The following is a 144179-nucleotide window of genomic DNA, read 5'->3' on the forward strand; positions in this document are numbered from 1 at the left end:
AAGAGAGATGCCTTTCACTTTAGGCTTTAGGCTGCTGATAATGGGAGTTTGGCACCTGAATACCTTTGATGAGCTGAACCTAAACCTCACCTCTTTCCTCTGCATTTCACTCATGATTAACTTAAGTGGCTCCTACCTCAGCTTGCTGGTTTCTGAGAATTGCTTCCTTGGGAGCCATCTCTCCCCAGGCATGGTGTGGGGATCTTCTGTGCCTAATTTGGAGCTGAGGATTCTGCTAGATGGCAGGGCAGCTAGGATTTAGTTGTTGCAGTGGTGAAGTATCTTTTGTGAATCTGGTCTGAGGTGCCTAAATCACTCTTGCAAATGGGCCCGGGGATCCTAAGTCCCTTGGGATTTGTTTTTAAATTTACCCACAAAGCCAATAAAGTTGTTTTGTAAATTACTATAAAACATACAGAATTTAATAAAGAATAATATTCTTGCTACAGATTTTAAATCATCACACAGCATTATATAGCAGGCCTATACATTTATATTCTATAGGATAGCTTTGGGAAACCTAAAGAAGTTCTCTCTCCACAAGATGGTCTGAAAGATATTTTTTAAATGATCTGCTCCCTGTAGATACAAGGCTTAACAGCAGCACTCAATACCCACAATATGGTGGTTTTGATTTTTCTTTAACTTAAGGGGGTGGGGGGAAATACTATAAATATGAAAAGTATGTTAATCTAATGGGGAGGAGGGGAGCAGGACGTGGGGATGGGGGGAAGCCTCTAGTCATCCCTAAGCTTCTTTTCTTTTTTCAACTGCCTTCAACAGATCTTCCTCTGAAGTGTAGGTTGGTTCAGAAAAGAACACAATAGCTGTTGTCAAAGGAAAAAAATAAAGCTGCATAAAGAGTCCATGGCTCTAACAATGTCAGCTTTCTTTGTGTGATGGAAGCCTATTTAAATGGCCTAAGGACACTAACAGGAGGGGAAGATTCCCTGATGCTCTGGTTTCTTTCTGAAGGGGAAAAAATATGGCTTGCCTTGGCTGCAGCAGCTGACAAGCATTTCAGCACACCTTGTTTCCCCATTTGTGTTTTAACTGTGCTTTTTCAGGAGAGCTAGAAAAGCTGTTATTAACAAATCAGTGAAGATATGAAGTGAGACTTCAATGATGACAAAACTTTGACAAACTTCATCCAGAAGGAGGTGCTGATGCATCATCTGAGGCTGAGAGTAATGAGGATTTTTTAATATCTGTTCCAAATGAGACTGTAAAGCCAAAAGGAATGCTCTGAATGCTATATTTCTGGGAGCTATGACTCTCCTTATAAGGAGATGACTGTCTAAAAAGCCAGGCATAACTTCAAAAATATGTCTGGATAATGAACCAACATCAGGTCAAGAATAACAGAAGGAGTATTGTGAATGTAAAATCAAATCTATGACCAGCCAAAAGTTTGTCCTAATAGACTTATAACTCACAGGAAGCATTATAAAGAGAGAGACAGCCTGGAGAATATGATCATCTTTGTCTTCTCTTTTCACATAATACACTACAACTTTATTCTGTATAGTATCTCTTAGGGAGAGAGTTTAATAGCAAAAGGAATGAGCAGTAAAGTGGTAGGTATAAGTAAATGAGAAGAGATATTTTTGGTGGAAATTGAAAATGAGATGGAAGATAGTGTAGAGATGTAGAAGGCTGCTGAAAATGGTTATAGCTGGAGAGGAGAAGGCTGACATACCAGCAGTGGTGAGATACCAGTGCACAGGGGCCTGATTTACTTCACTGGGCATTTGATCAGGGCCTATGTGAGCCCTTAGGGTGAGGAGGAGAGTAGAAAGAGACTGACTGGAGCATGAGAGTAGACCTGAAGCAAGCTAATGAAGGGCTTTGAAAATCAGAAGGGCACTCTTGACTTATATCGTCAATTGAGGATCTGGCCCAGTTTAAGATTCATAAGAACCTGCTAGTTTTTGTTTTTTCCTCATTTATTTATTACTCATTTTGATAGAAAGAAGGATAATTCTGGCAAGACTAAGAATTAATAGAATAGGCTGTATGAATAATATTCAGAGGATATTTTTGATACTGTACGGGCCAGTCTTGTTCCTGTTGAAGTCAGGGCCTAGAGTTAGGGTTGGGGCCAGCAGGGGGACCCGGGATAATACTTATAAATGATTATCCTGATTTTCAGTGATCCCACTGATATCAGTGGTGCAACTTCTCACTAAATTCACTGGAGCAAGATTGAGCCCCAAATGAGCAAGTATAAGTAAGCTTTTGGGGTCTCTGCCCCAGCTAATTTTATTTTATTGAAACTTCCCTGGATTGTCCATCATACACAGCTGGGTTAACTAGCACCATGCTCCTTTGTCTTCTCCTGAATCATTTCCTAAAGCTGTAGCAAGCTTTTAAAACATGTGGATGCAACTTTCTAACATCTCGTTGTCTCAAACTTCAGGTAAGCACATTCCCAAACAAGTGGGAACTAGATGTGTTTAAATAAATGAAATTAAAAAACAGAAATGTGTACAAGTGCTGTTTGCCAGCTCTTATTATGATAAAATACTGCTGCAAGGTCTGTTTATCAACTCATGCTTGTGACAGGGGAGGGGTGAGAGACTAGTGGAATATCTGCTTAACTTGCTATCCTCTCTCCTAAATTTATACTTGCTACGGAGCAAAAAAAAATAAGTTTTCGCAGATCAATGAAAAATGTGAAGCCAAGATAGCTTCTCAGATGGAAGGCGCTGCAGGGAGGAAAAAAGCAAGGGTTCATGGGTAGTTTCTACTAATTTGCCTAAGAGTGAATCAATTATTTTTTTTCTTTATTATAAGCACCTTAGGGATAGAAAAATGCAGTGTCTAGCTTGCTTGTTTCGGCATTCTATAGTAGTCTTTTATATACAAGACTGCTGTTGAGACAAACTTAGAGGTGCAATCAAGTGTCCAGCTGTTCTGTAACTCTTATCACTGTGAGATATAGTGGAAGCCTTTTAAACAGGCAAGCTGATTTCCCTATGCCAGGCCTATTTCTTAGAAAGCTATTTCCCAGTTTACAAAATACTTAATCAGACAGAGCTTTTGGACTCCAACACAGTATTCTCTCAACTGTTCTGCAGGTCAATTTCTCATATTTTACCATTTGGTGTGCTGGAACTTAACAAGGTGATTCCATCATCATTTTTATTTATTTACAACATTTCACTGCTTTCTGTTTTGGCTTCTTGCATGGAGAGTACATTTTATTCAGTAGGTTCTTCCTTGCCACACACTGATGGGGTCCACCATTCTAGCAGTGGGAGAATCTCAAAAGATTTTGAGTTTCCTTTCAATCTGGAAAAGCGCCCAAACTTGGATGTTAATCCAAATCCCCTGGGTCTGCAAATTTTCACAGAAGAAGCTATGAATTCACACTTGGACTTGAAATACTTGGAAGGCTTTTTTTTTTTTCTTATGGTACACTGATACTTCTTCCCATCCCAGCCAGGAACTGGAAATACACAAGTATGCAAAAATGTGAGAGCAAAGTGAGCCAAGAGTTTAAACCTTGGGGGGGGGGGGGAATTGATTGGGTTTGTTTTGTAATGAAGAAGAAGAGTATGTAGATTATTTCATGTGAATCAATTCACTGATTACTAACGTTAATTCCCTTTTTACTTCTGAAGAGTAAAGAAATTGAAAATACTTACCTTCTAAGGCCCACAGCCTGCAAAGACACGGAAAACAGTTTAAAAAACATTGTACACAGTGAGTCAATTGTAAAACAGTATGGAAAGTGTGGGAGGTGAGGCAGTATGCATGAATAAAATCAGGTCTTGTATGGTGTAACACTGAGCATCATTTTCCCAATTCAGTGCCAAACAGGAAAGTATTTAGGACCCTGCAGAGTTCAGTGGAGACAGGGAGAGTGAGGTGTGTTCAGTATTTGCAAGCCCATATATTCAAAATACATGAGTAAACACCAAAATATTATGAGATTTGCTTGAAAATCATGAGATTTTCTTTAAAAAATAATAAACATTGAGGTTTTTCTCTGCCTTTTGGTTCTTGAGCTTTTAGGGATGCGTTTGAATCATGTCATGTTCCCTCTGCCACCATGAGGTTTGGAATCATATATTAAAAAAAAAAAAAAAAAAAAAAAAGAGGAGCTGTGATTCTCATGTAAGCACTTATCTCTGGGAGGTGAGGCTTTAATTCATAGATTTCAAGGCCAGAAGGGGCCATTGTGATCATCTAGACCAGGGGTTGGCAACCTTCGGCACGCAGCTCGCCAGGGTAAGCACCCTGGCGGGCCAAGCCAGTTTATTTACCTTCTGATGCGGCAGGTTCGGCCGATCGTGGCCCCCACTCGCCGCGGTTTGCCGTCCCGGGCCAATGAGGGCGGCGGGAAGCGGCGCGGGCGAGGGATGTGCTGGCCGCGGCTTCCCGCCGCCCCCATTGGCCCAGGACGGCGAACCGCGGCCAGTGGGGGCCGTGATCGGCCAAACCTGCCGCGTCAGCAGGTAAATAAACTGGCCCAGCCCGCCGGAGTGCTTACCCTGGTGAGCCGCATGCCGAACGTTGCCGACCCCTGATCTAGACTGTTGTTCTGTGTAACATAGGCCATAGACTTGCCCAAAATAATGTCTTTTGAACTGGAGCATATCTTTTAAAATAAAATCCAATCTTGACTTAAAAAATTGCCAGTGATCTGCCATGACCCTCACTAAAGTAGTCCTACTATTAATTACCCACAATGTGTGTGGGGGAAATTACGTCTTATTTCTACTCTGAATTTGTTTATCTTCAATTTCAAGCTATTGTATCTTGTTATAGACTTATCTGCTAGATTGAAAACCCCATTATCAAATATTTGTTCCCCATGTAAGTATTTCTAGAAAGTGAGCAAATCAGCCCTTAATATTCTCTTTGTTAAGCTAAATAGATTGAGCTCCTCAAGTCTACCTTTAATCATTTTTGTGGTTGGTTTTCCTCCGAAACCCCTGCCTTTATCAATATCCTTTCTGAAAATCATGAAAGTATTAAACTACAAATATCACAAGACATATGATAAAACTGTGAGAGTTGGCAACATTGTTTTGCTTTTCTATACATGTGAGAGAGTAAGGAATCTTCCCTCATTTGACGTTTGGGGCCTAAGTCTCTACTATATATTGCACCTAATGTAGTCACTTAGGTCCTGATCCTGTAATGAGCTATGTGCAGGCACACCCCTGTGGTGTCAGTGGGACTTGGTATGAGTACAGGGGACCCCATGTCATTATAAAGATCTGCCTTGGTAGAGCTCATTGCAGGTTCAGGGTCTTGCAGTGATGCAAAGTTGAGTATAAAGACACTGCCAAATTGGAATAATAAAATTAGAAGTTGATTGGCAGGTGAAGACTCCAGAAACTGTCCAGTCCATACTTTTATATAGGTTTCTCCTGTATGTCTTTAATTATCTGATGCCTGGCCTAAACAACAAACGTAGGCCAATGTAAGTCGCCTTGTGTCTAAGTACAGTAGTTGTGCTCTTAAATTTCTCTCCCACTGATGTAAGCTCTCCATTGTATTGACATAGTAACACCACCTCCGTGAGTGGTATTGAGCCATTGTCAATGTATAGACACTGTGTTACTTATGTTGACCCTAACAGTCCTCCAGCAGCTGACCAACATTGACCATTAGGGTCATAGAGACCAGAAGTCTGGCTACATGTTCTAGACGTGCTCTGGCCTGGAGTGAACAGAAGATATTGGTTATTCTGGGACTGTGGGGAGAAGAGGCTTTGCAAGCACATCTGCAGACCAGCTATAGAGATGTGCATATCTATGATCAGATTGCATAGGGGATACAGGAGATGGGGTGCAAGAGGGATCAGCAGCAGTGCTGTGTGAAAGTAAAGGAACTGGGACAGGCATGTCAGGGAGGCCAACAGTTGATCTGGTACAGATCCACAGACCTGCCCTTCAATACCCCCTGTGGCTGCCTCCAAGGAGCCTCAGTCAGAATCCTGCTGTGAACAGCAAGGAGGATGTGGATGAGGATGGGGGACATGCAACAAGGGCATCCAGCTTTGTTGTGAGCGATGGCCTGTTTGAGACTCCACCATAGTCCAGACAGTCATGACAGTCAAACAGGGGTAAGCCTGTTGCAGGGGAAGGAACCTTGGGTAAGTGTGTAAATTGATTTCCCATTATAGTGATGGTGCCGCCAACATAGCAGGACACAGTTATCAACATTTCATTAATGTATTATAGTAGGAGAGGCACTACTACAACAGAAAGAAGTAGAGTTATCTGCTTTTCATTCCCTTCTACAGTTAGGCAAGGGGCCATATGGAGTAGTTTATGTATGATGTCCTTTTAATCTTTCTGAGAGAACTTGATGAAACTTTCATGGAAGTACTCTGCAATCTTCTCCCAAAGGTTTCTGTAGATGGCAGTCTCATTTCTTCCTTTAAGGTAGGACACTTCCCCACACCATTTGGCGATAGCTTCAGCAGTAACCAAAGCAATAAACAGGCTAGCAGTAAACAGGACCAGGATGCCAGGAGCAGCTGTGCTCTCAGTGATTTAATTCCTGAGGATAACATACACATGTGGTTATGGAAAATGATGCCAGTATTCAGTGTCATTGCCCTATGACTCATAGTTGCATGCCACCAAGCAATTCCCTTTTCATTTCATTCACCATGGCTGGTGCTATGAGTGGTGCAGCGCACAAGCACTCAAAAGCAGAAGAGTCAGCAAGCATGTCTTATTTAAAATTTTAGGAGAGCAAGGAAAAGGAGTTATGAATCTTAACTTTCGCTTGCCATTGTGACTATACTGACAATGGTACCTCTGTTTTACTTGTTGCTGCTGCCTTTGAGGCCTTGATGGGTTCCCCCTCCACTCCCACAGAATATGTGAGATAAAGAGGAGAAAGAGGACTTTAAATGACATGTTCAGGGAAAACCTGCAAGCCAGTGCTGAATCAGACCATAAACGTTCAGGGGGTGAACACTGCAGATAGCTTGGAAAAGGAAAGAGCAGAGGAGCCCAGGAGTCCCATCAGGAAAAGGAGAGAGATACATCAAGACATAATGGGGCTTCTCCAGCAGCACAAACAGATGTTGCAGACTCTTGTGGTTCAATAAACACAGGCTCGCCTCCCTTTGCAGACCATAGAGAACTCCATTACAGCATCTTCCTACATGCCCCCCCCCCCCCACCTTTCCACATGGCATCTGGGGCTGCATCCCTACTATTCCATGCCAGGACACATTAAAGACACAGGCTTCACATACAACAACTGTGGCTCTCACAGATTAATTCTATTTTAGCTACACACAAATGAATGTTCCTTCCCCTCCTTTAAGCTCTGTTCCATAAATTTATTAAAGTTTTTTAATGTATTTTCTTTTTTAACTTGCACAGAGTCCTTTTGAAGTGTTCTCATTACTCAATAAAACTCTCTTGTTGGAAAATTATTCATCTTTATTAGTTCCCTACATATGCTGCAGACTGCATGGTGGTAGTGAAAGCATCCACTTACTTGTTGAACACTGTGACACAACTCATGGGATCAGTGACAAGCCCAGTGTGGTGGTCATAAATGTACAGCAAGTACCACAAAATTAATAGGTGTGTGATGGACAGTGTTGTCTTGTGGTGTTGCCTAGTGGTTACAGTATTAGGCATCTGTTTGCCATTATTCTAATCTTTCCCCTGGGCCACCATCACACCCTGTGGTTGTCTGTCTCTCTTCATGGGGGTTGACCCGAGCCTCCAGTGAAGTCACCAATCAGTGACTCCCAAAGGTTTTTCTCCCCAGGAAGAGTCTAGAAATAAAGGGGTTCATTCCTGTCTTAATAAGGGGGATTGGTAGGGGAGCCTGGGTACTCCCACTCCACTGGGCCCTGTAAGAGGTACCAATGTCCCTTAAGGCTGTCTCCCTGAGCCACTTCATACCACTCATTTTTTTACCAAAGTCTCATACTTTGTATCTCACTAGTAAAGGAAAAGATGGTGATTTCACCTTCAGCCCCTCTGGGCTCAGCATGCAGGCTTTTTGTCTCTGGTAGAAGGTCTCTGTAGCTCTCAGGTTAGGTCTCTCTCCCTGCACTATCAGGCACCTTATGAGTGCCTCCATTTTAAGCTCCACATGCAGCTGGAGTATGCTCTGCAGATGCAGCTGGGAAGAGTTGCCTGGGCCCAGAGCTGCTCCTTAACTTCTTCAGTTCCCGAACAGGGTTTATACACCCAGTCATAAGGTGCATTGTCAGTGTTATATTCGTAGATATACACCAAGCACCAGGCAAACCCTAACAGGCTCCCAAAATACAGAGCCAGGTAGATCATGGTACACCACAACACATTACTGTGGCTTGCTGTGAAAATGCTCTTTCAAAGCCTTCCTGAACTATATAGCTCCATGTTAAGCTTTTCTGATAGCCCTTGTTTCTAGTTGTTCAAACTCCATGGACAGTCACTCCATCCCTTTGTTTCACAGATATTGAGCAGGACACAGTAGGCAGCTATAACCATTGGGCTGTTTTTCTCACTGAGATCCAATCTTGTGAGTAAACCATGCCAGCAACCCTTCTATCTACTGAAAGCATATTCAACTATCATTCTGCATCATCTGAGCTGTTAGTTGAATAATTCCTTGGTGCTGTCAGAGTGGCCAATTTATGGCTTCATGAACCACAAGGAAGCAGCCGCTAATGGGAAAGGTGGAAGCTGATCACCATGTGCCTTGTAAGCAGAGCTCTGTATCCCATATGGATGATGAAAGAGGGGGTTCTGATCTGGTTCATGACCTTATTGAATGATTAGAAGAAAACTTATACATTTGGTTTCTAAAAGAAGGGAAATTGGCAATAATGCAAAAAATTAAAGGAAACAGTTCAGTTAAATGCTGGTACTGAGACAAAACTGGCCATTAAAAGGATTGTTATAAATTCAAGGCAGGCCAAGACAGACTGTCAAAATGTTTAATGAAAGCTCTTTGGGAAAAGGGGAACACTAAGCTGAGGGGCAAAGTTTGGTGGAAGTACGAGGATAAGCCTCACAGTTTTTGTTTAGATCTTGGCCATTAAGTAATGATAATGAGGGTTTGGCTATTCAGTGTGTAATAGGATCTGTAAAAAACACAGTGGTGATTGTTACATTTGAGCCTGTATCAATTCTCAGACCAGCCATGCTAAAATGGCTATCAAACAGGGGATTCAAACTGAACCACCTAACTGGCCTCAAATTGAGATAGTGACTGAGGCAAGGGCACCCATACAAAAATAGGGAAAATTGGTTTTGAAGACTGAATCTGGAATTTTGAGGAAAAAGTATGGGTGGCTGCAATAGTAGATGAACTAAGGATTGGATGGATTTCATTATGGCTAATAACTGTTGTCGGGGACAGGCAAGGTGTACTACAAATGGAGTCTGTTGAAATTCCCTTAAAAGATATGGCCCAGGTGAGACAAATGGTTTGTAGACAATTAGTTTGCAGTGAACAACTTGTCTCTGAAGACACGACAAAAATTGTTATAACAATTACATGCTGTGGTAGCTTTCCTGCAAGGGAAAGATGGGGCATGGTTGAAACTTGTTTTGACACCAGCATCTTGGGGGAATCTTACCTGCGAAGACTCTTGTGGATATAAATCGAGAATGGATCCCTGTTCCTTTGGTGAATGTTTCGGACAGACAGCAAATAGTGTAAAAAATAAAGGTGGGGGGCAGGGGAGAAGGGTACCATTTCAGAGGTCAGCAGGTTATGGTGCAGCATTGTCAGTGTTTAAGAAGGGTCTAATGACTGTGTGTCTTGGTCTATCCATGCTCAATATCTCTTTCATATTGGACGCAGGTGTTAGTGCTTACTGTACGGGGTACCAGATTGCAGCATGTTGCCCCTCAAACTTGATGATGTTGAGGCTGGAAACGTTGTTACAGAGGTGAATCTACCATTTGAACAGAATCATATGGTCTGCCTCAGCCAGCAGATTTCACAGAAACAAGAGATCTTCCTCAGGGACTGATTGAAAGAACATCGGGAGAGAAAAGCCCCATAGAGATTGGGATGGGAATAAAATTATTTTGTTAGTAATGTGAAACTATCCTGACAGACATTCTGTGTGTGTGTGTGTGTGTGTGTGTGTAAATAGTTAAGTTTGTATCATTTTAATTTGTCATATTCTTTCCTTTCTTTCTCTTTTGAAATGGCTTATTGGTTGTCATATTTAAAGCCTCAGCAGGCTAATGAGTGAGTGAAGCTGGGATGGTGGTGGTGAAGGGGTGTTTTATAAGGTTTCACCCAGCTCATTATGGAATGAGTTAAATACCCATTGAAACGGAACTCACCCATAGAATCATAGAGTTAGAATGGACCACAAAGGTCATCTAATTTAACCCCCTGCCAAAATGCAGGATTTGTTGTGTCTAAACTATCCAGATGGCTGTGAGCCTCCTTTTGAAAACCTCCAGTGAAAGAACTTGCACAACTTCCCTAGGCAGTTTGTTCCACTGTCCTACTGTTCTTACAGTTAGGGAGATTTAACCTAAATCTGCTATAATGTAGTTTGAACCCATTGCTTCTTGTCCTTTGGCAAGAGAGAACAACTTTTCTCCATCTTTTTTATGACAGCCTTTCAAGTATTTGAAGACCGGTATCGTTCCCCCTTAATCTCTTGTTTTCCAAATTAAACATACCCAGTTCCTTCAGCCTTTGCTTATATGATTTGTCTGGATCCTTTCCAGTTTCTCTACATCAGGGGTCATCAACCTGCAGCACGTGAGCTGATTTTTAGTGGAACTTTGCTGCCAGCTGGGGTCCCAGCTGCCGGCCCCACTCAGCCTGCTGCCTGCCTGGATGGACGGAACCCCGGGCCGCTGCCAGTCCGGGGTTCCGTCTGCTGGCCCCTGTAAATGTAAAATTTATTACTGGCATGCGAAACCTTAAATTAATGAAGACTTGGCATACCACTTCTCAAGGTTGCCGACCCCTGCTCTACATTCTTTCTATACATTGGTGACAAAAATTGGACACAGTACCCCAGCTGAGGCCTAACCAGTACCGAGTAAAGTGGTACTATCCCCTCCCATGACTTGCATGCTATACTTCTATTAATGCAGTCCAAAGTTGCATTTGCTTTTTTTGCAAAAGCATCGCATTGCTGACTCATGTTGAGGCTGTGATCCACCACAACTCCCAGATCCTTCTCAGAAGTGCTGCTGCCAAGCCAGTTATCCCCCAGTCTGTATTTGTGCATTTGGTTTTTCTTCCCTAAGTGTAGCACCTGACATTTGTCTTTGTTGAATGTCATTTTGTTGTCTATAGCTCAGTTCTCCACTTAATCAAGATCCCTTTGAATTTTAGCTCTATCCTTCAAAGTGTTGGCAAACCCCAACTATGTAGCTTTGTGTCATCTGTAAATTTTATCAGTATGCTCTCTATACCTATATCCAAGTCATTAATAAAGATGTTAACACAGATCCCTGCGGAACCCCACCCTTCCTTCCTTCCAAACTGACATAATTCCATTAAGTTACACTTTTTTTTCAGTTGTTTAACCAATTATGTATCCACTTAATGATAGTTCCACCGAGCCCACACTTTTGCAGCTTCCTTATGAGATTCATGTGGAACTGTCAAAAGCCTTGCTAAAGTCCAGGTATATTATGTCCACCTCATTTCCCCTATCCACCGAACCAGTTACCTTGTCATTCAATTAACATAACTAAACATAGGTAACCTTATTATCCTTCAGTTAACATAACTGTAAACATAGGTCCTCATCTAAGAAAAGAGAGGTGTGTGAACCCATTCCGGAACTTTTGGCTGAGTATTTTTCTTTTGGGAGTGGGAGGAATGAGGGGAAGGATGACCAAGAGAACACACAGACAAAAACAAAGACAGAGGCAAAAAGCAAGAAAGCCAAGCTGTTGCTTATGATGCTGACAAAAGCTAGAGCGAGATTTTGGTCAGTTGGCTAGGGCATGGGGGGTGAAAGCTGGAAACTGCTTCTTTTGTTTTTAGTTCCTACTGTGTTCGGAGGAGTAGGACTTTGTACACTCCTTGTACATAAACAAGACTGCATCAAAGAAAATACCAGATTCTCTATTAATTTCTACTTCCAACTGGAACATCCTCAAGACCCTGAAACTTGACTTGCTGCTGAGGGCAATAGGACCATCTTCATTGACTTCAATGGGATTTTAATCAGACTCTTACGCTTTTTCCATAGTTGTTAGCACCAATAAAAGATTAGTACTACTTTAATATAATTTTTACAGCATATCGGGGCTACCAGCATAGCAGTTTCTTTAAAATTTAGGCTAACATCTGTGCCAAATTTATCTCAGTGCTGACATGCACGACAATACCCTTGCTATGTCATTACTAGGCCTCTCTGGAGCAGAAAGACTGCCAATCATGCCTAATTCTGGGACTGGATGGGTACTGTGATATAGATAAATATGCATGAGGAACTGGAGTGATGCCAACAAAATTTATTTCACCTGTGACATAAACCAGATTTAAACCCAGTTTTGTATGTAATCTTTGGAGAGTTGGGTCTTTCAGATACAATTAAACTGTTTGTTCTTCAAGGCAACTTGAAGGTATATGTCTCAGTTGCATAACATTTTTTGTTTTGAAATCTCCTTTATGCAGGAATATGTTTTGCTCTGCATTTCATATATATTAGAATAAAATAAATTAGTACAACTACATACTAAATGTATCCTGAATTTGATAGGTAATTGTGTTTAAAGATGAAGTTTGTTAAACAAACCAACCACATCTGAAACCCTATGACTTAAGTTAACAGGTGTTTGGAAATCACCATCAATCTTCTTATTTGCAGTTAGCTAATCAGCAGTTTGCAGACTACAAATGCTCTCCTCATCCCACTTTTTGTTTTCCATCAGACAAATCCAGTTTGCCATTGTAATTCCTTTTTACTGGTAGTGCTCTAGGTAAACAACTCAATTCACTGAGGTTCTGTCCTAGAACAGGCCATCCGTGACAGCACTAATAAATTGTGCATGAAATTGATTTAATCTGTATAGGAGACATAATTTGTCCTGCAGTATGTCCTGTGTGCAGTTTACTCACATTTGTGTTTCACTTGTTAGTTTGTGTTATGATTCAGTGTAATACTGCACATTTACTTAAAAGATTTTAATTTAGCTAAGCTACAAAATCCAATTCCTCCCCTTCCTTTCTCTTTTCTATTTTTGAATCCAATAGAGCACAAGCATCAGCACGCTGATTTTTTTTTCCTTCTGCTCCCACACATCTCACCCTGTGCATACTAAGGGCCCTTGGGCCTAATCCAGAGCCTGTTAGGGTATGTCTACACAGCAACTAGACACCAGTGTCTGGTCCATGCCAGCCGACTCAGGCTTGAAGGGTTGGGCTGTGGGGCTGTTTCATTGCTGTGTACACTACTGGGCTCATGCTGGAGCCAGATTTCTGGGACCCTCCCACCTCTCAGGGTCCTAAAGCCCGATTCCAGCCCAAACCCAGAAATCTACACAGCAATGAAACAGCCTGAGCCCTGCGAGCCTGAGTTGGCTGGCACGGGCCAGCCACTGGTATCTAATTGCTGTAGACATACCCTTACAGTCAATGGAAGGACTCCTACTGACTTGAATGGGCTTTGGATCTGGCCTTCTATGTCTTGAGGTGTCAAGCAGCTCCTCCTTCCCCCAATGAAGCTGAATGTAGGATTACATCCTAAGGGTATGTCTTCAGTGCAATAAAAGACCATGTCATGGCTGCAGCTGGCTCCGGTTAGCAGCCCATAAAATTGCAGAGTTGATATTTGAAGCTCAGACTTCGAGATTGTAATTTTATAGCCCTGCAGCCGGAGCTCCACAAGTCCAAGTCAGTTGACTCAGATTCTGAGACTCAGTGGCACAATTTTCTTTTGTCACAGTGTAAGCAAACCCTTATGTTCTAACACAAGATTAATATGCACAGCTAGGGTGACCAGATGTCCCAATTTTATAGGGACAGTCCCAATATTTGGGACTTTATCTTATATAGGCTCCTATTAACCTCCCCCCGTCCCAAATTTTTACACTTGCTATCTGGTCACCCCCTATGCACAGCCTCCTTTGGAGATGGAGGACATTGTGTATATGAAATACATTTCAGAGTAGCAGCCGTGTTAGTCTGTATCAGCAAAAACAACTAGGAGTCCTTGTGGGACCTTAGAGACTAACACATTTATTTGGGCAAAAACTAATTTCTGCCTTCTGATACTCACACCTTCTTGTCAACTGTTTGAAATGGGCTACCTTGATTACATTGGCCTCATTAGCACTACAAAAGTGATTTTTCCTCCCTTGGTATTCACCCCTTCTTGTCAACTGTTGAGAATAGCCCACTTCCACCTTAAGTGAATTGACTCGTTAGCATTAACCCCTCCCCCCCTTGGTAAGGCAACTCCTATCTTTTCATGTGCTGTGTATTTATACCTGCCTACTGTATTTTCCACTCCATGCATCCAATGAAGTGGGTTTTAGCCAATGAAAGCTTATGCCCAAATAAATTTGTTAGTCTCTAAGGTGCCACAAGGACTCCTCGTTGTTGTTGGGTTTTTTGATGAAATACATTGTGAACTTTGATTCTCTTTACTTGTACTGAAAAATAAGATACTTTATATATTTAGAATTTATCATTGGATGGCTTACGGAACTAATATTTCCATATACAACTTTTCAACTCCAGGACACTGTTTCAAGTACAGACCATGTTAGTAATGATCAGAAATTGTCAAACCACTAAAAGAGTGGTACAATGTATAAAATGAGGTTGGAAGACTTACTGCTATTCTCTATGGCTACAAATTCACCTATTTGACCTTAGGGACCCCTTCATTGATCAAACAAAGGCATAACAAGATCCACGGGCTAGAAACTGAAGTTAGAAAAATTCAAATTGGAAATGAGATGCAACGTCTTAACAGTGAGGGTAATTAACCATTGGAACAGATTACTAAGGCATATGGAAAATGTTCCATCACTTGGAGCCTTTAAATTGAGATTGAATATCTTTCTAAAAGATATGCTTTAGTTTAGTAGCTATCAACCTCTAATGTGCTGTGATCCCAACTTCCAATAGAAAAAGTTTCAGAACAGTCACTCAGAAGTTACTGGGTTTGATAGTATTCCATTATGTAACAGTGAAGAATAATACCTTCCACTGTAGGAATTACTGAGTGAAATTCAGTAGCATCTGTTAAACAGGAAGTCAGACTAGATGATCACAATGGTGCCTCTGGCCTTTGCAGCTCTGAATCTCAAAAGAATCACCATAAACTAGCATTCTTATTGTCTGCCTCACAGCAGTGGCTTGCATAGGCATGGGGACTGAACTATCCCTAATCTGTCTCTGTCTTACCCAGTGGCAGTGTGGTGCTTTCAGGGGGGGGGTTGAGCCACACTAGCAGAGCAATGTGGGGAAGTTCAGCTGGCATGCTTACCACCCAATGTTGTATCTGTTTTGTGGACAGAGGGCTTCTGTCTCCTGGCCTGTCATTTTGACACCTTTCAGGAGCACTAAATTCACATGGAAAAACTTCAGAAAGAAGTTATTAAAGGGAAAAAATTGATATGTGATTGGGTAAGAAATATGAACTGAAATCTATCACTTTCCTTTTTTATGCTCAACGAATTCCAGATAAGAAAGGTAAATGACACAATACACTCTCTGCCACTTGATTTAAGTATGATGTTTTATAGTTACAAAGCTAGCAAAACAGCAATACTCTCTTTAGTTACCACCTGTCAACTGCCAGAATCCTGGATCCTCCTCAGTCAGGCTCCAGGCCAGAATGTGGTGCAGACACAAAACTTGTTTCCCTGTTGGATTACTTCCTTCTACTCTTAGACAAGGGAATCACATCCATACTCATTCTAACAAGCTTCTTTACTGTATTTGGTACTCTTGATCATCTCCCTTGTCCCACCTCTCTGGGGCTTGTTTTCAATAGGAAATGTCAGCAGCTGTGAAAGGGCAATATGCTGATCACGATTGTATGGTTGGTGTAGACAGGGGAAACTCCCACTCAGTATTGTGTTTAAGTTCTCCGTTTTTTGTTACATCAAGATCAAAGGGCTTGGGAATGTTGTAGGAATACAGGACAGAATTCATTATTTTTTTTTCCTTCCTCATATGTGCTTGTTGGTTTCTCAATGCAGAGTTGCTATGAATGCTAATATGCCACAGTAAGATAGTGGTGGTGATTAAAAAAAAATAGCATTGCTGTTTTCCTTTAATAGTTTCCTTTCAACATATTTAAGCAATCAATTGTTTCTAGTGGGAACAACTACTATTACGTCAAAGAAAATATTGGAGTCGTTTACAGTAAATGAAAATGAAAAACCTGGTATTACTGGTCATCGAAGGCACACTCAGGGAATTTTGAAAGAAATTAAAATGTTTAATTATGATTACCAGGAGCTTTCCTGTTTGCTTTGTGAGGTTTTTTTTTAATATAGTAAGACATTCAAGTAGCTTATGTGAATATTAACTGGAAAAACCAGAAAATAAATTGTTTAATTTATATAAAAGTAATAAACAAAATATTACAGAATATATTAAGAGTTCAGTATCTTTCTGCAATAGTAGCCTCTTGGCAAATAAAGCGATGATAGAAATAACACACACACACACACACACACACACCTGTCTTTGCAACAATATTAAGAGAATAAGCGAATATATCTGCTTTACTCCATCTTATTTGTCCTGCCATAACAACTGAAATTGACATCCAAACCCTCTCACTCTTCACTTTCTTCTCCCCTCATCACAAAATTGACTCCTCCTGTGGGAAAGGAAGAGGGGTAATTTCAATATGGTCACTGCTGCTTCATCCCTACACCCATGTGCATTACCCTCCAAGACCCTGACTGTTGCTTCATTAACACCTTGCATTTCTGTAGCACACACAATTTTAATTTGACAGTGAAGGTGCTGAGACAAGCTACAGTTGGAAAAGAAACCTAGCCTCCCTCTGAAAAGGATCTACAACCAGTAGGGGGAGGCCTGGCTTCAATGTTCCAGAATAGAGCTGATGGCAGAGAGAGGACTCCAGACTTGCTCCAAAAAGAAGCTTCTTCCCAAAGTTAGAGAAGCGGAAAGCATCTGTCTCCTCAAGTGAGGAGGAGCCATTTTGTCACAAGAAGGGAGGAAGTGTTGATAGGTGGAAGCTGGAGAGAGCCAAGAAATGGTGGAGCATTGGCAGAAAGAGGAGTCTGTTGCACGTAGACTTGGGAACAGGGCCGGTTCCAGGCACCAGCTGAGCAAGCTGGTGCTTGGGGCGGCAGATTGTTGGAGGCGGCATTCCGCCCAATCCTAGGGCGGCACGGCCGCTTTTTTTTGTTGTTGTTGTTCCGCTCCGGCCGCCCTGTAGGGGGTGGCGGCTCAGAGGACTGGAGCGCCCTGCAGGGCAGTCCTCTTCCTTCCTTCCCCACCAACTGGAGCGGAGCCCTCGCAGCAGGCGTCAGGAGGCGGTGCAGCGGGAGGGGCCGCGTGGAAGCGTCCCTGCTGTAGCCCTGGTCGCCCCCTTCTCTCTCTCTCTCCCACCCGCTCCCTACCCCTTCCCCCACCCGGCCGGTCCCCCTGCACGGCGCTTGGGGCGGCCAAAAAGCCAAAGCCGGCCCTGCTTGGGAAGGAAACACCAAAGAGTTCAGATAAGCTTTCTCGTTCTGTGATGTTTACTCACGCCACATCAAAACTTTTGGATTTCACCCATGACTGCTTTTCATGTTTGCAGATCAATGCTCACTTTGCTAGCCAGGAAAAATTTGGAAGAACTAAAATCTCTATGGTTGTGTGCAATTACTTTTATTTTATTCTTTATTGTTTTAAATAAAAGCTTTTTCATTTTAACCTCATAGCGTGAACCCTTGAAGCCTCACCGAGGCAAAACTCCCACTGAGTAAGGATTTCATAATTTGGCCAATAGAAAATAATGTTCCACTAACAGAGTAATCCTCTTAACTTATTATAATAAGCCTAAGAATAAAAAACCTAGGAATAAATCAGCTACACCAGAAATGAATCAGGTAATTGTATATATGTATAGACATACCATCCCCTGTCTTTGGCATGTCAATTATCCAGAAATTCTAGCCTCAGAATTATAGATCTGGAATGTGGGGATGGGGGAGGTGGTGAGAGGAGAAATATTATGTGCTCTTAGGACTTCATTTAATAAGGTGAATGGAATACTAGGAAATTTCAAGGGTTTTTTTTTAAATCCCAATCCCAGGAGAATTTATAATAAATACATATTAGTGAGATCAACAAAAAGAAAAGGGTTTAAAATGTCCAGTCTTTTATTTTCTTTAAATCTTTTGTTTAAGATGCAGTTAAATATTACAATGTTTTAGTTGCGGGGGGATGGGGTGAAGCTCCACAGGACTTTAATATATGCATATGACTGCACCACAACTAAGGTGAGTCAGAGTGTGTCTGGGCTTACCCGGGAAGGACAGCTCTGCTTTATGGTGGGGGTGGGGGGAGGGGGGAGGAAGGAGGTCAGAAAGTGCTGTAAAAAAGGTGCTCGGTGGTCAGCTTTGCAGCAATGATTCACTCCCCACCCCCCACCCCCATGAATGCGAGTTCTGAAGGACATAAAGATACGAAACCTGGCTTCCTCACTGCATGGAACAAAGAGACTTGCCCACCCAGGTGCCATACTTTTTATGCCCTTCAGACGTCACATTCTGGGGGGGGAGAAGGGGGAATCATTGCTGCAAAGCAGACCACCAAGCATCCTTTTTACAGCAGTTTCTGACCTCCTTCCTCCACCCCCATAAAGCAGAGCTGTCCTTTCCGGGTAAGCCCCAGACACATTCTGACCCACCTTAGTTGTGGTGCAGTCATTCCAAGCAGTGAAGTCTATTAGATTTCAAGTTGTTCTCCCAGGCAAAGAGGTAGAAGCCTCAGCACTTCCATAATTTCAAAATAGACTAGACAAAAAATTGGGAATATATATTAGGGAACAACCCTTGCACTATAGATAGGGACTGTGTGAGCCTCATTCAGCAAAGCACTTAAGCACATGAGTAACTTTAAGCACAGGAGTAATCCCATGCCTGTTGAGCAACATACCTAAGTGCATGCTTCTGTCTCATTTAAATCAATGGGATTGAAACACATGCTTAAAGTTATGCACATGTTGAAATGTTTTGCTAAATTTGGAACTATATCCTTATCTAATAGGTGCCTTCCTTTTCTAGTTTACATCCAATACTTGTAGCAATTGCCAAATTTTAAAATACTTTGAGATTTGTAAAATCTGAACTTCTAAGTTACTATATCTGAAAGAGTTAATTCAGTTTGAACCCCTGCAAATTGAGGGCTAGGTATACATTGACATAGGGCCATTAAAGTCAATGGAGCTACCCCAAATTAGTTCAGCATTCGGCCCTGAATTTGCAGGCTTATGTTTCTGAACTCATCTCAAAGCGAACTCTGCAGCGCTCATACAGCCTGAATATTAATGCTTAAGGTCTGCCTTGAAACCTAGACAGCTAAAAGAAGTCTGACATGCCATCCTTAACTCTCACTGATGTGTCTTTCTTATTTCTCTTTCACAATGATATAGTGTAAGTTATCGTTACCGGGTCAGCTTGGATTTTTAGTTTTAAATCTACCCATGTAAAGCAAACTAACTTCAGAATAAATATTATTTTAGACTTCTGTTGCTGCTGCTTCCCAAAATACTTCCTTTCCCATGGCCCCATTCAATGAGAACGAAGGATTAATATACACGTATTAAGGAAAGAGCTAATAATTTGGTAATTTAATAGTTTAATTTGATTTAAAAAAAACAGTGGGCCCCACTGTTAGACTTGGCTTCTTGTTATTCAGCCAGAGTGTTATTTTTCTGCCACGTACACACTCTCTCTTTCTTAAATCTAGTTGTAGGGAGAAAAACTGCAGTTACTGCTATTCTCATGTACCATGCTGAGCTTTAACATGATACATTTTCTCTGCTCCTTCATCACAGCGCAAGCTGCAATGGCTGCTGATCTTCTGTGTCAGTTTTTTTTCATGTTTTCATGACAAAATTATCAGTCCCTTTTTTGGCTTGTCTGTAAATCCAGAGTAATGTCACTTGGACCTCAGGGGCTGTTGAGCAGCAGCAGCAGGTAGGAGCTGGGGAAGTGAAGGTAGTATTAACAGTCGTGCCTGGCTTTATAATAGTAACTTCCTCCTCCAGGATTTGTCAATTTTGATTTTGCAGTTCAGTCAGCAGTGGCGCCTGCTGTTTGCCTCCTGTCTGTTCTGCAAAATAAAGGGAGTCATTTGCTCTTCCAGGTGACAAGTTTGAAAAGGGAACTTCTATAGCTGCCCTAATTGCTTGATGTGCAAGCCACAGTCTCTGCACTGGCGGGATGACCTCTTGCATTTTAGGAATATCCTGAGGTGTCTGGATAATTTAATGATGAGTTAATGCTATTCCCATTTACTTGTCCCTTTAAACGTCTGCATCCTCAGTGAGATTTTTTGTTTCCTGCTCTGTGTGTGTGTGTGTGTGTGTGTGTGTGTGTGTGTGTGCGCGCGCGCTGGGGGGTGGAGTGCAGATAAAGACAACCCTTAGTTCTGACAGCAGGGAGAGGTCAATGAGTTAGAGGATACAGTTCCTGAGAGCTGTGCTCCTAATAGAGAATATCCTTAATATTGAAAGAAACTGACGAATAAAAGTATACTGCAGGTAAAATCAGTACATGGTACAGTGGTGGGATGTAAAGGAGATAACAGGTTCCTGAACCACAACTTGGGGAGGAAATTGGTGCAAGGTAAGTTGGTTAGGGTCTAGAACCAAGAACTCTGCTGTCTAACTAGAAACCTCACAAATGGTCAGGTCTATTTTCCCAAAGCTGCTCCTTGCAGTGACATACAAACATAGCTTTACCTACCAAGTCAGTGGTAATATTTGGGGGACTTCATGGCACATGAGTGCTCCTAATCAGCTATGCGATTTCACTCAAAGCTCATTTCGAATTCTTCCCATGTTTGCATACAGTAAATATGTGCCAAATAATTTTGGCAGATGTGGGGGTATGTGAAAGATACAGATATAGTTCCTGTGGACTGCAAAGAGGTTTTCAGTGTGTGGCTTTCGGTACCTACCACATTAATTAGCTGCAAAACACTTGCTCCAGTGACTGTAAATTATAATGTTAGTTCTGAGACGGTTTTCATATTCACCAGCTTGCACATTGTGCAGTGACTCATCAAAATGGATTGTGTTAGTCATTTGATGCTTCAGCTAACAAATATGAGAAAACATGGGTTATTTTAACTGTGGTTAAAGGAACAAGTGTGAGTTTTCCTGCAAGAAACAATGGATTTTTAAAGCATATTTTTATTTTCCAAAACTGACCCATTCTTTCCCTTACAGCAGAAATAGAGACCCCAGTCCTGCAATGAATTGCATATAAAGCAAACCCTTCCACCTATGTAAAGCCCTATAATTACTTCAGTGGGACTCTTGATGGGCATAAGGGATTTGAAATGTCCTCTAGAATATGTTCCATACTCTCATTATGGCCCCATAGATCCTTTATGATCCTATCTGTCAGTGTACCATATGGTATGCAATTCATTGAAACAGGATACCTTCATCAAAGCATGAAATGGACTGCAAAATATTCAGTACAAAGGATGCCTTTTTAGTGCAGTTGGTGGTGGTAAATTCTTTTTTTTTTGTTTGGCTGTGCAGCCATATGAATAGGTAAGTTTTGTCCTAATTTGGGATCACTTATAGAATATGCAGTCTTTGCTGGGCAAAACTTTCCAACTGAAACATAAAAGCAGCTGCCTGGCTTACTTACAAACCCAAGATTCAGACCAGCTTTACCAAAAGGTTCACACCTATGGTCAAACCAAGGCTGAACATTGAGTAAGCCTCAGCCTGTATTTTGAGTGAACTTGGACTGAATTTCAAACTGTCACATGGTAGCTGACCCTCTGAGTGGTTTGGCACCCAGCCTGCCTGTTACAGGCTCTGCTAATGAGAATGAACCTACCCAGATTCACCTGAGATTAGTTAATTGCCTTGGTGGCTGGGTGGCAGCTGACTAGCTAAAGAACAGCTGGGTCTAATAAATGTTTATGAGGGATCAGTCAGGAGGTTCTAGCAGACAGTAAGCTGCAAAGGGCTTTCTTGGGAGCTGGTTAGGGAGCTTGCCAGGAAAAGGAAGAGTGGAAGGTGTTTAGGGTACAATTCAGATCAGTGAGGGGTTGTGTCACCACTTGCCTGGCAACCCTAGGTGCCTCATAGTGCTTTGCTGCTGTTGCTCCCAGCCTGGGATCCTCATAGCCAGCTTACAAGTGTGCAGGACCTACCCTGAGTGTCTGTGTGCTCTGGTTCAACAGTTCTGACCCCAGCAGCCTGTCAGCAACCCCACTGTGGCTTTCACCAGGTTAGGTTACAACCAGAAAGGTGATCCCAACGCACTCCCAATCCAAAATTTCCCCAAAACTCTGTGCTTTGCAACATCCAGCCCTCTCCTGGACAGTTCATAGACATAATAGTTTGTTCGTTTTCCTTTAAAAAGACAAAAGCTAATCATGTCTTATTAACTTAATTGGGGGTAAATAAACCCTTCCCTTCAAACACAGCATTGAGTTGGTGTATAGTAAAAATAGAACAAATTTATTAACAATAGGAAATAGGTTAAGTGATGCCAAAAATAAATAAAAGTAGAGATTGTTACAAGCAAACAAAAGTGAAAGCAGGCCTGGGTAAAACTTGAACATAGCTTGTACCTTGCCAAATTAAGACTTTCCACAGAAGTACAAGATGCTGGCTTCAAAAAGAATTAGATAAATTCATGGGGGATAAATCTATCAATGGCTATTAGCCACTGTGGTCAGGAATGCAACCCCATGCTTTAGGTGTCCCTAAGCCAAATTCAGGGACTAGATGACAGGGAATAGATCACAGGATAAATTGCCCTGTTCAATTCGTTCCCTCTGAAGCATTTTACATTGGCCAAGATACTGGGCTAGGTGAACCAAGAGTCTGACCCAGTATGACTATTCTTATGAACTTACGCTTCCCTTGACATCTTGGGTGAAAGATCTTTGCCTAGACCGATTTCTCACCTATATTCTATTCTCTAAGACTTCAACCCAGGCCTGCTCCCACTCCCCAATCTCTACCTCCCATGGTTGAAGGACCCATCTTTCTCAGCTTGCAAGAGCTCTATTCTGTTGTATTTCAGTGATAGATGTCAAAGATGGCTTCTGTCCTTGCTTATATCTTCCAAAATGTGGTGACCTTGCTTTCAGAGGCAGGATCATGTCATGCTGTTTCTCTCCCTATAGGGCTTCCCATCCTCCTGTATGCAAACAGGGCTTCTATTGTTTTGATTCCACCATGTTTCCTTTACATAGGAGAAAGGTAAAATGGCATTCCCTCCTGTCTGGGAGAGACCTGTTTCTCCCCTTGTTTGGATACACTGTGAAGCCTAATATCAATGAGTATCCAAAATTCCTTATATAGAGTTTAATATCACAAAACATGTATATTATCGCCAGCATGTCATAGGATTTCATAAAACACCTCACACAATAAACTTTTATAATAGAGTAGAATTGATTATCATCGTTTGATTCAATTGCTTATCATTTGAGGGTCAGTCCTCCAGTCTTTATAGACCAATAAAACTTTGCAAAACATTTTTTGAAAAGTGAAACCAAGACAAAGCTTCTCTCTCTTCAGGATAGACACTAGGCTATCTCCTCCTCCATTTGCTAGCTTTGTTTACCTCATATGTAAATAGAACTTCATTGTCTCTGCCTGATGATCAGGATGTTCAGAAAAGCAAAACAATTCCTTTGTGTAGGGTGACACTGTTTGACAACTCCCGCTGATATGCCTGGTTTAATCATGTTTGAGTCATCTTTCAGCATATATCCAAACTCTTAATACACACTGCGTACATACATCACCCAAGAATATTAATAATGAGTTATTAGTTTTCTGATTATATCTTACAGGGAACTTTTTAGATACATAATGAGTTGGGGTATGCAGAACTGATCAAACCAGCTGAAACTCATTACCTGAAACTCATTACTTCTTGATCTCTGGCACTGGGATACTCGTAGGGTCACAGAAAGGTGCTCCAAAAAGGAAGAAGTTTCAGAAGGGGAATCACTGTGAGAGTCAAGTCTTGGGGAGACCTGGTCCCAGCAGAAGGCCCTTAATAGGCAGTTGAAGTAGCTCCAGATCACCGAGGACCTATATGTCACTCCAGAGCAGAGTGGCAGTGATTTGACCTCAGTAGGGAACTTGGGACCCAGAGAAGAAATCCTTCCCCAGGGGAGGGCAAGAGGCCTGACTCCACAGGTGGAATACTGGGTCAAGAGGGTTTCACTGATAAGGAAGGTAGGGTGTCTAAGACAGATGGACTCAGGTGGGGCAGCCAGGGATACCGGGGTGAATGTTTGCTTGTGTACCCCATTTGGCTTTTGGTTAAATTAAATAATGTATATTCCTGAATGGGCACTGTTCACTATATAAAAGCCTTCTTGATCTTATTAAAAGCATATTAGGTGAAAATGAAGCAGAGATGTACCAGTGGTTCTGCACAAGGCTGCCAGGGGTGACTCTCAGATGTGTAGAATGGCTTTTGCCGCAATCTAGGCAAACCTTGACTGGTTCTGTTGCATTAAGCTTTGAGTGTTTTGGTTGTATTTCAACTGAAAATGCAGGTGGCATGGACCAGAAGAGGGAAAAATTCATACATGCAGCTGGAGAGATTCTGATCTCAAATATATTTGTGTGAATCCAGAGTAACCATAAAAAACCCTCAGATTTAGACCAAAATAATAAAAAGAGAATTTGGCCCTTAAACTCTAGAACTGAAATTAAACTATTAGGTCATCTAACCTATATCTGTCCCATTAGATTGTTCCCTGTTATGTTTACAATCTCTCTGAACCAAAATAGCTATGTTTTTTTATGACTGTGATTCAGAAAATAATGTTTTTGCAACATCTGCGTGTATGAATATGTGTAACCACAAAACATTATAATTTTCTGACATGTGGATAATGAACAAGTATGTCACAGAAGTGTCAAGTTTGTTGGGAGATAATGAAAAGTATGTTTTATAAGGTCCAAGTAATTTTTTCTTTTAAGCTTTATTCTTAAGGGAATCCTGTTGGCTTGAAAGTGTGCACTGGGAAAACAAAGTATATACTGTTATACAGCAGATACTATAAAAATGCAAATCCAGCTTGAAGAATACTTTATTCATGACTTTCTTAAAGTATTGAATCCCTTCAAAATAGAAAGCTAAAATAGTTTCCCATTTAAAATCTAAAAAATAAAATATGTATTTAAAAGACTAAATTATACATACATGTGATTTATAATTTATTGTCTATAAAACTTTTATCAAAGAAACAAGGAGAGTGGGATGTATGCAAATATAAAAGCAAAATAAACATATTTATAAATTGTGTAACAGAAGAGAAACCGTATTTGGATTATATTGATTAATTTTTTAATCTGGCTGCTACGAGAAACTGTCATGTTACAAATGTAGTAGTAGTGCTTATCCAACTCAATATCATTTGTTAACTAGAGTACCATATACATTAGCTAAAATAGCCAAGTTCCATATTTATTTTGTTCCGACTGCCGTGAAATTCTGATTCTACCCTGAGATTTCTATAATGCATGTCACAAGTTTGACAATACTGCATATTTAATAGCAAAGAATGTCCGAGAGACCAAAAATGAAGAGAGATTTCAGATTTTCTAGACCAGCTACTCCTGCTTTAAAAATTGTGCAAGTATGTGAAGTCTGTATTCCTTTGTGTCACTCAATGCTCAGAGTCCTCTTAAGCGTTACCAAATTTGCCTGTTACTTTGGAGTATGCTCATTTATTAGGGTTACTCTTCTCGGGGATGGGGGCGGGCGTGTTCTGTACTTCTATCAATGTACTGCTTGTGTCATGTGTGTTTTCATATGGAGCTTTACTTCTCCCTTCTGCAAGTCCCCTCCCAATGGAGCTATCCTGCAGGACCTAGGTTCCCTAGGGCTGGGTTCCTCCAGCCCCGGAACTGGATGAACACACACACACTAACAGAGCAAGTCTGAGCAGACTGGGTCAATCAGCACTTTCAAGCTGACCCCTTATATGTCCCTGGACTCAGTGGGCTGGGTCAAGCAGCACTTTCAAGCTGCCACTCTCGTATGTCACAGGTTCAGCATGTCCCTATCCCCACTTTCACGTCACAATTGTACTGGCAGTAACCTACTTGATGAGCAAACCCCACAATATTTTTGGGCGCTACAGGGATCTTTAGCTTAGGTAAAAGAAGCATTGCTGCATAGTAAATGGGAAGCTAAAAACACCAAAGAGTAAAGTTCAGAGAGACAGAGAGACAACCAGCTTAACCATAAAAGTTATTTATTGAATAATAATGATAACTACACAAGGAGAGCCTAAACCAACATGACAGTTATCTTATTAAAGGTTAATACCCGAAGTAGAAAGGAAAACAGAGAGAGAGACCGAGAGAAGCATCTCACCGGTCCACGAAGCTTGAACTGGTCAGGGTTTCCAGGTGATGGTGGTAGTTCAGGGTCCTGAGTGCTGAAGACAGGCAGAGCCCCTGGCACGATCAGTCAGGAGAAGATGAAATCCCAGTGGAACTGATGCAGAGTTTGGGTCCATGCATCAGAACACTGACTGGAGTGCGAGTAGGGGGTTTTGTAGGGAAAACACAATGGTTCAAGAGAGAACACTAGATTTGTTTAGGGTAAACTGATGACTCAGGGTTTTCTTTAGGCTAGACAATAGGAGCTGATCAGTCCTAGCTATGGGTGATGTTTCTTGCAGGGAGCTCACAATGTAATTAGGCTGCTTCAGTATTTTGGATATCAATCAAGGATTCATTACTAGAATTGGTCTGATAACTGCTGAGCTGGGTGTGTGCAGGCGTTCATTAACATCTGGAGCAGAGATCCCCATGATGCAGTGCTTCCCTGCTTTTCTGGTCCCAGAGTTCAGTGCGGTTCTCTGTTCTCCATTCTGTATGCTAATGGAGATGCCTCCCTGTCCCATCTTTGATGCAGATGAGGCTAGGTGAGTTGCCTTTATTCTTGTTATCAGGAGGGGTCTAGATGTGTCTCCAAAACGCCCTTCATTGGTCTCTGCAAGTCTTTTCTCTGATCGGTTTTGGTTCAAGCAGAGGCTGTGGGGGGTGGGTTGGAGTAAGTGTCTTTCATGAGTCAGACAGGCTGGATACTGCACCCTGGTTCCCCAGGAACATGGAGCTGACTGATATCAGGTTTACTATAATGACAATTATAGGCTGTATCTAGATATATTAAAGAAAACTATATCTATAGTTAGAAACTTAATGGGCTATATCACTAGTTCTGATTCATTCAGGATTAGTTATTAACTGTAAGAAATTGGTTATAGTTATGGAACTGCTGCACAACCATTTTCACTATATATATATATATATATATATATATATATATATATATATATATATAGTGAAATATAGTGAATATGCGGGGAGAGACAAGCTGCTTAATAAAAAACTATCAACAATGATCTAAAGACAATTGGATTGCTCCTACTGTATGTAACCTTTGTAAGCTATTTAACAGCACACACAAATGAAGGGCAGTAAATAACACACAACTTCACTCAGAAATTTTTACTTAAAATATCTTTACCATGCTGATCTACAATCTGTTGAGACCCCAAAAGTGTGGAGAGCTAGATTCGTGGCATTTCTGATTATGCTTTTCTGACCCAATGACCTCTTGATGCCAACTAGCAGAAGGTTCAGGGGAACAGAAGAATTACAGAGATCCCCTGGGTCTAGTATTTGCATTCTAATTCACCAAAGAATTTCATGTAAGGTTACTATTGAAAGCCAGTGTCACACCGGTTGTCATAACCTTGCTAAATGTATGTGTGGGTAATGTCTAGGATGTGTGTATGTATATACTAGAAATAATGTTCTTAGGATCTTGTAGTTAAAGGCAGATCACCCAGTCGTAGTGAGCCTGAGATCGACTTCAGCAGATGGGAGGTGGGAGACACTGATATCCCTAGCTGACCATTGTGTGTCTTTCAATAGAAGTCTATTAGGATGCTTAGTCAAATGCTGATGAAGAGGTTGTGGGGATGTCAAAGAAAATTAACAGGAATAAGTAAACTGCAGGTGGCGGGGGGGCTTGTTTTACAGGAGAAGAACAAAGGACTGGTCTAATGTATTTAGGGTGCAGAAAGATAGAAAGATGTCTTGGAATCCTTCATCGAGAGAGAGAAGCTGCCAGCAGCCTTCGCCTCATGAAAGGAGAGTCTCAGACATCCTGGGAGAAAACAGTGTGAGAAGGACTTTGGGGTAGCAGTACCTTATTAGACAAGAGGGCATTTTGTTCAGCTTAGGCTCCGGAATGTGTGTTATGCTTTTGTTTTATATGTAACGCTTTGTTTCCAGTATTTGCTTGCTATCATTTGAATATGTTCTTTATTTAACAAACTTAACTTTGTTTATAAAGAAAGCAAGTATGAGTGCTGTGTGTGTTAAGGAGAGCTGCGTTCTAAGGTACAACTAGTAAGCTGTGTGTACCGTTCCTTTGGGAATACAGAACCTGGTAATTCTGTGAGCATTCAATGGATAAAGGAGTGGACACCGCAGGAGGATGTCAGGAGGACTCGGGGTGGAGGGGGGGTTTGGAGTTTGCCTATCGCTAGCCTGTATGAGGGTAGCAGAGCTCACATGGGCTTAGAAAGGTGTACTTGTGTGGCGGGAGAGTCAGGGAGCTGATCCATGGCACACACAGATAAGGTTTCTTCATGCTAAGGACAGGTGGTAATGAGGTGCCTCAACCCTGAGTACCCTTGGGAAGTGTCACCGCTTTAGGAGTTAATTATATCATTAATTGATATTGGGGAAGCCAGACACCTGAGCTCAGATCAGATAAGGAAGTAATGGAGGAACTGATTTTTTTAACCATTTTGTTTTCAGCTTAGTTTTTATTTTATCTGGAAGGGTACAGAGTGTTAGATGTTTGACCTGGTGTATTGCAAACCACATTGTTCCTTTTTAACTAAAGTATCATATCTACTTGTCCTCCTTTTGTTCTTCCCCATCCCTTTTATGGCCGGATGCAAAAGCTTATTGAAATCAATTGGAGTCTTTCCATTTACTTCAGTGGGTTATGGCTTGGGCTGTTAGGAAGTTTTGATGTGGTGCAGACAAAACAGAATTGCTGAATAAAATGCATAGACCGTCCTTGGGAACTGGCACTTGAACTCTGGTCCTTCAGTTCCAAAAGCATAGACATGGCCACTTGAGCAAAAGGAGATCTCCCTTATTATGAGATAGTTCATCCTTTACCTTCTCTGTAGGCTACTGGTAGAGGGCTATATGACCATATGCAGGCAGCATGGTATGTTCTGCATAGGTCCTACAGCCCACTCATTGCTCCTTCTGCCCGACCCCTATCTCTGCCTCATTTTGTCTATTTCCTCCTACATTGGCCTGTCCCTTTCTCTCATTTCTTCCCCTTGCTCAGGGTTTCCCTCCCCTCCCTGTTCATGGTTCCTTTTCATAGAATCATAGAAATGCAAGGCTGGAACTGATCGTCAGAAGTCATTAAGTCCAGCCCACTGTGGTATGGCATGACCAAATAAACTTAGGCCACCCCTAAGTGTTTGTCCAACCTGTTTTTTAAAACTTCCAATGATGGAGATTTCATGACCCCCCTTGAAAGCCCATTCCAGAGCTTCACTACCCTTATTGTAAGAAAGATTTTCCTAATATCTAACCTAAATCTCCCTTGCTGCAGATTAAACCTATTATTACTTCTACCTTCAATGGACATGGAGAACAACTGATCATCATCCCCTTTATAATAGTCCTTAACATATCTGAAGACTTATCAGGTCCCTCCTCCCTCAGTCTTCTTTTCTCAAGACTAAATGTGCCAAGATTTTTTAACCTTTGCTCGTACGTCTGGTTTTCTAAAAGTTTTATCATGTTTGTTGCTGTACTTTCTCCAATTTATTCATGTCTTTCCTAAAGCATGATGTCCAGAACTGGAAACAATATTTCAACTGAGTCCTTACCAGTGCTAAATAGAACTGGACCATTACTTCCTATGTCTTACATATGACACTCCTGTTAATGTACCCTATTAATATTAACCCTTTTGCAGCTGCATCACATTGTTGTCTCGTATTCAATTTGTGAACCATTATAACACCAAGATCATTGTCAGCAGTACTGCCACCTAGCTGTTGTTCTCCATGTTGTAGTTGTGTGTTTGATTTTCTTCCTAAGTGAAGTACTTTGCACTTGTCTTTATTGAATTTCATCATGTTGAATTGAGACCAATTCTCCAATTTGTCAAGGTCATTTTGAATTCTAATGCTGTAACCTCCTTTCTGGTGGAAGATCTTGGGGTGGGGAGTGAAGAGGTTGGATGGGAGAGGAGTTGGTTGTCTCTCCCCCCCACACACACACTTTTCTGAGTTAGCAGAACAAGAAACGAAGTAACGACAATGGAACTTGCAGGTTTATTTTGATCATCCCCATCAATTATATGTGTTTCAACTGCAGTTAAAATAGTCTTGAAACAAAGGCTCAACACTTGCAAAGAGTTCAAAGACTGTCACCAGACATGTACTGGCTAGCCTGCAGGAAGTACACATTGAAGTTGAACAGTGCAACTCAAGTCTGTAGTCCACTCTAACCAAGATTTTAAAAAAATGAGTACCTAGAGCTAAGTTCCCATGTTCATGTCTCAGTAGAAAACTGGGAAGATTTTCAAAAGAGCCAAGCACCCTGCCATTCCCACTGAGTCTGATTTTGGGCACCCATTTTAAATTCTTACCCTTTGAGCAGAAAAAAACCACCCTCCTCCAGCACATCATCCTACACTGATCAAACCTGGTATTTCTGGTCAAGTCCTTCTTGCCTTACTCATAAATAGTCCCATTGAATAGTTTCCCCTCTTTTCTTCCACCCAACCCATCTCTTTTTCTTCTTTCTCTTCTTTGAGTTCTGTCTGTGCCTCATGGTGAGTGTTTAGTTATTCACACGTAGGTTAACTTGATTTAATGTTGGGTTCTTCGTAAAAGAGATCTTCAGATATTTTATTCATTTTAATTCATAACCAAGCAACAAATTACTTAGCAACATCTCTATAGCTAGAGCTAGTGCCTGAACATTTATTTGAATATCTGCACTGTGAGTGTACCTTAACCAACTCTTTTTTGATAAATACTTCTCCCCCTTTAGCTAGGCTAAACACTTTCTTTCAAACTGTTTATTTCCATTCTTTCATTTTAGGTCTGTGTTCTTGTTTCCCAAATCTTGTCTTTTTAAGTGCTCCTATTACAACTGTGTAAACTTAAATGGATTTACTCTCTTCTTACATTGGTACAGACAATTGCAGAATTTGGCCTTATGGACCACATAGCACAGTGGCTGCTTACTGCCTCCCAAGTGCCCCCTCATTAGTAGGGTTGCCTCTGTGGCCATTCTGCCTCTATTTTCCCATCACTTAGGCCCCTTTATGAACTCAGTCCCCAGTGACCTTCTAAGCTCAAATCCTCTAATTCACTCTTCACCAGTTCTCCTCCAGCTGTCAATAGAGTTAATCAAGAAACAGAACTCAAAAGCCCAAAACAAACAAACAATTTTTCAGCTCATCTTCCTTTCTTTAACTCCCACTCGCAGGCTTTGTTTGGCCATGGCTCTGCAGGAAACAAACTAGTTCCTCATAGCTGTTCCTTCCACCTGCCCCAGTTCCACACAAGCCCATTTCCTGAGCTTTCCTAGCTTACTACTAGGTCTCTTCTGACTCTGGCAGTCACAGCTACACTCTCTCAGCCCTCCTCCCTACAGCTTCCTGTTGCCTTTTATATTGGAATCATCTCATTCCTCTCAGATAGGGCTCATCTTGTAAACAGGGCTGACTTAGTGCAAAGCTCTCCAGATCACAGGTAACCCAACCTGGACCACATGGACAAAGGCTCAGCTCTATTTAGGCATGTAAATAGAGTAGCCAGGTAGTTACAGGGTGCTGAACATTCCTTTCAATACCAGGCTTCTCAATGGGGCTGCTGAGTTCTGAGCACTTACAGGAATCTGGCCACTTCATTTAGGCCCCTATTAAAATGTGGTGGTTATAGGTGGTGCTGGTAGCACAGATGATAGTTACGGTTGTTTTTAACATTTTCCATTATAAGTCTCCATCTTTAACTGTTATGGATGAAATTTTCCCTCATTGCAGATGTTGTTCAACCAGAGAAACCTTCCCATAGAAGAGGAAGAGAGCATAAGGCACCTGAACTATAATTCCCACACACGGTACCAATCTGAATCTAAATATTTCAGGTTTTGGCCAAAATATTTTTCCATGAAGCCAAATATTTCTGCCGGGAAAAATTGACAAAAATGAAAAATAATTTTTGGTCCAAATTATCCATGCAGGGGATAAAAACCATATTTTCTATCCAGCTGTGATCCAATGCTAATGCCCACTCAACATTAAGGAGGAAGTGGTAGCCTGACTCAAATGCAAAAGGTTGAAGAGGAGTGTAAGATTATGTATCTGAAAACTGTAGCATAATGCATTTGCACAGGGAGGGATGAATTAGGATTGCATGGGCAGCCTCAATGTTGACATATTCCAACTTTTGAGTGCTTGACCTTATGACCTTATTAAAACAACAAGGAGTCTGGTGGCACCTTAAAGACTAACAGATTTATTTGGGCATAAGCTTTCGTGAGTAAAAACCTCACTTCTTCGGATGCAACCCAAATAAATCTGTTAGTCTTTAAGGTGCCACCAGACTCCTTGTTGTTTTTTGTAGATACAGACTAACACGGCTACCCCCTGATACTATGACCTTATTGTTCTTTTGTAGCTTTTTTTTTTTAATGGAGTATATTTAATTCCCCCCCCCCTAATTTAGAATATCCTCTTGGGAAATTTTTCAAGTTAATCTGTTTCACTGACTCCCACAATTTCATAAAGATCATTTGCAGATACATTCTTTACTAGTTCACTGAAACTCAAGTGCATTTCACCCAGCAAATAGCTGTATATTTTTGTCAGATACTGCTACAGTATCTTTGCTCTGGGCCTTTACTACCTCTTTCTCAAATAATTTCCTTGTTTCCTGAACTACTATTGTTTCTTATAGTTTCTTTCACTCGTGCCTGAGGTCCTCTAGAGACAATGAGAGAAATTATTCTTTTTATTGAAAAATGAGCAGAAATAGTTAGTTATTTAAAATTTGACCATTTTGCATGTTCCCTCCCCCCCTTACATTGACAGGAAAAAGGAAAAATTATTTGTAGAACCCTTTGTCATTTCACTACTCTACTAAACATTATATTTTGTCCCCCTTCTACATGTATATTCTTTGAAAGAAATCATTAAAGCTAGATCTCAATCTTCCATTCTTTTTGCATTTCCTATACAATTCTTCTTGGTGTTTCAGTGTTTTTAACAACTTTCCTTTCATCCACATTTTTGTTGTTGTTTTAATCTTTCTAGTACAGAAATTCTGAACTATACTGGTATTTTTAGCCTTAGGATTCCAGTGTTGCAATTATTAAATCTTTCCATCTGTATCTACCCCCTTTCTAGGAAGTGCTACAGGGCCCTTTGCATTACTATTGAATTATTTTCTTCCTTCTCAGTGAAGTTTATTTTATGAAAATGGAATGTCTTAAAGAGGGAACCAATCTGTGGAACCCTTGTTTGCCCAGCAGAATTAATGAATTAGTTTGTGATTTCCAGCTCTCAACTATTGTTTGGTTTTTGGATCTTGTTACCTTTCCTTCTTGGGTTTTAGATGCAGGATTGCATAGGTCTATCAAGGTATTTTTATTTCTGGCATCTCTGTACTAACTAAACACCTCCCAGATAATTCTGGAAAACACTACTGTGAGATAGGGAGGTATTATTACCCCATTCTACACATTGGGAAATGAGATACAGAGAAATCAGGTGACTTACTTGTGGTCACATAAGATGTCTATGGCTAAGCTGAGATTGAAATCAGAGATACTGAGTCCTATGTTTAAAGCACAAGACCATCTTTCCTTCCTATACTCCTGCTTCCTATACTTTTTTTTAATAAAGAGGCCTAAACATTTATCATCTAGTAATCATTAGAGTTTTCCAATAAAATTTCTGTAATTAAACTGCCCCATTACCAAGGTTTCATTTAGATATTTTGTGCTCTGCTTGATCAGTGCCTCTTCCAGTATTCCATGATCAGGTGGTCTTTAACTTACCCTCACTATCATATTCAGTCCATCCTCTCTCTTGCTCTCCTTATTTTAAAATATACAATAATTTGGGGGGATTTAACTAAACTACTGTCAAAATTACAAGTACACCTCTACCTCGATATAACGTTGTCCTCGGGAGCCAAAAAATCTTACCACGTTATAGGTGAAACCACGTTATATCGAACTTGCTTTGATCCACCAGAATGCGCAGCCCCCCACTCCCCTCCCAAGCACTGCTTTACCGCATTATATCCGAATTCGTGTTATATCGGGTTGCATTATATCGGGGTAGAGGTGTACCAGCCATCATGTTGCGGATTCACTTATTACTTGTTAATAAGTGTGTATACATGCTTATTTTAATCACAATTACAATTATTATTTCAAGATTATTACCTCCTTCTGAAATGGTACTGCCTGCAGAGGTGATGACTTGAATGAATAGGTGGGAATGACTTCAGACCAAATATTGTAAATATCATACAACATAGTTCTTGTGGTAGTGCGGGCATGTAGAAAGTCACATACATACAGTGCTTTAAAAGTATGCCCATATTAAGGTTGGTTCTGATCTCATTTCCACTCATATTAATCATCTTGAAGTCAATGAAATCACACTGCTTTTACACAGACATGGTGAGATTGGAATCAGACCAATTAAATACACACTAATTGACACGAATTGGCCTAAAGGATCTGAAGTGGATTACGTTATTTAATGTATATTAGCAGTGATTTAAGATCTCTGGGCCTGATCCAAAGTCTTCAAATGTCATTGGGAGTCTCTCCATTGACTTGAGTGGACTTTGGATCAGACATTTAAGTCCCTACAACATGGCGCATAGCTGTCAACCTAATTAGTTAAGATGATTTTAAAAGGCAGGAGGATCTGGCTGGCTTAGATTCTTGGGGCTTGTCCTTATGTACAGTGCTACAACAGGGCAGCTGCACCTCTGTAGCGCTTTAGTGAAGACACTACTACACCGACAGGAGAGCATCTCCCAACGGCATAGTTAATCCACCTCCCCAAGAAGTGGTAGCTTTGTTGACAGGAAAAGTTCTCCCACTGAGATAGCGCTATCTATGTGGGGGGTTAGATCATGGGTTTTTCACACCCCTGGGCAATGTAGTTATACCCCTGTAGGTCTGCAGTTAGACCTGGCCTTGGAATGCTGTGCATTAGGTTTATACTGCATTGTATGTTGCTCCAGGAATTTATTTTCAACCTACACTAAAATTGGAACTCTTTCTGCAGGCACAAAATTAAAGGTACAGTTAATCATGGATTGAATTTCAAACCTGCAATTTGGAGCAATTTAAACATCTAAATCCTTATATGTGCCCACACATCAGAGACATAGGCATACAGGTGCAAAATTGCACCCACAATCTCTTGCACCAAATAATATTGCACCTCAAGAATAATGCCAGTAAGTGGAAATCTAGCCTTTGATATAGTTTTTCAGTAAACGTAGCACTTCCCCTACAGCGCTTAAGAGATTAATAATTATTATTTAGATGTGTGCAAAGAAAACCCTAAATTCTAATCTTCTATTTCTTATTCACTTACTAATAAAGGCCTAAACATCTTATTTTTATGCACATTCAAACCAATATTTCCTAGATTAAGAACTCTTAGTCTAAAATCTTGAGTCATAAGCACATTTCTGTGCACCCCTGAAATTAAAATCCCTGAAAATAATGATTAATAAAGAAGCCCTGACACATACTTGCCTGCAGTGGTATGAATATGCTGCTGTAATTATAAAATTTCACAGCTTTCTTAATAAGTGAACATTCATCATTCTAATTCAGTATGTTATACACAGAGGATCTCTGCTAATGATAACCACAGAAAAGAAAGACCCGTGGAAAACACACATTTCTTTTTCTCATGACGCTCCTGACTTTGGAATACCTTACCATTCCAAAGCACAGAAACAATTTCTCCCTAGTGAGATTTTCAGCTTCATCCTGTGTAAAACCTGTATCAAGCAACCAGATAGTAACAAGCCTGTGAGTTATACTATTATGTACCAAATACTTCTGCAGAAAATGTGGGGAAATGTACTGCTTTGTGAGATACATAGGTAGAAGAGCTTTGATTTTTCTCCTTCTCCCCCTCCCCCATTCAAGATATAGATATAGATAGAGATCTCTCTCTCCTCCCTCCTTATCGCACAGCACTGTCTACCCCACTGTCTTAGCCCCCATGGAGCAAAATTTGCAGATCAGGAGGCTTTAATCATGGGGTATGTGTGAGTGGGACTATAAGGTGCCCGAATGTCCCCTCCTGTCACCAGCACACAGCAAGTATTCTCCTAAAAAGGTTATACAGTCTTAGGCCATACTATCTCATACTCTCTCTCTCTCACGTGCACACACACATACTCTCTCTCTCAGGCCTCCTCCTAAACAGTAGACTGGCTTAAACCCTGAAAACAAGAGGTTTAATAGCTCTTCCAAATTTTTTATTAGCATTAACTATTGCAACTCCAGATATTCTTGCTAACAATATCAGTACTGAATCTTTTTAAATCTTGCTGTTATATTGGCCTCACTATCTTCCTGTGGCAATGAGTCCCTCAGTCTAATTACCATTGTGGAGTGGGACAACAATAGTTAGCTATTTCTACTGGCTAATTACACATACTACTATTTAGTAGACAAGTAGGCATCCTTAATCTCTTTAAAAGAGTTTTATGCTGGTAGTAATATCTAGCCTTCCGCAGTCGTCTTTATTTCAGGCTTTGGTATTATTTATTCTTCCCGGGATGGTCGTGTGTACAGTACAGATCATGGCTCCCCTGTCCCTGCAGGTCATCAAGGCCCAAAAGGCAGCAGAAAAACTGCATTTCCCCCCATGAAGTGGGTCAGACTGCAGTGAGTCACATACAGAAAGACTGCACCAACCTGCATGCCATGGAGCATGCTCTGGAGGGGCTTTCCCTGCAGAACAACCAAGTATGGATTGTAGCCATATGGGGAGACTAGAAGTAGTGTGACCCAGTACAGATCCATTGGTGCAGCGAACCACACCTGCTACTGCAGCCTGTGAATCTATTGACTGCAGTGCAATGGGTCTCTCACACCTAGCTCTAAACTGGGGAGACAGATCTGGTTTCCTAGCTCCTTCGTAAATTCCCTGCATAAATCCCTGTTGTTCAGACTTTGCCATGAGACCTGAATTTCTCTTTCATTTGATAAGATGAATACTCTTCCTTTTTATGTGCTTTTCTATTGACTTCAGTAGGAATGGTGGATTCTCACTGTGGGGCAGACTTTGGCTCTAAGTGTTTCAGGTGCTAGCTATGGTTAAGAAGGCTCTTTACTTTAAAGTCCTTATATTCACTGTCTTCTATCGCTTAAATCATAAAGAAACCATTCAGCTATAGGCAAGGATCAGACTCCTTAAAAAGCGCAGGTATCTTTATTGACAAAATAGATTGGGCTGGATCCTCAGCTGATGTAACTGTAGTCAGTGGAGCTATGCCAATTTACACCAGTCTTCATTTCTGGGTGGAAGCTCTGGGAGGTGCTAAGGAATTGAAGGTTGCTTTCTGGGAGTAGTGTATGGAGAAAAGTTGGGGCCCAGACCACAAAAGTATGTAGGGTCCTAACGTCCATTAATTTATGGAGGGAAGGGGGGGGATTGGTCAATTTATTTCAGTCTTTGTTTTCGTTTTGCGGGGATTGGTTAGTTCAAGTTTTCTGGGTAGAAGGAAGTGGTGTAACTGTCATCCTTATGGTGGAGAGTATGGTTTAAGGATACTTGGAAGCTGGCTGATCAACATGAGCCCTGGTATCCAGACAGCTGCTGCACAGCCAGCTTCACATCATTCTTAGGCAGGGCCATCCCTGAAGACCAAGCATGGTGGGGGAAGGACCACAGAGTTGCAGCAACAAGAATAGGAGGAGGGACTGATGTTCTCCTTATACCCCTGGCACTTATTTATTAGCCAGGCCACATGCCAGCATACAACACCCGCTATAAGACAGCATAACGTAGCCTTGACATACACTAGGCTTGGCATGGACCGGATTTAATCTCTTTGCAGAAATAGCTCTCAAATAAGCGCACACTAATACTGAAAAAGCAGAGTAATTGGGTGCTTGAATTCACTCTAGCAGTGCCTCATCCTTCCCCTCCCACTTCTTCCCCTGCACCCCACCAATTGAAAATGATTCTTTCTAGAAGCACAGTTGGGTGCATAACTGTCATTGCCAAGCCATTTTAGATGTAGATGATTGTATGAATCATGCCTTTTCACAATGAGTCCCTGCCAGAAAATGTTTCTCTGCAGTTTCTGTCATGAAGGATCTCTGGAGTAAAATCTCTGTGAGTTTTGTGGCTGAATGAGGAAGTCAAAATTAAGGCAGAAAACTTCTGTCTGCAGGTTATCATGACAGCCATGATTTGCAGCCTCTTTAACATAAGAGCGGCCGTACTGGGTCAGACCAAAGGTCCGTCTACCCAAGATCCTGTCTTCTGACAGTGGCCAATGCCAGGAGCCCCAGAGGGAATGAAAAGAACCTGTAATCATCAAATGATCCGTTCACTGTCTTCCTTCCCCAGCTTCTGGCAAACTCAGTCAGACTGTATAATAAGAAAGTATACAGTAAAAGGAAAACCTCCCTTGGTGTCGCAAATTTTGTTTTTTGAGGTGCATATGTGTAAGTAGAAGTTTGCTTAAAAGAACAATGCTGTATGTTGTTCCACATCATTCTCGACTTCACCACCACAAGATTAGTTTAGCAATAAAAATGTCAAACATGAGCTTAATTGCATCATAATAAATATAATAGTTGAACAGGCTTGATGCATACATTCAAAAAATCCATTCAATATGTGAAAACATGTATTAGAAGTGAATAATTTTCCAAGGCCTCATGAACACTAACTAGGCAAAAGGAGATGGATTAATGGTAGTGGTACAGAGCTTAGCTCAATATTCCTTTGCTTTTGTGTGATTCTTTCGATATTAACACATTTCACTTTCACATTTCCTTTTGTTACTACTTTATAATGTTCATCTCTACTGAAGAAACAGATACACCCAGTACAGAGGATATAGAGATCCTCAATTGGTATAAATGGACAGGTCCCTTAACAGTCATTATAATGTATTGATTTATTTAATTCAGACAATGTACTGTAACAATAATCAAAATAGAAACCATCCCTGCTGAGAACATTTTATGGACCAGTTAAACTTAAGCTTTGCCTACGCTAGCACTTTTGTTGGTCAGGGATGGGGGGGGGGGGAAACACAGCCTTGATTGACAGAAGTTTCACCGACAAAAGTGCCGGTGTGGACTGCGCTATGTTGGCTGGAGACGCTCTCCTGCCGACATAGAGCGGCTACACGGGAGACCTTACAGTGGCAAGCTGCAGCGGTACATCTGTGCCACTATAAGGTCTGTAGTGTAGACATAGCCTTAGACTTAGAGGTTTATTTTAAATACCTATTGCCTTGTGGGGATTGTGCAACTATTTGGGTCTTTTAGTCTACAGCATTATGTTGTGGTGGTGAGAGTATTTCTTCATCCTGTACTGGATGGTGTACAAAATAACACAATGCTAACCTTTAGAGCTGCTAGAATTACTGTTCTCTGGGGAAATTCCAACACTTCAGGGGGGAAATCCATTCTAAATGGGAACAAAGGGCCAACATTTCCCACACAACAATAAATCAGAAAAAAATGGATTTGGGATCATCAAAACAATTTGATAGTGTTGAAATATTTGGTTTAGACTTTATTATGGATATATTTAACTTTTGAATATAATATTTAAATTAATATTTTGAGATAAAGTTGAAACAAAATGAACAGGAACATTTGTTCATTGCTAAAATGAAATGTTTTGATGTTTCCCATCAAAAGTGTCATCTGATCTGATATACTCCCATGAAAAGTTTTTCAATTTTGACAAAAAGTGCATTATTTGACCAGCTCAACATGTCTTCTTGTTAGAGATTGATGAGCAATTTATAATCTTGTTGCCTTGAGTACCATTAGAGCAACAGTAGCCTTAAATTGAAAAAAGGACCCAAGAAACCTGGAGACGATGAGTCAATGACATTACAGAGGCCTGTACCTTGACAGTAATCAGACAAGCTGGAGATGCCGAATTTTTAAAATAAAGAGGAACATTAGGAAGTACATCTCCATCCTGCTCTGCTCAAAGCAGAAGGAGAGTTCACCCTCTCCTAGGCTTGGAAGAACATAGCTCTTCCTATATCCCTGAGCTCAATTTACTGCCTCTTAACTGACTGGTGAAATAAGGATGCATCAGTCAGCAGAATGTGAAGTGGGAGTAGTGAGTTACCAGCCTGGGAAGCTTATGGGCCTTCCTGTTAGTGCGTGGAGCAACACCAGCACCTGATGGGAGAAGAATTGTCCAACTTCGGATTTCCCTTTCTTCTCCTGCTTGCGTACAGGAAGGTGGAGCTCTGTTAGTTAGTTGGTTGCCCTATCCCCTGCAGAATTTCTTAGTGCAGAGCGTCATTGGGAGCACAGGAATTGTCGCCTCTCTACAGTTCCATGCTGTGTGGATGAGTGCACTCTCTTTTGTGCATGTGTGTGCGCACACAGTAATTCATATGAAAAATATATTGTAAGTATATGAAGGAGAGAAAAAATATTGAATATTCCTCCTTTATACTAAGTTTTCATATTTCCATGTAAAGAAGCAGATGCATCATCCTGAATTTCAATGTCAACTTTCTCTTCTTCCCTTCAACTTCCCTCATGGTTGCCCCTCTAGTTTTGCTATGTAGTTTTGGTTTTTTTTCTGCAAAATGCCTGATGCTACAAAGTTCTGTATGCCTCCTGCATGGTGCTCGGCACCCTCCGCTCATGCAGATAAATAATTATAAATCTCTCATTGCTTTGCAGTCTCAGGGCCTCAAATTAACCAATTCTAGCTGGAGTTAATTTTCATTTTTCCCTATTGTTAATCTGGACACATGTTTAAGATTTGCCAGTTTTACTTTCTATATACAATTCTATACCCAGTTCTCCATATCTATTTCCCGTTAATGAATACTTAGATTCCAGCATGAACAGTGTGTGTCTGATGCTTTAGCAATCACAGCTCCTTTTCTCTTTGTAATAGAGGGGGCAGCCTTCAGTAGAAAATGGGTGAACATCCAGAATCATAGTCATTAATTACAGAAACTAACAGAAGAGCTGCTGAAGTGCACCTGTGTCACATTTGTGGCCTTGGTCTGCTTGTGTTTTTTTTTTTTTTTTAAACAATTACAGAATTAATTCCTAACAAAACAACAGACATCTGGTTCACTATGAACAAAAGATCATAGAACTTGCCATTGTGAAACAGACTGTCTACTCCAGTATGCCAAAATGGGAAGTGTTCTAAACCTGTTGCTTCAGAGAAAGGCAAATGTGATCTCTAGTGTTTTAGGGGAAAGGAATGACTGCTGGATTCCATGTTTTCTCTAGGACTTTGTTTGTTTGTCAGATAATTAGTTTACACTGTGGATTGTGTATAATGGGTAGACCGGGCGGCATGGCTGCAGCATGTTCCAGCGGGCTGGGCCAGGACGCATGGCTGCAGTGTGCTCCAGCGCCCGGGGGGTGCAGCCACAGCCTGCTCTGGGGGGTGGAGCTGAATGGCGCAGCTGCAGCCTGCCAGCCCCAGAGCTGCAGCTGCTTCAGAGGCTGGAGGGAGAGAATTGTGGCCAGAAGTGGAGAGACTCTGACCCCGCCTCTTCCCTTCTGGCTGTGCTGCCTCTCCTTGCTTCCTCTTTTGGGGGGAGGGGCTGTGTCCCACCTCTCCCTCTCTATACCCGTTCATAAGCCGACCCCCTTCTCTGGCGCTTCCCTTTTTTACTAAAAAAATTTGGCTTATGAACTAGTATATACGGTATTTCCTTTCTGGGTTACCTGAGTCTAATCTTTTCTGATACATCAGTAATAGGAAACAATTTAGGCTAGTGTAATATCATAGGATGGGTCAGATTGAGAGTTAGTTTTTCTCATGTTGCATTCACACACAATGAGTTTGTGTGGCATATGTATGCAGGGTCCCAACTGCAGAAGTTATGGCCAGATCTGTGTATGACTTAGTTAATTGTTTCTGTGCCAGGGTTCTGGACAGTGGTTTTGCTTAGTCCCAGCTTTGAATGGCAGAGTGAAGTACATTCATATGTTTTAACGGCATTAGTGCCATGGCTATAACACAGTCCCTGTGGTGGTGGTACACCTTGTGTTCTATCCCATGTACAGCAATTTATCATGTGTTCTCACTGAATTTACTGGTTTCATTATACTGTCACCCATCCCCATTCACTACAAACAATACAGTATTTGCACCCTAGATGTACGTGCACAGTTCTAGTGGGGGAAAGTGCATGATCAGAATCAAATTAAGGAAAACTGGAGCACTGCAACTCCAGTACATAGCTGCTTCCCTTGCGCTATATCCCTATCCCTCCTTTAGGTGGTTGGTGACCACCTATGCAAGAGCTGTCTCCTGGAGGGATTGGGTCAACTCTACTCTTCTCTGAGGAGGCTGGGCTTCCCTCCATAGCTCTCTGGATGGCTACTATCTGTTTTCAGTCAAGTTGAGGTGTGTTCTGGAGCAGGAAGGACTCAGCACCCACACAGCACCATTTTGTAATTTATGTATAGGTTATATTATCTATTGTATCATTTCCAATAGAGGGTAGTCAAACCACTGTGCAAAGGTGAAAAATTGAGGCACAATCACAAAGTGGCACATTGGCAGAATCGATGAGGGCAACCACGTCTCCTGACTTCTAATCCCCTGCTCCCTAATTGCCAGACATTTCTCCCTCCATTGTATTTTGTGGTTTTCATATGTAAAAAGCCCCGCAAAATCAATCATTTAAACTGTTTTTGTGTTCATGTCTCACTCTGTGACAAATTTCTGTGATGTTCCAGAATTATTGCAGAAAGCCATTGCTGCTGCATGAAATGAAGTAGCCTTTCCCAGGGCACAGAGAATGCAAACTAAGTTTACATTGCAGCTGGTTTTGCAGCTGCCATTGTGCTGTGTAGGGAGTTACAAATATAATATAGCAAAATATATCCCCATGGGGAATAATAAACAAAAACCAAAAGCAGTGTAGTGCTGCACTTGTTTTTGACATTACGCTCATAAAATGTGTTTGATGTCAGGTACAATAATACAATTAATTTCTAGACAGATACTGGTGGTCTTAAAATATGCCCAGGCATGTGTTTGATTTGTACATGCATGTGATTGTTGTGCAAGGGAATTCCTTTATGCAAAATTCTCCTCTTTCTTAGTGCATAAATATTAAAGGTTATGTACAAAATATCAACCATTAAAGAAGAACACTGAAAGATTCAACCCATGCTGTCCCCTTTCTTCCTTATCAATTTCAGATTGATGCTCAAGCAGATGAAAATTGAGGTTTGGTATTTTAATCTGTCTGCCCCAAGCCCCGGATGCTCACACCCACAACTTCAATGTCCTTGTGGCTTTAGAAATAGAATTTAAAGAGACCTGTACCCAGGCCATCCCTAGCTATCCTCGCACCCTCTCTCTCGATCCCTAAAACCTTTGATAGGGAACTATCCACAGCAAGCATTATGTTCAAAATGTGATTGAGGTACTGATTATTACCTTCTGACTTCAGCATGTCTCTAGGCGCTTGCAGTCAGAGTAGTTTACATTTCCCATTGGCACAATTTTGAGAAGATTTTAAGACTTGCTTTTCACTGTCTGTCTAAATACACTTCTTCTTTGAAGGAAGAAAAAGAGAGAGAGAGATCTGAGGCTGAAAAATCTCCTCCTCCTTCCCAGAAGAAGACAGTCAGTGGAAAAACAAGCCTTAAAATCTTTCCAAAAGTGGGGGGGAGTGTGTTGACCAGCTATCACTGTATAAATAGTTTTTAAAATGCATTTATAAAAAATATACTGGGGGTTGAAAGATACATTGAGAAAAATAAAGTTACTGAAGCTGTCAGTAGCACATGCAGCTAATTGCACCAATTATTTGAGATTAGCTGCTGGTCATTTCAGCGTCTTTAAATTGCAGAGTAAAATCTGTATGTATGTCCACACACCACCAACAAAGTGTGAATTGTCAGAGTGTATATAGATTTTGCCCCCAGTATCACAGCAATCGACTGAGCATTAGTAGTAGCAGCAGCAAGCAATTTTTTTTAACTTTATGTGGAAGAGTCTGTGAAGTGGAGAAAAAAGTCTCATATAATAAAATAAAGTATTAATAAAGCACTACAAACACAGAGTACTGGTCTCATCACATCACACATATCCTTCTGGCCCACACATTACTCAACATAATGGAAAAAGACCAGAGGAATATGAGATAGAAAAAAAGAAAAATTGAAGAACAACCTGCAGCAGCAGCTGAGGCAGAGGTAGCTGTGAATGACAACTATACAGCTTACTCGCTAGTATTATTGGAAGGAGGAATATATGGTACATTGGCACAAAGTCCGTTGTCAGAGAAAAGGAAAATAGTCTCAGGCTATGGCTACCGTACAGTTTAAGTCAACATAAGCTATGTCACTCGGGTGTGAATTAGCCCCCCCACACACACACCCACTCGGAGCAACATAAATTATACCAACCTAAGCATTGGTAACATAGCTGCCACTGCTCCTTGGGATGGATTAATTAAGTCAACAGAAGTTGGGCTTACTAGTTAGAAGTTACCAGGTAAAGTATTTTTCAATCCACTAGTTCAGTTCCACAATACGATTCTAAATAGGTTTGTGGTATGTAGCACTTACTATAAATAGCATAAGCGGACCAAAGCAATGTGATCTTGTTCTAGGACAATGTGTTTTGAATTTTAGCTCTCTCCCGTCAGCTTAGAGCAACTCCACTAGAGAGTTTACAGTGGCACAGCTGCATCAATATAGCAGCGCCTCTATAAGCTCTCTAGTGTAGCAATAGCCCCAGTTAATGGTTTAAGGAGCTAGGTTCTGATTCTGGAGAGCACTTAAGCACATGCTTAAGTCCCACTAACATTGTTTTCAGGATCTAATCACACACTCACCCCCAATAGCTTCACTGGGATTTCAGCATGTCCTGAATGTCCTGAATCAGGGCCTTAATCAAGATAAAATGTCTTCTGTTTCCAAAAGCAAATGCAAACAACAACAGTAAATGTTCCAAGATCAAATAGGCTGCTTCTCCTACACATGCCTAGACCTAGAGTGAATAAATTCCATCTGTTACTAATCAAGAAGTGCACTAAGGGAAAATCCACTGCATAGTAATACATTGTGGATATGCTACAATCTATCAGCTATAATAGCAGCTTCATCAGCATTGCCCAGTCCAAATACCATTTTTTCCTTTAAAGAAGCGTTGTAATACCAGCAAACATAAAATAATATATCAAACATCATTTACCTATTTTGTATTTCTCTCTTTTCTTTCTTGACATTGTTTTTTAGCTATGATATTTGCGTGTAAGTCTCATTAAAAACAGACAGCTCTTTTTTCCAGGATCCATTTAGTGATGCAACAGTCCTGGGAGAGATTTTCTTCAGTTACACCACTCAGAGTTATTCTGACTTTACACTGGTGTAACCCAGAATAGAATTTGAAACACACACTCCCTCTTGTGACATCAGAGTCACTTCCATATTGATTTCTTCTTCTTCCCTTATGCACAATATTCTTAAACGACAAAAATTCTTATCAAGGCTAATATGAAATGTAGATTTCATGTTTTGCTTGTTACTGACAATTATCCTGCATTCTCGCTGAATTTTGGTTTTATATTTTACATCAGATCAGATTCAGATTTTTGTTATCTTGTACTAAATTCCAGTTTGGGTTAGCCCCCTGGTGGGCCGGGCCGATTTGTTTACCTGCTGCGTCCACAGGTTCGGCCGATCGCGGCTCCCACTGGCCAATAGGGGTTGCAAGAAGCGGCACGGGACAAGGGATGTGCTGGCTGCCGCTTCCAGCAGCCCCCATTGGCCTGGAACAGTGAACTGCGGCCAGTGGGAGCCTCAATCAGCTGAACCTGTGGACGCAGCAGGTAAACAAACTGGCCTGGCCCGTCAGGGTGCTTACCCTGGGGGGCCGCGGGGCGAAGGTTGCCGATTCCTGATTTACATCATAAGGACAAATTCCTCTGCAGTCATTAATTCTGGCCAGGGTCTTAATCAGGCTTTCATCTTGAGCTGTTCACTAGGTGATTAATGCATTCTTGTTTAGTATGTTGAAAGAGTGTAGAATGTCTGAATCGGTTGGGTCAGGTCTGTATTGTTAAATTATTCACCATCTTTCAGATTTTAGAGCGTTCTAATAAGGCATGTCTTTTGTTTGTTCAGATTGCATTCCCTGAACAAAAGCTCCAAATGCTATTTCTGTATAGTCACTCAATAAAGATTCTGAATTCTCTACGCAAGCCACAGAAAAAAGAACTCCATACCCAAACCTTTCAGTGTCCCCACCCTTTCCCGCTGCCTCATGCTCAGATCCTGCACTATTTCTTAGCAAAAGCAGTGAGCCGTAACAGCATTCTGGGTGTTGCCATGCAAATATGTGGTGTGCTCATTTCCATGTCAATACCCAGTATGATCTTTACACCTCTCTACCATTTCATAGCTATGAAAGGAGTCTAAGCCCTGGGAAACACACTATAAGGTTTAGGCATGCTTCTGTGCAAAATGGATTTTAATGACCTGTAATAACTTTAAGACAAGAAACAGAGCAATAATAAGAGGCCAAATACTCTATTCAGCCATTCTTCTAAAGCTTGTGATTTGCAGTCTTATAGAACAGTTCTGACAGTTTTCATCAGTGATATTGTTCAGTTGAAGAAAATTATAGTTCACACTTTGCATGGTTTTCTCTTTTCAAGAACAAAGCTTTTCACAGCAGGCAATATGGAAGGTTATGTTGTGGGGTCTTTGTCATATTCACAGATCTTGAAGTGTACGCAGGTATCTCTATGTTCACAGAGGATTTATATTTATCTCACTAATGATCTGTCAACACTCTCTGTTCTTGTAATAAATATTTGGATGCTCATCTTAGCAGCTTACCCCAAGATATGGTTTAACCAAGAAGCACATTTTTTTAAAGACTCTGCAGCAGATGTAATACTCCATGTTTCATGTAGTACTGATAGTAGATCAATTAACAAGTGATTACCTGGTTTACATGGTTCTTGTTGGCCCATTAATTTTTTGAAGAATGTTTGGGAAACATATCTTTCCATTTGCTGTTGTTACAAAACTAGTAAATAAACAATTAAATCATTTGTTACAAGTAATTTAATGTTATGTCCCTGGGATTGTGTTGAAGTTACTAGTTAAAGTATTTTTCAATCCACTAGTTCAGTTCCACAATACAATTCTAAACAGGTTTGTGGTATGTAGCACTTACTATAAATAGCATAAGCTGATCGAAGTAATGGGAGCTTGTTCTAGGACAATGTGTTTTGAATTTTAAAAGGTTGCTTTGTATATTTTTAAATTTGGGTGGTTTTGTTTTTGTTTTTTCAAATTTAGATGGTATATGTAGTTTCTGTACACAGGATGAGTCTGGCATACAAATAAATACCCTTAAATGTCTGTTAGATTACGTAGGCCAAATCTTGCCTTGTCACACCAGTGTGATCCCATGGATTTTGATAGGATTGCATGCATGAACCTGAAGATAGAATTTAGTCCATTTTTCTCTATGGTCAAGACTTTCAAAAGTGACTAATGTTTGGATGACTCCTTTTTTAGGTGCCCAACTTACATGTTATCTAAGGTGGCTGATTTTCAGAGGGCAGACGCTCAGTACTTTTTTGAAAATCATACCCATTTTAAAGTGTGTCAAGCTGGGGAGAGAAAAAATGAGGCACCCAAAGTCACTAATCATTTTTAAAATGTCCACATTTGCACTAGAATTACAAGAATGCTGTCTGGACGCTAACCTGGAAGACTCCCAGAAGAGAGATTTGTAATCAATTTTGAAATTCAGTGATAGCAGCTACTGAATGCGATATGATATATTGCAGTATAAGCAACAGTATGAAGCAGTTATTAGTTGGGTACAAACTGGTTCTGTCTCAAACTCACCATTTTGTGTCATTCTACCACAAATTGTTCACAACCCAAAAGGACACTTTGTCCTTCATCCAGGTATTGCTATGTCTACTAAGCTAGAATTTCAATTAGTATGAGATGCCATCTATGACTAGCAAAAAGCACCAAGTAAAATGCTAAAATTAATCAAATAGTGTCAGGTTTTCTGAAAAATCAATGATTTCCTTCTTATAGCTAATAATTATTTTAAAATAACTTTGGCCCATATGAAAAATATATTTTGTGGCAGAAGCTCAGGACTGAGACTCTGGAGACTTGGATCTATCTATCCTAGGTCTGACATAGAAGTATTGAGTGAAATTGGGCAATCTGATTAACTCCCATGGCTCAGAGTTTTCATCTGGGATCTCACTAATGTACCTGGATAGAAGTGTTGTGAGCTCAATTAATATTTGTAAAGCACCCTGAGATGTCATAATGGAAGGGGCAATATATTTATTATTATTCACTGATTTTGATTGTCAGCATGGTAAATGAATCATTACACTGGACAGGTTGCTTCACACCTAAAATCCAGTGCAAACTAATTAAATTAAGACTTCTAAGTGATGCTGGGCAAGTACACATTATTTGCACTTTAAGATATGGCAGTATAATAGTGCTTTGAGCCTGAAATCATGCGATTGAATGAATAGCTCAAAATATAGACAGAGTGTAAATCCTGTTTGGAATGCTCTCTTTGGATAATTGCCTTCTATTAAAGTGCTAATAAAAACACATCAGTATAAAGTGAAAATTGTTCTTCAGTAACTTAAAGTTGTAATATAGCAATTTAGCCATTTTCATTCACAACACTATATCTTGAGTGGTCGTTCTATTGCAAAAACACACTTTAAGCAAAACCTCCAAAATGCATTCTCTTGCTCTGTGTCATGGTACATAAAATTAACAATGGTGACATTACAATGTAGAAAACCACCTATTTAGAAGATGAAAAAACACCAAGCTAATGTGGTAAGATAATTAGACTAGATAACTTCAGAAATGCAGTAATATGAATGTGCCTTAAAAATTACCATAGTTAGGCCTGGTCTGCAAAATACATGGATCGCTATCAACATGCATAACCCAATACTTTCTAATTAAACTTTGTCCTCAGAGAGGTGAGGTAAGACTGCACTGTGTGTCCTTTATGGATCTTCTGATTAAACATCCACTTTGTTATAATAAAAGATAAGATTACAAACTGCTGTAAGCCTCGAATTCAATATATACTGTATTTGATAATTATATGTTTAGGAGACTGGAGGATACACCTTTGTGTTTTCCCCCTCCCCATCCCCCACCCTCCAAATGCTATCTAATTGTGTTGTTAAGATTTGAAAATTATATACTTCTATTTTAAGAACAATGATTTTTCTATCAGTTTCCCTTTTGTTACAAAACAGGTCACCTTGCACATTGATAACTCATGACTTTGCATCTTCCTAGACTGTAACATTTAAACTACCAAGAAGATATCTGAAGGAATCATAGCTTAAAGAGGCACTTGAAAGGTATCTGGAGGAGGGGAAAGTTTTGGAGGATACAACTGCTAACTCAAAAGAACAGATCGTTATGATAGCGGGGCTTCATGGCATCCTTTCACCACAACTTTTCCTGTGCACTCATATAACTCAATGAGCAGGGGAAAAAGAAAAACCTCAGCTTAAAAGAAACCTATTATGTCATATGCACATTTTTGTTTTTTATTCCTTATTGAGAGTAAGCTTAGAAAGACCAAAGGGTTTAGAACAAGTCACTGATACTATACTGGGGAAATACTGTACTTGGGGTTCCATTTTGCCACCTCAAAGAGAATTTATTTTTGGCTGTCAAAGAGTGCTTTTTAGCCCGTAGACAGAGTATGAACAGGGCGAATTCTGTTTTGTTCTTTAACAATAGTCCAAAACATTCCAGTCTTTGTGAAAAATTCTTGAAGTTTAACAAGGAAATAAATTCAAAGTCAAATTCCCTGATAAGTCATCCATGATACTTATTTCTTATTCCTCAGAGAATAGTATATTAAAGTTCTACTGGGGCTAAAAATAAACTTAATTTTAAAAAGAAGAATTTACTCTGTTGTAGTTTTCTTTTTTTATTCTACCTGAAAGTCCAACAGGTCTTAAAGTTATTCAAGGTAACTTGAATTATTTTAATAGTGCTATAGTTTTTGATCTATTTTACACTAAAGTTAGCTATATGTACTATGACACAGATATAATCCAGATCTTATACATTTATTGTGGCTTTCTTGTTTAAAGCGATGTGGATTGAGGCCATTAACTAAAATGGGTACACCTCTACCCCAATATAACGCTGTCCTCGGGAGCCAAAAAATCTTACCGTGTTATAGGTGAAACCGCGTTATATCGAACTTGCTTTCATCCGCCAGAGCACGCAGCCCCGCCCCCCTGGAGCGCTGCTTTACCGCGTTATATCCAAATTCGTGTTGTATTGGGTCACGTTATTTCAGGGTAGAAGTGTATTGAACCTCATACTTTCTCTCCCCAATTAGAAGAGAAGGAATGTGTCCGAGATAGCTGGTAATGGTCACTATGAGTCAGGATACAGGACTAGATGAACCACTGGTCTGATCTAGTATGGAAATGCCTATGTTCCCCAACCTAACACTTTCTACCTTTACCAGATATTGGAGAAGATGACATTTTGGTTCATAAATCCTTTTAGAACTTGTATTTACATTTTTTGAGGTTGCATCTAATACTCTTCATTCTTACTTGCAATATCTTTAGAGTTTGGGGATAACCAAGGACTCCTAAATGTACCTCACCCAGGGCTAGATAATGAACTTGAGCCAAACAATAAGATCTAGTGCTGTTGTTAGCAAAGGGGATGTATATTCTCAAAGATATTTTCCATAACTAGTCAAACTGCAAATATTCAGCGCCCCTTCCAAGCTAGTGTTTGGCATCGAAGCTACATATTCCTAGGGCTGAATCCTGAGTGGTGCTAAGCACTTGCAACTCTGAATTAGGCATAGCAGCCAGTCAATTGACCAGTCAAATAATGTCAGTTGACCACCCATTATTTGATAATGGTCAAATATTGTCAAATATTTCAGCAGAATACCCTGATGTAGGTGATGGCCTGCCTTTATGATTGCATCATGGTGCCATGTGTTAGCAAGCCTATTTATATATCTTGATCACTCACTTCACTTCATGCTAATGCCAAATGTTGGGGGAAACAGTGAACTTGAAAGTTGGGCATCTTGATTGTCTTGAATTTTGTAGAACAAACACTATATGTATGTACATCTTTATTTATATACCAGGCCATCAGCGTACATGGAGGGTTACCAAGCACATAAAACAAGTTAAAAGACATGTCCCTGCCCCAAAGAGGTGGGGACAAACATAAAGAAATTAATTCAAGAGGTAGAGAAGAGGTTGCACATTCACAAAACCTCCCCCCTCAACACAAGGAGAATAGATATACAGCCATTATGTTGCTTGAAGTGTTGGCTTGCTCCCTACCCATCATAAGAGCATTTAAAAATGACTTTTTTTAGTTGCTATGTGTTAGTTTTATTTCTGCTTAATTTCACTTTTCTTCTGTAACTATTCAGTCTTGAATAACATTCACATTTAAATGCTAACCTAACATTGATTTTAAAAAGTAAAAAATTCATTTTTAGAACTTTATTTTATTTTTCACATTTTTTCTGAGTTAAAATAACTTAGTTAAGTAACTTGTTTTTCTTGCAATTAGACATAAATATCTATCTATGGCTAAAGCCTATTGGAGACCATAAAGTCTTACTCTTTCTTGTTTGTTGTTACTGTTGTCACTGGTCTAATAAATTAGTGCTTTAAAATATTTACCACTTCAACATTATTTTATCAAGATTAGACCAGTCTATTCACCAGTTGTTTTTGGATCTTTCAAATGCCCAATCCTACTCTGAACTGAAGTTACACGTTACTCTCATTAAAGCCATTGGGAATTGCAGGTGTTTCACTTATCTCAGGAGAAACCTACTGACTAAGTATGATTGTTAATTGGGACTCTGGATTCTAACTGGCAAATGTGGCTGTGCCATGGAAGAAGCAAAATATTGTGCTGAGCAAACAGGTGCAAGGCAGATGAGGTTTTGGAAGCATGTTCTCTCACTCTAAGATCTATCACAAAGAACTGCTCCTGGCAAGTGCTGAACTGCGATAGAGGGAGTTTTGTTATCCAGCCCAGAAGCATCGCTTTTATGTGGGGTTTTTTTCGGTCTCATGTTTGTGAAACTGTTAGTTTTCTGGTCTGACAGCAGCAGACCAAAGAGACATAATTAAAACAAAGACATTTCCGTCTGCTGTTTTTCTTTGTTTGCTGATGTGAAGCCAAGCAATCTATGACACTTTACAAAACAGTGGTGCCAGTGAAGCAAGATGAGCAAGAGCTCTCACTTCATCTTCATTTCCTTCCCAGGATGTAGCTCAGGGAGGAATTGTGTTGATTATTGTTGTTGTTTTTTAGTTTTCAAAAAGCATACATTATTAATAGAACTTGTGAGGAGGATTAGGAACGAAACTTGTAAATTCCAAAATTCTCTGCAAAAGAAAAATCATGAATAGAAATCATGTCAGGTGGATCAAAATGTTTTGTTTTGGTTTTTAACCTTTTATTTAATAGTATAATATAATACATCATTTTAAAATGAAAAGCCATTTCAAAACAAAAAAATGTTGAAATGGGATGCTACGATATTGTTGTAATATTTCACTCCTCTCTCCCCCAAATTTTACTCTGAGATTATATCTTAGTGGTTTTAGAAAGTATTTTGACTTTGGCAGAACTGCATTACCTAACAGCAAATGGTTACATTTAAGCTTGCTGACCTGCTCTAACTATTATCAGCTTTGCTTTGTATTTTCTGGTAGCAGAAATGCTAAACCACTGATGGAATGGAATGAAGGGTTAGATCCACAATGGGGCCATAAACACCACATTGCAACACCTAACATTTAAGTTCCTTGCTACCCAGTAGAATGCACAGCCCCAAATTAGGCACCTAAGAATGCAATCTATAGAAACCAGCAAGTGGAGTAGGGAGCTTCCTAAGCTACCCAGTAGGAAATGCTGATGAGAGGAATGTCCCTAAGTCCTGCCCTCAAAGAGAATTAGGTACCTAAGTCTAAGGAGGAGGGGGGCACCTCCTTCTGCTTGGGATTCACAGCCATGAACTCTCTCCTGGAGTTAGGTGCCTAAGCCCTTAATTGCCAAAATAAAGGTGTTAGTGCCTCCACACTCCTCCCTTATAACCTTTAGCACAGTAGTTAGCACATTCACTCATGATGGAAGTCCTGGTGTGATGAGGTGGACTAGGTCCAGAAGCCCCTGCGGGAGGCCTCAAGGCCCTGCCTCACATCACCCCAGATAATACAGAGAAGTCCTCCAGGCAGCCTAGAGTGGCTGAAAAGGAGCTGCTAATCAGAGGGGCTGCTGGAGCAGCCAATCAGGGGCCAAAGGGGCCATATAAAAGGAACCAGCAAAGGGAGAGCAGTCAGTTGCTGCCTGGAGCTTGAAGAGGGAGAACTGGGTTCCTGGCTGGCTGGAAGAGCAGCATGACCACAGACAGCTCCCTGCAGGTAGGACTAGCCCACAGTAGGCTGCCAAAGACTGGATGCCTGGCTGGCTGAAAGAGCAGCAGGACCATGGACAGGTCACTGCGGGCAGGCTGAGCCATGGGAGATGAGTCCTGAATCTAGCCAGATCAGGCAAGGGTACAGTCATGGGCTTTGCTGGTGTGGTTGAAGACTGAGCCCAGAGAGGGCAACTGAAAGGACACTGAGAATACCGAGATGGGCCCCTGTTGGGCTGTTAAAGAAGGCAGTGCCTCTAGTGCCAGAAGCTTTGGTGCTATGGCCCCATACCGGGTCCATGACAAAGATCTAGAGATTGGATACCCCAGAAGGAGGGGACAAATATATACAATAATTGCAAAGTTCTTGGATCAGGCTTGTAGCAGAGATGGAATAAATGGCTGGCGTGTTAAGTCTCTTTTTGCTCCCAAATCATTGAAAGGTCCTCAATCCCTTGATTAGAATGCTCCCATTAGTATACATTCATAATTCAGAGATCAGAGCAGGAAAGAAGCAAAATGGAGATGTTTCCAGGACCTTTTATGGCTTTTAACATGTGGAGGGAAACCCATTGTTTCAAACAAAGCCCTCAGGACAGCTCGTGAAAAAATACAGGTAACAAGGTGGAGTTTAGTGTCACATGGTCTTGTCACATACCCTTGCATACTTCATTGAGTCATAGCAGAGGCTATCACCCATACTCTAGCTAGAGCATTCACAGGAAAGTCCATTAGGTGTAGTTAGGCATCTTTCATGGTCCATTGTGAGTTAAGTGTTCCTTGATGGGCCATTCAACTTGAATAGTCTCTTTACAATGTGCTGGCTAAATACTTGTGGGTGTTACCACAGGAACAAACATTTGAAATACAGGTACATAGTTAAAATGTATAACTTCAAATACAAAAATGATACATGCATACAAATAGGATAATCATATTCAGCAAATCATAACTTTTTTATAGACAGCTTATTTGACGTATTTTGCACAAGATTTGTTGCAATTATATAACAGTGATAGCAACAATGATCTACATGGTCATATTTTAATCAGATAACATCACAGGCATGCCTATCATTTCAGGCCCTGTATATGAGATAGTCACTGCAATGCATAGCTTGAGGATCCCATGGGGGCTTACACATTAGATGAGTGAACAGGCATCAGAACTTATGTGTGCATGCCTTGCATCAGAAATGTAGGTGCCTAGGGGACTCCAGCAGAAACTTAGGTGCCTAAGGAATTCAGGTGCCTACAGGGTTAGATGGCAGCTGAATTGGGGGTTTTGAGGATCAACATATGGGATTTGGGCTCCTTTATCCCTTATGGAAGTAGCACAATTGCCTTTTTTTAGTGTCATCCCAAACTTTTTAAAACCGAGTGGGGGCAAAGCATTCAACATACGATTTTTCACCCATCCCTTAGCGTCCTGCTAAGTCCTGACATCTTTATAACCTCGAAGAAGTGTTTGCAGGTTGTTTCCCTATTTTGGCTCATCTGTCTTGTCTTTTTAGACTGTAAGTAGGGCTAGTCAAAAATTAGCAACAATTTTCCAAATTATTTTTCAAAATGAAACAAAATCTTTTTGTTTAACATTAGTCATTGACTGGTACTATGCTTCAGCAAAACAAATATCTGTTTAATTTCAAATAAAATTGAAAAAAATGGCAAAAAGTAAGAAAGAGGAGCAGGGAAGGAAGTTTTTGTTTTACAAAAATGTCCACTTTCTTCAAAATGCCATTTTTTAAATTAAAATGTTCAACTCGCTCTAGTTTGTGAGTCCTTTGGGGCACTGTCTGTCTTAGTATACGTGTGAACAGCACCTAGCACAACAGGGCTCGGATCCTGGTTAAGGTCTTTACCTATTACTGGAATACAACGAATACTACTATTAATAATAATTAATGAACAGGTAACTCATCCAGTTTGAAGGTATTGACTCACCAACAAACCCAGGTCATAGCTGTATGAACCTTTCAGATCTGCATTGAGTTGAGGAAAATGAGAAGTTCTGCCAAAGACTTCAGCTTGATCCAGTGACTTCTAGGGTGGGATTCATCTGCATGGTATCTTGGCCACACTTTAATGGGAAGATGCCCATTTATTGTGTTATTATGTTGATGTATGGCTTTCCTGAGACAAAAGCATGTAAACTTCAGACCTGCTTATTCAGCATTGCTCACTGTCTGTGTTCAGCGTTCATTCTTGCTTACTCCAGTAACAAAAAAAACTTGATACTTTTTGTTTTCCTCAGCTTTACACAGCCAAGACAAAGAGAGACAAAGTCAGATGGATTCATTCTATTCCTGTGCATCATGGCCAAAAATTATTAAATTTCAATTAAATACACCTGTGCAAACCCACTGATATCAATTGATTTGCTTAGGTGACAATAGGGGAATAATTTCAAGACAAGGGAGTTGCTGGTTTGGCCTTATGAGAATGATATAACACACATTAAGGAAAAAAAACATCTTTCTTAACTGACTGTTAGAAAAGATATTCTTTTAGTTGTGAACTTTGCACGTTTGATCTGGAAATCACTGAGACACAAACATGGAGCCTCCCTGCTACTATTTTTACAGTCCCTTCTCAGAACAGAATAACACTTTAAAACTGCAGCTTCCCTTTCAATACAGACATAGGCTGAGCAATTGTTAACTTGTCAGCATAGCAACATCTGTCACTGTACTTGGAAAACACCTAATATTTTGTTTCTCCTGGAGGTTTGAGACAAAATGTTTTCCGTATCTGCACTGTTCCTTTATTCTTAACTTCCTGTTTAAAGAATGTATTAAAAAGTAAAAGTTGCTGCACAAAGTTGTCAGACCCTCTCATATAGAGACAGCAACTAGAAACAGGCACCTAGAAACTAAAAGTAGACATTGAGGCAGTCAGTGGAGACAGGATAGATGCTGGAGAAGGAAGCAATGATGTATTTATTTCTTGGTTTTGGTTCAATGGACATCTTGGGTCAGATCCTCAACTGGTGAGAAGTGGTGTAGCTCCAATGAAGTTGAAAGAATCCACATTAATTTTATGCCAGCTGAGGCTCTGTGCACTGAATGAGGCAGGGATCTTGTGGGGTGGGGGATGAGGAAATAGAATGTGATCATGTAATTAAAAGTCTGTCATAATGCTCAGGCACAAGGGGGCCGAACTAAGGTGGGCATGGGCAACCTTTAATTCTGGCTTTTCTAAGCTTTTGACTTTTCAATCTTCATGCCTTTTTAATGTAGTTTTTTTGGGTGTAAATAGATAAATGTTGTGACATTTTAAAATATATATTATGGGATGCTTATGGGATATATATTATTTGATGACCAGATGTAGTTCTGATATTCACTATGGGCTAGATTTTAATTTAATTACATTTGAAGTAAATAGCATTGTGCTGGATTTACACTGGCTTAGCTAAGCGCAAATTCTGGCCCTAAATCTGCTAAAATAGTTTGGGCCTCAACTGATGTAAATTTGCATAGCTACTTTGACCGCAATGGAACTATTCCAATTCAGACCTGCTGAGTGTCCAATACTATGTTTCATTGTTAATTTTCTCTCTGAAAGACTAAATTCCTGTTTGTTTGGATTTTTCTTTAACCTTATGACTGAGTGATATATTTTTATTAGCCACCTGCATCCCCCTCACTCCATTCTGAGGCAAAAATGAAGGAATAAGAAAGTCCAATTTGAATTAAATCAGCTCACAGGTTGTTTGATGCAATGGATTCCATTTCAACAGCTGCCTCTCTCTACCTCACCCACACGAAAGAAACAGCTTCCTCTGGAGACCTGAACATGTACATTTGGTAGCTAAAATTCAATTTAAGTCTGGCCACTTACAAGATTCTTGGCACCAGTCCCAGGCCTTGCCATTAACTTTCAACCTCCTCATGCACTCCCTTTTTCTAAGAGAGCTGTGTACTGTGTGACAACTTCAGTGAAGTCCAACTTTTGGGAGGCTGTTGCTCTGTACATAGGGTTACCATACGTCCGGATTTTCCCGGACATGTCCGGCTTTTGGGGGCTCAAATCCCCGTCCGGGGGGAAATCCCCCAAAGCCGGGCATGTCCGGGAAAATCGGGAGGCTCGGCCGGGGCCTCTTTGTGCGGGGCCGGGGGCATGGTGCCCGGCCGGGAGCCGGGCCGGGGGCCAGGCCGGGCCAGGGTCGCAGTGCCGGGCCGGTCCGGGCCCACGGGGCCGGGCCCGCGGGGCTGGGAGCCGAGCCGGGCCCGCGGGGCTGGGAGCCGGGAGCCGGGCCCGCGGGGCTGGGAGCCGGGAGCCGGGCCCGCGGGGCTGGGAGCCGGGAGCCGGGCCGGGGTCGGGGAGCCGGGAGCCGGGCCGGGGTCGGGGAGCCGGGAGCCGGGCCGGGGTCGGGAAGCCGGGAGCCGGGCCGGGGTTGGGGAGCCGGGCCGCGGGGCTGGGAGCCGGGCCGGGGTCGGGGAGCCGGGAGCCGGGCCGCGGGGCTGGGAGCCGGGAGCCGGGCCGCGGGGCTGGGAGCCGGGCCGGGGTCGGGGAGCCGGGAGCCGGGCCGCGGGGCTGGGAGCCGGGAGCCGGGCCGCGGGGCTGGGAGCCGGGAGCCGGGCCGGGGTCGGGGAGCCGGGCCCGCGGGGCTGGGAGCCGGGCCGGGGTCGGGGAGCCGGGAGCCGGGCCGGGAGCCGGGCCGGGGTCGGGGAGCCGGGCCCGCGGGGCTGGGAGCCGGGAGCCGGGCCGGGGTCGGGGAGCCGGGAGCCGGGCCGGGGTCGGGGAGCCGGGCCGCGGGGCTGGGAGCCGGGAGCCGGGAGCCGGGGTCGGGGAGCCGGGAGCCGGGGTCGGGGAGCCGGGAGCCAGGCCGCGGGGCTGGGAGCCGGGAGCCAGGCCGCGGGGCTGGGAGCCGGGAGCCGGGCCGCGGGGCTGGGAGCCGGGTCGGGGAGCCGGGAGCCGGGCCGGGGTCGGGGAGCCGGGAGCCGGGCCGCGGGGCTGGGAGCCGGGGGGTGCGCCGGGGGTGGTCGGCCAGGGCCCGAGCCGACCCAGGCTGGAGCCGCCGGGGGCCAGCCTGGGCCGCGCCGCGCCTCCTTCTCCCTCCCCCGCCCCTTACCTTACCTTACCTTACCTTACCTTACCTGCTTCAGGCTTCAAGCAGGGGAGGGGGCGGAGACTTTGGGAGGGGGCGGAGTTGGGGCGGGGGCATGGGCGGGGCTGGGGGCGGGGCCGCCCCCCCCGGGAGTGTCCTCCATTAGGAGGCACAAAATATGGTAACCCTATCTGTACAGAAAAATATTTTGGGCACATAAACCACCAGCATCACTCTTAAGTGCTAATTGTATTGAGTCTTTTCATTTAGGAGCCTTCACACATAAATAATCAGCAACACACACACCAGAGAAGCAAATCTACCAGTCACTTCCTGAAACTTATCTGTGTCTTGAGGAGTAGTGTTCACTTGCTTCTTGAATTCTCAGCAGCCAGAGATTGCTAGCTTTCTCCCTCTTTTCTACTCTGTGTTTGAAATCCCTTACCGGCTTTAGAGACAAATTGTGGAGCTCTTACTCACTTGAGTCATGTTGGCCATAAGTGCTCATTGATGTGATTAAAAGATTGTACACTGTAAGCTTTTAAATAGCACAAGAAAATGGAATAGCCCTCACCATGTGTTCCATGGTTCAACTCTCTCACTTCATTGCCTTTTGTTTGCAGATTTCTTCATGCTTTCTGTTCCTAGCGACCTTTGACCTGAATCTTCACTTGGGTGTATTCAATGAATTTAGGCCTTTTTTTTTTTTTTTAAGTTGTAGGCTTTCATAACTCCAATAGACTGACTCCTTCTATCGTTAATAAATGCCAGTGTCGTTGTATTCTTCTAATACTTGAAATATCAGACAGACACACACACACATACACGAAACAAAAAGATACCCCCATAACAACAGGACCCTTCCTTGTCTTTTGGCTCAGCTTGATTTTTCTCATGTAACCAAACAAAGGAAACACCAAATCAAATATTGACCAAAAAACCACAATGAAACAAAAAAAACTCATTGTGTTATCTAGAGACTTATTTATCTTGTCCATCTTGTCTTTTCCTGTAGAAGATTCCAGACAATCAGTGTTATGGCACCACTTAGCAGAAAGCAAGCACTCATTGACTAGAGCAATACATTAACCTGATTTGTTAATTGAAGGGCCAGACTCAACAGTGAAAAGTGACTCCCTGGACTGAGGGGGATGAATGAACCACACAAGAAATCTGGTGCTTGTCTCATACTTTACCAGTGTGCTGCTAAATGCCCATAGAAATGGGAGGGAAACTTAGCTAAAAAACTTTTCCAGTCTACCTTGTAAGTAAGCTCCTACATTTGCTCACTTCATCTTCTGCATGATGGGACAAATGACAAGGGAAAACTATTCCCCAGTAATTCATTTGGTCAGAATCCTTCACCTTCTCTTATCCTTCATCCTATTTTGTGTTATGGGGAATCTTATCTGGGTTGGAAGCTGACCGTTTTAAGTCTAAATGGAGGCTTAGGGTGTGGAGTCTGATCTTATACTGACATTTCAGAATCCTTTGCTTCCTTACCTCCTGATAGATGGTGCCATTTTATCTGGAATCTTAGCAGGATGGGAGAAGAGATGGAATTCTGACAAGCTGACATAGAGATGATTAACTTTCCCTTTAACTATCACACCCAGAAGGAAAAGAAAGTAGCTCTGTGTGTGCATGCATGTGTGTATGCAGGTGTAAAATGGGAGCAATCAAAAGAAACTAAAATGAAATAATATGACCCAACCTTTCAGTTCTTCCATTATATAGCTAAAGTCAATAGCTTAAAATGATGGATGAATCGGTTTAGCTAAAGCAATTGTCGCAGTCAACAATTTGTCGCAGTCATCTTTCCCCAAACATTTTGACTCATTTTTGAGTTTCAAAAACATTCAATAAATTATATTCATCTTCTTCCATTCTGGCTAGCTTTGAAAAAGGAAGTGTAGCAAACTGTGGTTAACGCTAGTCTCTCTGTATTTTTGGTTTGGCTGGAAGCTTGTTTTCTTCAGGCATTCATCAATAATTTACTTCAGTATTGGTCCACCAGTTTCTTTAGGCATATTAGATCATCCTCCCAACAAAAACTATACTAAAATAACATTAACAGGTATATGTCATGTGGATGCACAGGAATTTATGCAAGTTATTCAGGTAAAATGTCACTCATCATGCTGGCAAAAGCTTATAAAAACAGTCTTAAAATCTCACCAGTTCTAAAGGGGATTTCCCTGTTGTTGAATAACACTGTTCCTTTAAAATCAAATCCCTCCTCTGAATCCAGGAGAGTGAAGATTTGAATCCACATGTCCTGCCTCCCATGTTGAGCACCTTAATCATGCATCCATAAAATCATTCTGACTTTCTTTGACCCAATGAATAGTTTAGTTATATAAAGTGACACAGATATAATCCAGATCTTATACAATTATTGTGGCAACCACCCCCACACTCCTTCCTGAATAGCCTATAGCTTTGTGATTAGGCTGCTCACCGAAAAGGCTGATGACCTGAGTTAAGTCCTTGCTCTAAAGTGGGGATTCAGACATGGGTCTCCCACATCCTAACCACTGGGCTAAAAATTATAAGGGGGCCAGATTTATACACACAGCTTTCTGAAGCTGACAGGACTTGCCGACATTCCAAACATTTTCAGGACCAAACAGGATGTTCCGATAATAGAAAATAATAAGGTGATAAGTAACAGTCAGCATGGATTTTTCAAGAACAAATCACATCAAATCAATCTGATAGCTTTTGATACTGTCTTGTATGATCTCCTCATACACAAACTAGGGAAACACAGCCTAGATGGAGCTAGTATAGGGAGGGTGCATAACTGGTTGGAAAACTATTCCCAGAGAGTATTTTCAGTGGCTCACAGTCAAGCTGGAAGGGCATATTGAGTGGGGTTCAGAAGGGACCAGGTCTGGGTCCAATTCTCTTGAATATCTTCATCAAAGATTTTGATAATAGCATAGAGAGTACACTTAGAAAGTTTGTGGGTGATACCAAGCTTGGAGGGGTTGCAAGTACTTTGGTGAATAGGATTAAAATTCAAAATTATCTGGACAAACTGGAAAAATGGTCTGAAGTAAATAGGATGAAATTCAATATGGATAAATGCAGAATATTCTACTTAGAAAGGAGCAATCAATTTCACAGATACAAAATAGGAAATGACTGCTTATGAAGGAATACTACAGAAAGGGATCTGGGTGTCATAGTGGATCACAAGCTAAATACGAGTCAACAGCTTAACTCTATTGCTCACAAAAAAAAAAGCACAAACATAATTTTGGGATGTATTAGTAGAAGTGTTGTAAGTAAGGGGTATGTCTACACTATGGGATTACTCCAATTTTACAGAATTTGATTTTTGGCAACAGATTGTATAAAGTCGAGTGCATGCAGCCACACTAAGTACATTAGTTCGACGGTGTACGTCCATAGTACCAAGGCTAGCGTTGATTTCTGGAGTGTTGCACTGTGGGTAGCTATCCCCATAGCTATCCCATAGTTCCCGCAGTCCCCCCGCCCATTGGAATTCTGGGTTGAGATCCCAATGCCTGATGGGGCAAAAAACATTGTTGCGGGTGGTTCTGGGTACATGTCGTCAGGCCCCCCTCTTCCTCCCTTCCTCCCTCCGTGAAAGCAACGGCAGACAACCGTTTCACGCCTTTTTTCCTGGGTTACCTGTGCAGACGCCATACCACGGCAAGCATGGAGCCCGCTCAGCTCAATGCAACAGTCACGAACATTGTAAATGCCTCGTGCATTTTTGTGCAGTTTATGCTGAACCAGGACCTGAAAAACCAGGCGAGGAGGAGGCAGCGACGGCGGCGCGGCGATGAGAGTGATGAGGACATGGACACAGAATTCTCTCAAACCGTGGGCCCCGGAGCTTTGGAGATCATGGTATTAATGGGGCAGGTTCATGCCGTGGAACACTGATTCTGGGCCCGGGAAACAAGCACAGACTGGTGGGACCGCATAGTGTTGCAGGTGTGGGATGATTCCCAGTGGCTGAGAAACTTTCGCATGTGTAAGGGCACTTTCATGGAACTTTGTGACTTGCTTTCCCCTGCCCTGAAGCACCAGAATACCAAGATGAGAGCAGCCCTCACAGTTGAGAAGCAAGTGGCGATAGCCCTGTGGAAGCTTGCAACGCCAGACGGCTCCCAGTCAGTCAGGAATCAATTTGGAGTGGGAAAATCTACTGTGGGGGCTGCTGTGATGCAAGTAGCCAAAGCAATCACTGAGCTGCTGCTACCAAAGGTAGTGACTCTGGGAAATGTGCAGGTCATAGTGGATGGCTTTGCTGCAATGGGATTCCCTAACTGTAGTGGGGCAATAGATGGAACTCATATCCCTATCTTGGCACCGGACCACCAGGGCAGCCAGTACAATAAACTGCAAGGGGTACTTTTCAATGGTACTGCAAGCACTGGTGGATCACAAGGGACGTTTCACCAACATCAATGTGGGATGGCCGGGAAGGGTTCATGACGCTCGCGTCTTCAGGAACACTAATCTGTTTAAACGACTGCAGCAAGGGATTTACTTCCAAGACCAGAAAATAATGATTGTGGATGTTGACATGCCTATAGTTATCCTTGGGGACCCAGCCTACACCTTAATGTCATGGCTCATGAAACCATACACAGGCAGCCTGGACAGTAGTCAGGAACTGTTCAACTATAGGCTGAGCAAGTGCAGAATGGTGGTAGAATGTGCATTTGGACGTTTAAAGGATTGCTGGTGCACCTTACTGACTCGCTCAGACCTCAGCCAAACCAATATTCCCATTGTTATTGCTGCTTGCTGTGCACTTCACAATCTCTGTGAGAGTAAAAGGGAGATGTTTATGGCAGGGTGGGAGGTTGAAGCAAATGGCCTGGCCGCTGATTACGCGCAGCCAGACACCAGGGTGATTAGAAGAGCACACCAGGAAGTGCTGAGCATCAGAGAAGATTTGAAAACCAGTTTCATGACTGGCCAGGCTACAGTGTGACAGTTTAACCCGCCTCCTTGATTGACTCATTCCCTGTAAGCCATCCACCCTCCCGCCTTCGATCACAGCTTGCTATCAAAGGAAATAAAGCCACTATAATTAAAAAACCATGTATTTTTTATTAATTGATTATAAAAAGAGGGAGAGAAGTGACAAGGTAGCCAGGTGCGGTGTGGGAGGAGGGAAGGAAAAGGCCACTTCAAAACTTGTTGAATGACAGCCTTCTGTTGCTTGGGCTGTCCACTGGGGTGAAGTGGCAGGGTGCATGGAGCCTCCCCATGCACTCTCTTGGGCATCTGGGTGAGGAGGCTATGGAACTTGGGGAAGGGGGAGGGTGGTTAAACGGGCTGCAGTGGCACTCTGTGATCCTGTTGCCATTCCTAAAGCTCCACCAGATGCCGGAGCATGTCTGTTTGATCTCGCAGTAGCCTCAGCATTGCATCCTGCCTCCTCTGATCTTCCTGCCACCACCTCTCATCTCGAGCATCCCTCCTGTCCTCACGTTCGTCCCTCCTGTCCTCACGTTCATTGGCCGCTTTCCTGTACTGTGATACTGTGTTTTCCACTCAGTCAGATGAGCTCTTTCATTGCGTAACCCCTCATCAGAATCCACGGTCGAGGTGGGGTAGTGGTGGAGGCCCCCCCTAGAATTGCATGCAGCTCAGCGTAGAAGCGGCATGTCTGCAGCTCTGCCCCAGGCCGTCCATTTGCTTCTTTTGTTTTCTGGTACGCTTGTCTGAGCTCCTTAACTTTCACGTGGCACTGTAGTGAGTCCCTATTGTGGCCTCTCTCCATCATGTCCTTGGAGATTTTTTCAAATGTTTTGGCATTTCGTCTTTTGGAATGGAGTTCTGCTAGCTCGGAATCGTCTCCCCATACAGCAATCAGATCCAGTACCTCCCATAAGGTCCATGCTGGAGCTCTTTTGCGATTCTGGGACTTCATGGTCACCTGTGCTGATGAGCTCTGCATGGTCACCTGTGCTGATCAGCTTGCCACGCTGGCCAAACAGGAAATAAAATTCAAAAGTTCGCAGGGCTTTGCCTGTCTATCTGGCCAGTGCATCCGAGTTCAGATTGCTGTCCAGAGTGGTCACAATGGTGCACTGTGGTATAGCTCCCGGAGGCCAATAGCGTCGAATTGTGTCCATGCTAACCCTAATTCGAACCAGCAATGTCGATTTCAGCGCTACTCCCCTCATTGAGGAGGAGTATAGAAATCGATTTTAAGAGCCCTTTATGTCAAAGTAAATGGCTTTGTTGTGTGGACAGGTGCAGGGTTAATTCAATTTAATGCTGCTAAATTTGACCTAAACTCTTAGTGTAGACCAGGCCCAAGACACGAGAAGTAATTCTTCCGCTCTACTCTGCACTGATTAGACCTCAACTGGAGTATTGTGTCCAGTTCTGCGCACTACATTTCAGGAGAAAGTCCAGAAAAGAGCAACAGAAATTATTAAAGTCTAGGAAACATGACCTTTGAGGGAAGGTAGAAAAAAATGAGTTAGTTTAGTCCGAAGAAGAAAAGACTGAGAGGAGAACATAACAGTTTTCAAGTACATAAAAAGTTGTTACAAGGAGGAGGGAGAAAAATTGTTCTCCTTAATCTCTTAGGTTAGGACAAGAAGCAATGGGCTTAAATTGCAGCAAAGGCGGTTTAGGTTGAACATTAGCTCTCAGCATGATTTAGCACTGGAATAAATTGCCTAGGGAGGTTGTGGAATCTCCATCATTGGAGATTTTTAAGAGCAGGTTAGACAAACACCTTCCAGGGATGATCTAGATCAGGGGTCGGCAATGTTTGGCACACAGCTCGCCAGGGTAAGCACCTGGCGGGCCGGGCCAGTTTTATTTACCTGCTGACGTGGCAGGTTCGGCCGATCGCAGCCCCCACTGGCCGCAGTTCACCATCCCAGGCCAATGGGGGCGGCGAGAAGCCGCGGCCAGCACATCGCTCGCCCGCGCTGCTTCTCGCCACCCCCATTGGCCCAGGACGGCGAACCGCGACCAGTGGGGGCTGCGATCGGCCGAACCTGCCGTGTCAGCAGGTAAATAAAACTGGCCCAGCCCGCCAGGGTGCTTACCCTGGCGAACCGCGTGCCGAATGTTGCCGACCCCTGATCTAGATAATACTTAGTCCTGCCGTCATTGCAGGGGACTGGACTAGATGACCTTTCGAGGTCCTGTCCAGGCCTATGGTATTTTGGTTTTCTGGCCAAACCAAAAAAATATATATAATTCACCCTGCTCTACCCTGGGGGTGGTCAATGTTTCCTGGGAATTGTCTGGCTTTTAGGATTTTCTTGTCAAATTTTATTTCAAAAGCTGCAGTTTTTGTGTAGAAGTGAAGGGGCAAGGCATGAATGTGGAGGTTGGTGGATGTGAATGAAATAATGTGCAGACAGCAAAATCCATTATTGTAGACTTCATGAGATGGCTGAAGGGTTAAGGAAGGATTCTCTAACTTTGCTAAGACTTTGGTGGAATATTTGCCTATTATTATTTCCACTGTAGTAGTGCCTAAAGGTCCCAGCTGAGATCAGGTAGTATATAAACACATAGAAAGGGACAGTCTTGCCAAGAACTTGCAGTCTACTTGGTCAAGACAGGGTGGGAGAGGAAACAGAGGTAAATGATTTGGCCCAGAGTCGCACAATGGATTGTAGAGGAATAGAACCCAACTCTCCAGACAAGTATCCTACTGCCTCTCATAGCAACCTCTTGAACAACCATAATTGTTTAGGGTTTTACTGTTTTTGTTGTTGTTGATTTTTTGGTTTTGTCTTTTTGGTTGGTTGGTTGGTTGGTTGGTTGGTTGGGTTTTTCTGAGTGCAGGGGGAGAGATTACATATCTGTTTTCAGACAGGTGAGGGGTGTGTGTGTGTGTGTGTGTTGAGAGAGAGAGACGTGCAAGCGTCCTATGCAGAGACCTTCTGTATCATTTCTGTCCAGAGAAATATATTTATGATGCAGTTCTAAGCCTCTTTTTAATAGCTTTTATAATTTTATTGCTCACAGATTCTTAACTATTGCATTGTAAGCTGCAGCACAATGAAACTGCACATAAGGACCACTCAGAATTTGCTACAATTATAATTGGCTTCAAATTGTTCTGAAATTTACAAGCATTAAATATTGTACTATTGAGCTGTCTGTGATTAAAGAGATTATTATTATTATTGAATAGACTAGTCATCTGCCTTAAACTTTGAGTTTCCCAAAAATATAATGAGGAGTCTTTGATTTCTTTTGCCCAGTTCAGCTCCATAGTACAGTCTGCAGGACTGAAGTGAATGGAGCTATCGTTGTAAGGCAACAATGGGGGACAAAGTCTTTCTCATCATTATGAGAATTTATGTATTGCCAGATAGGAAGGAATCCAGAGTTTATGATGGATGGGATTTCTTTTGTTTGGATAGAGCTGCTTGATTTACTGTCTTTAAAGGTCCTACCCATTTTCTGATCTCAATCAGGGATTCTAATACCTTACCTCCCAAAATCTAAGTTATATCTGAAAGATTGCTGGAGCTGCTCACAGAGATGCAAAACAGAACTATTATACTTTAAAGAGGTACAAAGGCTGTAACACAATTGAGGCTGTCATGGGAAACATCCTTCATCTTATCTGAAGCTTTGTTAATTCAGAAAATATTTATTTGAGAATATCCTCAAATTCTTGAAACACTGAATCACCAGAGATAGGTTGCATTATTTTTGGCGTGGGGGGTTGTTGGGCTTTTTCTTTGTTTTGGGGTTTTTTACATAGAGTCCGGTATGTTGATTTTACTCTAGTGAAGTAAGTTAAAGTATAAGGTTGTCTGGTTTCCATTTTGTTGTGCTTACTATTTCTGCTGGCTTTCCTACCTCAGGAAACCTCGCTGAGGCCCACCAAATCAGCAGATGCCTCTTTAGAAAATTACCTGCATGAACATTTGGGAAAAACTATCATATAGGGATACAGGATACTGATGCTGCTGTAAATAATTCTAGTAAAAAAGGTCACTTGCAATCTGTTCTTATGCCCCCTGAGGAGCCAAGAAAAGTATGCTCCATTATCATCCGGAATGTACTTTCCCTGGCTGCTGCGATGAACCAAATGTGGGTGGGAAAACTGAGGATGCATGGCATTACAAACCAGAGTCAGTGGAATGTACCATGCACTTGGGTGGGTGAATCCTTTAAGAGTGCACTCTAACCTAGACTATTTAGGTATTACCTGGTGCATATCCCTAAAATAAATTGTCCCCCATTTCTAATGATGAAACAGACTGCAGCATTGTTCCTGGACCTTACTAATTTATTTTTTTTTCTCTTTTTCCCCCTCTTAGGACATTGTCATTGACAATCACAGTCCCCAGCTTTTTGCAGAGTTTTCCTTGTCTAATTCTCAGCTAGCCAAACAGATATGAAGCTTTCAGTCTTCCCCATCATTCTATCCTCAATCCCAGTGAAGCTGCTGTCATTGGAGCACTTTACTTTCTTGTATCAAGGCAGGCATGAAACTTCCAGTGGAGCGGATGCTCAGGCAGCTGCATGGGTCAGTAGGCAGATGGAGGGGGAGGGCTTGGGAAAGCTAAACAGTTTGCATCCTCCTCTAAAAGACAGCAAACCGCAGGACCAGGGATCTGCAGTCTGATGATTTGACAGTGCAATGCCCTTTAGCTGTTTGACTGGATTTACAAGTTATCTGTTTAACTGACAGACACTTTAGCTAGTGCCCTGCTCTAGTTTTTCTTTTGAAAAAGCTGAGGTCCTACTTAAAAATTTAGATCTAACTGGGCAACAAAAAACATATTTTTCTTACAGATAAGAAATGTTCTATATGATTCCTATTTTTCTTCAGCAGAGATCCTGATGAATTCAAAATATTGAACAAAAATAAAAACCATTTGGAGAAGCTGCCAGTGAACAGCCTGGGAAGTAAATCAGAAGACAGAGCTTTATTTTGTGTGCAAACTGTACATCCAGACCTACAATCCCCCAGTCCAATACATTTTTTTCTTCTTCTTTGCTTTTTTGCAATTAGTCATTCTTCTGGGTATAAATTGAACCAGCAGCTTCCAGAGAGGCCACTGAAGTGAGGCAGTAACAGAGTGAGAATAGCATTGTCAGAGAGAGGCATTTGAGTGGGAATTCAGTGAGTAAATAATTGAGAGTATTTTTGGTACCATGACTTTAAAAGTGGTGTTTCTTGATACCATGAACTTGTAACTGTTTTGAGTTTATACTCATTTGGGCTGGAACGGTAGTGGCCAATCTTGGGGCTTGTCCACACAGCGAGTTAGTAAGTGGCAAGCCAGAATGCGAATCTATAGTGCACTAGTTTGCGTTATGCTAACGAGCTGCCTGGACCCTGATACAGCACATTAGAAGTTCCAAAGTGTGCTTTGGCATAGTATGCTGTAGCAAGCTGCACAGGGAGAGTTCGTGCATGGCAAGCTAGCATGCTATAGATTCACACTCCGGCTTGCCACACACGAACTTGCTGTGGACTCAAGCTTTTGACAAATGTGCTGATAAGTTATTATTTATAACATTGAGGGTCATAACTGAAGTAAGAGAAAGGCCTGTTATTGGGGTTGGGGGCTGGAGGTAATGTGTGTTTGGAGGTTGTCAGAAATATAATGTTGATATACTGAGGCATCATGTTTCATGGCCCAGGGAGGTGATAGTCATTCTCTCTACATGGAACTAGTGAGACCAGACTAGAGTATTACACGTATACCAGAAAGTTGGCAACAACTTGGAAGGAAATCATAGACTCTCTAAGAGATGGTGGGCTGGACTTACTAGGAGAGATGTTTTACTCTTTTAATATATTGCTTGGCAACCCAATGACTAATTGGGATATACAGTAGCCAAGTACAAGTATCTGAAGGTTATAAACACTGAAGGATATGAAATGTTTAGGGCAAACCAAGGGGGTTTAATTGGCATGATGTGAAATTGAGCAAAGGACAATTGAAGCTGAATATCAAGAAAAACTTGAAACAACAAGTTTTATTAGCTTGTGGAATGGTCTCCTTTAGGAAGTGGTGGCTGGCCTATCCCTGGAGTCATTAAAAGGAAACTTCACAGAGCACTCAAGAGTACTCAATAGATAAAAGTCCCTGCAGAGGGAAGGACAGAATGACTTAATAGGTCTTTTCCTAGCTCCAATTTCTATGATTCTATGAAGCATGCCCTCTCTTTATGTAAAGCTTAGAGCAATATAGAGGCTTCAAGAATTCCGACATTTGACAGTAGTTACTGAAGCTAAAGCCATCCCCTGGAGATACTGACTGAATTTGATTGCCAAGACCTTCTGAGCATCTGCAGCTTTTCTCTACTTCTGAATTTGAATAGTCCCTAAGATCTGTTGACCAGGATGTTGGCAGAATGTGCTAAATATGCATAGCATAAAGCTGCTTTTGCTAGACCTACCTTGCCTGTGTAATCCCTAATTCTCAGCAGTGCAACTGTGCACAACAGAAGAGTCTGATAATTAATGACTGCAACCCCCTAGATAGGCTACTGCCCTGAACACCCCAAGGCTACTGCACGTGCACTTTTAAAAGCTCAGCAGCTCTACTATGTAGAATGGGAAGAAAGTGGAAACCAGCTGAGTGACATGAAGCTGAACAATCCCAATAGGCCTTTAAGACGGCATTTGAACAATAGCTACTGATCGTGTTCCAGAGTAGCAGCTGCAGACTCTGCACTTTCCTAAATATACTGCAGTTGTTAATGCATATGAGGATGTATAACAGTTATACTGGAAATATATTTTATTTTGTTAATGAATAAACTGATAGGCCAACGTTAGTCTTTGTGTGAAAAGCTTTTTAAACACTCTACTGTATATTGGAAATAGCAGCATGAACAAGCAAGGCTGTAGCACAGATGTACAATACATACATATAGGCATCTTATATAGTCTAAATTATATCCATCAGAGAATATTACTGTCATCTGGGCCCATGGATCATAAGAGATTTAGCAGACCTACTAAGCATGGATAGTGAAACAGGCTCTACACTCTGATGCTTGTAACTAGAAATCAATTTAACCCTTTAATATTTTTGTTCTCCTGCACATTATGGGTTTCTCTGTGTGGCATGTGTTCTTTGGTTGTGAAAGAACCTTTCTGATGTTATGTACTAATATGTGTTTAAGCCATAGTATATGCCACAGCTGCTGGAAGACCAAACAAAAGTTGCATCTTTGTTTGAATAAGACTAATAGAATAGCACAGTGATAACAAGACCCACCACCCGTATCAGTGACATAATTTTCATGCCCATAATCTTGCACAGCATTATTTTTGTATGAGAAGCCACAGAGAGCAAATTCCCTTCTTTCTGGGCATGGGTGTGAACAATTGCTATCATTGATTTAAAGTTCCACAAGTCATTATGCCCTTCCACTATGGATTGTCCTTCATTTGATCAACAGCTGATTTTTAGCCAAAACTTCAATGATCACAGCAGGAAAAAAACCTACTCTTTTGAGCCCTGTGATGATTTGGGGAATCTATTTACAGTTTATCAATTCTGGTTGATATTCTAGAGTTATCTGAAATTGTGTATCATGGATTGCCTCTAAGCCAATGCCAAGAGGGGCTGTAGCACATCTCTGCCAGACCAAAGTTGGTGGTTAGATCTTGACTTGCCTATCTGGGTAGAAACACTTTGAAATAATGGGTTGGCTGAAGTTGGGAGAAGCTAGTTCCTCCACCTCTCTGCCGGGATGGGGAGCAACAATCCCCCCAGCAGCAGAGCAAAGCAACCAGTTGTTGGGAGTAGAACATATACATTCAGAGAGACACATGAAGCTTTAGGCAGGAGAGGGGAAGGAACAGGTATGCTTTTGTAGCAACTGGGATCTGGTTTAACTATGGGACCAGCCAAGGCAAAAGGAAGCTTCTTTCAGGCATGAGAGGGGGACTCCATGATTCTGACGAGAAACCATTTGAAGGAGGACAAAACTGGACTCCTTGGAGGACTCTGCCCTAACTCCAATGACTTCGCCAGAGTGGTGAGAAAACTGAGGCAGGGAAAGGCATACAAGTATATTTATTTTATATAGATCTGTACATTCTACCTAAGCAAAGAATAACAGTGTTCAGAATCCTGTGCAAAGTCTGTCTGTTCACTTTCCCAGTCCTGTGCCTGTGAAGAGGCAAATTGTAAACCCAAAGTATTCACAAGATAGAACTCCAAGGAGCAGTGTGTTTAAGCTACAGGGGAATCTGAGGGGTTAGCACTAGTCCCGAGGGCTAGGCAATTGACTCCTTCCTGCGTGCAGTCTCAACTCTCAAGAAAAGGGTGCTAGACAGAAGATCTGCACCTCAAAAGCATTCCTAGAGACTCCAGCCAGGGGCAGTGCCTGGTCTCCCTTATGACTCAGGAGGCTTAAAGCACACAGGTCCCAATGAGAGAGCCTCCAAACCAAACACAACAAAGCAGTGAGTGACATGCCAGAGGAAGCTGTACCAGGACTGTGTATGTGACAAGGCCTCACTTTCCATTTAAGGGCATTACATGGTAACTTCTCTACCAAGCAGTAGCAGATCTTGCAGACACACAGGTCATTTTCCCAGTGGAAGAGAAATCAGTGACATGGAACTCAGTTATTTTCATCATCTCTGCTCAAGGACTGGTGTATTTGCATGATTACAAACACAGTACAAGGAAATGCAACTGTTTTTCCTCTCCACATAGTAAGACTGCATGCTGATCTTTTAAAAGCGCATATGCAAGTATATTGGAGGGTGTCCAGGACAGCAGCATATTTAGAGGGTTGCTGTCGGGAGTGGCTCACGACCGTGAATGCCAACCTCAGGGCAGACTGTCAAGAAGTAGGTCAGAGACCCCAGACAGGTTGTAAGTTCTATAATTAATTTTACCAACCAAATATCAACTGTGAACTTCTAACGCACTATAACAGTCAGGACTGGCTTTAGGCACCAGCAAACCAAGCACGTGATTGGGGTGGCACAATTCCAGGGGCAGCATTCCGGGAGGTTTTTTTGTTTTTGTTTTTGTTTTGCTTCAGCAGTTGCACTATCAGAGGGGTTTTGTTTTGTTTTTGCTTGGGGCGGCAAAAAACCTGGAGCCGGCCCTGATAACAGTCTTGCCATTGAGTCACAGATAGTCTCCTTGGGCACTCCTGTCTATCTTGCCACCCAGGACTTAGTGCTAGATGGTTGCTATACTCCAAATATGACAAAATATTCAGGTATTCCCAGTCCTAAAGGACCGGTCACTTATCCCAGGTCAATTTGTGCCTTCGATCTCACACCAAAAACAATGCTTGCAGCCAATCCTATAGTAAACTGTCTAAGGATTTATTAGCAAAGAAATGAGAGTTATTACAAGGTTAAAGAAAGCGTGTGTGTGTGTGTGTGTGTGTGTGTGTGTGTGTGTGTGTGTGTGTATAATATAATACACAAATGAGTTAGTCTGTGGTTTCAAAATATGACACGGTTGTAGCAATCTGTCAGCTGTGAATGTCTTTTATGGCTTACCCAGGGATCTCTGCTTCTGTTTCATAGCTCCAGGTCACAAGCACATATACGCCAATTTGCTTTAGCTCAACATACAGGATGTGGCCTGTAGATTCCTTGCGTTACAGCCAAAAATACTCCAGTACAAATCCATAATTCTATTATAATAAAACCCATAAGAAAATATATATAGCAAGCAAGCAGGGTAGCCTGACAGCCTACAAATACAAATATCCATCTTAACCATACTAACACACAGGTGAAACAGGCTGGTTTCCAACAATGAATTTGTCAGTGTTTGACTGAGGCCTAAAGCAAGGGCTGATACCTGGTTGGTCAGCGTCATAGCTGCGGTCATTAATTATCAGACTCTTCTGTTGTGCACTATTGCACTGCTGAGAATTAGGGTACACGGGTTAGGTATGTCTAGCAAAAGCAGCTTTACGCTATGAATATTTATTAAAATATGTGTTCCAATATTTATCCACACTCCTGTATTTATTATGTCCATTTTACAGATGTGTAAACTCAGGCATAAAGAAGTGAAGTGATTTGTCTGAGATCACAGTGTAATTCATTGGGTCAGCCAGGAAATACAGCAAGGGTTCCTGCTTCTTATTCTGGTGTGCTAACTACTAGACCATAATCTGATTGTTACCATGTATGATTAGACATACTATATATATTATTGATAGACACCAAAAACCGGTCTCAATAGTTGTAATTCCATCTGTAAATTCAGATAATACTGAATAAAGGACCATATTTTTCAAGTCAAAACATAAGAAATTGCAGCCTAATTATGGACAGTTGCTGTGCAATATTTTGTTATATCAATTATATTATTTAGCTGTCAAGTGTTTCATCATAAGGTTAAACTATGTTTTGAGAATGTTGACAATTTATTTAAGTGATTAATAATTTACATTTTGTTAATTATTTTTACTCGTTTGGTGAACATTATCATAACACATGAGTAGACCATCTGTTGTGGGTAGAACAATTAATAAATACTGTGAATTATATATTTAATACATTAAAATACATAATTAGACCAAGCCTGAGGATCTATTCCATATGTTCACATTCACACAGGCATATACACAATAGATTCTGCAATGGCCAGCCCACAAGTGTGGCCTTGTTCTTCTACTTCCATTAAAGTCAATGCCAGTGACTGCTAATCTGATTTTAATGGGAACATGAACAAGCCCATAGTTTGCAGATTTTAAACCATGATTTTGAGAGAAGAGTATTTTCTTTTAGAGTGTAACTCCTATAAATTAAGGATTGTCTTGTCTGTTACAGGAGTGCTCTGAATGTGAAGGTAAGTCCTTCTGCAACTTATCCATTCCTCATACCTATAGACAAAGAACTATATATGCTAACAGTGTGTCTGTCTCACCAAATAATCTGGAGGCAAATTTTTAGGATTTATATCTTTCCCTGTGCTGACATCAGAAATGAACCTATCAGTCAGAGGCAGCGTTGAAAGGAAAGTTGACTTTCAAAATATAGAAGAATGTCATAGAAGAGACTAAGCCTTCCAATATATGAAGGATGTTTTTTCTAGCAGGACAACCAGGTGCTAGATCCAAAAGAGAATTTAGGCACCTAACTGCCACTTTAGGGAACTACAATTCAAAAGTTAGACACCTCTGCCTAACCATGTGCAAAGTGCTCCACTTAGGAAGGAACAATCAGTTTCACACATACAGAATGGGAAGAGACTGTCTAGGAAGGAGTAGAGCAGAAAGGGATCTATGGGTTATAATGGACCACAAGCTAAATATGAGTCAACAGTGTGATGCTGTTGCAAAAAAAGCAAACATGATTCTGGGATGCATTAACAGGTGTGTTGTCAGCAAGACACGAGAAGTCATTCTTCTGCTCTACTCTGCGCTGGTTAGGCCTCAACTGGAGTATTGTGTCCAGTTCTGGGCACTGCATTTCAAGAACGATGTGGAGAAATTGGAGAGGGTCCAGAGAAGAGCAACAAGAATGATTAAAGGTCTAGAGAACATGACCTATGAAGGAAGGCTGAAAGAATTGGGTTTGTTTAGTTTGGAAAAGAGAAGACTGAGAGAGGACATGATAGCAGTTTTCAGGTATCTAAAAGGGTGTCATAAGGAGGAGGGAGAAAACTTGTTCTATCCTTAGAGGCTAAGATGAACAAGAAGCAATGGGCTTAAACTGCAGCAAGGGAGGTTTAGGTTGGACATTAGGAAAAAGTTCCTAACTGTCAGGGTGGTTAAACACTGGAATAAACTGCCTAGGGAAGTTGTGGAATCTCTATCTCTGGAGATATTTAAGAGTAGGTTAGATAAATGTCTATCAGGGATGGTCTAGACATGTGGGCAGGGGACTAGACTCGATGACCTCTTGAGGTCCCTTCCAGCCCTAGAATCTATGAATCTATGTGGACGTCTAAATTTCTTAGGTGCCTAAATTTCTACTGCTAGGCATATTCCCTGCTACGTAGCCCACCCCTAAGCCCTGGTGGGATCCTCAAATTAAGGGTTGCCCCATCTATCTCCCCAGTGGAGCCCGATCCAGTAGGTATTTTGGAGGCTGCCTACTGGATCAGGCATTGCACAAAACAGCACTATCAGAGGAGTTAATGGTGTTCCTCTTATAACCCTTAGCCAAGTGGTCAGAGCACTCACTCTGAATGTGGGATACTCTGGTTCAAATGCTCTCTCTGCCTAATGTAGAGCAGGGAATTGAATTGTCTCCCACATCCTGGATGATTGCCCTAACCAATGAGCTATTGAGTCGCTGGCCAAATGAATATTCAGACAAAGTGTAACAGCCTCCACAGGAAAGATTGAGACACCTAGCTCAGTAGCTAGGGCACTCATCTTGCCATGTGGGAGACCCTAGTTCAAGTCCCTATTCCACATCACAGGAGGAAGGGGGATTTGAACACAGGTCTTCCACATCCTGGGTGAATGCTGTACTTACCAGGTTAAAGACTGGCAGGAGAGGGGTCATGGAGGCATAGCACCTTCCTCTTTGATCTTTTACAAGAAAGGGCTTAGGCCCCTACCTCCAGGAGAGAGTTCATGGCTCTGAATCCTAAGTGGAGACAGGCACCTCTCTCCTGCCTGGACGTAAGCCCCTAAGTCCCTTTGAAGGGCAGGGCCTAGGACCTACCCATCTTCTCAGCATTTCCTGTTAACTAGCTTCGCCAATTCCTCACTCAGCGTGAGTGAATTGATTGCTTTTGTGGATCTGGCTCTTAAGCACCCAACTCTCCCCATGCATTGTATAAGCACTGGGTACTTAACTCAGGGCTCTGAATTCCACTAGGCAGCAGAGCAGCAAGTCAAAGTCTCATTTGTTTAGCTCAAGACAATTTTGGTGAGGAGGGCAGAGAGAAGCTATATTTTAATACCCAAAAGGTAAGATGTTCGGGTCTTAGTTGGCTGGCCTGTTTTTTGGTCAACAACTGCAAAAGTAATGGGATTTGTCTGTGTGCCTTGGGCTAGACAATGTAACCTATTGACCTAATAAATCCAGCGCGTGGTCACTGTGAGTAACATAAAACCCTCTGAACTTGGATGTTGCCCTGATCAAGTACATCTACTTTATCACATCACCTTCTGGCTGTACTATCATTTAAAGAAAAAAAAAACATTTTTAAATGGGCTTTTTGTTGACTGACATATAACTTACTGCATTAGATAGCTGGATGGAAGGTCTTACAAATCTCATACGCTCATCTGCATCACGCCAAATCATCTTTAGAGACCCAAATATGTTGTCTCTAATATAGCATATTAACTGGCCTCACATAAATAACATTTTCATTTTACAAGCTGCGGTTTATTTATATGGCAGTTTACTTCTAAATTGAAAATTTATGTTCATTTTGGCTGCAGTCAAATGTCTAAATATTATGGAAAGCTTTGATAACCTGGAATCCCAAGCCAGACACTGCCTGAGATCTGTTTTGGAAGAACCAGTATTTTAATGGCATAATCTGAAATATAAAAACCTTTATATTAAAACTATTTATTTTTTCCATTTTTGCAGCCTTCTGACACATATGTGATATAACAGACTGTTAATGCCATGTGGCTGGTTGATGTAGCTGGGTGAAACTTTTCAACTTCAGCCGCTACGTTTTTGTACAGATCTACACTATTGCCCCCTTTAACCAAGCAGTAGCCACAATTTCAGGAACTTGCAGGGTGGTTTCTGTTTGGACTAGGAATTGGTGACACAAAGTCAGGCTATTTTCTTAAAACGTGTACACCACTGGCTTTGCAACACTAGAGCTATAGTGCCATAACTATGGTACAGTAACCCTGGAGTGTAGACGCAGACTACAATGAGAGCAAACTTTTTTCCATCACTATGGGAAGAACTCCACTTCCCTCAGGGAGGTGATCTAGGTCAGTGGAAGCATTCTTCCCTCAATCTAGCTGCATCTACTCTAGAGGTTTAGTTGACATAGCTATGGTCCATGGGTGTGGATTTTTCATACCCCGGAAATCTCTAACTACATCAACCTAAGTTTTAAATGTAGACCAGGACTTAGTATAGTTTTATTTACAAAATGTACTCATGTCTTTCCCAGGACAGCAACAAAAACAAAACAGCATTCAATTTCTCCTCTTTTTTTCAGAGCCTTGAGGCAGGCGCCTTTGCTCTATTCCAACAAACCGCTCTCCTGCCTTTATTTCTCTCTAGAAACCTGCATGCACTTCTGGCAAAACACAGACTCTCCTGTTGATTGCTCACACAAAAGTTTGGGCCCAGACCTCAGTACCTGAGTTTAGATGGAGGAAACCCTGTTATTTCGACCGATTTCTGGGCTTATGCCATTGCTTGAACTGCTGAAATTGAACTAAAGGCATTAAATAGGTTGTGTCACTACGAAAAAGGGTACATCTTGAACCCATGTTTAACTAACCTGTTTAACACATATTAAAGGCCTGATGAAGACATGGCAGTTGTAGTTTTAATGCATGTTAACTGGTCAAGGTAAATCTAGATTATCATGACCAGATAAAATGGGTTTTAAAAAACCTCCTTGTCTTCACTAGGATTTTCTCATGAGTTAGAGCTTGTCTACACGTAAAACGCTACAACAGCACAGCTTCACCGCTATAGTGTTACCTATGCTGACTGGAGGGGTTCTCCCATTGGTGTAGGTAATGCACCTTTCTGAGAGGCACTAGCTAAGTCGATGGAAGAATTCCTCCATCGACCTACATGGGGACTTAAGTTGGCTTAAGTACATCTTTCACTGGTGTGGATTTTTTCACACTCCTGACCTATGTAGTTAAACCAATCTAATTTTCTAGTGTAGAGCAAACTTTAGTTAACACAGGCTAGCTTAACATGGGCTCAGAATAAATCTTTTTTCCTAGTGAAGATATAGCACTGAGCCTACATTAAATTATATTAAATGGGCTGTTCAGTCAAGTAAAAATAATTGGATTGTTCTAGCTCAATTGAAAAACACTTTTTTTTCCCGTAGGCAAGACAAGGCTTGAGAGATTAGCCTGGGGTAAAGACCAAATGTATGTAGTCTGGGGCATTCAGAAATTCAGAATAGATTTTACATGGTGTTAATGACCTGGATTTAATTGGCAATCATTTAAAAATAAGTTTTAAAAAATAACAAAAATCTCTAGAATCGACAAACTCACTGACTCTCCCTTAAGACAGGAACCAGCTGCAGAGAAAGCAGCCAGGTTAGATTAGATTAGTAGCCGCAGTACTGTGTTTATAAGATCTGTGTAACTAATGGATTTTTCAGTTCATTGGAAATTCCATACAAACATAAATTTATTTCAGGGCAAGCCAAAAACTAATTTTTTCAAATTTTTCAAACTGAAAAATTGAAAAAGATTTTGTTCTGGGTGGAACAAAATGTTTGTTTCAGTTGGCATTTTCCAATCTAAATATTTTGATTTTGACCATTTTAAAATATTTTTTGTTTGTTTGTTTTTTAATTAAGAGAAATCTTGAAACAAAGACATTTCAAACCAAAACATAAAAATGTTTCACTTAGAAAATGTAGAAATAAAGTTGTCTACTTTTTTCTGATTTTTTAAGGGTTGTTTTTTTTTCTACCAAAACAATTGGGGAGAACTGACACACGTTCTCAAAACACTAATCAGTGTTGATAAATCTGCTTTTTTTTTTCACTGAAAAAAAATTTTGGCAGTAAAATTTCACCCAGTTCTGTTTGTCATTTTGTGTTAATGGGTTAAATGATCTTCAATCCTGCCTCAATCATGAAACATGACAATGTTGGCTGTCTCTGTGTTTCAGAATGGAATATAATGTGAGATAAGAGGCAAGGCTTATAAGTTATTTAAGGAATACGTTTTTGTTTTTTCTCCACTGCAAAAGTCACAAGTTTATGAAAGATAAATATACACATCGAGGCCCAAACTTTGAAAAATGCACACTTTTGAAAAATCGTACCCTACAATAAAAGTAGATGACCGCTGAAACAGCTCTTAAATATAGAGAATAATTCTGTTCTTCAGATCAGTTGTGTGTCTATTTTGCTGGTTTGTAGCAATTTAACCAGTAGTGGTGAAACACACTAACCTGTTGCACTTCAGTACCATAGTGATAGCAAGTTAAAATACCTAATTATGGATAGACTTCTATAGACAGACAGAAAAGAGAAACATCTCCATTGATATTAGAATGCTATATATTTCACTAGCTCTGGAGAAAACAAAAACAGCTCTCTATCTCCAATCCTTTGTCTCCTTTCCAAACGTTTCTTCTCTTCTTTCATAGTACATATAAGCTAGCCAGAAGGATTTGAAGAAGGTTGGACTAAGAATGACTAGTGGTGGTAGTGTTTTGTGCAAATTTCAGATTTTGTAGTCCCTAAAGGTTTTTTGTTTTGTTTTTTTTTAAAAGTTCAGCTCCTACAATCCCTGTGGAACTTTCAAACAATAAGCATCTGACATTTTAGTTTTCTTAATTCATCCCAGCTATTAGTCCACATACTTATTTTAAAAATTGATAGCATCAAGATGTGTTTTTGTCTAGGTAACTTCATTTTAGAATACATTTACTGAAGTTTCTGTGTCATCTACACCTTAGCAAAAAATGAACCGGCTCATTGAACTCACAACAAAAAAACTAAAATTAGTCAAGGTATGCCCAGGACAATAGCTATTTTAATAATTAAAAAAAAAAACCTTCCTGTCTGGTAAGTGCTTTTGCATTTTCCTTATTTTTGTATTGTTTAAGTTAAAAAAAAAAAAAAAAAGGAAAGAGAAGACCTAACAAAACAGTCTCTCAATCAAGACTTTGCCGGTTCTTACAGCAAAAGTGAGACTCGTGGGGTAACTAAAATATTTCTTATAATCTTAGTGTCAGACAAAATGTTTGAAATGTTTGAACTTGTCTGAAATGAAATATAGATATGGTTTATTAAAAGAAGGATTTGAGTGTTAGGTGGAGAAAGGAAACTGTCCTTCCCTAATTAATAGTTGTAATGGTTTTTCTCAGCTTTGAGTACATACTTTTCCTGCCCTAAAAAGCCAATGGAGGACGCTCTTTTTATCTCTGAGACAAAGAAAGGAGCTTTACCAGTATGTATGAAAGTATGTCTGTGTTGGACTGCCCCAGCTCATCTCCAGAGGGATGAGGGGGAAACAGGCATTTTTCAATATTGAATTGTAGCAAAGATACCTTCCCAGATATGAGTGCCTCAGAGCCATTTTCGGTTGTGACTAATGTGCTGTCCATCAAATGGATCAGAGCAGGCTCAACAGTCATATCACATTACTGAAGCAGGCATCACCATGGGTCTGATTTTTTTCATGTATGTGGTATTTACACTGGCATAATTCCATTGACTGCATTGCAGTTACTCCTGATTTACACTGGCATAATTGAAAAAAGAATTAGGCAACTTCCATATTATTTTTCTTTACATTTTACAAATAATATGGAGGCCTAATATCATGACCGCTTGCGACTGTGTGATCTTGGTTCAGGGCCTCAAAATGATCCAAAGGTTGCTGTAAAACCCCAATGAGCAAGTGTTACAAAGTAACTCTCCATCACCTTTCTTTAGCAGGCCCGCCCACTTCCTGGATCCCAACAGGATCTTTCTTTAGCATTTGCAAAGTCATTACTGGCTTTTTTTTACTCAAAGAATTGTTCAAGCAAATAGAGAGTGGGATTCCACCTGGTTGATACCTCTTGACTGAGCTGCTGCAGGGAGAGGCTGATTTGCATCCACAGTTCTCCCCCATCTGTGCCAGGCTATAAAGGATTGGCTAAAGTGACCACAGATGTTGTGTGAAATGGCCAGCATGTTTTGTACCTGTTTCTCTTTGCCTAAGGGGTCATGCACAGTCTAATTAAGGCAATATGGAAAATGTGACTGTTGTTCGCATCATTGAGACATATCTGTGGAAGCTACAACAGCCACAAAACAAATATATCAAATTTTAACTAAGGCTATTTTGGATAGGGTAGGGCCCTGCAGATTTCCACAGCTTCTGCACTGGGAGCCACCACTCTGTCACCCTCCATTACCCATTCTCCTCTGACTGTAATTATCATGGCATTATTCCTCTGGCCTGGAGGGCATGTGATGAGCCACCTCTGTGATCCACCCCAGTGCAACACGGATTGGCTGCTTGAAACAAATGTGTGCTGAGAGTTACAAAATAGGATATCACTTTGCGATTGGTAAAGTATTGTCCTGTGATTGTCAGGAAAGAGCCTGAATATGTGATCTGATAATCTGCTTGTTTGATTGTGAACAGAGCATGTTCCTCATCTTGTGACCCCCATATCTGTGATCATATTCACAATCGGTATGTGGCAGACTTTTTTTTAATACACCCCTTTTCCTCTGTTGTTCCAGTATGCTTAGGTTACCAAATATTGGCAACTGCCCCAGAAAACCATTGAGAATTTACAAGTTTTAAAAGCCAACTGGAAGTGTGAAATGTAACTAATCATTGCACTATAGTTCTTGTGAAAGTTCTACTGCTGTGTTATTGCAATTCTTGGCTTTTATTCACTGGAACATAGAGAACTAGGAAATATATCTGGTCCGTGGGGTTTTTTTAAGTTTTAAATACCATCTATTTCAATCTAGATTATTTTTTTATCCCAGAGGTGAATTGAGGTGGTCATATATTTTCTATTTGAATATAAAGTAGTTTGAATTACTATTGCTCTGTAATGTGTCCTATTTTCCCCCATGCCACAGCATGTTGGATGTTGCGGAGGCTATCAGCTGCCTTTCTTTCCTGCTGCTGAATGCAAGCTGTTTCAGATAGCAGCCTGTAATGCTGCAGTGAAACTTGTAGAAATTATGTAAACCATTTTTCTTTCCTATACAGAGTGTATGTGTGGGGGCGGGGGAGGGGGGTAATTGAAACTCTCAAGCACACAATCAAACACTGCCAGCTTAATTGAGATTTGGATACTTAGTGCTTGTTTCTGTTTCTTCCCTTTATAAATATGTAACAAATATAAATATTTAAGTAGATACTGTAGCTTGTACAGTAGGATTGTCCTTACTTAGCATCAAAGCCCAACCTGTATAGTGTAATCTCATTTCTCAGCAATAAAAAACCCAGAGCTACTTGGGACTTGCAGGATAGTAGTAGTGCAGAAGGGTTTCATGTCCTGCGAGGGATGTTACGAACACAACTTCCTCCTTCAGATGGTCATCCAGGAGGCCAGGAGGTCCAAGAGGCAGTGCGCAGTGGCATGGCTTGACCTGACCAACGCCTTTGGGTCCATACCCACCATCACATCTTTGCCACCCTGGGAGAGTTCAGAATGCCAGAAACCTTCATCCAGATCCTCCGGGACCTCTACAAGGACTGCATCACCACCATCCGCACCATGGACGGAGAGACGGACGCCATCCCCATTCACCGCGGCATGAAACAAGGATGCCCCCTTAGCCCCATCATCTTCAACCTGGCCATAGAACCGCTCATCCAAGCCATCTCCAACAGCCCAACCGGCTTCGACCTGCACGGCAAGAAAATCAGCATTCTGGCCTATGCGGACGATCTGGTCCTGACCGTGGATGACCCAGAGAGCCTCCAAGGTATGGTAGATGCCACCAGCCGAGCTACTGACTGGATGGGGCTCCGCTTCAACACGAAGAAGTGCGCAACTCTGCACACTGATGGCAGCAAAAGGGACTCAGTGCAGGCAACGGGGTTCCAGATCCAGGGTGAGCCCGTCATCCCCCTGGCAGAGGGGCAGGCATACCAGCACCTGGGCACGCCAACAGGTTTCCATATCTGGCAGACACCCGAGGAGACCATCCAGGAGATCTTGCAGAGATTGATGCCTCCCTGCTGGCACCATGGCAGAAGATAAACACCCTGACCACCTTCCTGATCCCATGCATCTCGTTCACCCTAAGGGGATCCGCTGTGGCGAAGGTGCCCCTCAACAAGGCAGACAAGATCATCCAGAAGCTGTTGAAGAAGTGGCTGTTCCTTCCCCAGAGAGCCAGCAACGAGCTGGTCTACATCGCCCACAGGCACGGCGGTGCCAACGTCCCCCGCATGGGTGACCTGTGCAACGTCGCGGTGATCACCCATGCCTTCCGCCTGCTGACATGTCCCGACGCCACGGTAAGGAACATCGCGGCGAATGCCCTGCGTGATGCAACAGAAAAGCAGATCGGCAGAGCCCCCTCCAACCAAGACATCGCCACCTTCCTGAGCGGCTCCCTGGAATTCGGATGGGACGGGCATGACATCGCTTCATTGTGGTCCCGCACTCACAACGCCACACGTCGCCTAGGGAAGCACATCGGCTGCCGCTGGCAGTGGTGCAAGGAGCACCAGGAGCTGGGAGTCCGGGTGCCGCAGATCAGGTCCGACAACAACACCATCATCACCCCGAGTGCCAGGGGCTTGCTGGAGAGGACTCTGAAGGCCGCCATCCACTCGCTGTACGTGGAAACCCTGAAGCGTAAACCGGACCAGGGTAAAGCCTTTGAGTTGACCAGCAAGTGGGACACCAGCAACCACTTCCTCGCCGGGGGCGGGTTCACCCGTTTCGCCAACTGGCGGTTCATCCAACGTGCCCGGCTCAACTGCGTCCCACTCAACGGAGCTGTCCGCCACGGGAACCGAGACAAACGTTGCAGGAAGTGCGGCTACTCCAATGAGACCCTGCCACACGTCCTGTGCAGCTGCAAACCCCACTCCAGAGCCTAGCAGCTGCGCCACAATGCCATCCAGAATGCCTGGTGAAAGCCATCGCGCCACACCTGGGGGAGATCTCCGTGAACTGCACCATCCCCAGTACCGACAGCCAGCTATGACCTGACGTGGTCGTCACCAACGAGGCCTAGAAAAAGATCATCCTCGTCGACATCACCGCCTCCTTTGAGAAAAGGACCCCGGTATTTCGCGAAGCCCGAGCTTGTAAGCTGGAAAAGTACGTTCCCCTGGCTGACACCCTGAGAGTGAAGGGCTATGAGGTGCAGATGGACGCCCTGATCGTCAGAGCCCTGGGCGCCTGGGACCCCTGCAACGAGCGTGTGCTGCAGACCTGCGGGATCAGTCAACGCTACGCACGGCTCATGCGGCGCCTCATGGTCTCAGACACCATCCGATGGTCCAGGGACATCTACATTGAGCACATCACCGGCCACTGACAGTACCAGGAGGTGTGAGCCAGAGTGACATCGTTCTCCCACTACGAGAAAGGGACCAAATGACCTTCTCCGTTGGATCATATGAACTGGAATCAGAAAGTCCCTGAACATTAAATCTCACCAAATGAGGGTCAATCCATCCTCATCATCATATCCACTCATTATACTCCACACCTGAACATAGCCACTCTATGAACTTCATACCCTCATATCTCAACGTCTGTACTTTGACCCATCAACCTTTTACCCCCAATCGGGGATATTGCAGATTACGTATTCCTTATGCCACCTGATCTTAAACCAAACTTTGCACCCTCGATAATCTGTATGTTATTCCCTGATAATCAGAAACTTCTATGATCAAACTCTGTTCACTTTTTTTTTTTTAACATCATCTTAATAAAATTTTTAAATCTGTTCCCATTCCATGTAATGGAACAGGGTAGGGAGTTTGATTTAGTCAAATTCTACTAATATTATCAAAATAAAAACAAGGTACCGGCATAGGAAGGAACAATGTTTGGGGGTTTTGTTGTTTTGTTTCATTTTCTTTATTTTTTGTGGGGGGGGGGATTTTTGTTTGTTTGTTTTGTTTTGTTTTGCTATTATTGGCAAACCTGATGCTAACAACCAAGAAATACAGAATGGTTGTTGCCATAGACACCCAGCACAAAGGTCTCTTGGAGAAGCATCAGAGGATTTTAGGCCTGATTCTGAAGCCCATTAAAGTCAGTGGGAGTCTTTCCATGACTCAATGGAGTTTGGAACAAGTCCTTCACAGAGGAATCTGGCTGGCTGAAAACTTCCAAAATATAGACTTTTTGGTAAATTTAAATAAATAAATACATTGTTTTTTTAACCAGCTTTTATAGAGTGGTTGAAACTTTTTGAAAATTCAAAATGTTGAGGGGAAAAAATTGATCAGCTCTACTTGCCAGATTGTGATTTAAATATGTGGCAAAAGACAGGCTTGTATAAGAAAGGGAAAGATGTATAGGAGGGTTTGAAATTCAAAGCACAGTGCTTGATAAGGTGGGCCATATTCTTTGAAACTTTTAAAGAGGATTGGTTCATGCTTAGGAATGAAGTTCAAGCTGTGGTTGAAGTAGATTGAAACAGGACAGGGAACTCATGCAGGACCAACTAGGAAAGATGAGGAGCTGTGAGAAGGTGCCGCTTACCCAAGTCAAGGACGGAACAGGGAGCTCTCCTGCTTTTAGCAGAGAAAGGGAAGCTACGTTAATCTCTGCTCTACCTTAACTTAATTCCTGAATTTGAGCAGGTTAACTATTTCCATTGGTCAGGACTATAGATAAACTGGTAAAGTAATTTCACAAGCAGCAAGTAGTGTTTTTCTTTTTTAAAAAACATTAGTTATGAACCTGTTTTAGGGTGGAATTTAGTCACTGACACCTTTAACATGGCTTTTCTAACTATAATGACAAACTTCTAGCAAAGCTTTGAATATTTATTAACTCCAAACAGAACTTTGTTGTTTTTATTATTTTTGCTGTAAATGTTTCTACCCACATAAAATGGCCTTTAACTTAAAACAAAAGATTCAAAACAAAAGTAAAACATATCAGATTTTTTTTTCTCCCACAAAACCACAAATTGCATTTATTTTTTCCTCTTTTCCCAGCAGTGAAAATACTTTCAGGCAGATCTACCCAGGGTAGTAATTAGAGAGACTAAACACTTGCTCAACAGAGTAAATTTCCCAGGGATGATGCCATAATCAGGAATCTAAGGAGAATCAGGATACCCAAGAGTTTTGAGTCAGAAATATCTTTACAAAATGCATGTCAAATCTCCTTAGGACTCTCGGCAGAAATCAAGCAGCAACTCTAAGAAAATCAAAGAGCTTTTCTTACAGCTTTATTAGTCAAAAGCTGAATATCCAGTGCATGAAGACTAGCATTATTCTAGAGCAGGGATCGGCAACGTTTGGCACGCGGCTCACCGTAAGCACTCTGGCGGGCTGGGCCAGTTTATTTACCTGCTGACGCGGCAGGTTCGGCCGATCGCGGCCCCCACTTGCCGTGGTTCGCTGTCCCGGGCCAATGGGGGCGGCAGGAAACCGCGGCCAGCACATCCCTCACCCGCGCCGCTCACCCTGGCGAGCCGCGTGCCAAACGTTGCCGACCCCTGTTCTAGAGTATTGTTTGATAGGAAGAAAAAACAAGTCTTGAGTGGAAAAATATGGCTACATGCTAGAAACAACTTTCTGTTCTCTTGACAAATATTTATCTTTATGATTTAGATAGAAGTTAACACCTTTATCTCAAGTTAGAGTGCTAAACTGTTAAAAAACATGAGGATAACTTCCTTGTTGCTTCTCTTTGTCTTTTTAGTAGACAAGTTTGTCTTTTGTCTGTTTGTTTACTGTTTATTTATTGTTTACAAATTTGAACTTGCTGTCCTCACATGTTATGATTGGAATCTTTAGTTCAGTATCAGAGTTAAAATAGCTACCTGTTTATTTCACTGGGTATTTTCATGTACAGAGCCACTATTATCTAAGATTGGAATTTTCTTCATTGTCAGTGACAGCAGACTTGTACTTTCTCTCTCCATTTGTACCACTGAGAGGCACAACGGAATTTTTGTCTAGGGTGAGCAAGCTAAAATGTCTGTAAGCTATGTGGCATCCTCCCAGTTTTAGGCTGCTCTGGTGGTTGGGGTGGCACCATGCATAATTTAGATTGTCCTGAAAATCTGTCTAAGTTACAGCAGCCTCCTTGGGCTGCTCGATGAGTAGCAGCACTGTCCGGAATATCCACAGTGCTGTGTATTGCAGCCATACTCCTGACTCATCCCTTCCCCGCACACGCTGAGCGCACTCACCCAGTATGCTGGGGCTTGCAAGGCAGTCCCTGGAAGGCATCTGTACAACTGTTCTTCCTGAGTTCTTTCACTAGGGAAATCCTTGCCTGATCATGATTGGACTTTTACAGCCTCTTTATGCTGGTCTGGCCCTTTTATACAATGTGCAGGGGCTAGGGCTGTGGTAAGGATCTCACTCTATGTGTATTTTGCCGGAGAGTGGGGGAGAGCTAGTGTTAACAGACTTACTGGAGTTTATAGCCAAGATGGTTTTATCTGCTGCAGTTTCTGCATTGTGGTTTTGTTATATGGTCTTGATGTGTTGTGAACAGATCCAGGAGAATACAGCAGAAGAGTTGTGAATGTTCTTGTTACTAAATCTCACCATTTCACTCTCTTTTCATTTGCTTATTAGTGAGCATCTGAGTGTGTGACTTCTCAAAAATGCGCAGACATTTGGAGAAAAGAAAAACAATTAAAATAAGAGCAGCAATAATGAGGAAGTGGAGGAAGGGGGTGGTATGGGACCATTAGCATTAGTAGAGTTCTCCCTAGCATGGTAGCACTTTAGATGCACCTTGTCTTCCTGATGACCATGGATAGTAAAAGATTATTACCACCATGAGCAAGAGGTGAGAGAAAAAAGTTTCCTTCCTGGGCTCTTCCACTGCTCCTGGGATGACACAAGTCTTTGACACACATTAGAGAGGGCTAGGAGCAAGGGGACAATCTAGTTTTTCATGTTTTACCATATGAAACAATGAAAAATATTGGTGAGAAAACCAGGAAGTACAAATATTTCATTCTACTAATTTAGTCCTCTCTCTTTGTGAATTATGTGCACACAGGATAGCATCTTAGAGGCACAGCCATGACTCTACCCATTCTCTGGTACTAAGCATGCAGCTCCTGTTTTCCTCCTGTGCATAGGGATGCAGGAGGCATGCAGGGCTGTACGTGTGGGGGAGAGCCCTGTTCCTCCTTACATCCCTGTACAGTTCATGAATGGCAGGCCTCTCCAAGAGTCTAAATAAGACATCTCTTCCAAAGGTTTGTGGGTTTGAATTAGTAAAAATAAATCAAAATTCCTTCCATATTAGAAGTGACGGGCTACTACATATTGTTCTAGATCATTTGTGATTTTTTAAAAACCAAATCCTATTTACTTAATTGCTTTTGTCCTAAAAGAAACTCTACATGAAATGGCACCCTTCCAACCTTTGACCTACATTTAAAAACACAAGCTCATAGCAGTTGCAAACCATATATCATTCATAACAGTGACACTTCTCTTTTATCTCACTCTGGCACAATCCAGTTAATCATGTCATGTGACCAACATGATTTAAAACCCTCACCATACTTTTCCACCAAACAGAAACCTCATCCCCAAAAGCCTCAGTCCTCTACCAATGCTCACTGAAACTTCTCGGGGCCTTTGCAGCAGGTCTGGAAGGTAACTGGATCTGGGCTATTTTGCACCATTTTGGGAAGAGCGTTTCAAATGGGGAGGTTTTATGAAAACTCCTGTGCCAGCGGCTCCCTTCCCTTCATATTAAGAAGGATCAATTTCAAGGCCTTCTGCTAATGGCAACTATGGCAGTATGAGATTTGGGCAAAAAGGTCGTTCCTAAGTTAAGCAGGTCCCAGGTCATTTTATTGTCCTTGTCTATTAGTTTTGCACTCAGCAATTGAAATATTAATTCTAATCAGAAATACTGAGTGTGCTGTACAAATATAAAATAAGCCATCTGAAAAATAACAAAAGGTAGGCCCAATACATACTTTCCTTATTTTTTGCTTTCCGTATTTCTTGTCCTCTATTTAATGACCCATCTATTTCTGCTTGGAACTCACCTTTTAAGTAACTTACTGGAAGTACATACTCCCCCTTGGGAAACCACTTCTATGTGCCATCAGTTCCTCAATTTTTAGATCATTTTATCTTTCATTTTGTTTCTTTTTCACAATGGTGAAAAATGTGTTTGGATCTGTTTTATCAATCCCCTTCAGAACCCCAAACCTTTAATTACAGTATTGATTCCAGCCTGTGCAATATGGGATGCAATTTCCTACAGTGTGCCCTGTCAGCTCTCAGATGGAAACAATTGTATTTGAAAGCAATAACTTCCACATTATCCCAACAATTGTGTCATGTTATTTCATGATAATGCAGAAGTTGACAGGTGTCACCCGCAGTGATGGGTTAGGCTTTAAAGTTGAGAGGCTGGTCTAGTTAAAACATTCACAAATCTGGACTACCATCTGTTTCTTTCTCTGGTCTGGAAGTCTCATAAGAATAGACTTTCTCAGGAGAGTTCCAGTATTTTCAGAAACTGAGTAGTCTGGGATTTCTCTTAGTAATGTAACAGAAACACAAATTAACTATAACAGAAGAATCTTTCTCTGAACCTCTCAATGTTTTGGGGCTGGGTTGTATTTGAATTTTGGGTGAAGGTTTGGGCAAGTTCCTAAATCATCATCATCAGGTAACCATGAAGTTCTCTCTTCCTGTAGCTGAACCTACAGTGATTTCTGACAAAACAGTAAATCTCATCCTTTTGTTCTTTTGTATAGAACATAAATAGCAGCAGCAACAGTACTCTACATCAGCCTACAACAGGAGATCTTTTCTGAATGCTTCGTTTGGAGGCCTGAGTTTCTCTCGATGCTAAATATATTCCTTTTTTGTTGAGTGATAGTTGACATTTTTTGCTATATTAGTGGGTTACTGTATTTTTTACTTGAGTTGAAATCACACTGTAGTCAGAATATCAGCACCATCTCTTTAGGAATTCAACCCAGAGTTCTTTTTCCTTTGTTTTTATGAAAAGCCATGTTCTGCTACCCTTCCTCATGATAAGTAGTAACTTACTTTGCAAGTAATTCCATTGAAATTAATGGGACTTTTTACAAAGGGTCTGACTGTGATATTATTACTCAAAATGAGTATTCCCTTACTCCAGAAGTCATCTTACTGATTTTAATAGTTCTCATGATACTATTCAAAGTGAGAAAAAACATCACAATAGACCAATGTATGGTTCTTACCAAGACAGTGATAAAACTGACACTTACATCCAATTTTCTTTTCTGTTCAGTTAGTTTATAAAGCATTTCTTCCTCTATTCTAAGGGCCAGCTTGTCCCATAAGGCCAAATCCTGATGCCAAAATGTGTTAAACTGAAGTGAGCCTCTCATCCAATTTTTCCAAGTTACTTTGTTGCTTATCTGTTGGATTGATCTTTTATTAAATGGCAGTACAACACTACTGATAAGAGAAACTATCAGCATTTTTTCTGATATTTTTAAAGGCATTTTTGTGTTTGAAATTGCCCATTTGGCACATTCATACAGGTGATCCCCTCCAATCTGTGCTCTTCTTGAGATGTGTGAAAAAACTTCTGACCATTCTTTTTCCCTTTTTCTTTAAAAAAATCACGGTAACAATAGAATTTATAGCCAGGAAGAAAATTAGTAACAGGTGAAAGTGTAGGTTGTGAACTACTTGGATCAATGGTCATCTCTCTTAAGTAGCACATACTGAGTGCTACTGCAAAGAAAGAATAATAATAATGTGAGTAGGGCTTGAAGAATCTGTGGCCCAATTTGAATAGAAAATTTATGAATTTCTCTATAAATAATACCAAAACCTCATGTTGTGCAACACCTGTCCACTCAGCACATACTCTTTCCTTTTGTACTTGCTTTAAAAATGTCAGCTTTTATCTTAGTCTATACATATCCTATGCTCCAATCACTGAAGGTAATGGTAGTTATTTATATTACCACAGCCCAATGATGGATAACTTTAAGATAGCAGAGGGTCACAAAATCCCTTAAAGTTCTTTGCCATGTCAGCAGGTGTGATGTGCCAAGGGGGTCAAGTCTTCCCCCTTCCCCCCCAGGAGTATGATGTGGATAGGTCAGGTCATGCCTCGGGGGGGGGGGAGAGAGTGAAGGTTGGATCCAGAGAGTGGGGGCCCCAATGGTCAGAGAGCAAGTTGACATGCAGAGGTGGCCCCTGTCCCACAGGGTTTGGCATGGCTCCCTGCTCCAGTCCATTAGCTCTTGCTACAACATTTTGATACATGTAAGCAGGGTCCTCCCCATACAACATCCTGCTCCCCCTTCCTGTTGCCACTAGGTGAGCTGTGGCAGGCCAAATAAAATGATCTAGTGGGCCGGATGTGGCCCTTGGGCCACCAGTTGTCCATCCCTGCCATTGCCCTAGTCATGGACCAGGACTCCATTGTGCTAGGCACTGTACAAACACAGAACCAAAAAATGGGCCCTGCCCCAAGAAGTTTACAATCTAAGTAGGGTCTTCTGTTGTGCTAGGAAACAATCCATCCAAGCCTAGATATGAAAGTGGAAAATGTGAGAATCTACAGATGGACTCCGTCATCTCAGAAAATCCCAGAGCCATTAACTATGATCCCTTCACGATGAATAATCTGCCTCCCTTTGCCCATCCAAAGTATGGCAACCTTCTCATTAGAGCCCTTCTGAGATGAGGGATCAATGACTTAAGCTGGCCCAGTTCTGCCACATCCAGGAGGTTCAGATTACTCCATGTGCCACATCCCATGCAATGTAACCATGGTGGTTATGCCATAGTAGAAGACTTATGTGGCTCCCCCAATGCTGAGTGAATTTCATCTTTTAGGAGCTAAGAGTGCCATCTCCTTAAGGAGACTCAAGTAGGAGAGAGTCTGTACAAGAAGGCCTATCATCCAGCCTAAGCTGCAGGGCAGTGTGGCAAACAAAGAGGTGACTTACAGGGCAAGAGCCTGGAGCAATTTCTTTCGTATAGAAGATGACTTCTCTCCTTTCCCCAAGGAAGCCCTGACAGTCTGGCTTTCACCAGCTACGGACATGGGTGCCATCTTAATTATCTGTTTTTAATGTTAGTGTACTAACTATAATATGAAGTAGACTGCATTTCTCCCCACAGATCTATCTCACACCCAGTGGCTTTTAATTATGTTTTACTTATTATCCCAAGATCAGGCATATTTGCTCTTTTCACAACCCAGATTTCTCAGTTTCTGATGACTATGCCCCTTTCCCTATCAATTTACCGCCAAAGGGAGCAAGTGGCATCCATTCCTCATTGGGTGAAATAAAAAATGAATGTGAAATCTGCAGAACTTACTCAATTTCACTGTATTCTGCATTTTTCCTCCTTACTAAATGTCACAGAAAATCTGCACAACTGGTGCTTGACTTGTTGTTGAGCCATGAAATTGGTCATGACAGAGCTGTGCACAAATGTTTGACAAAATATTTTGGTAACTTTATCCATTGAAGTCTGTCTGCCTGCAGGTGTTTTCCTCTACAAGTATCTGATTAATCCAGGGCTGTTACATCTTATTTCTCATATTCCTTAGCTTTTTTTTTTTCATAGGGCATCTGCAACACCAGTTTACTGCTTTAAACAGAAATATTCAGCCTCATAAGTAAAGTTTATAACCCTTGTGTGATTATAAAATTGGTTATACTCAATGTATGTTTTTTCTTCCTCTAATTGTAGGGGGAAATGGAGAGCAGTAATGGGGATATGGCACATCTCCAATTTCTGAGAATGCTCATAACATGGCAAGTTATTGTATAGGTATGGTAAATCTCTAAACTACAATTACAATTAGATATACTTTACACAGATGTATAGTTTTTGTGTTCCAAGATTGTACATTTGCTCTCGCTTGTAATATCTATACATATTTTTGGCTTATCTGCATGTTATTCATTGATATGCATTAACAGTTTAGGAAGGATTGTTTTTTAGTTGAGAATCAAGGCAGATAATGTACTGCAATTTTTAAAAAATGCACACATTTGTGAAGTAGAAAGGTAACTACCTGAGGTACCACTTTAACAGTATTTACACAATCAGTTTACTCTAAAACACAGCAACACCAAGCATACTGGTGATTACAGCTTTAATGGATTATTTTGATTGCTTATTTGCGAAAGCGCCCTGTTTTACATTAAATCCTCCAGAACTGTTTAAATGTAGATTGAAATCTCTCGTATGGATGGATGGTAATCCCATTTTTATCATCTTCATTGGCTTCTAATGGCACAATAATTTACAAAAATCAAAAAGACCAGGTTTAGCTCCATTCATTCACTACATCTCTCAGTTAAATATGCACTCTTTGCTTGACTGACGCTTGTTGCTGTCTCATGTTTCAAGTCAGTCTTTCAAGGATTGGGTTTTAAAAGGAAAAATATCCCATTGAAATTTCATTGCCTCAGAACATATGTTCAGATATTTGTAACAGCCTTCAAAGCTAGGAAGAAAATGTTCTTAAAGCAAGCACATCTCCTCAAAGTGATCATCCTGAAGCTACAGCCTGGCTGTGCTTTAGAGCAATATGTTTATTTTACATTCTTGAGGTCTCTTTGCTACCCATTATGACCTCTGAAATGGTAACATAAGAATCATTCACTATTGTATTTTTAGCTGTTATTACACCCACAAGTGTTCTTATTAGCAGCCGGAGTGCAGGTATTACAGAGATCTGTGGGCCTCAGAAGTCTCAGAGTACAGTAGGGATCAAATTACAAAATTATAGTGATATAAAATATATTCCTAAAACTGTATACAGAGGCTTGTGCTAATGAAAGTAATTGATAGCAAATACTGATTTCTTTTACATCACCAGCCCAGCATTTTTTTCTAATAATAATAAGTCTCTTTTAGTAACAATAGGGGAAAAAACGAGGCTCATGAATCATTTATGTGGCCTCATTCACTCCTATTATTACTTCAGCCATCAAATATTTTGGGAATTCAACCCCTTTTTCTCTCCTTCTTTACATCTCATGCAATGGTCTTTTTGCACATTTCAGGAGGAAAATTAAGCTTTTTTTTCTCTTTAGGTCCAGAAAAGTACTAGATCTGATTTTCAGTAAATGTTCTTGTTGCTGAAGTGATTAGCTAAAGGAAGCCATAAAAGATGAATAATTGCTAAAGGAGAAACAAGGCAGAGGAGGACAAAAATCCCAGGTGCAAAGTTAGAAGCAATTCATTTTCAAGAGGTCAAAAACTCTAGCACTGAATTTGTCTAAAATGGTTAATGTTGTAATTTTAGCTAATCAATAATTCCAAAATACTGAGAAGACTAAGAAAGTGCCTTGTGTGTGTCATGCTAGTATGGTTGGTCATATGACAAGCAGTGCTGAATAGGGCTTAGAGCAAGAGAATGGATGTTAGAAGAACTCGGTTCTGTTGAACTCTGTCACTAACTCACTGTGTAACCTGAGACAAGTTTACTTAACCTACACCACTTTAAATGTAGCCTTCTATGCTTTTGTCGGCAGCAGAATGATTTGTGACATGTGTTCTACATGAGGCTATAGCTGAAGAACACTCAGAAATTTTAGCTTGTGCAGAATGCAGCAGCCCTTACACATTTTCATTTCTACTGGTTCCCTGAATCTTCGTTTTCTGAAAAGCTTTCTGCACCAATCTAATTGTGTCAGTGATCCATAATCTTCACTGGCTTCCAATTTATTTTCAGGTGCAGTACAAGCTGTTGTTCTTGAATCTAGTCTTTATCTCTAGTTTAGGTCCTGCTTTCTTTAGAAACTAACTCTCGGCTCATGTCCTTTCATGGTGCTAACGATCAGATGAAGTGATCTTGCCAATAGGCCTTCAGTTTAAAATGTCTGGGAGCGGGCATCAAGGCATTCTCAATGAGAGGCATTAAGCTCAAATTTCTTAGACTCACAGATTTTTAGGGCTAGAAGGGACAATCATGATCATCTAGTCTGACGTCCTGCACATCGCAGGCCACAGCACCTCACCCACCTCTGCCTATAATAGAACCATAACCTCTGGCTCAGTTCCTGAAGTCCCTGCAAGCATGATTTAAATATCTGATGTTACTGAGAATCCACCATTTACACTAGCTTAAATCAACAAGTGACCTGTGTCCCAGGCTGAAGAGAGAGGCAAAAAAAAACCCCAGAGTCTCTGCCAGTCTGACCTGGGTGGAAATTTCTTCCTGACCCCAAATATGGTGATCAGTTAGACCCTGAACGTGTTGGCAAGACCCACCAGCCAGACACCTGGGAAAGAATTCTCTGTAGTAACTCAGAGCCCTCCCCATCTAGTGCCCACTTCTGGCCATTAGGGATATTTCCTATTAGGAGTGGCAGATGGACCACAAGCCATTGTAGGCAACCACATCATACCATCCCCTCCATAAATTTATAAAGCTCAGGCTTGAAGCTCACTTAAGTTTTTTGCCCCCACTCCTCCCCTTGGAAGGCTTCACTTCTGTGATAGAAAGCTTTGTCTAATTTTGAGCCTAAACTTGTTAATAGCCAGTTTATATCCATTTGATCTTGTGTCCACATTGGTGCTTAACTTAAATAACTCCTCTCCCTCCCTGGTATTTATCCCTCTCATGTGTATATATAGAGCAATCTTCTCTCTCATAAGCCTACATTAGCTTAGGCTAAACAAGCCAAGCTCCTTGAATCTCCTCTCATCAGATATGTTTTCCATTCCACTGATCATACTAGTAGCCTTCTCTGCACCTGTTCTAGTTTGATTTCATCTTTCGTAAACATGGGAGAGCAGAATTACACATAGTATTCCAGATGAGGTCTCACCAGTGCCTTGCTTAAAGGAATAACGCTTCCCTGTCTCGACTGCAAATAACTTGCCTGATGCGTCCTAGGATTGCATTAGCCTTTTTCACAGCTGTATCATATTGGTGGCTCATAGTAATCCTGTGATCGACGAATATGCCTTGGCTTTTTTTCTTCCTCTCTTCACTTCCAGCTGATACATCCCCAGTTTATAGCAAAAATTCTTGTAAAGTCCCTAAATACATGACTTTACACTATTAAATTTAATCCCATTTCTATTACTCCAGTTTTCAAGGTCCTTCAGACCTCCTTCTATGATATTCTGGTCCACCTCTGTATTGGCAATATCTTCTAACTTTGCATCATCTGCCAATTTTATTAGGACACTCCCACTTTTATGTCACGGTCATGAATGAAAATGTTAAATAAGATTGGTCCCAAGACAGTTCCTTGAGCAACTCCACTAGTAACCTCCTTCTAGTCTGACAGTTCACCTTTCAGTATGACCCGTGGCAGTCTCCCCTTTAACCAGTTCCTTATCCATCTTTCACTTCTCAGATTTAAATTTTTTATTAAAGCTAATGTTAAATATATATATATTACACAGGTTAAGAAAAGAGTGTACATCTGGGTATAGTGCTTAGATTATCCACTAATACAAAGTTTGTTTAAGATACATATAGTGCATAATCAGCAAGAACCCAAATTTAGGTGAGTAAATTTAAGAATACAGTTTAGATATTAGCATCTAAGTACTCGCGTACATCACTCATGAAAAGTTATATAGAGAGTTGGAAAGTAAATAGAGCAATGCGCAAAGATTGTCCCTCAGTAATTTGAGAATTTAGGGTAGGTTGTCCATTTAGAAAATACAATCCATGAGGAAAGAATTTCAGTTACTTTCCTGACTGTGCTTCTCTTTGGCACTCCAGCTCATCCTTCCTGGTATTGATGATGTCCGGGGATGTGTTCTATGTAGATGTCCCTTAATCCCTGTTTTGTTTTCCCATGTGATATTGCATCAAATGCCTTACTGAAATCTAGATAATTTAAAGCTGCATTTCCTTTGTCTAGAAAATCAGTTATCTCAAAGAAAGAGATCAGGTTGGCCTGGCATCATCTACCTTTTATAAAACCATGTTGTATTTTATCCCAATTACCATTTACCTTTATGTCCTTAACTACTTTTCTCTTTCAAAATTTGTTCTGAGACCTTGCATGCAATTGAGGTCAAACTAATAGCCCTGTAGTTTCCTAGATCACTTTTTATTCATTTCTTAAAAATAGGTACTATACCGGTATTAGCACTTCTCCAGTCATAGGCAACAATCTTTGAGTTTATGGATTCATTGAAAATGCTTGCAATTGGGCTTGCAATGTCTTTTGCCAGTTTCTTTAATATTCCTAGTTGGAGATTATTTGGGCTCCCTGATTGGGTCCCATTAAGCTGTTTGACTTTGGCTTCCACCTCAGCTATTGTAATTTCTACTTCCATATCCTCATTCCCGTTAGCCACCTTGCCACTACCGCTAAGAGCCTCATTAGTCTTATTAAAAAAACTGAGGCAAAGTATTCATTTAGGTATTGGGCCATGCCTGCCTATAGTATCTTTAATCTTGACCCTATCTTTAGCGTTTAGCAGTCCCAGTTCCTTTATGGCTATAGAACATTTTTAGTTTTAATTTCCTTTGCAAGGGCCAACTTTCCCTGGCTTTTGGCAGTTCTCACTTTTCCTCTATGCTTTCTGACCTCCAAGAGATAGTTTTCCTTGCTGGTCTTTCCCATCTTCCCTTCCTAGTGCTGTTTCTCTCAATAACCTGTTTGAGATGTTTGCTCATCCACTTTGGTCTGCAAACCTTCCCTACAATTTTTTCACCTTGCTTGGGATGCAGGCTTCAGATAGCTTTTGCAACTTTGACTTAAAGTTATTCAACGCCTCAGCCACATTCAGAGCCTTGAATTCTTTAGTTCAGTCCATTTCCCTAATCCCTTAATATTTTTTAAAGTTTGCCCTTTTGAAATCAAGGACCCTAATTGCAGACCTATTTTTGTTTATCCTTCCATTTAATTTAAACTGAATTAACTCATGATCACTTGAACCAAGGCTGTTCTCAGCCAGCTCTTCTAAGAGGTCCTCATTACTTAGCAAAACTAAATCTAAAATGGCATTACCTCTTGTTGGTTCACTGCCTATCTGGTGAAGAAATCCATTATTAGTAGCACTTGTCCTCCAATCTATATCTGGGAAATTAAAGTCTCCCATTATCACAAAATTTCCAGAAGTATTTATTACATTAAAAATATTGAAGAGGTCTCTATCTATATCCAGATGGGATCCTGGGGGAGGGGGCAGATCTGTAGCAAACTCCAATCACTATCACACTGAGTCTCTGTTACCTTCCTTCCACAAAGTGATTTTGACCCAAACAGATTGTTTTATCTATTTCATCCCTTCTAATTTCTTTACAGTCTACCTCATCATTAATATATAATGCTACTCCACCACCTTTACCTTTATTTATGTCTTTCCTGAATAGCACCTGCCCTTCAATACCTATACTCCAGTAATGACTATTATTACACCATGTTTCTGTTAGCCTTATAATATCTGCTTTCACATCCTGCACCAGTAGTTCTAGTTCTTCCATTTTGTTACCCAGCCTCCTTGCACTGGTATACAGGCATCTTAGATGTTTTTGCTTGGCTTTGCCCAGATTCCTCTCCCATATATGTACAGTCATTCTACTGCCAATATTGCCTACCTGACTGTGTCAATACTAATGACAGTATCTTTCCTCTTGGCCTCTTTTTTTTTTTTTTTTTTTTTTTAAAGCCCAGATTATAGTGACTTTCAGGGCATGTTTTAAAGATTATTTATATAATCAGGGCTTTTCTGATATGGTGGCATAGTGGGGATGCCTTAGTTTTGGTGAGGTTACACTGTGTACATTATATTGGCGAACAGGGGCTGCTAACAGGGAGTTTCGCAAGGGAGTTCTCCAGGTGAAGGAGGAGCAATACAGCAACCTTTTGGGGTAAGTGACTGTCTGTAGTGTGTGTTTGTTTGTGTTTGAGGGTTACTTGCTGTGTGCTGAGCTTGTGTTTGTCAGTCTGTTTGTTTGTTTTGGTTGTTTGAAGGACCGTGTGCTGTGGCTGGCAGTTGGAAGCTGTGAGCTTCAAAGGAAGGTTTGAAAGCTAGAAGCCTCTGGTAAGTGGCTGAGCCTTAATCAGTGGGCGGGGCATTCATACAGGCCAGGGCTTTATAAAGCAGCGCACAAGCGACCAGGGAGCTTTGCGAACAGGGGCTGCTAACAGGGAGTTTCGCAAGGGAGTTTGGAAGGGGAGCAGGAAGGGGGCGAGGGTCCCTTGCCGGTTCCATCTGTTTTCTCTTGATTCCCCTTAATACCTATAAAGCAACTACATTCTAACTGTTTGCTTAAACAACCCTTTCAGCTGACAGGGGGCTGCAGACGGGAGTTTGACAGAGGGAGGCTTACGATGGTTAGGAAGACCCGCAACACCTGTGCCAGCACTGCTACTGTCTCCTCCACCTGTGCCTGTAGCCAGACAGAGTGCCTAAGCATGGATGCCTCTACCCAGATCCTGGTGTGGTTTTGCAAAGACTGTAACTTGCAATTTCCACTTACGGATATCCAGGCTGGGGGGACCATCCAATGTGAAAGGTGCCTGCTGGTGGAATCTCTCAGGCAGCAGGTGAGAGAGCTACAGGAGGAGGTGGCTAGGTTGAGGAGCATCCGTATCCACGAGCAATTCCTCGACAGTGTCCATGTGGAGACAGCTGAGGTAGCTGTCCCAGTACACAGGACTGCTGATACACCACTGGTGGAGGAGGAGATGGCTCAGGGTGGACGCTGGCAGCTGGTTACTTCTGGCAGCAGGCAGTGCTCCACCCTTGCTCCGAACCCTCCTGCCGTGGTTATAGGTAACCGTTATGCTCTTCTTGATACAGGAAAGAAGGAATCACTCCCTACAGTAAAGGAGGAGAAGCCTCGTACCCCTAAGGCTGGAGAGTCTGCTGCCACCACTGCGAATAGGAAACGTAGGGTAGTGGTGGTCGGAGACTCTCTGCTGAGGGGGACGGAGGCGCCCATCTGTCGCCCTGACATTTCATCTCGAGAGGTATGCTGCCTGCCGGGGGCCCGTATCCGAGACGTTACGGAGGCATTGTCGAGGATTATCCGGCCCTCTGACTACTACCCCATGCTACTCATCCATGTGGGCACAAATGATACTGCGCGGTGTGACACTGAGCGGATCAAGAGTGACTACAGGGCTCTGGGAGCACGGGTGAAGGAGTTTGGAGCACAGGTGGTATTCTCTTCAATTCTTCCTGTTAAAGGTAGGGGCCCGGGCAGAGACAGATGCATCATGGAGGTGAATGCCTGGCTGCGAAGATGGTGTCGCCAGGAGGGCTTTGGCTTCCTAGACCACGGGATGCTATTCGAGGAAGGACTGCTAGGCAGAGATGGCGTTCACCTTTCGAGGAGAGGGAAGACCCTATTCGGACACAGACTGGCTAACCTAGTGAGGAGGGCTTTAAACTAGGTTCGACGGGGACAGGTGAGCAAAGCCCACAGGTAAGTGGGGAACATGGAGACCGGGGAAATGAGTCGGAAACAAGAGGGAGTGTGGGCTATATTGGCAGAGAGAAAGGAGAGTCAGGAAAAAACTGGGAGGAAAGATCAAACCAGTATTTTAGATGCCTATATACAAATGCGAGAAGTATGGGGAATAAGCAGGAAGAACTGGAAGTGCTAATAAATAAATACAACTATGACATTGTTGGCATCACTGAAACTTGGTGGGATAATACACATGATTGGAATGTTGGTGTGGATGGGTACAGCTTGCTCAGGAAGGATAGACAGGGGAAAAAGGGAGGAGGTGTTGCCTTATATATTAAAAATGTACACACTTGGACAGAGGTAGAGATGGACATAGGAGACGGAAGTGTTGAGAGTCTCTGGGTTAGGCTTAAAGGGGCAAAAAACAAGGGAGATGTCATGCTAGGCGTCTACTACAGGCCACCTAACCAGGTGGAAGAGGTGGATGAGGCTTTTTTCAAGCAACTAACAAAATCATCCAAAGCCCAAGACTTGGTGGTGATGGGGGACTTCAACTATCCGGATATATGTTGGGAAAATAACACAGCGGGGAACAGACTATCCAACAAATTCTTGGACTGCATTGGAGACAACTTTTTATTTCAGAAGGTTGAAAAAGCTACTAGGGGGGAAGCTGTTCTAGACTTGATTTTAACAAATAGGGAGGAACTCGTTGAGAATGTGAAAGTAGAAGGCAGCCTGGGTGAAAGTGATCATGAAATCATAGACTTTGCAATTCTAAAGAAGGGTAGAAGGGAGAACAGCAAAATAGAGACAATGGATTTCAGGAAGGCAGATTTTGGGAAGCTCAGAGAGCTGATAGGTAAGGTCCCATGGGAATCAAGACTGAGGGGAAAAACAACTGAGGAGAGTTGGCAGTTTTTCAAAGGGACACTATTAAGGGCCCAAAAGCAAGCTATTCCGCTGGTTAGGAAAGATAGAAAATGTGGCAAAAGACCACCTTGGCTTAACCACGAGATCTTGCACGATCTAAAAAATAAAAAGGAGTCATATAAAAAATGGAAACTAGGACAGATTACAAAGGATGAATATAGGCAAACAACACAGGAATGCAGGGGCAAGATTAGAAAGGCAAAGGCACAAAATGAGCTCAAACTAGCTACGGGAATAAAAGGAAACAAGAAGACTTTTTATCAATACATTAGAAGCAAGAGGAAGACCAAAGACAGGGTAGGCCCACTGCTTAGTGAAGAGGGAGAAACAGTAACAGGAAACTTGGAAATGGCAGAGATGCTTAATGACTTCTTTGTTTCGGTCTTCACCGAGAAGTCTGAAGGAATGCCTAACATAGTGAATGCTAATGGGAAGGGGGTAGGTTTAGCGGATAAAATAAAAAAAGAACAAGTTAAAAATCACTTAGAAAAGTTAGATGCCTGCAAGTCACCCGGGCCTGATGAAATGCATCCTAGAATACTCAAGGAGCTAATAGAGGAGGTATCTGAGCCTCTAGCTATTATCTTTGGAAAGTCATGGGAGACGGGAGAGATTCCAGAAGACTGGAAAAGGGCAAATATAGTGCCCATCTATAAAAAGGGAACTAAAAACAACCCAGGTAACTACAGACCAGTTAGTTTAACTTCTGTGCCAGGGAAGATAATGGAGCAAGTAATTAAGGAAATCATCTGCCAACACTTGGAAGGTGGTAAGGTGATAGGGAATAGCCAGCATGGATTTGTGAAGAACAAATCATGTCAAACCAATCTGATAGCTTTCTTTGATAGGATAACGAGCCTTGTGGATAAGGGTGAAGCGGTGGATGTGGTATACCTAGACTTTAGTAAGGCATTTGATACGGTCTCGCATGATATTCTTATCGATAAACTAGGCAAATACAAATTAGATGGGGCTACTATAAGGTGGGTGCATAACTGGCTGGATAATCGTACTCAGAGAGTTGTTATTAATGGTTCCCAATCCTGCTGGAAAGGCGTAACGAGTGGGGTACCGCAGGGGTCTGTTTTGGGACCGGCTCTGTTCAATATCTTCATCAACGACTTAGATATTGGCATAGAAAGTACGCTTATTAAGTTTGCGGATGATACCAAACTGGGAGGGATTGCAACTACTTTGGAGGACAGGGTCATAATTCAAAATGATCTGGACAAATTGGAGAAATGGTCTGAGTTAAACAGGATGAAGTTTAACAAAGACAAATGCAAAGTGCTCCACTTAGGAAGGAAAAATCAATTTCACACATACAGAATGGGAAAAGACTGTCTAGGAAGGAGTACGGCAGAAAGGGATCTAGGGGTTATAGTGGACCACAAGCTAAATATGAGTCAACAGTGTGATGCTGTTGCAAAAAAAGCAAACATGATTCTGGGATGCATTAACAGGTGTGTTGTGAGCAAGACACGAGAAGTCATTCTTCCGCTCTACTCTGCTCTGGTTAGGCCTCAGCTGGAGTATTGTGTCCAGTTCTGGGCGCCGCATTTTAAAAAAGATGTGGAGAAACTGGAAAGGGTCCAAAGAAGAGCAACAAGAATGATTAAAGGTCTTGAGAACATGACCTATGAAGGAAGGCTGAAAGAATTGGGTTTGTTTAGTTTGGAAAAGAGAAGACTGAGAGGGGACATGATAGCAGTTTTCAGGTATATAAAAGGGTGTCATAAGGAGGAGGGAGAGAACTTGTTCACCTTAGCCTCTAAGGATAGAACCAGAAACAATGGGTTTAAACTGCAGCAAGGGAGGTCTAGATTGGACATTAGGAAAAAGTTCCTAACTGTCAGGGTGGTTAAACACTGGAACAAATTGCCTAGGGAGGTTGTGGAATCTCCGTCTCTGGAGATATTTAAGGGTAGGTTAGATAAATGTCTACTAGGGATGGTCTAGGCAGTATTTGGTCCTGCCATGCGGGCAGGGGACTGGACTCGATGACCTCTCGAGGTCCCTTCCAGTCCTAGAATCTATGAATCTATGAATCTATGAATATTTTGAATTAGCCTGTTTTTAAAATAGTCATGCACCTAGACAACAAGATAAACTTATTTTATAAATTAAATAATATAAACATAACCTCCCTGTGACTCAGTTTTCCCCCTGTAAAATGTGGATAATACGGACTCCCTTTGTACAAAACTTTGAAATCTATGAATGAAAGATATAAAATAGTATTCTATTAACTAACTTTCCCCAAGCTTCTTTACTTGCTGAAACTGGATTCCAGCTGCTCTCATGGAAAAAATCTTTGGGCTTTCCCAGAAGAAATCCACTCCAACATTAGATTGGTGTCCTTTTCATCAGTTATGAATATACTTTCTAAAAATAAGTCAGTATTTGCTTTTAAACATAGTGTTTCTGCGGAGAACACTTGGACTAACATTTTAAAGCTTTGGTAACAATGAGACATCATGAGGAATAGCCTTGTGATAAAGTCACACTATTAACTGCTTTCAGGTAGAGGCTCAAAGTAAGGTCCTTCAGACACTGAGCATCATCACAGGTAGATAAAGCCTACTCAAACAAATTTTATTACAATTTAAACTAGTATAACCCTTTAATTCTTGTTACGCTAAATAAGAACTTAATCTGTTTAATCAGCCAAGTTGTTCTACTGTGATGATAATACACGTTAGCAGGCAATCAGTAAGCCAGGTTGTTTTTGTGCTTTCTGTCACACACAGGCTTTGGGCACAGTGGGAAAGTTCATGAAAAGGGGGGGAGGGTGAAATAATCCAAGGAAATGAAGTACAGAACACCAGACCTAAATGAGATTTTTCTGTTTGGATCATGGGATCATACCTTACCATTTTCCTGCGGTTGCCTGTTACAAAGGTTGTCTCTTCCATTAGAAACCTGTTAGACACCAAGTTAGTAATAAATGAAAACACTAAATGGAAGTTGTTCTCAGAGGCACCATGAGAAATCCCTGCCTTTCACTATTTCACTGATCATTTTTCCTATGAACTAAAACAAAACAAGAAAGACCGGTTTACTGAATAGTACACCCAGCCTGCTTGTGGTTCATTAGTGAAACAATTTAGTGGTAGACATGCTGAACAATTAAAAATTAGGTAGTAATTAAGTTTAATATTCTGTCTGGTAACTCGCTTCTGTTTCTGTTGAAAATGGGATTATAGCCAGAATTAAGCAAAACATAATCAGCATAGATTCATGAAAGAAAATGAAATGTGTCTAGCAAAGCAAAGACTAGAAGTGATAAAATGACCTCCTCTTCTTTTTTTTGTCCAATCCTTTATACTCAATTAGGTGGTATATTATGTTAAGGTATAATTCCAACAGCAGTGTACCATTCAGGAATCCTATAACGAAATTCATACATCCGTTATCTCAAAGTGAAAACACACACACTTCTCATTGATATATATATTTCTGTGGTTGCTGTATGCTAGCACAGAGACCATGTATTTCCCTTCCTGACTATTTGGTGCAGGCTGGGGGGATGACTTGTCAAGTGACAGGATTTTCATGCTCTGAGAAAGGGGCCCCACTCCTTTTCTCCCGTTAGATTCTTGCCTTGTAGCAAGATGCAAGCAACAAGAAGTCGCCTCTGCAGCTGCCTCTGGCTGCCATTTTGAAAAGCCCTTTCATAGCACCTGGAGAGAGAAACCAGAAGCCTGAGAAGGCAAAACAAAAGAAATTGCAAAGCTCCCATGCTTCTGGCAGCAGTGCTTTGCACGAAGATGCTGGCAACATGTCCTGTGCTTAGTGAGAGTGGCAGCAGGGTTGCCAAATTTCTGACCAAACAAAACCGAACACCCTCGCCCTATCCTTTTTCTGAAGCCCCGCCCTGCTCCCTTCCTCCCTCTGTCACTTGCTCTTCCCCACCCTCCCTCACTTTCACTGGGCTGGTGAGGGTCCCTTTTCAACTGGGTGTTCCGTTGAAATCTGGACAACTGGCAACCCTACCTGCTGCAGATGCATGTGCTGCTGACAGACTCGCAGTAGGGCAGACAAATGATTTCCTGGTACTACTCTACAACTTCTGAATCCTCCTATGAGTTGTGCTAATACAAATAATAAATAAGAAGTTGGCAATTAAGTAATGCTTCTTGCACAGATTCTACAATAATAATACTAGTCAGTACTTTTTAAAAGGCACCCTACATTACCTTGCACAGCTGGAGAAGTTCAACCAGCTGAAAGACAGATTCACCAGCTTTGCCCCTTGCCCTGCTCCACAGGGCATAATAACACGGGAGCGCCTGGGTTTCTGCAGTGTTTGTGTGATGGACATTCCCTGTGTAGACCCTTGCAATCTCAGCCCTCTGTGACTGGGATGCTGTGCTCCATTGTGGATGTAAAAAGCAGGATTTACCATTCATTGTCAGCATTACTTTTAATGTTGCTTATTTGCAGTCAGGTGCTTAATGCTATATGAATGAGGCAGGGCGGGGAGAGCAGAGGCTTGGATTTAATGCAGAATTGATTTGCCTAAAGAGGATCAGAGATGTCAGGCTCACCAATGAGCTGAAGAGTGAATTAGATATTTTCAAAATAAAAAAGTTAAGACAGGATAAAGAGGTGTAGGGATGAAGCAGGAAATCAGATAAGAAAGACAAAAAGGGGCAGGCCTATTGGCCTTAAATAGTCTTTTTCTGTTCCTATGAATTCTCATGTTCTTGCATACTAAGCTAAGATCAATGGAGATTAATCAGTTGTACAGAAACCATTGTGAACTCATTGCAGGCTTTTAAAGTTTAAATTTGTTTATTGAGCACAATTTGGTTAGCATCAGGTGCTGAAGTTATATACACCAACACTAGCATAGAAATTACTTTATTTAGCTCCCAGTTGTAAGTTTCTATAGCAACTAGGCCCTATAGCAGTAAGCTGAGGTTTCTGGCATATGAATACTGCTGCTGCTAGACACTGGTAATACTATATTTTAGGGCACTCCACTGCTGTTTAATTCTTTTTAAGCTGTTCTTTTTTCCCCTCCTGGGTCTTTCTTCAGCATAACTGTGCCTGCTTAGTCATACGTTTAATTACAGTTTTTGCATTGAACCGTCCTCCTCTTGGAAGGTTTCAGTCAAGGTTCAATTTCCCTTGAATGGTTAGCACGATGGTGTGTGCTACACACTCAGAAGCTTTACATATCATGTAAACAGTGAAAGATGGTGGGGAGGTGACCATGGTGCTGATGTTAGAGAATGCCTGAAATAATGAGGCTTGTCTAAGATCTGGTGCTATGATCAGATCAGACTTCGTGAGAGGAAGCTGGGGAAAGCCAGGCCAGCACTTGGACAGGAGATCTCCAAGGAACCCCAGGCAAGTTTTGGTAATTCAGTAGGTTCTCCTGTTGCATCAGAGTCAGAATTTAATCAATGCTCCCAAACGGTATAAAGGGGCATTGCACTGCTGGCAGTGTTATCTTTTAGCTAGCATGTAAAACTGAGATCCTGACCACTTGAACTCATTAAAAAAATCTCATGGCACTTCATATTTGCCAATGAGATATTCACTGGAGCCTTTTAATCATATTCCACCCCCAGTAATTTACACTGCACCTAGCTCTACTCCCTCATACACATACAACTGAATGTGTTTTTATTTTCTTCTTGTCTTACCCTAAACTATTGAGCCTTGTTAGAAAGCTGTTGTATTCAACCTTAGAGGTGGTTGCATTTTAATAGTGAGCAGAAGGATCGAACACTCTTATTTGTTTCACTGGTCATTGAGAGCCTTCTTTATCTTGATTTCTTTTAAATGCACTAATGCCAGAGTTAGCTTTTTTCTCCCCTTTGAAGCATTGAAATGTTTGGCTGAGATGTTCTACAGATGTGCAAAGCATAAGAGCTGTCCCTGGGAACCCCGGGCAGCATGGGGCGGGCAGCCCGGAGCCCCTGGACTTCCAAGAGCTAAACAGATCAAAGCAAGTCTATCTATCACACTGAGGAGATTTAAACTTCAAGACTTCTTATAAGAAATGGAAAGGGAGGTGGATATATTTTGTTGTTTTTAAAATTAAATAGGCAGCTAGTATTGTTTTTAAAATTATTATGAAGAACAAGTTTAAGCTTGTGCGTTGTTTGCCTGGACTGCTCAAGACCTGAATGCTTGTGTAGGAGGAACTCTTTGAGTTGGCTTCTTAAATATTTTCTTGCTGTTTCACATCTGATACTCCTTGATGAAACATAGGAGCCTTGTCTTATAACAGGCTTATTCAAAGTGATACAAGCTACAAAAATGAGATCTTGGAAGAGCGTTACCATTTTCATAATGTAATAAAAATACTGTAATGTTAAATAATAATAATAAATAGTGTGTAATAAGCATGTCATAAAAACAAATTTTATATTTCCAAGATCACTGCTTTTATAATTTATACTCAAGTAAAGGAGATAATCCCTGGAAATATTCATTTTTAGGAGGGGGTTCACGAGACTTGACATTTTAGTGAAAGGGGTTCACAGGTTGTTAAAGTTTGGGAACCACTGATATAGACTGATGAGGGAGTGCAAGTAAACAATGAGACAGTGCTGATCGACATGGTAGGCAGTGGTCTCAGCACACTTTAGCCTAATGGTTGTTGAGGGGTTTTTGTAAGCGTCCTGGCAAAGGCAAGTTTTAAGAAGGGTTTTGAAAGTGGATAATGAGGTAGCTATGCAGATGTTTATGGGAGCTTCTCACATATTAGTGAGGCAGCATGGGAGAAATCATGAAGGTATGTGTTTGAAAATTTAACAAGTGGTCAGGGGAGGCCAATCAGAGGTGAGCATCAACAACTCAGTAGTGATGTTAGGTAGAGTGGGATTGACTATGAATGGTCTCAGAAGTGAACACAAGCAGCTTCTGTCTTAAGAGACCATAGCAAAGTATTCCCAAATGCACCAACTCCGGGTCTGGTTGATACCTGCTTAAAGCCAATTTTGTTGGTCCTGTGAGTAGTCATTTAGATCAGGTTTCACTGTATTTATTCTTACTTCATTGTTATTAAGTAAGTTATTTAGAAATCCCTGCAAAATATAGGCACAATGGAAAGTGATATAGTTACAGACAGAATTAACAGAGCCTTAATTCTTTCTTCCCAAACTCTTGTGGGTTTGTCAAATTCTTCCCCTTACACTTTCAAAGTTGCCAAAGCACTTCCAATGCTATACATATGTGTGAATCACTTAAGCCACTACTAATAGGCAGCACTGCCGAAGAAGTGGACAGAAAACCAGAACAACTTTTGGAAATTTTTGGAAAGCGTAGGGGACAATTTCCTGGTGCAAGTGCTGGAGGAACCAAGTAGGGGCAAAGCTTTTCTTGACCTGCTGCTCACAAACAGGGAAGAACTAGTAGGGGAAGCAAAAGTGGATGGGAACCTGGGAGGCAGTGACCATGAGATGGTCGAGTTCAGGATCCTGACACAAGGAAGAAAGGAGAGCAGCAGAATATGGACCCTGGACTTCAGAAAAGCAGACTTTGACTCCCTCAGGGAACAGATGGGCAGGATCCCCTGGGAGAATAACATGAAGGGCAAAGGGGTCCAGGAGAGCTGGCTGTATTTTAAAGAATCCTTATTGAGGTTGCAGGAACAAACCATCCCGATGTGTAGAAAGAATAGTAAATATGGCAGGCGACCAGCTTGGCTAAACAGTGAAATCCTTGCTGATCTTAAACGCAAAAAAGAGGCTTATAAGAAGTGGAAGATTGGACAAACGACCAGGGAGGAGTATAAAAATATTGCTCAGGCGTGCAGGAGTGAAATCAGGAAGGCCAAATCACACTTGGAGTTGCAGTTAGCAAGAGATGTTAAGAGTAACAAGAAGAGTTTCTTCAGGTATGTTAGCAACAAGAAGAAAATCAAGGAAAGTGCGGGCCCCTTACTGAACGAGGGAGGCAACCTAGTGACCGAGGATGTGGAAAAAGCTAATGTACTCAATGATTTTTTTGCCTCTGTCTTCATGCACAAGGTCAGCTCCCAGATTGCTGCACTGGGCAGTACAGCATGGGGAGAAGGTGAACAGCCCTCTGTGGAGAAAGAAGTGGTTCGGGACTATTTAGAAAAACTGGACGTGCACAAGTCCATGGGGCCGGATGCGCTGCATCCGAGGGTGCTAAAGGAGTTGGCGGGTGAGATTGCAGAGCCATTAGCCATTATTTTTGAAAACTCATGGCGATCGGGGGAGGTCCCAGATGACTGGAAAAAGGCTAATGTAGTGCCCATCTTTAAAAAAGGGAAGAAGGAGGATCCGGGGAACTACAGGCCAGTCAGCCTCACCTCAGTCCCTGGAAAAATTATGGAGCAGGTCCTCAAGGAATCAATTATGAAACATTTAGAGGAAAGGAAAGTGATCAGGAACAGTCAGCATGGATTCACGAAGGGGAAGTCGTGCCTGACTAACCTAATTGCCTTCTATGATGAGATAACTGGCTCTGTGGATGAGGGGAAAGCAGTGGATGTGTTATTTCTTGACTTTAGCAAAGCTTTTGATACTGTCTCCCACAGTATTCTTGCCACCAAGTTAAAGAAGTATGGGCTGGATGAATGGACTGTAAGGTGGATAGAAAGCTGGCTAGATCGTCGGGCTCAACGGGTAGTGATCAATGGCTCCATGTCTAGTTGGCAGCCGGTTTCAAGTGGAGTGCCCCAAGGGTCGGTCCTGGGGCCGGTTTTGTTTAATATCTTTATTAATGATCTGGAGGATGGTGTGGACTGCACTCTCAGCAAGTTTGCAGATGACACTAAACTAGGAGGCGTGGTAGATACACTAGAGGGTAGGGATCGGATACAGAGAGACCTAGACAAATTAGAGGATTGGGCAGAAAAAAACCTGATGAGGTTCAACAAGGACAAGTGCAGAGTCCTGCACTTAGGACGGAAGAATCCCATGCACTGCTACAGACTAGGGACCGAATGGCTAGGTAGCAGTTCTGCTGAAAAGGACCTAGGGGTCACAGTGGACGAGAAGCTGGATATGAGTCAACAGTGTGCTCTTGTTGCCAAGAAGGCTAACGGCATTTTGGGCTGTATAAGTAGGGGCATTGCCAGCAGATCGAGGAACGTGATCGTTCCCCTTTATTCGACATTGGTGAGGCCTCATCTGGAATACTGTGTCCAGTTTTGGGCCCCACACTACAAGAAGGATGTGGAAAAATTGGAAAGAGTCCAGCGGAGGGCAACAAAAATGATTAGGGGTCTGGAGCACATGACTTATGAGGAGAGGCTGAGAGAACTGGGATTGTTTAGTCTCCAGAAGAGAAGAATGAGGGGGGATTTGATAGCAGCCTTCAACTACCTGAAGGGGGGTTCCAAAGAGGCTGGAGCTCGGCTGTTCTCAGTGGTGGCAGATGACAGAACAAGGAGCAATGGTCTCAAGTTGCGGTGGGGGAGGTCCAGGTTGGATATCAGGAAAAACTATTTCACTAGGAGGGTGGTGAAACACTGGAATGCGTTACCTAGGGAGGTGGTGGAGTCTCCTTCCTTGGAGGTTTTTAAGGCCCGGCTTGACAAAGCCCTGGCTGGGATGATTTAGCTGGGAATTGGTCCTGCTTTGAGCAGGGGGTTGGACTAGATGACCTCTTGAGGTCCCTTCCAACTCTGATATTCTATGATTCTATGATTCTAACTTTAGCCAGGGCAAATCCCTATTCCCACCACAGGTGAAAGTGAACATGTTTTTAAAAAGCCAGAACTCTAAGAAAAAGATTGAGGAATGTGCCCTGTGAGCATTATGAGGACAGTCACAACAGCTATCAAGAACATAGGGTAAAAATTCATTGCGAGGTCAGCTGTGTAGAAGCTGCTGTGAAAGTACCACAGGAAGCTGGCTGGGATTACAAACAATTGGGTAGCCTAAGTGTTGGGAAAAAAGCCATTGTTGCTATGCAGCCACTCACAATTCATTGCCTTTTAGTAGAACCCCAGCAGCTGCTGGCACAATAGTCTTCAGGGAGGCCCCAAGGGCAGATTGAAGCCAAGGTAAAGCCTGGGCTTGGCTTATTGATACAGGGATCTGGGGTAGTGAGAACCAGTTAAGAATGCACCTGGCTTATGCAGGTAGGTTGGATCCTCACAATGATTTTGTGTGATAGCCTAAGACCAGAAGTGGCAGCTGGCAGAATGGCTCAGCCCAGGTGGCCAGTCACTCATTGTTCACTAGCAGACTTTGGCACTCAGGACAAACAGCTGCAATGCAGAATCAGTCCGATAGCTGGCTGAGCAGTGCCAAGCTCCAGGCCTCCAGCCAAGTCAGAGGGCAGCAGGCACTCATTCATATCAGTGAGTGAAGTCGAGCTAGTAGAGTTACTTGAAGAACCATAGTAATTCAGTGCTTCAGCAAATCTGGTCAGTAAAGTATAAGAAATTATATACTCTATTAGTATTCAGCGTGTACATTTTCTATTTGAACCAGGGGGTTCTAGTCATGGAACTAAAATCTTTTGACCTAATCCAGGAAAACAAGTGGTAAGGGACATGCTTCAGCAGACAGATACTTGTTTTTCCACTACTTTTTCCAGATCCCACCGAGTGATATCTTTATGTGAGATTACATTGGGGCAATGCAGTGCCTATCCTGTTCGCCCTGCAAGGGCTGTGGGTGTTTTCTTCACAGCAGGACAGCACCAGAACAACACTGTCTCCTCCTGCCCCACATACCATGGCTAATGGAGACCTGAGGAGGTGCTGGTAGGTAGCTGAGGCAGGTGAAACTCTGAACAGCTGTAGCTAAGTACTCTTCTTTGCTCAGCCCCCAATTCAGCACAGTGTGGAAGTGTTAAAGCAAATACTCAGCTTGAAGTTTATGTTTAAGTGCCATCAACTTAACCACATGCTTAAATTTCAGCACATGCTTAAGTGCTTTGCTGAATGTTCTGGGACTGCAGGAGCATAGGTGAGGAGGTAGTATGGATGCAGTGCCACCCATCAGTTCCCTCAGGTATGGGCTTGCACTGAGGGAATTAAGGAAAAAGTAACTAAGGGTATGTCTACACTACCCACCAGATCGGCGGGCAGCAATCGATCTAGCGGGGATCAATTTATCATGTCTAGTCTAGACACAATCAATCGATCCCCAAGCGCTCGCCTGTCGACTCCTGTACTTCACTGCCACAGGAGGCACAGGTGGAGTCGATGGGGGAGTGGCAGCAGTCAACTTCTAAGTCGATCTAAGTACGTCAACTTCAGCTACGTTATTCATGTTGCTGAAGTTGCGTAACTTAGAACAATCTCCCTTCCCCCTCCCTCCGCCCACAGCGTAGATCAGGCCTAAGAGACAGGTTAAATGTAGCTAGTTCTCAAATACGAGTAAATTGAAAATGGAGAAGATTGTGTTATCTTGTCTGGTTGGAACCTGGTAACAGAAACAGATAATTAAGCCCCCAAGAAGGCTTTGAGTGTCTCCACCTTACTGAACCATAATTTGGGATATCTGTTTCATTTCAAGCCTTGTACTCAATTCTGTTCATTTTTGCAATATCTAGTCTGCATTGTACATGTTCCAAGAAGAGTTAGTTAGGCACTTAACTGCAGTGACACCATTCATTACAAAGATATGTTTAACTGTTCTCACATAAATGTTACTCATTTGCCACCCTGGTGTTTCAGTGTGAACAACATATTGTGTAGTCTGTGTAGCTGGTGAGTCAGTTATACATTGTTTGGCACTTTTTTCTTTCTGTCTTAACCATAAAATGACTGCAATAAAATAATCATGGAATCATAGAAATGTAGAAGTGGTATGTACTTTGAGAGGTCATCTAGTCCACACTACCTGCCTTCCCTCTCCCCCCAATGAGGCAGGACCAACTAAACCTAGGTTGATAAATCTACCCTGTGCTTAAAAACCTCCTATGATGGGGATTCCACAACCTCCTTTGCAAGCCTATTCCAGTGCTTAACTATTCTTATAGTTACAAGTTTTTCCTAATATCTAACCTAAATTGCCCTTGCTGCAGCTTAAGCCCATTACTGCTTGTCCTACCTTCAGTGGACATCAAGAGCAACGGAATACCTACCTTTTTACAACAGCCCTTGTAATATTTGAAGTCTGTTATCAGGTTCCCCCTCAGTTGTCTTTTCTCAAGACTAACCATGCCCACTATTTTAAACCTTTTCTTGTAGGTCAGGTTTTCTAAACCTTTTATCATTTTTGTTGCTCGCATGTGGACTCTCTCTCCAGTTTGTCCGCATCTTTCTTGAAGTGTGGCATCCAGAATTGGACCTCATACTTCAGGTGAGGCTTCACCAGTGCCTAGTAGAGTGAAACAGTTGCCTCCCATTTCTTACATACAACATTCCTATTAATCCAGAATATTAGCCTTTTCCCCAGCTGCTTCACCTTGTTGGTTCATATGCAATTCGTGATCCACTATAATCTACTGAATCTTTTCAACCATGTTACTGCCTCACCAGTTATTCCCCATGTTGTATTTATGCATTTGATTTTTCCTTTCTAAGGCTAGGACTTTGCACTTGTTGTTATTCAATTTCATCTTGTTGATTTGAGATCAATTGTTCAATTTATCCCAGTCATTTTGAATTCTAATCCTGGCCTCCAGAGCGCTAGTGATTGTGCCCAGCTTGGTGTCATCTGCGAATGTTATAAGCATATTCTCCACTCTATCAACTAAGTCATCAATGACAATTTTGAATAGTATTGCACATAGGACAGATCTCTCCAGGACCCCACTGTATACATCTTCCCACTTTGACAGAAAGCATTGATAACTCCTCTTTGAATATGGTTTCCAAACAGTTGAGCATCTGCCTTATAGTAATTTCATCTAGACCACATTGCCCTAATGATACGAAACATCCAGTGTCACAATTGATTGGAGGCACAGTTCAGAGCAGCAATACTCCAAGCTCTCAATGTCCAACTGACAGGTTTACTTTGCTTTTTGGAATCAAGTCAAAATAACCAACAAAACTGGAACCACAGATTTGTAATCATCTTGATGTTGCTTTTCTTCCCTCACCTTTTGCTCCTCCCCATCCATCACTTCGTTCTACCCCTACGTTGTCTGGGTAAGTACGCAGCATAGCCCCCTCGGTCACTGGATCCAAAACTGTGTCTTATTCCCTCTTCCCATCACTGCCCTGTACTGCTTCTTAGTTCCACTGATTATTGCCTTGGATCTGTATGACATATATGCACTCCTGTTCACATGTTTGGGTTTCCCCATTTCTTTTGTAAAATGGATCTGTCCTGCACAAAAACCCCTATAAATATTCCAAGACACAGTAGCCAAGTCCTGCCACACAAGGTGGTCGTGCTACCGTATTTCAAGCTGCTCTCACATATGCTAGTGCCTGAGTCAGCTCTCAACTGGTTGCAGAATCAGAAGTCACAAAGTTAGGTGCAAGAGAACTTACTCTAGTCTACCTCGGGTCCTGTGCCAAGCACTCAGGTCCAGGCTTCAACCCCCCAAATCAGGGCCTCCTTTTCTAGGGGAAAACTGGTGTACATTTAGGGTATGTCTACACTGGGTTTTAAAACCTGCAGCAGGGAGTCTCTCAACCTGGGTCTCTACAGAGTTAAGTTTGCTAGGTTTGCACTACAGCACTAAAAACAGTAGTGTAAATGTTGCAGCTTGGGTTGGAGATCAAGATATGAAGTCCACCCTGCTCAGAGCCCAAGCCCGAATATCTACACAGCTGTTTTAAGCACTGTAGCATGAATCCAAGTCTATAGACCTGGGATCTGAGATTTGCTCTCATGGGTTTTAAAATGCAATGTAGACAGTGGTGGATGATTAGCCACTGGGCCAATGGGGCCCATGCCCCAGGCAACTGGGGAGACCTAGAAAAAAGGGCACTCCTGTGCCCCAACCCGCTTCGCCCACCTGGACAGCTACCTGGCAGGAGCATTGGGGAAGTCAGGAGGGACTGCAGGCAGAAGGCAGGGAGGGGCCCCCACTTGCTCTGGCCCAGGGACCCACAAAAGCTTAATCCGCCTCTGAATGTAGACATACCCTTAGGCCCTAATCCTGCAATGAGCTTCGTACAAGCAGATCCCTCTGTCCACACAGAGCCCGATTGACTTCAGTGGAGTTCAGCTTGGACACAGGGATCAATCCATGAAGAACTCTATTAAAGGTCACAGACTGTTCTATAGCAAATCATATTAGATTGATAGAAATGTATTTAGAAAAAAAATTTTAAGTGTGAAATCAAATTTGAAAGGACCCATCTTTTCACTTTCAAATAGCTTAGGCCAAAAACCCAGGTGTGAATTTCCACTATTCCACTTGCATCTGAATTCCAATCTAAATTTCACTAAGACACATTTTTCTTGTGTGTGTGTGTGTGTGCTAAATCTAATTAAAGAAGTAAATAAAAACAAGCCCTTTATAATGGGATAAACTACGATTTTGATCATGCAAAGACAGACACATGCTTAATGTTAAATGCACAGAGGGTAGTCTCATTGAGATATTTCCAGTACATAAAATTAAGCATGAATGTAAGTTTTTTGCAGGATCAGAACTTGGGGTCCGTCTATACTTACCTCCGGGTCCAGCGGTAAGCAATCGATCTTCTGGGTTCGATTTATTGCGTCTTGTCTAGATGCAATAAATCAATCCCGGATCGATCCCGGAAGTGCTCGCCATTGACGCCGGTACTCCTGCTCCGCGAGAGGAGTACGCAGAGTCAACGGGGGAGCCTGCCTACCGTGTCTGGACCCGCGGTAAGTTCGAACTAAGGTACTTCGACTTCAGCTATGTTATTCACGTAGCTGAAGTTGCGTATCTTAGTTCGAAGTGGGGGGTTAGTGTGGACCAGGCCTTAGACATCTATCCTCAATTAGTTCTGATCTGGTGCAGGTGTCTGCTTGCAGGGAGCTCATTACAGGATCAGGACCTAAAATTCTAGATCTGAATACTCTGAAATGTGATTTCAAAATGCAAATCTGATTTTTGCAGATTGAGCCCATCTCCAGTTGCCAATAATACTTGCTTTCCTCTTTCCAGTAGATACATCTGGGTAAACATTTTAATATGATATTTTTCACACTGTTAGTTCTTACAATTGACTGGTGCATCTGAGGATGCTTACTGTGGGTAAGTTATTGATTTTTAGGAAAAAATAGAGTTTGAACCACATTAATATTTTTTAATAAAATATATTCATATGTTTGTAATTGGAAGATGCTAGAAAACTGTCAGCTCTTTCTCTGTGGGATAGTTTTTAGTCAGTTTTTTTTTATTGTTGCAAAAACAACAACAATCAGTTTCTCCCAGCCCATCTAAAAACCAAAATCCAGAGAAACACAGGAACAGTAGCAAACTGCATTTTGTGTGTTTCAAATACAAATATTTGTGCATTTCTTCTATGTGTGCATCAAAGTGAATGCTTGTTTATTTTGTATTCTATTTCTTTTGGGGGGAAATAATATCATCATCTGCGTTGCTCTTCCAGTTTCCTTGGGCAATTCTTTTGTGCTTGGAGCTCCCTTTGCTCCTTTGATGAGGAAACTGTCAGCAACTGTGGAAATAAAGATGGACTATGTGTCTTACTGAATGTCAGAGTAGGTGGACCTCATTAACCTTCTGGGAATTAGAAAGGAGTTAAACCCATCTGTAGAGGGTGAATTCAGAGGGGCCTCCTGAGGATCGCTGTCTTAGGTATGGCCTAAATACACAAAGGTACTTAAGCGCCTAGTTTTGTTCCACTGTGATCCACAAAACTGCCACTAAAACCTGTAGGCACCTAAATTTTCAGGGTAAATGTTCCTTAGGTACCTAAGCTTCTGCCTCTGAGTGTGTGCCCTGCTGCCTCAGCGCAGGCATCCAGACACTTATCTCCTGCCTAACTCCAGTGGGGGAAGATAGGCACTCTTCTGCCTAAATTGTAAGCAGGGCCCAATCCAGTAGATATGCTCAGAGGCCACCAACCAGATGGGGTCCCATTCAAAATCCAGCCAAAGGAGGAATTGATGCTCATCTTATAACTTTGTTCTGACCACTGATCTAGAACTCACCTAGGATGTGGGAGGCCTAGGTTCAATTTTCCCCGCTGCTGTCGGGAAAGAAAGGATTTGAGCAGAAGGTCTCCCACCTCTCAGGAGAGTGCTCTAACCACTGCCTATGGGATATTCTGATGTGGGGCTTCTGCCACCTCTCCTGTTGGAGCTGTTTCACTGTGGCTAAATAATGATTGGAGAAGTGGCATTGTACCCTGGACCTTCTACTTCCCAGGTGGGTGTCCTAACCACTGGACTACAAAGTCATTTTCAGTCTGTCACAAAACAACTCTTAAAATATTTATCTGCAGTAGAATAGTCGTGCCAGAAAAACAATGTGTGCGTGTAAAATATTGGTCTCATATACACTGTCAGAACAAGATAGTCAACCAGAGGTGAAAACCAGGAGAGATGAAGCCAGGAAGAAAAGCATTTGAAGGTTATAAGTAACAGCCAGGAGCTCACCTATATCAGAGAAAAGAACAACAACAAAGATGTGTGAAGCCCATAGGAGCTGCTAGGAAAAAGGGGAAGAAGTTCTGGAACTGCAGGTGTTAGAGCTGTGAGTAGTTCCAAAGCCATGCAGGGCCCACACAGCAGCAACTAAGGGAAAAAGTACTTGGAGCATTGGAGAAGAAGGGAACCACAGAGAATGAAGTTGTGGGAGCACCTTCACATAGGAAAATTTGTATATAAGATACGTGAATGGATTCCTGGGGGTCAGGCGAGGGAGGTCTTCTAGTCTGTTGATAACAAGAGCAGAAGCTATCAACAATGTGGGAGCACCCAAAGAAGCTAGGCAGAAAAGAGAAAATGTGAAGGGGCTCTCTAAAGAGGTGGAATTTGGGGCATCTTGGGTTCTAATTTAAGTGACAGTTATATTTTTTGTTACACAGCCCTGTATACAGTGACTGATTCCAGGAATGGAGGAACCATGGAAACAAATTAAGACAGGCATGGGTCTATTCCATGTCCAAGAATACTATGTACCCACCAATGCAGGAAGAAACTACGCCAACCCTGAGAAATTTATCACAATCTCAAGTGAGAGCTAGACTATCATTTACACTGTTGATATCCCTGCTAAGTCTCATCAAGTAGCTGATGAGGATGAGGAAGCTACATTGTTCCCAGAGGATCTCAATGAGCCAAATAATGACAACATGTGAGGGAGAGGCAATTTAAATGATAGTGAAAGCCTGACAGTTAGATTTAAGACTGATGAGGGCATAGGGTAAGTGAGCTATTTCATAAACACCCATAGACTGATTTTCAGAAGAACTGAATACCTAAAGTTCCTGTTAAATCAATGGAAGTTAAACAGGCCAGCAAAGTATAGTGGCTGTGGTGTAAGATTTATTAGTGCCATAACTGAAGCATGCAAGGAACTGAAATTGTACAGAACAACTTTAGGATTATTAAAACTATGACAGGGCTGGGAGGAGTGAAACATGCAAAAGGGTATAGGGAAGTGATGATTTAGGCTCACATTCAGGTAGAATTCTGAGTGGTGTCTCTGCTACCCTGACTGTTTTTTGAGATATCTAAGAAATTGTGGTGCAGTAGATAGTCCTGCCTCAGTGCAGGAGGCTCGACTTGATGAATTCTCAAGGTCCCTTCCAGTCCCACATTTCTATAATTCTATGAGCAGCATGAAAATTATACACATGCCTCTACCACTATACAGGAGAGAAGAAAAATATCTTTATGTGAACAGGCGAGAATTCTAGAGCAACCTCTATAGACATCTTATTTGAGATGATAGTGTTCCCTTCAAGAACCACAGGATTGCCAATGAACTTATAGGAGTGCCAGACTGTAGAGGAAAAAACTCAGAGTTTTTTGCTGAGACCATCTATTCCAACGTCCAAAATACAAAGGAGATCATGAAAGTTGTCAGGAATCATAAGACTTCTCAGCACAAATCCAAGAGGAAAAACTGTGCGTAACACTGAGAGAAAGGAGAGTGATGGCAGAAATGGCAGTGTGACGTAGTAACTTGACACTAGATGGGAAATGGACACTGCTATACAAGAAATATAATACACCTCTATCCCTATATAACGCTGTCCTCGGGAGCCAAAAAATCTTACCGTGTTATAGGTGAAACCGAATTATATCGAACTTGCTTTGATCCGCTGGAGTGCGCAGCCCTGCCCCCCCGGAGCACTGCTTTACCACGTTATATCCGAATTCGTGTTATATCAGGTCACGTTATATCGGGATAGAGGTGTATTAAGAAACCATGTGTGAACACTGCAGTCTACATAACCATGTTTAGTGAATACACACAATACGGAAAATCTAGCTACATATTCACACAACTTCTCTGGTTGGGGTCTGATAGCTTGTAAAACAAGGAACACAGTGAGTACTAGCAGAGGACTCACAAACTAAATAAAAGGATGTTATCCATTTCCTATATACAACACCTGCTGACAAAAGGGATTAATAACCAAACTCAATGGGTTGGGTAGACTTACCTAAGGCCTCTTCCTCTTCTTACACATTTACATCACTTGTATAGCTTGTCATGCCAATAAAGTCTCATTGAAAAGAAATTGTCTTCAACTTTCGCCTTTGATGATACTTATGGAAACTCATTGTCTTTGATGTGATTATACAAGTGAAAGTGAAGAGAATTCAGTGAAGAATTCTATAGATGATGTTCAGGAAGAAATAGAATCCAGGCCAAATCTTCTCAAATTTATCTGAGATCTCTCTTTTTTTCCTAAATGTAAGCCAGTCTTTAGCCACTACGTCAGCCAAGCATCTGTGCCAGATTTCTGTCCCTGGAGGCAGTCTGTTTCTCCATCTATGCAATATGAGTCATTTGGCTACAAGCACTACTCTAAAGAACCAAACTTTCCATGAGTTGGAGAGTTTACAAGATGATAGGCTATATCCCAACACACAGTCCCAACACCCTGAAGCCAGTGTGACTCCAGTAGATCCACATTTCCAGCAACTGTCTGTTTTGGCAAGGCCCATGCAGGGACCAGTGTGAAAGAAATATTTTCTACTGAATCAGCCTTAATCACTGATCAGTAGTTGAGTACTTTTTATTATTATTATTTTTTATTTATTATTATTTACAAGGCATTTCTCCATTGGCTATAGTTCAAGGATATACACAAATCTTTGTTTCAGGCCTGGTGCAGGCAATTTCTAGAATCTTGGTAGATGGAAACCAAGACATCGCTCTCCTTTCCCCTCCTTTCCCCACTACTTTCCTTTCCTGTTCCTCCCTTCCCATTCCTTTACTTTTTTGTTTTTCTTGTTGTTTTCATCTCCCATTCATTTATTTGTTTGTTTATTTTGAAGAAAAAAAATCAAGAAATAGAATCCAGCTCCCTCTCCCTCTTAGCTTTGTTAGTTGTACAGGGCTAGCCAATGCAAAATGCAGTAAAATGTGCATGTGTGTTACTAAAGCAAACAGACATGAATGCATACACACATGAATCAAGTATCAGAGGGGTAGTCATGTTAGTCTGGATCTGTAAAAAGCAACGAAGAGTCCTGTGGCACCTTATAGACTAATAGACGTATTGGAGCATAAGCTTTCATGAGTCTGACGAAGTGGGTATTCACCCACGAAAGCTTATGCTCCAATACGTCTGTTAGTCTATAAGGTGCCACAGGACTCTTTGTTGTGCTTTACACACATAGAGACAAGTTGGGTGAGGTGATGTCTTTTATTGGACCAACAGAAGTTGGACAATAAGAGATTATCTCACCCACCTTCTCTCACCCACCTTCTCTCTCTAATATCCTGGGACAAATATGGCTACAACTACACAGCATACATACAAGAAGGCAGGCCTGTTGAGTAAGCTGGTGCCATTTTACTTAGGCTACGTTTACACTACGGGGAGGGATCGATTTCAGATACGCAAATTCAGCTACGCGAATAGTGGAGCTGAATTCGACATATCTGATCCGACTTACCCCACAGTGAGGACGGCGGCAAATCAACTGCCGCGGCTCCTCTGTCAACGACGCTTACTCCTACCTGGGCTGGTGGAGTACGTGCGTCGATTCGGGTATCTATTATCGTGTCCCAACGAGACGCGATAAATCGATCCCCGAGAGATCGATTTTCTGCTGCCGATCCAGGCGGGTAGTGAAGACCAGCCCTTAGTTATCTTTTGGAATAGGAGGCCACTTTAGAATGATAAAAATCTCCTTAATTCTTATCTTTGCCAAGTACCTTTAGACTTTGAGAAGTTGTTTGTATGCTTACCTTAAAAACTCTTCTGTGTTGTTCCACCATAATACTACATTCAGATACTTTGGTGATGGGTGTGGTATAAGTACCTACTGGAGATGCAATTCTCTCTCTTAGAATCCTGCTTTCTTCTATGTCTGCATTTGTTTGGTTTTTGCAAACAACTGTCTTTGGTTTCTGAAGATTGTGTATATGGATATGAGAATATAAGATGAATAGATCTGTCTTTCACTTCTATTAAAGATGCCCATATCTGATGGCACTATTGTGTAAATAGCAACATGCCAGGAACATCTTACACAGGGTGATAGATGATAGATAGGATATTAACATTTATCAAGCTGCTTAAATGCATATCTTTAAAATGCCAAGAATCCTTCCAACTTTCCTGGAGAATCTTTTGAATCTCACTATAATGTAAGTTTGAGCGAGTCTGGAGATGTTGAAAGAGTTAGGTAGGGCTTTTAGAGGAAATCCATCCTCACCTGTAAAATATAAGCTAGGATAATTGATTCTTCCCAGTATCAGCCTATGTCTTGAAATTATAAATTATTCTACTAACCAAAAAAGGAATCTCTTTCATTCTGATTACTTGCAAGAGGTGGTTGTCTGAGCCTCTAAAAGCCAAGACATAACCTTGATCTCACAATCACACTTAAGTATGTTACAATTCTCACAATAAACAAAATCCATATGCATGAAATTGTAAGAATTCCTGCCTTCTATATGTTCCTTGATTTACAAGTTGGGGTATGAGTGGTAAGTATGTGCAAAACTATGGGCACACAGAGGGATGGAAAATACCAGTGTCCTGGAGTTATTTCATTACTTGCTCCTGGTGTTCTCTTCGAGTGGAAAATTTAATATAAGCCATATTATGCCATTTGATTTGCACACACAGCTCACATCGACTGCAGTGGGAGTTGGATGTAAATATTTGAAGGCAGAATTTGACCCTATTTCTCTAGATATTATCTGGAAACTGATTGATGGAGGGGAAGGGGGAACAGTACCTCATTCTTGAACTGTCACCAGAGGGCATCTAAAAAGACATTGTGTCCAAGTACTGCAGGGTGACAGATAGTTTGACCATCACAGCTAGCAGACTCTTGGAAGCCTGACTCTCCAAATACTCTTTCAACTACCTATAGAAATTCAGTGTGCTGAATCCTATTCTCAATGAAGCATGTGTAAATATGGAGTAACTCTTCAGACATCAGCGGAGTTAGTCTGGATGTACACCAGTATAAATGACAGGAGAAGTTGTCCTAATATTATTTTATCCATCGTATACTTTCCAGAGCATTTGTTGTTTTATCAGGATTTGTGTGTGTGTTTGTTTTTAAAGTTTCCTGACCTTTGTACCCTGTCAGCATGGTACACACACACTCTTTTCTTTCTCTGATTTGCCTCAGAACATACAGTGGAAAACACTGTCTTCCTGTAAACTCTGGTGTTTGTTGTAACTTGTTTTATAAAACAAGTTCCAAGCAAGGTCACGCGCATACATACACATCACTTCAAACACTTCACATTAGCTACTGTGTACAAAAGCAACAACTAATTGAAGCTGATTGAATGCTGAATTGAAACCAGCTGAAAATAATGAAAGTGTGTGGGTATAGGCTGTAGCAGCCTTAGCTCTCTGTCACCTATGTGGTCACAAAGGGATCTTTGCCTTCTTTCTGATGGCTTAGAAAAGCTTTAATGGCTTTACATAGAACCCATTGAAAAATCCTGTGTGGCTGAGAATGAATTGTGCTGTGACTTTACTACACAAATGAAGATTTTTCTGGTCTGATTTTCAAAGCCTTCACCATTCCCATTACCTGAGAGTTGCAGGTTTGCGTGGTGCCTTTTGAAACTCAGTCTGCTGAAACATATCTTGGGCCCTGAGTTGTGAAATTATTGTCAGAGGAGTTTCAAGAATATTAGATAAATCCAGTGGCAATATATTGTGTAGTTGCTAAGAGAAGGCAATATGCTTCTGTGGCTCTCCTGTTAAGACTGCTCATGATTAAGATGATTATGTTGTTCTGATGACATTTATTTTTATGTCTATTGATACAGTTGCCATACTGGAAAAAAGTGGTAGGGAAGTACAATGAGGACAGCTAACATTGATGACAGTACTAGAAATGCCAGGAATAATTTGCTGAAATTGGCAGAAGGTGAAGGCATGCACTATCCTTGTTCACACTTCAGGGGCCAAATCTAATGCTTGTTAAAGTCCATGGACTTTAGAGCTGGTTGAAATTTCATTGAAAAATACTGCTTGGGCAAGTGAAATATTTCACAAAAAAACATGCCAGTTTCTTCAAAATGTCCTGAAATTTGGATCATAATTCCGTTGGAAAAATGCTAGTACTATATATTTTTTGTTTTTAATGCCTGTTTTAACATTAGGGGAAAAAAATGTTTTGCCACACTTGAACTTCTGATTGATGCCCTATGTAAAATGTGACTGAGTTCCATCACATTGCCAAATGGTGCTCCAGGACAGGATGAGTATTCCTAGACATGCTGGGTGAGCATGTAATTGGCTCAGTTGGCCCACATTTCACAGAGAGTGAACTGCTGTTCTGTTTGTGAGGATATTTGGGGCTAAGCCACGATACATCACATGACTGCTTGTGGGCTTCCCAGTAGGACTGCTGAGTCATAATCTCCTTGCAACCCTAATGTTTCGAGAGAGGGAGCAAAATTTGGTGGTGGTGTTTGTCACACTCCAATTTGTAGCTTCCTCTGCTGGGCTTTTCAATAAATGAGGGTTCTGGGCAGGCTTTACATGTTAGACATCTGACTATCTGATAGTCAGGTTCCCTGTTGGGCTGACAGGCCATAACACCCATTCCCCCTACCCCAAATCTTTGAGTAGAGTGGTTTGGGAACAGGGATATTGGGCTGAGATTTCTATCATTGAACATTTTGGCTTCTTTGCTAGGCTTTTTGATACATGCAGTGGAGTTTGGTTCCTTGGGGTCATTGCAGAATTCTCCCCTCACCCAAACTCATCTTGTAGTCACCTCCTGAGATAGGGCCACAGAACAGTGAACTATGACTAGTGTTCCCTCTAATTTTTCCCACCTATGTGCGGAATTAATTTTGCTATGTGCACCAATATGGAGGTGATGTGTGACACATCACCTCCATATTGGTGCACATAACAAAATTCATGTGGCAGGGTGGAGCCAAGGGGTTCAGAGTGTGGGAAGAGGCTCAGGGCTGGCGCAGAGGGTTGGGGCTGTGGGGTGGGACTGGGGATGAGGGCTTTGGGGTGCAGTGGGGCTCCCCGGGGCTACAGTGGGGAGAGAGGACTCCCCCCCCCCAGCTCTCTCTCCCCGCAGAAGCACCTGGGCTGTGGGGGAAGAGGCGCCTGTCCCAGGGCTGGGCTGGGGCACCTGTCCCTTGGCCTTGGCACATTCGGGGCTGGGCTGGGTCGGGGCCAGGGAGGGGTGCCGCAGCAGGTCCAGGACTTGGGGAGAGGCATCTCTCCCCGCCACAGCCCTGAGCATCAGCACAATGCTCAATAGGCAGCTGTGCGGCCGTGCAGCTTAGAGGGAACTTAGACTATGACTCCTGCCCCAGCTAAAGTGAACAGTAACTGCAGGAAGCCACATTTGGCTTATCTGTTACCACAGAGAAATGATTCCAGGAGGTGGAGCACAACCCTTTTCTTCTGCTGCCCCTAGGCTGTTGATGGGAGTATAACTGCTTCCCACACTCCATCTTCACTTCCTCTCCACTGATATATTCTGCTTATGCATTGTGAGTTTGTTTTCCTGGTTTTGTTTGGTATAGGATTTCTTTGTTTTTCAAAGTATGCCCACTTCCTCCCTTCCCCTGCCCACCAATGCACTGAGAAATAGATTCAAAATGGCTACTTTTGAACTTCTTGTTTTGGGTTGCACTATCAACATTTTGAATTGAACCAATTTTAAATTTTGTTTGCTTCAATTTGAAAATGACAAAAATGTCCCCTTGACAGTTTATGATTTTTGAATCTGTTTGGAATTTTGTTTTATGGAAAATATTAACATTTAATTTCAGGACGAAAATGGTTGTCAGATTTTTTTTTCTTGAAATTGATATTCTATTTATTTTTGAACTAGATCTACTTTGGATCGAACCCCCAAACAGCTACACTGGTGTAAATGCTGGCTACCTCTACTCACATGCAGTAAGAGGCACAAATGCATGTATGCCTTGTAAAGCTATTGTTTGTTGTATGATTCAGGCTTAGTAGTTGGGATAGGGAGTAGTTTTCCACCATAACAAGAATGACATCCCCAACAGTGACAATCCTGTCCACCCAAACACCATACCCAACCCTCCGAAAAATAAAAACCTGAAGCAAATCAACTAACTACCAAAAAACAAGAACAACCACCTGAACTTTTGATTTTGTTTTATTTCTGAAAAGGGAGAAATGCCAGAAACTCCATGCAGTCCACTTAGGGATTTGGCTATTGCTGTCAATTTTAGATGGAAGGTGCTCATACACTATATTATTGGACAGCAGTATAAGACCCTAAGACACTATTACTTCTGAACTGGTGCTAGTTTTTGTGCATGTATTTATTTGATCATGTTGGCTAAGGGTTTGGTTCATCTTGTTTTCTATATTTAAATGTGCAATATGGCATCATATAAAAAAGGTTTTCACTGTATTACAGTGGAATATCTTAAAGACAGAATGATCATTATTTCAGCTGATCATATGGCTTACCTGTGTGACCGTTATATCTGTTAAGTTTTACTTTTGCAGTATGAGCTGTGGGGATAAATCAGTTTATTGAAGCAACTGTTTAAGCCATAAAATGCTGTAGTACATTTAACTTGATATGCTATTTGCTTTTGTTCTTAATGAACCTTTGATACCCAGTTCACAATCTCACCTCCATGTTTTACTATCCAGAAAAAAAAGAGGAAGGGTTTCATTTTAAAAGGTCAAACTGATAAACAAATGTAAAAGGGTCAATGCACTTCAGAGTGCAAAGCAATATCCGATCATGGAAGGAACCCCTTAATCCTAATTCGCTACCTCAGATAAAGGTGTCAGTCCTTCTTAGGCTTTCCTGATCTTAACAAAGCAAGACAAGAGGTAACTTATGAGACCAGTCTCTGGTGTTACAGACTCCCTTCCTTTCTAACAGAGTATTTTGGTGTGTCACAGTGTATAAACAGCCCTTACAGAGCAATAGCACACAATCACTTCTCATGCTATATGCACAGCAAAGTCAATTAGAAGCGACGAGTCTATTTTATACATTGAATTTGGTGAGGGCTTTTTCCCCCCTGTATTCTGAAAGGCACCCACTCTTCCCTGAAAGGCACAACTTTACTGTCAGAAAACTGAAGACTACTCATACTAATGAAACGTAGCTTTGCTTTTTGCTGCAGCTTAGGAGCCCAGTCCTGCAAACTATTTCTCACACTGAGCACTCGCCACTGAAGTCAATAACAAACCATATGAAGAAAGGTTTTCAGGATTTGTCCCAGAAGGACGTGTATATTTATTTCATTAAATAGATACAAAGCTTATTCATGGAATCATAGAATATCAGGGTTGGAAGGGACCTCAGGATGTCATCTAGTCCAACCCCCTGCTCAAAGCAGGACCAATCCCCAACTAAATCAGAAGGCAATCAGGTTAGTCAGGCATGACTTGCCCTTGGTGAATCCATGCTGACTGTTCCTGACCACTTTCCTCTCCTCAAAGTGCATCAGAATTGATTCCTTGAGGACCTGCTCCAATTCTTTAACCAAGAATTTCAAGTCCTGTGTGTTTAACTAACTTTGACAAAAGTTCTGTTAACTTGAGTTTCATTGAAATATGTTTTTGGCCTATAAATGAATCCCATGCAGTTTTCAAGGTAGATTCCATTAAAAATGCATGTCTTTCCATCAAAGGAGGTTTTTGTTATGCAAACAATAAAGCAAACTATGAAAGCTAACTGTATATGCAGCTGCTGTTCTACCCAGAACCATAAACAAGCCAAGGCTAGTTACCAGTTTCCTTATGGATGAGGTAGCTTCTGGAGTGCAGTGAAAATGTATGTGCCACAGATTGGCAGTGCAACTAGTAAAGAATTATCTCTTGACTTCAGTGGGACTGTTCATGTCTAGAACTCCTCCCTTAAGGATGGATTAATGAAGTAACCCACTGCTTAAAAAGAAAAAATATGTAGGACTATTACTTGGTTGCTCAACCCACCACACCAGCCATGGCCTTGACTATGTGTTAGCCTAATTTAATGCACTTTTCTGATTCAAAGCAGGGTGGCCTAGGTTGAAATGTAGTGTTTTCTTAGTGAGATAGGCTCTCAAGGGAGAAGGCCCTGCCTCACATCCTCTCAAGAGGTAACACAGGAGAGTTCCCCTTGTAAGCACTCCACAAGGCAGTTTGTAATTATACCAAGGATGGGTCAGACAATGCTGCTAAACTTGCAGCTGCAGAGGGCCCTGGCCATTGGTGTGACTTCATCGTGGCTCAGTGTGGGTGCAGGGGTCCGTCCACCCAGAGCAGTTTGCATGATTAAGATCTCAATGGCTTATCACAATACTCTTCACCCTCTCTCTTCTTCTCTCCTACTGTTTGTCATGCTCTCTTGTTTGTCTTGTCTAAAACTAGATTGTAAGCTTGTCAGGATAGGGACAGTGTTTCCCTATGTATTTGTACAGCCTAAAGCATAATGAAGCCCCTGATTCCAATCATTACATCTGAGCACTGCTGGATTATATAAATAAATTAGCAATAATGATGAAGGCTTTCTTTCAACATCCTATGCCCCACCCCGCACTATCAACAACAACTTTATATCCAGTCCTACACCTGCTTGTTGTTGGCAATCATATCGGAGCATGCATTTGAGGGAAGACCCCCTCCACAAGCAGTATCATTGCAAATAGTGCCCTCATAGAGAGATTAAGTGCATGGCTTGGCAGCTGGCAGGGCAGAACAGCAGGTGGCAAAGCATGTGTGCTGTTTGTCTAAGAGAGGGATGGAGTCTGTGGCTACCCACTCAACAACGTTGGTGGAACAAACAGTACGTACCCTTGTCAACAGAGCAAATGCATCATTTGGAAAAAGCTGCTGTCTGTGGAAATGAATGTGCTGTTTTTTAAGCAGTACCCGTGCACAGCTTGTTTTCTTCTTTTTCCCTGTTCATTAAGATGTATTAACATAATCAAGGTACTATAAAACTAATGTGTTACTTGGAGGCAGCTGTGCAACACCTGACAGGATGAATGCATGTGCTATTTGTCTAAGAGAGCGACAGTGAGACGTAATCATGCTAACACATCCAACCCTCCAAACACTGACAGCATAAATAACAGAAGCCTTATCAATAGTGCAAATGTATCAGTTGGCAGCAGTGGAAATGTGCGTTGGGCATTTGTATGTTGCAAAGATGTTAGCAGTGAATCATTGTAAGAATGGATTTTTCCCACTCTGCTATCTACAGACACGTTCTAAATACGTCTGCTTTGTTTTGCGGGTATTTAGGTTTAGGATTTTTCTCCCCTTCGGTCTCCTAAACTGCAGCCTATACTGTGTTTTTGTTGTCTGTTTTGCAAAATGATTCCATCTCCAATAAGTGCTTTTAATATTCCTCACAGTTGTTTTTTTAAATATAAATCTCATTGTTTTCTTGGTTCTTGGCCCATGATTTTCACTTCCCACTGGTCTGGCTTTTCTGCCCTTTCTCTGCAGAGCGGTGCCAAGTGATGCAGACAGCTTACTTGTGCTGGAGGGAGAATTCACATGAAACCCAAAATCAGGAAGTGGCTTTGCTTTTGGTAACTCACATTTAAAAACAGAAGAAAAAAATTGTTAACAAAAAGAGAGCAGTTTGTGTATCCCCCATGAAATATAAGCTAGAACACAGGCCTAGAAAATCTTGAGAACAGTACAGTCTTAAGTCCAGGAGGCTCAAGAGGGTTTGGGAATACAGGAAAACATGATCATCCATCCCTATCTATTATTACCTAAGATATTTTAAATGGTTCTTCTTTACATTTTTACTGAATTTAGAATTCTGCTCATACAAGGAGACAGATTGGCAGCCCGGGAGAATGACAAGTCCTTTTGTTCCCAGAAGAGATGCAGTAAAAACACAAGCTTCCTCCACCCTACAATGCCAAATGCCTCAGTGATGAACTGGGGAAACTGCCTTTTTAAAGGTAAGAGAATAGCTCAGTTTCCAGACTCTTGCTGTCTTTTCTGGCCCACTAGGACTTACACTGGGGCAATAACTCATTTCTGCTGCTCTATAGGTGGCAGCTATTTTTTGGTGACTAACAATCCAAATTGAATTAGTGACCCGGAGGTGAACAGCCCCATCACAACAACGAGTTTTCCTACACAACAGCTTTTTTATTAAGACAAAGTCAGTGAGCTCAAGATTAAGAGGGGGATAAAGAGGGGAGCGGAAATACAACTTAACTGTGGTTAGAGTCTTATAACGTTGTAACTCCCTCCTTGTAGTGATGTGCAATGTAGAACCAGACAAACAACTAATTTTTCAGTTCAGTGGCAATTCTGAAAGAAATTAGTACTGGTTTACATTGAATCAAATCTGTTATTTTACAATCAGTTGAAAAAGTCCATTTGGGGTCTGTTCCAGAGCAGAGATTTGAACCTGAGTGCCCAACCACTGAGCTAACAGTTAGCAGGGAAGTAGGAGGCAGCAACACCACCAGCACCATCTCCTTCTCTGGTCATTTTGTGAATGGCGTCAAAGTTGCAAATAGTTTTGGGTCAACTGAAATAATTTTTTCATTGAATAAATGACCTGTCCAAAAATTTTCACCCAGCTCCAGTCTAATGTTAGTTTGCAAGCTTGTAGGAGCAGGGATCATATATTCTTTCTGTACACAGAGGTGCTATTCAGGTGTCATTACAGATAACAAATACTACTAATAAAAGAAAGCTGAAGATGTCTATGAAAAAAATAAAAGCAACAAATAGTAGATTCTTCCTTTGTTAATAAGGAAAACAAATCCATATAGAGAGGATTCGAATGAGTTCCTAACAAATGTGAGTCTCTGGGAAGCAGCAGTTGTAATTATGGACACTCTCTACAGACTGTGAAAAGACACAGAACGCATATCATATAATAGTCCATAGTGCACACTAGTTGTACAAGAACCAAATGGGCCAGAGGCAAGAAAAACTTGACAGAAAAAATGAGACATTTTAGGGATAGATGGCACTGTCAGTATCATTGGGCGGAATGCAGTAAATATTTAAATAATGTTACTGTTATTGCTCCACCTTCTCCCTCCTCCCTACAAAAAAAAGAATAAGGAAGAGGTCACTTTGGAACTTGAGACAAGAAGATGCTTAAAAATTGGCTTTAAAAATTAGCATGTATATTAAAAGCTTTTTGAAAACACATAATGAAGGTCATGGGGTGCAGTCTAATCAGTATATTAGAAGTATGCTCAGTGTGGGTTACATTACTGCATAAAAGAGAATATTTAAAAATAATAATATCCTGTCAGAATAAAAAAAAAATTGAATTATCAGTTTAATTATGGGTTGCCTAAATATTCTGCTAAGAGTATGCCATGAAAAGAGATTCGAAAATCAATGGATCTTTTCTTGAGGAGCAGTAATATATGTTTTCTCCAAGGGACAGTAGCCTACTCAAAGGAACTATGCTCCCATACCTGGGTCAGACACTGTAGCTGAGACGTCATGTGCTCCCAGAAGGTGTGGTTCCCAATGTAGTACACTGCATACCCTCCACCACTGCCAGAACTCTGCTGAGGATGGCCTATAAAAGCCTCTGTCCCCTAGAAGCACTCAGGGCAGAGGGGAGAAGCTCATGAGGTCAACTGAATTATACAATTTTGAACTTTTCACATCTTGACTCTCTTCATAGTTAAATCCTTTCTCCCTTCCCCATCATCCTAGTTCTTACATTACTGGCTTCTATCATCCTCTTGTTTCTTTTCTGCCAGCATCACCCTGCTGTTCCCTACCTCATCCCTCATAGCCCATCATGCATCACACATTCTTTCTCTTGTTGCCTCTCTCTCACGCCTTCCTCTATCTCCTTTTCTTGTTCTTGCAAACATATTTCCTACCATCCCTGTCAGCTCCCTGTTGTCAACCTCTCCACCCCCATACAATGCTTGTAAACTGTCTGAAAACCACTAACAAAATAACTTTAAAAGCAACCATTAATGTGTACGCATAAAGAACCCTAATCAACCACATAATCTTAACATGGTGTTACGTGCATCCCTTGTTCTACTCCACACTCCCTACTTGTTACCACTCAGAGTGTTAATAGTAGGCTACTTGGAGCAGAATTCTTGGGTCTGATTCTTCACTCTTTTGCACTCTGTAATCAGCCTTGGCAATCTGTATACCATTCTGACTTGATAGCATTTTACTTCCCCTTTGATGACTCTGAGTGTGTGTGTGTGTGTGTAGTTAATGAGAGCGAAATCACAATGCATATAGAATAATCAGTTTGTGAGACTAGGTGTACTTGTACAGGTGATCTAATGAAAAGATTTCTTGAATTCCTCAGCCTTATCAAGAATGGATAAGAGAGCTATGTTTAATGCAGCAAAATATGTCCTTTGAAAGCGTAAGAGGAAAGTGGAGAGTAAAACTTGAGCAGTTCCCACTCAAGACTGATGCAATTTTATAAGAAACATGTGCTACCCCGGCCCTGTCATGCACATCAGTTAAATTAGGTAGGTCAGAAAGAAGTTCAGAAATGGGGAGCTGGCTTTCTGAGTTTCTAGAGTCATTCATGAGTTGTAGGGTAGTGATTCACCAGATTCAGAATCAACACAAGTAATAAAATTATTAGACCAAAAAACTCTGCCAGGAGTGTGAAGATTTCTTTTCTTTTCTTTTAGCAGCTGCAATACTTTTTAACTCTGATGAAGTTGGCATCTATCTTTTTCATACTGTGATTGTAGATTTTCTCTGCTTGTATGTCTTAAATTTTGGAGATTTATGTGTACATACATAGGGGATTGAAAAATAAAATGCCTTCAGAGGAGAGTTATACTAAGATTTTGCAGACATACTCTGTACAGGGTGTAGCCTCTTATTTTTAGTTATATATTACTTATTAACAGTTCTCTGTTGCAGTGTTCCTGGTGAATGGATGGGAACGGAGCTTTCTTTTCCAACCTTAGGAAGTATTGGTTTAACACTCTTTGAATCAAATGGCCATTCTCTGTGGAACTACTGTGGAAATATCAGTGTCATGAACTCCTCACCAGTTCATCTGTATAAGCGATTATGAAACAGTGTCTGTCTTTTCTTCTTGGTGATCAGCAAATCACTTCTCACCACTCATCCACCTCTTTTATTTCAGCTTATGAATTTTTAGGGATGTATTTTTTCCTGACTCCATTGTGATGCTTTTCAGGGCACCCAAGGCTGAGAGTCACCTTGTTACCACCTCCCTCCAGTGCAAGGGAATCTTGTCTTTAGCTGGGTGTTTGCTCCCTAACACAACCAACCTGTCAGCCACTCAAGCATTCTTCTCTGGTTTATATCAGCCACGTCTTTGCTTTGCAGGTTGACAATAGATGCACCCAGCCCAGAGTCCCTTCAAAGTGTCCCCCTGTGGTATCCAGCCCGATCACTGGATACCCACAGAAATCCCAGATCCTCTGTTCCTTTTCGGTTGGCTTCTTGTTGTGTTCCAGATAGGCTGTTTTCTTAATGTTGATGAGAGGTAATAGTTCTGCTTCATTTTCTTCAAATCAGCCCTTTTTTGATGGTTTCTTCCCCCAAATTTAGCTAAAGCTGTTTCATGGATCGTTGTTCTTAAATATTCCCAAAATTCCTCTGCCTTCTCTGGTAATGACTTCCCATGCATGCTAAGTTCAAAAGCCTTCACAAACTCCTAGCATTTCCTCTGGTTTTTGGTGTTAATAGCATTGATTTGGGGTTTGCTCCTAAGTTTTACTCTATGTAGTTTCTTGGCTGTAATCTTCACTTTGCTAATAATCAAGGAGTGGTCAGTGTCACAATCAGCGCTGTGGAATATGCAAATATTCTGCACTAAGAGTAGGTTTTTCCTTCTGACGATAACAAGGTCTAATTGGTGCCAGTGGCCTGATTATGGATGTCACCATGATACTTTGTGGCGATCCTTTCCTGTAAAATATGAATTGGTAATGCACATTTGGTTTTGGGCACAGAATTCAAGAAGTCATTGGCAAGTCTCATTCATCTTGCCAATGCCAAAATGTCCTAGGCAATCTGGCCATGACTTGTTGTCTGCACCGACTCTTGCATTAAAGTCACCAAGGAGGAAAAGTTGCTCAGTTGATGGTATTCTTTTGATGACTACATGCGAAGAGTCATACAATGTATCCTGCTCCTTGGGGCTAGATTTGAGTGTTGATGCATAGGCACTAATGATGTTCACAGAGCCAATGGTCATCTGAAGTTTAAGTGAGAGGATACGCTCTGACTTCCCAATGGGTGTTTCTAGGAGTTTACCCAGTTTTTTCTCACAGTGAAACCGACACCGTGCAGATGATTTTCTTCGCTGCTTTCACCTTGCCAAAAGAAGGTGTAATTGACCTCTTGGACAGAACCAGCATCTGCAAGACTTGTTTCCTGAAGTGCTGCAATGTCAACATTGAGTTTGTACAGCTCACAGTGTATCAAAGCTGACTTCCGTATGCTGCTTGTGTATTGTAGGTCATCATCGTCTGTCAATCCCAGACACGTGGTCCTGACATTCCAGCTTCCAAGCCGGAAAGTTCTTGGTTTCTTATTTTTGCCAGGTGGAAGGTTTATGTCTGCCTTTCAACTTTTGGTCTAGCCCCACTCACCCCATGAGGTGAACAGACCATGGTGGGTCAGCACCAAACTGTTCTGGGGCTGCCCGGCTTTGTGGCGGGTGGTGGCTGATGAATGCAATGCAGCGATTCCTTCACCATCAAAGTGACCGATGGCATCCTCTTCTACCATAACTGCCACCTTCCATTTTGTGTCCATGTTGCCAGCAAGGATGGAGTGTCCTCTCCATGTGGTGTAGCTGCAATAGCCTGGGCAGTTGATATGGAGGCACTGCTTTGCCCATGTCTCAGTGTCCCCCTCCTGACTTCACCAACAGAGAGCATCAAAGTGAGACTTTGACATGCAAAAACTGAGGTAGAGTGAGCAAGCAGATGCTGTACAAATCATTACTAGATCAAGCTCTGTGAAGAGACACAGACAGTCTCAAACACAGGAAACCTCAAAGTCCTGTATGACAGCCTGAAGAAAGCTCTAGGTTTCACTGTCAACAAGGTTGTTGACACTGTCAACTGTCAACAGTTCAAATCGTATTCTTGAACTGTGTGTTTAAGGACATGAAAGATGGAATGTATCTCCACACAAGATCAGATGGGAAACTCTTCAACCTTTCCTGACTTAAGTCAAAGACCAAAGTCAAAAAGGTGCTAATCAGGGAACTTCTATTCACTGATGATGCTGCCTTCATAGCCCACAATGAAAATCTACTACAAGAACTCATGGACTGCCTTTCAAGTGCCTGTCAGGCATTTGTTCTTACCATCAGCATCAAGGAAATGGTTGTATTAGGATGGGGTTCCACAAGATCCTTCAATTACCTTAAATGCAAACCATCTAGAAGTAGTCCAAAAGTTCAGATATTTAGGTTCTACAGTGACCACCAACCTCTCACTGGATGAAGAACTAAATGTTTGCATTGGAAAGGCTGCCACCACCTTTAGCAGACTAACTAAAAGAGCATGGAACAACTCAAAGCTTACCATCAACAAGCTTGCGTCCTCAGCATTCTGATGTATGGTGGGGAAACATGGACAGCTTATGCTCATCAGGAGAAAAGGTTAAACAGTTTCCACCTATGTTGTTTACGCCACATACTCAACACCAAATGGCAGGATAAAGTCACTAATGCAGAGGCTCTTCCAAGGGCAAATATACCAAGTGTGATAGCCCTCCTCAGACAAAGACAACTGTGCTGGCTAGGCCATCTGAGTAGGTTGTAAGACAGATGCATACCCAAGGACATGCTATATGGGGAGCTATCAGAGGGAACAAGAACAACAGGACATCTCAAGCTTCGCTATAAAGACACAAGCAAGCAAGATATCATGGAATTTTCAATTGATCCTGACCACTGGGAAACCTTGGCAAGTGATTGTAACAAGTGGTGCCACTGTCTCCGTCAGGGTATCAAAGTCCATGACAGAAACTGGCTCCTACAGCTTGAAGAGAAAAGAGCCTGTAGGCAGCAAGCAGCTCCCAATCAAGACACATACATTTGCAATAACTGCCGAAGATCATGCAAATCTCAGATTAGACTATTCAGTCACATGAGACATTGCAAACCATCTACATCATAGGCTGAAATTCCCACCGTCTCTCGCAGAGGAAAGGACACCAACAATGGAATGTTCCTTTTACCCTTTTAACTTAGACCACTGCTCCTGTATTATGTACAGTACTTGAGTCCAATTATAAAACAAAAGAAAATTTTAAGAAAGACGATACATATCAAAACAGTGTCAGAGATCAGAACAAATGATTTACATATAGAACATCATCATAACATGAATTCTAGAGCCTAAACTTAACTAACAAGTTACCTTCCTGTCTACAGCAGTTTTTCTCACCCAGAGTTCTTTCCAGCATTCTCATCAAAGCCTGGCTGATATCACTCTTCCATAAAGCAAACCCACTATAAATTGACCTTTCTAGGTGAAGGATGAGGGTGTATATCTGTATACCCCCAAAAGTTCATTGTCCTTACTTGTAAACAGAGCTTTCCCCTGCTGGTTCACTTCTTCCTGTAAACTTCCTCTTTGAAGATTTCATGATTCTTCATTAGCATTCAGCTCATATTGTAAATGGACCATTCTGAACCATACAATACTTAACTGACATGTAGTCAGGCAGATAAACATGTTGCCTGAAAGAGAACCTATTTTCCATCTTTCTGGTGACCAGTCCCTAGTCAAAGACCTTAAGAACATAATTCTCTCTCTCTCTCTCTCTCTCTCTCTCTCTCTAATATATATATAAACCCTTACAGAACATCCATACATACTGACTGTTTTTGCAGTGATGACCAGTGTGTCACAGGTTTTCATTAGAGACCTTACATTAATTTATTTTTTTTTGTGAACCTAGGCTATCCCTTTACCCCTCTGTACTTCTACAACATCTGCCAGCTGGCATCCATAGGCCCTTGGGTCACACCTATTTAAACATATTCTTTCTGAGGCTGCTACAATGTAGGCAACATTAGGGGGTATCCCACCTGGCTTTCCCCTATAAATTATGTCTGCCGTCTGCACAGGCACACTAGAAGGGAAGGGGATTCCTGGGATATCTCTCTCTGTGCCCAGCACACCAGCTGAAGAGCAGCCATAATTTATTGTTCTTTTTTGAGGAATGTCCCTGTAGGTGCTCCACTTCAGGTGTCTTGATGCCCTGTGCTTGTAATCAGAGATTTGTGGCAGCAGTGCCCGATTAGGCAGCGCACGTGCCATAGCCATCTCATGCCGCACCGAGCAGTTACACAGCAAACTGTCCCCCAGTTCCTTCTATACTGCCTTTAGCTTGAGTCAGAACGATCAGCAACACCCTCTCCTACTTCAGAGAAAAATTATAGTAGATAATTCATAGTGGTAGTACTAGCTTAGTTGAAGTTAGCTTCCCTATCCCCTTGCCCTACTCTAATTTCTTTAATTTCATCAAAAAAAAATTTCCTTGTACCTTCTCTGTCTCTTTGTCAGGTGTGCAGCCTTAACCTCAAACAGGGTTTACCCTGTTTTTTCTCTAAGAGACCAACTCAGGCATGCCAGACTCCCCTGGTTTTAAATAAATAAATGGAGATATCCGATCTCCTAGAACTGGAAGGGACCTTGAAAGGTCATCAAGTCCAGCCTCCTGCCTTCACTAGCAGGACCAAGTACTGATTTTGCCCCAGATCCCTAAGTGGCTGCCTCAAGGATTGAACTCACAACCCTGGGTTTAGCAGGCCAATGCTCAAACCACTGAGCTATCCCTCCCCCCTTAAATACTGCCTGACTTGCAGACTCTCCATACTGGTCTCTGACGGCCACTCTCAGTGTGTCCGCTGCCTTGGCAAGACACACATCACTCAAAAGTGCTCACATTGCAGAAAGCTGATGGCCAGGATAAGAAAAGGATGGAAAGCTTATTCCTCAGCTACACTTCAGTTCTGCATAGCCGACTATGCTGTCCTGCTGGCCAAATATACGCACAAATTGTTTCTCCATAATGTCAACTTTTATTGAAAATTTACCAGATGACAAAAAACAGTACAAACCAAACATTTCTCAAGGGTCTCTCATCGCCAGGACAGTCCTCCAGGCCTCCCTTGACTCTGCAGACATGGCAGCATGATCCATTATGACATCCGTGGTCATGTGCCATGCATCATGGCTCCACCTCTTCGAATTCCTAAGAGTGGTCCAGGCAATAGTTGAGGACCTACCCTTTGAGGGACAGAAACTATTTGCAGACAAAACCAATGTTTCGTTACACACCTAAAAGACTCCAGGGTGACTTTAAAAACCCTTGCAGTTTTACAAGCAGAGATTCTGGTCTACATCATAGTCTCAGACCCAAAGACAGTACGACCAACAGCATAAACAAAGACAGAACAGATGTCAGCAGAACCAAGATCAGCCTTCCACATCTCAACAATTCACCTCTAAACAATCATTTTGAATATGTATTTGAGGGCACAAGACCTCCACACTCCCTAACCAGAAATAGTCCCCCACCCATTCGGAGACCACCTGTCACCATACTACTCAGTCTGGAACACCACCATGACAGACAAATGGGTTTTAGAGATTATCCAGAAGGACTATTCTATCCCCTTTATTTCTATCCCACCTACCCACCCCCATCCCTCTTCAGGGACCTCTCTCATGAGCACCTGTTACAACAGGAAATAAACCACCTCGTACAATTAGGTGCCATGGAACCCATCCCATTACAACACAGGGGGAGAGGTTTGTATTCACATTACTTTCTAACTCAGAAAAATACTGGTAGGTGGAGACCCATCCTGAATTTATGAAAACTCAACAAATTGGTGAGAACACAATGTTTCAAAATGGTGACTAACCACAATAATTAGAGAAAGGAGATTTGCTTTCAGCCCTCAGCCTTCAGGACACTTATTTTCATATCACCATCCACCCATCACACAGAAGATTCCTGAGATTCACCCTAGGGAAACAGCATTTCCAATACAGAGTACTACCCTCTGCCTTTCCACTGCCCCAAGGGTTTTTCCCAAAGTACTCGCTGCTGTTGCAGCTCACCTCCGCAGACAAGGAGTGATGATACACCTCTACCCCGATATAACGCTGTCCTCGGGAGCCAAAAGATCTTACCGTGTTATAGGTGAAACCGCGTTATATCGAACTTACTTTGATCCGCCAGAGCGCGCAGCCCCGCCCCCCTGAAGCGCTGCTTTACCGTGTTATATCTGAATTCATGTTATATTGGGTCACATTATATCGGGGTAGAGGTGTATTTCCATACATAGACAACTGCCTTATAAGGGCACCAATGCAGCAAGAAGCAATAAACATCATGCAGAGCACAATAACCCTGTTCACAGACCTAGGGTTGCAAATAAACGTACAAAAATCCACACTAGTTCCTGTCCAAAAGTTTCAGAGTAGCAGCCATGTTAGTCTGTATCCGCAAAAAGAACAGGAGTCCTTGTGGCACCTTAGAGACAAACAAATCTATTTGAGCATAGGCTTCATCGGATGCATAGAATGGAACATATATTGAGATATATATACGTACGTACAGAGAGCATGAACAGGTGGGAGTTGTCTTACCAACTCTGAGAGGCCAATTAAGTAAGAGAAAAAAACTTTTGAAGTGATAATCAAGCTAGCCCAGTACAGACAGTTTGATAAAAAGTGTGAGAATACTTACATGGGGAGATAGATTCAATGTTTGTAATGGCTCAGCCATTCCCAGTCCTTATTCAAGCCTAAGTTGATTGTATCTAGTTTGCATATCAATTCAAGCTCAGCAGTTTCTCATTGGAGCTTTTCTGTTGCAAAATTGCCACCCGCAGGTCTGTCATTGAGTGACCAGACAGGTTAAAGTGTTCTCCTACTGGTTTTTGAATGTTGTGATTCCCAATGTCAGATTTGTGTCCATATATTCTTTTGCATAGAGATTGTCCGGTTTGGCCAATGTACATGGCAGAGGGGCATTGCTGGCACATGATGGCATAGATCACATTGGTAGATGTGCAGGCGAACGAGTCCCTGATGGCATGGCTGATGTGATTAGGTCCTATGATGATGTCACTTGAATAGATATGTGGACAGAGTTGGCATCGGGCTTTCTTGCAAGGATAGGTTCCTGGGTCAGTGTTTTTGTTCAGTGGTGTGTGGTTGCTGGTAAGTATTTGCTTCAGGTTGGGGGGCTGTCTGTAAGCGAGGACAGGTCTGTCTCCCAAGATTTGTGAGAGTCAGGGATCATCTTTCAGGATAGGTTGTAGATCTTTGATGATGCGCTGGAGAGGTTTTAGTTGGGGGCTGAAGGTGACAGCTAGTGGTATTCTGTTATTTTCTTTTTGGGGCCTGTCTTGTAGGAGGTGACTTCTGGGTACTCGTCTGGCTCTGTCAATCTGTTTGTCCAAAAGTTGGAATTCATAGGAGCTACCTCGATTGTATCACAGCAACAGCCATGTTACCCCAACAAAACTTCCTCATTCAAGTCAACTTAATTTCAGTGGTGATGGAGAGCCCACAAAAATCTGCCAGAACATGCTTACAACTCTTGGGACATATGTCAGCAACAACATTTGTTCTAAAACATTCCAGACGCCACATGAGAAGTTTTTAGGCCTGGCTTCGAACATTATATGTATGGCAAAGACACTCTCTTAACAGATACTTTACAATGCCACACAGAGTAAAAGACTCGTTAACATGGTGGACACAACCAAAGTACATCTGCTTAGGAGTCCCTTTCCAACAAAGAACTCCGACCGTGACAATCACAACAGACCTAATAGGTTGAGAGGGCGCAGCTACTCAACAATACGATCCAAGGCTGCTAGTCCTCAGCAGAGTCCAACCTGCACATAAACTTACTGAAACTAAGCGCAGTCCGAAATGCATGTGACCACTTTCTCCCTCTAATCAAGAACAATGCCATCAAGATCCTCATGGACAATATACCATGCATGTTTTATATATGCCGCCAAGGGGGAGCACAATCATACTCCCTATGTACAGATGCAATACGCTTTTGGAATTGATGCATCACCAAAAACATGGAGATATCAGCATCCTATCTGCTGGGATGTCAGATACAACAGCGGATCTACTAAGCAGGGATTTTTCAGAAACCCAAAAGTGGGAGATAGATCCCGGAATTCTCAAATCCATATTCAAACTATGGGGATTCCTCACCATAGATCTATTTGCAACAGGTCAGAATGCCAAATGCCCACAATATTGCTCCAGAGCAGGATTGGGACATCACTCCCTAGGCAACTCTCTCCTCATAAAATGGGAGGCACCACTGATGTACGCATTTCCTCTAATTCCACTCCTAAGCCGAGTCATTCACAAGATCAGGCAGGACAAGTCCAGGGCAATTCTCATTGTGTCCAGACAAACGTGGTTCTCATACGTGTGTCAGATGGCAGTGAAACCACCTCAAACCCTTCCCTTGGTACCTCACCTTCTATCACAGGATGCGAGACGCGTCCATCACCCCAACTGCACAGTACTCCACCTCAAGGCCTGGTTACTCCATTGCTGACTGGGGTTGAGAGGGCCTGTTCTGAGAAAGTAAGAGATATATTACTGAACAGTCGAAGACTAAGCACAAGAAAGACATATATCCACAAGTGGACATGATCCTGCACCTGGTGCCAAGACAAATAGATCTTACCACAGTCGTTTCCTCTACCGTGGATCCTCGACTATTTTTTAGGACTTAAAAACTTGGGGCTAGCCACAAGCTCCCTCAGAGTACATTTGGCTGCTATTACCTCCTTCCAAGACAAGGTGGACGGAGTTACTATGTTTGCTCAGCCAATGATTAAACACTTCCTTAAAGGCATTGAAAACACTTATCCCATACTAAGAAACCCTACACCCATGTGGGAACTCAACCTTGTGCTATACGAATTCATGGGAAAACCATTTGAATCCCTTGCAACTTGTTCTTTGTTGCAGTTATCCATGAAGGTGACCTTCCTCATTGCCATCACATCTGCAAGATGAGTGGGAGAATTAGGTGCCTTAATGGTACACCCACCGTATACAACATTCTTTAAAAATAAAGTAATCCTGTGACTGCATCCTAAGTTCATACCCAAGGTCGCCTCCCCCTTTCATTTAAATGAACCCATTTACTAACCTGTATTTTTTCTGAAGCCACATGCAGACGGGAGGGAGGCCTCACTCCACATTCTGGATGTTTGCAGAGCATTAGCTTTCTACATTGAAAGAACGAAAACATTTAGAAAATCACCTTGACTATTCGTTTCAGTAACAGAATGCTCGATGGATCAAGCCATCTCAAAACAGAGACTATCCAAATGGATATCTGGATGTATCCATTTGTTCTACCAAAACAACAATCTACAACTTCCACCAGGAATACGCACACACTCCACTAGAGTGCTGGCAGCATCTGTGACCTTTCTCAATAATACCTATTACTGACATTTGCAAAGCAACTACCTGGGCATAAGTCCATACTTTAACTAAACACTATGCTTTAGAACAACAGTCAGCATCAGATACTCCTTTTGGACTTATGATGCTATCCACCATCAATAGACCAACTCCGGAGCTCCTCCTGTTCACTGAGGGGCCCTGCTCAACAATCACCTAAAGTGGAGCACCCAGAGGGACACTCCTCAAAGAAGAGAGGGTTACTCACCTTTTGCAGTAACAGAGGTTCTTCCAGATGGTTGTCCCTATGGGTGTTCCACTCCCCTCTCTCCTCCCCTCTACTTCAGCATTTCAGACCAATTCTCTGAGGTAGAGAAGGAACAGGGGGATGGTTGGCTGTGCACCGCTATGTAACCGCTCAGTATGGAGCGAGATGGCTACAGCGCACGAGCAGCCCAACCAAGCACTGCTACCACAAATTTCCCATCACGAGTGCGAGGTGTCAAGACACCTAAAATGGAGCACCCACAGGGACAAACATCTTGAAGAACCTCAGTTACTGCACAAGGTGAGTAACCTTGTCTTATATGATAGAGTACCCAATCCTGCACCCATTAAAGCAATGGGGGTTTGCTACAAAATGTTTGGGCCTTACTTCTCATTGCACCTTTATGAACTAGGGTGAAAGTCCTATTTTACAGAGTGAGCTGAAATACAAAAGGAGCTTAAGCTGTAACTTGCCCAAAGCCACATTTCAAATAAGTGACAGAATAAGGAGTAAGTGAATTCTTGGTTTAGAGCCCTGTACAAAATCCCCCTAGACCACACAGCTCTCATAAAATTTGGACTATATGAACCTTGTTATTTTGGTGATCAACAGTTTGCAGTTTTTTTCCTGCTTCTATATATGTTAGACAATATGATTCTGATCATGGGAAAGAAAAAGGTTACAAATAATGCACAGCTCTACTGCCTTTGACACCCATTCTTAGACAGATGTATGGGTAATTACACTCACTCTCTCTCTCTCTCTCTCTCTCTCCCTCTCTCACATACACATACACGTATTACAGAACCATTGGTGCCTCTCCACAATCAAGGTTGTTATCATCCTCCTATTATAAAACCCATTTCCTTCTACCCTGTAACATTCTCAGTAAAACTCCTTTTTGATTGAAGATTCTCATGTTTTGTTTTTTTGTTTCAGTCCAGAGGAA

Source organism: Malaclemys terrapin, chromosome 1 (genome assembly GCF_027887155.1).
Source record: "Malaclemys terrapin pileata isolate rMalTer1 chromosome 1, rMalTer1.hap1, whole genome shotgun sequence".
Classification (NCBI taxonomy): Eukaryota; Metazoa; Chordata; order Testudines; family Emydidae; genus Malaclemys; species Malaclemys terrapin.